General features: G+C 35.6%; 1 protein-coding gene across 1 annotated transcript; it reads right to left on the bottom strand.

The window, feature by feature from the left end:
• Nucleotides 1–26,404: 26,404 nt before the first annotated feature.
• On the bottom strand, nt 26,405–120,626 carry VWDE (von Willebrand factor D and EGF domains). The gene is made up of 29 exons (XM_053553480.1): nt 120,569–120,626; nt 111,736–111,920; nt 99,575–99,806; nt 89,671–89,736; nt 86,758–87,005; nt 86,100–86,189; nt 83,436–83,580; nt 79,819–80,036; nt 79,503–79,576; nt 77,709–77,979; nt 73,151–73,359; nt 72,049–73,016; nt 67,098–67,234; nt 55,119–55,274; nt 54,888–54,992; nt 53,245–53,359; nt 51,173–51,423; nt 49,618–49,837; nt 44,847–44,987; nt 40,238–40,333; nt 40,059–40,154; nt 38,586–38,681; nt 37,930–38,025; nt 36,024–36,119; nt 33,006–33,101; nt 32,828–32,923; nt 31,981–32,076; nt 29,708–29,811; nt 26,405–26,442 (listed from the first exon to the last, which is right to left on the bottom strand). The coding sequence occupies exons 1-29, from the start codon at nt 120,624–120,626 to the stop codon at nt 26,428–26,430; spliced, it is 4,776 nt and encodes a 1,591-aa protein (XP_053409455.1). The 3' UTR covers nt 26,405–26,427.
• Nucleotides 120,627–144,179: the final 23,553 nt, after the last annotated feature.

Raw genomic sequence — 144,179 nt, 5'->3', positions numbered from 1 at the left:
CCTATCCTCCATAAAGACCAGAGTAATCCTCCACCACAAAAGTAAACCCACCCAGAAAATTTTGATCAAATTCCAACTTCCACAGTCACAAAAGGATTAAGAATGTCCGCCGGACTCTCGAAAGGCTTATCAATATTCTCAATTAATGTGAATGGTTTAAATTGTCCTCTAAAGAGGCACAGGTTGGCTGACTGGATACAAAAACTCAAGCCATATACCTGCTGCATACAAGAATTGCATCTTACATTAAAAGACAAATATAGACTCAATGTGAAGGGTTGGTCATCTATAATCCAGGCAAATGGAAAGCAGAAAAAAACAGGCATTGCAATCCTATTTGCAGATGTAATAGGCTTTAAACCAACCAAAATAAGGAAGGATAAGCATGAACACTTCATATTTGTTAAAGGTAATACTCAATATGATGAGATTTCAATTATTAATATTTATGCACCCAACCAGAACGCACCGCAATTTATAAGAGAAACTCTAACAGACATGAGCAACTTGATGTCGTCCAGTTCCATAGTAGTTGGAGATTTTAACACCCCTTTAGCAGTGTTGGATAGATCCTCCAAAAGGAAGCTAAGCAAAGAAATTTTAGATTTAAACTTAACCATTCAACATCTGGACTTAACAGACATCTTCAGAACATTTCATCCCAACAAAACTGAATACACATTCTTCCCATCAGCCCATGGAACATACTCCAAAATCAACCACGTCCTAGGCCACAAATCTATCCTCAGCAGATTTTAAAAAATAGAAATTATTCCTTGCATCTTCTCAGACCATCGTGGAATAAAAGTTGAACTCAATAACAACAGGAACCTGCATACCCATACAAAAACATGGAAGCTAACCTACTTTGTGCTGAAGGACAGATGGGTTATAGACAAGATTAAGAAGGAAATCACCAAATTTTTGCAACAAAACAACAATCAAGACACAAATTACCAGAACCTCTGGGATACTGCAAAGGCATTTCTAAGAGGGAAATTTATATCACTGCAAGCCTTCCTCAAGAAAACGGGAAGAGAGGAAGTTGATTACTTAATGGGACATTTCAAGCACTGGAGACAGAAGAACATTCCAAGCCAAAACCCAGCAGAAGAAAATAAATAACCAAAATCAGAGCAGAATTAAATGGAATTGAAAACAAAAGAATTATACAACAGATCAATAAATCCAAAAGTTGTTTTTTTGAAAAGATCAAGAAAATAGATAAACCTTTGGCCAACCTAACCAGGAAAAAAAGACTAAAAACTCTAATTTCATCAATCAGAAATGCTAATGATGAAATAACAACAGACCCCTCAGAAATTCAAAAAAAATCCTTAATGAACACTACAAGAAACTCTACTCTCAGAAATATGAAAATCTGAAAGAAATCAACCAATACCTGGAAGTATGCCACCTACCAAGACTTAGCCAGAATGAAGTGGAAATGTTGAATATATCAAGTTCTGAAATACCATCAACTATACAAAATCTCCCTAAAAAGAAAAGCCCAGGACCAGATGGCTTTATGTCAGAATTCTACCAAACCCATAAAGAAGAACTAATACCTATATTACTAAACCTCTTCCAAAATCTAGAAAAAGAAGGAACATTACCCAACACATTCTATGAAGCAAACATCACCTTGATCCCTAAACCAGGGAAAGACCCAACAAGAAAAGAAAATTATAGATCAATATCACTAATGAATATTGATGCAAAAATGCTCAATAAGATCCTAACAAACAGAATCCAACAACACATCAAAAAAATTATGCACCATGACCAAGGGGGATTTATCCCAGGGTCTCAAGGCTGGTTCAATATATGTAAATCTATAAATATAATTCAGCACATAAACAAACTAAAAAATAAGGACCATATGGTTCTCTCAATTGATGTAGAAAAAGCTTTTGATAATATCCAGCATCCCTTCATGATCAGAACACTTAAGACAATTGGTATAGAAGGGACATTTCTTAAACTAATAGAGGCCATCTACAGTAAACCCACAGCCAATATCATACTGAATGGAGTTAAATTGAAAACATTTCCACTTAGATCAGGAACCAGGCAAGGTTGCCCACTGTCTCCATTCCTCTTTAACATTGTAATGGAAGTTTTAGCCATTGCAATTAGGGAAGAAGAGACGATCAAGGGTATCCGCATAGGGTCAGAAGAGGTCAAACATTCACTCTTCGCAGATGATATGATTGTATATCTGGAAAACACTAGGGATTCTACTACAAAACTTTCAGAAGTGATCAAGGAATATAGCAATGTCTCAGGCTACAAAATCAACACCCATAAATCTGTAGCCTTTATATATACCAACAATAACCAAGCCAGGAAAATAGTCAAGGACTCTATTCCTTTCATGATAGTGCCAAAGCAGATGAAATATTTGGGAGTATACCTAACAAAGGATGTGAAAGATCTCTGCAAAGAGAAGTATGAAACTTTAAGAAAAGAAATAGCTGAAGATGTTAACAAATGGAAAAACATACCATGCTCATGGCTGGGAAGAATCAACATTGTTAAAATGTCTATACTACCCAAAGCAATATATAATTTTAATGCAATTCCTATTAAAGCTCCATTGTCATATTTTAAAGATCTTGAAAAAATAATACGTCATTTTCTGTGGAATCAGAAAAAACTTTGTATAGCAAAAACATTACTCAGCAATAAAAACAAAGCAGGAGGAAACATGCTACCAGACCTGAGACTGTATTATAAATTGATATGATAAAAACAGCATGATATTGGCACAAAAATAGAGAAGTAGATGTCTGGAACAGAATAGAGAATCAAGAGATGAATCCAGCTACTTACCGTTATTTGATCTTTGACAAGCCAATTAAAAACATTCAGTGGGGAAAAGATTCTCTATGTAACAAATCATGCTGGGTGAACTGGCTAGCAACCTGTAGAAGATTGAAACCGGACCCAGACCTTTCACCATTAACTAAGATAGACTCTCACTGGATAAAAGATTTAAACTTAAGACATGAAACTATACAAATACTTGTAGAATGTGCAGGGAAAACTGTTGAAGGAATCAGCCTGGGTGAATATTTTATGAGGAGGACTCCCCAGGCAATTGAAGCAGTATCAAAAACACACTACTGGGACCTGATCAAACTAAAAAGCTTCTGCACAGCGAAGAACATAGTAAGTAAAGCAAGCAGACAGCCCTCAGAATGGGAGAAAATATTTGCAGGTTATACCTCTAATAAAGGTCCAATAACTTTAATCCACACAGAGCTCATACGTATTAGCAAGAAAAGAACAAGTGATCCCATCTCAGGGTGGGCAAGGGACTTGAAACTTCTCTAAAGAAGACAGACACAGGATCTACAAACACATGAAAGAAAGCTCATCATCCTTAATCATCAGAGAAATGAAAATCAAAACTACTTTGAGATATCACCTAACCCCAGTAAGAATAGCCCACTTAACAAAATCCCCAAACCAGAGATGTTGGCGTGGATGTGGAGAAAAGGGCACACTTCTACAATGCTGGTGGGAATGCACACTAACACGTTCCTTTTGGAAGGAGGTTTGGAGAATACTTAGAGATCTAAAAATAGATCTGCCATTCTATCCTAAAATTCCTTTACTAGGTATATACCCAGAAGACAAACAATCACAATATAACAAAGACTTCTGTACCAGAATGTTTATTGCAGCCAAATTCATAATTTCTAAGTCATGGAAGAAGCCGAAGTGCCCATTCACCCATGAAAGGACTAGCAAATTGTGGTACGTGTATACCATGGAATATTATGCAGCCTTACAGAAAGATGGAGACTTTACCTATGTCATGTTTACATGGATGGAGCTGGAATGTATCCTTTTTAGCAAAGTATCTCAGGAATGGAAGAAAAAGTATCCAATGTACTCAGCCCTACTATGAAGCTAAATTATAGCTTTCACATGAAGGCTATAACCCAACTATAGAACAAGACCATGACGAAAGGGCCAAGGAAGAAGAAGGGAGGGGGGAGGTTAGGGTGGGGCCACATCTATGGTGCATCTTAGAATGGGTACAGGCAAAACTTACTAAATGCAGAATGCAAATGTCTACATACAATAACTATGAAAATGCCATGAAGGCTACATTGAACACTTTGATGAGAATATTTCAGATTGTATATGAAACCAGAACATTTTACCCCTTGATTGCAGTAACGTACACAGCTATGATTTAACAATTAAAAAAAAAAAAAGTTTCTGCCTCCCAGGTCAGTATGGGTTTCTAGAGATACAAAAGAACAATCTACTCTTTTTTTTTTTTTTTCCAGTAGGGAGAATTTATTTTTCCTATTATATTGTACCTTTTCAGAATAATATTTCCAGTTTTCTGAAAATAGAATAATAATATTTTCCTCAGATATAAAGATTTTTTTTTATTGTTGGCGATTCATTGAGGGTACAATAAGTCAGGTTACACTGATTGCATTTTTTAATTAAAGTCCTTCTTGCAATCCTGTCTTGCCCTAGAAGGTGTAAACACACCAAGGCCTCACCCCCCTCGCTCCTTCTTTCTCTCTCTGCTCTTCCCTTCCCCCACCCCCACCATGACCTTAATTGTCATTAATTGTCCTCATATCAAAATTGAGTACATAGGATTCATGCTTCTCCATTCTTGTGATGCATTACTAAGAATAATGTCTTCCACTTTCATCCAGGTTAATATGAAGGATGTAAAGTCTCCATTTTTTTTAATAGCTGAATAGTATTCCATGGTGTACATATACCGCAGCTTGTTAATCTATTCCTGGGTTGGTGGGCATTTAGGCTGTTTTCACATTTTGGCAATTGTAAATTAGCTGCAATAAACAGTCCAGTACAAATGTCCTTATGATAAAAGGATTTTTTTCCCTTCTGGGTAGATGCCCAGTAATGGGATTGCAGGATCAAATGGGAGGTCTAGCTTGAGTGCTTTGAGGATTCTCCATACTTCCTTCCAGAAAGGTTGTACTAGTTTGCAGTCCCACCAGCAGTGTAAAAGTGTTCCCTTCTCTCCACATCCATGCCAGAATCTGCAGTTTTGAGATTTTGTGATGTGAGCCATTCTTGCTGGGGTTAGATGGTATCTCAGGATGGTTTTGATTTGCATTTCTCTAATAGATAATAGATGACGAACATTTTTTTTTATGTTTATTAGACATTCATCTGTCTTCTTTAGAGAAGGTTCTATTCATGTCTCTTGCCCATTGATATACGACATTGTTGGCTTTTTTCATGTGAATTAATTTGAGTTCTCTATAGATCCTAGTTATCAAGCTTTTGTCTGATTCAAAATATGCAAATATCCTTTCCCTTTGTGTAGGTTGTCTCTTTGCTTTGGTTGTCTCCTTAGCTGTACAGAAGCTTTTCAGTTTAATGAAGTCCCATTTGTTTATTTTTGTTGTTGGCAATTGCCATGGCAGTCTTCTTCATGAAGTCTTTTCCCAGGCCAATATCTTCCAGTGATTTTCCTATGCTTTCTTTGAGGATTTTTATTGTTTCATGCCTTAAATTTAAGTCCTTTATCCATTTTGAATTAATGTTTGTGAGTGGGGAAAAGTATGGGTCCAGTTTCAGTCTTTTACATGTGGATATCAAATTCTCTCAGCAGCATTTATTTAATAGGAAGTCTTTCCCCCAAGGTATGTTCTTGTTTAGTTTATCAAAGATTAGGTGGTCGTAAGATGTTAGTTTCATTTCTTGGTTTTCTATTCAATTCCAAGTGTCTATGTCTCTATTTTTGTGCCAGTACCATGCTGCCTTGACCACTATGGCTTTGTAGTACAGCCTCAAATCTGGTATGGTGATGCCCCCAGCTTTATTTTTATTACTAAGGACTGCGTTAGCTATACGGGTTTTTTTCTGGTTCCATACAAAATGCAGAATCATTTTATCCAAATCTTGAAAGTACAATGTTTGTATTTTAATAGGAATGGCAATGAATAGGTAGATTGCTTTGGGAAGTATAGACATTTAACAATGTTGATTCTTCCCATCCATGAGCATGGTATGTTCTTCCATTAGTTAAAATCCTCTGCTATTTCCTTTCTGAGAATTTCATAATTTTCTTTATAGAGGTCCTTCACCTCCTTTGTTTGGTATATTCCTAGGTATTTCATTTTCTTGGAAACTATGGTGAAGGGAGTTGTGTCCTTAATTAGCTTCTCATCTTGACTGTTATTGGTGTATACAAAGGCTACTGACTTGTGGACATTGATTTTATATCCTGAAACATTACTGTATTTTTTGATAACTTCTAGGAGTCTTGTGGTTGAGTCTTTGGGATTCTCTAAGTATAAGATCATGTCATCAGCAAAGAGGGAAAGTTTGACCTCCTCTGCTCCCATTTGGATTCCCTTTATTTCATTGTCTTGCCTAATTGTATTGGCTAGAACTTCCAGCACTATGTTGAATAGTAAAGGTGACAAAGGACAACCTTGTCTGGTTCCAGTTCTAAGAGGAAAAGCTTTGAGTTTTACTCCATTCAGTAAAATATTAGCTGTGGGTTTGTCATAGATAGCTTCAGTTTTAGAAATGTGCCACCTATGCCTATACTCTTCAGTGTTCTAATTAGAAAAGGATGCTGGGTTTTATCGAATGCTTTTTCTGCATCTATTGAGAGGATCATATGATCTATATTTTTGCCTCTGTTAATATGGTGGATAACATTTATGGACTTGTGTATGTTAAACCACCCTTGCATCCCTGGGATGAAACCTACTTGATCATGATGTATGACTTTCTTGATGATAAGCTGTAATCTGTTGGCTAGGATTTTTTTTGAGAATTTTTGCATCTATATTCATGAGTGAGATTGGTCTGAAATTCTCCTTTTTGTTTGGGTCTTTTCTTGGTTTTGGTATCAGGGTGATGTTTGCTTTATAGAATGTGTTGGGGAAGATTCCTTCTTCCTCGATTTTTTTGGAATAATTTCTGCAGTACAGGAATAAGCTCTTCCTTGAAGGTTTGATAGAATTTTGGTGTGAAGCCATCTGGACCAGGGCATTTTTTGGTTGGAAGCTTTTTTATTGTTTCTTTAATCTCGGTGCTAAAAATTGGTCAGTTCAGGAGCTCTATTTCTTCCTGTCTAAGTCTATGGAGAGGGTGTGATCCCAAATATTGATTTATTTCCTTCACATTGTCAAATTTCTGGACATAGATTTTCTGGTAGTATTCAGAGATGATCTCTTGTATCTCTGTGGGATCAGTTGTTATTTCCCCTTTATTATTTCTGATTGAGGTTACTAGAGATTTTACTTTTCTATTTCTCATTAGTCTGGCCAATGGTTTATCTATTTTATTTATTTTTTTCAAAAAACCAACTCCTTGTTTGATTAATTTTCTTAATAATTTTTTTTTGTTTCCATTTCATTGATTTCTGATTTGATTTTGGATATTTCTTTTCTTCTACTGGGTTTAGGCTTAATTGTTCTTCTTTTTCCAACTCCATGAGATGGCTTTTGGTTTGTTGTTGTGCTCTCTTTCTGTTTTTCGAATGTAGGCATCTAAAGTGATAAATTTTCCTCTCAAAACTGCTTTTGCAGTACCCCACAGGTTTTGGTAGCTTGTGTCTTCATCGTTGTTATGCTCAAGGAAGTTAATTATTTCCTGTTTTATTTCTTCTTTTGTTTTCCATTTTATTGATCTCTGATTTGATTTTGGATATTTCTTTAATTCTACTGGGTTTAGGCTTAGATTGTTCTTCTTTTTCCAATTCCATACGATGGCTTGTCAGTTTGTTGATGTGCTCTCTTTATGTTTTTCAAATGTAGACATCTAACACAATAAATATTCCTCTCAAAACTACTTTTACACTATCCCACAGGTTTTGGTAGCTTGTGTCTTCATTGTTGTTCTGCTCAAGGAAGTTAATGATTTCCTGTTTTATTTCTTCCTGAACTCTTCTGTTATTCAACAGAAGATTGTTTAATTTCCATGCCTTTCTTTGGGGTTGTACGTTTTTGTTAGAGTTGAGTTCCACCTTTAGTGCCTTATAGTTTGAGAAGATACAAGGTAAAATTTCAATTCTTTTTTTTCTTTTGATATTTGTTTTGTGTCCCAGAATATGATCATTTTTGGAGAATGTTCCACTTATCTTTGGGATGGAGTGTTCTATATGCGTCTATCAAGCACACTTGTTCTAGGGTCTCATTTAAATCTCTTATATCTTTGTTTAATTTCTGTTTAGAGGATCTGTCCAGCTCTGTAAGAGGAGTGTTAAAGTCCCCTGTTATTATGGTATTATTGGATATCATATTGCTCAGACTGAGTAATGTCTATTTGAAGAATCTGGGAGCATTTAAATTGGTTACATAAATATTTAGAATTGAAACGTGTTCTTGTTGTATTTTTCCCTTGATCGATATAAAGTGACCATTTTTGTCTTTTTTGACTTTAGTTGCTTTAAATCCACATGTAACTGAAAATAAGATTGCAACTCCTCTTTTCTTCTGAATTCCATTTGACTGAAAAAATTGTCTTCCAAACCTTAACTCGGAGTTTTAATTTTTCTTTTGAAGGCAGGTGTGTTTCTTGAAGACAGCAAATGGATGGCTTGTGTTTTTTAATCCAGTCCAGCTAATCTATATCTCTTCAGTGGGGAATTCAAGCCATTAACATTTATTGAGATAATTGATAAGTGTGGTAGTATTCTATTCATCTTATTTTGTGAGAGTCCATTGCTTAGTTTTATCTTTTGCATCAGTGTGGACGTTAGGTTCTGTCCTTTAATTTCTGAGTTCTTACTTTGCTGCTGATCCATTGTGATGGTCAGTGTGTAGAACGGGTTGAAGTATTTCCTGTAGAGCTGATCTTGTTGTGGCGAATTTCCTTAATGTTTGTATATCCATAAATGATTTGATTTCTTTGTCAATTTTAAAGCTTAGCTTAGCAGAGTACAGAATTCTGGGCTGGAAACTGGTCTATTTAAGTAGATTAAAGATAGATGACCATTGTCTTCTAGCTTGGAAAGTTTCATTAGAGAAGTCTGCAGTAACTCTGATGGATTTGCCCGTGTAGGTCAACTGGTGGTTACTCCTGGCAGCTTGTGGAATCTTTTCTTTTGTCTTAACTTTGGACAGGTTCATCACAATGTGTTTTGGAGACACTCGATTAGAGTTGAGGTGACCTGGGGTCTGATATCCCTCCGAAAGCAGTGTGTCAGAATCTTGGTGATAATTGTGAAATTTTCATTTATAATATTCTGTAATATGGCTTCCATTCCTCTGGGGCATTCTTCTTCCCCTTCTGGGATCCCTATAACTCGTATGTTGGAATGCTTCATAAAGTCTCATAATTCTGACAGTGAACATTCTGCTTTCTCTCTGTTCTTTTCTGCCTCTTTAACTATCTGAGTTATCTCAAGAACTTTGTCCTCTACCTCCAAAATTCTTTCTTCTGTATGGTCTAACCTGTTGCTGATATTAAGTTTTTCCATTGCATCTTTAAGTTCCCTAATTGACTGCTTCATTTCTTTCAGCTCTGCTATATCCTTTCTATATTCTTCATATTGTAAATCTCTTATTGGCTTCTGTTTTTGGATTTCCTTTTGGTCATTTTCCACTTTATTAGCAGTTTCCTTCATTGTTTCCATCATTTCCTTCATTGTTTTCATCATGTGTATTCTAAATTCCCTTTCTGTCATTCCTAACACTTCTTTATAGGTAGAATCTTCTGCAGTAGCTACCTCATGGACCCTTGGAGGGGTTGTTCTGGACTGGTTCTTCATGTTGCCTGGAGTTTTCTGCTGATTCTTCCTCATGAGTGATTTCCTTTATGTGTTTCCTTGCTCTAATTTTCCTTTCACTTCCTCTTGCTCTTTAAGTTCTTATGCCTGTGGACTGAGGTTTTGATGAGTCCTTTTGGTACAGGAACAGAAGGATGAGAAGGTTGAAGAGCAAAAAAGGATAAAGAAAGAATGAAAAGAAAATAGAGAAAGGAGAGGGTGTGGGTAAAAGGGAATATTGACAAAAAGAAGAGAGGCACAAAAAGAGGGAAACAGAACAATATATGTGTACAGTAGGGTACTTTGACACAATCTTCAAAAAGCCCCAATGTCTGGGAGTGCCCAGTTGGGTGGTTCCCTTGAGGTCAGTAGCTCTTTCTAACCTGATTGGACAGGACACCTCCTCTAAGTAGAGAGAAAAGACAATAATGCTATAAATCAAACCAGAACAAGCAAATAGAAAACTTTATGTGATAATATTTGGTGAAAAACCAAATAATAGGGGTAGAAACACTAGCAAAAATGAAGTTCTAATGATTGAAAAAGGCAGCAATGGGAAATTGTATTTAAACTAGAAAAATGGAGAAAGAAAAAAGAAAAGAAAAAATCAGTACAGAAAAGGTTGAAATTAAAAAACAAAACAAGAACAACAAAATAAATAAAAAAAAACAAACAACCAAAAAAAAAATAAAATAACCAAAAAAAAAGCAGTATATATATCTTGTTGAATATTGTCTGGGAAACCGGTGGTCTTCTGGGGTATGAAATGTTAATCATAATGCAGATACAACTAGAGGCCTCCGCTAGTTTGAATTCTCCGCTAGTTTGAATTCTCCGCTAGTTTGAATTCTCAAACCCCACAGGGTGGACAACCTAAATCTCTGTTCAGCCCTCCTAAAAGGCACTTTAAACTTCTAAACTTGGCTAAGCAGAAGCTTTACCAGGCATGTGCTTGTCGCTGGGATCACTGCTGAAGTGGCTATCCACTTACCCAGTGTGCCAAAACCGGTCTCACTTTGCCCCTCACCATTAGCTCCATCCGGTTCAGTGGCTCAGTCTGGGGCCCTAGACAACGCCCAAAATTTTCTGCCGTCCTGCTCAAGCTCTCCCCAAGGCAGTTCAACTGAGTGCCAAATCCAAAAACACCAAAACAGTTCACAGGTAAGGCCTTTCCAGTTTGCAGTCTCACTGCTGCTGTACTTACAGCTGTCAGCAGGATTAGACGGCTCAAACACATGCGACCACTTGCCAGTTTTCCACTGTTTTTGTCCTCCTCTTGGGGTCCAGAAGTCTCTTGCTGAATCCCTGTATTCTCAAAGGGATGATTATAGGCAGATCCCACCAGCCAGAGATGCCTAGAGTCTTATCTCCCCAGACTCAAGGTGCCCAGTTGCAGGGAAACTGTTACTTGGCCGCCATCTTGCTCTCACACCCCAATCTACTCTCTTTATTGTGGTCTTGTGACTTATCAGCTCACCAGCAAAGCAGCTGATGTATGTTTCAAATGATAGCTATTTTAAGTTTAGAAAAATGTGTATCAGTTAATCAGCAGGCACCAAGAAAAGGTTAGTCACATTTTACCATATGTTTTGTAAAGCTATTGTGTGATTATAGAATTACAGTGTGTACCTGACCTAGCTGGCTATTTAAGCTGGCTGGAAATAAAGAATATCACTACTTGCCACTATGAGCTTGTAGTCATTTCTTGCTTTCATACCATTTCAGTAGCGGGCCTACACTTGTGATGACAGCCACTACACGATTCCTCACGCAACATACATGGATGAATTGAATAGTGGTGAAATCGAGGATTTTAGTATACTCATTGCTCATACAGTGTACATTGTACCTGATAGGTAATTTTTGATCCTTCAATCTCTTTTCACGCTCCTTCCTTCTTAGTTTCTGATTTTCATTATTTCACTTTGTATGACCATATATACCATTAGGTTAGCTCCCTCATATAAGTGAGAACATGTGGTATTTGTTTTTCCATCCCTGAGATACTTTACTAAGGACAATAGTCTCTGATTCTATTCAAGTTGCTGCAAAGGGCATTATCTCATTCCTATTTGTGGCTGAGTTATACGCCATATTTTTTTTATTCATTCACCAATTTATTGGAACTTAGCTTGATTCCATGTCTTTGCAATTGTGAATTTTGCAATGATAAACATGTTGGTGAGGGAATCTTTCTAATGTAATGATTTCTTTTCCTTTGAATAGATACCCAGTAGGGGATTGATGAATCAAATGCTGGGTCTACTTTCAGTTCTTTGAGGAACCTCCCTACTGTTTTTCATAGATGTTTTACTAATTTACATTCTCACTAATGGTGGGTTGTTTAGTTTGCACGTATTTGTGTAGTCTTGAGAGTTTCTCTTGGAATTTATTTCTAGTTTTCTTCTATTATGGTCTTAGACACAAGTATAATTTCAATTTTGTAAAATTTTCTGAGACTTATATGTGATCTACCTTGAAAAATGTTCCATATGCCTATGAAAAGAATGTGTATTCTGCAGGTTGAGGGTACAATGTTCTGTAAATATCTGTTTGGACCATTTGCTCTGAAGTCTTTTTTAAGTTCAATTTTTCTTTATTTTCTGCCTCAGTGATCTGCCTAGTTCTATTAGTGGAGTGTTGAAATCCCTGGCTAATACGATGTTGCAGTTTAATCTTTTCTTAGATCTAGTGGAATTTGTTTTGTGAATCTGGGAGCTTCTGTGTTAGGTTATATTTAGGATTATTATATCTTCTTATTGGATGGATCCTTTTATCATTATATAATGACTGTCTTTGTTATTTTTTATTGTTATGTAAGATCTGTATTCTATTGGATGTAAGAATAGCTATTCCTGTTCACTGTTGGTTTCTGTTTGTGTGTAATTTTTTTTCACCTCTCTATCTTGAAACTGTGGAAATTTTTAAGAATTAAATGAGTTTCTTGAAGCTGGTATATACCTGGGTTGTGTGTGTGTGTGTTTTTTAAACCATCCTGCCAATTTATATTGAGGTATTTAGACTGTTTACATTAAATGTGATATGTGAAATACTTTACCAGTCATTGTGTTGATTGCTACCTACTTGCTTTGTTTTCTCCCTTGAGATGTTGTTTTATAAGAGTTGTGAGCTTTTACTTTCAGTAGTTTTTATAGTCCTAAGTGTCAGTTGCTCTGTTTGATGTATAGCACCTTTCTAAGAATTTTTTTATAGAGCGGGTCTAATGATGTGACAAATTTACTTAGTGTTTGCTTGTCTGGAAAAGACTAGTTCTCTTCATTTATGAAACTTAGTTTTGCAAGATATAAAATTCCTGGCTAAGAATTATTCTGCTTAAGAAGACAAAAGATAGGGTCCCATTCTATTTGGGCTTATACAGTTTCTTTCTAGAAGCCTGCCATTAGTCTGACAAGTCCCTTGTAAGTTACTTGATCCTTTCATTTCAAAGACTATGGAATTTTTTTCCTTTAGTTCAAATTTGGCCATTTTGATGACTATGTGCCTTGGAGATATCCTATTTGCAATGAAACTTTCAGGCATTTATAACCTTCTTGCATCTGGATTTCTGAATCTCTAGGAAGACTTAGGAAGTTTTCTTTTATTCTCTAAAGTGGGTTTTCCATGCTTTTTGCTTTTTCTTTGGAAATACCTATAATTCTTATGTTGGATCATCTTACATAGTCCCATAATTCTTGACAACTTTGTTTATTCTTTTTGACTCTATTTTCTTTATTTCCAACTGAGTTAATTCAAAAATCTTGTCTTCAAGCGTTAAACTTTTTCTAGTACCTGTCTAGTCTGTATTTTGAACTTCCTAAAAAAGTTTTCATTGCCAGAAGTTCTGTTTTTTAAACTATCAACCACTTTAGTGAGTATTTGTTCATGTACTAATTTCTTTTTGGTTGGGGGAGGAGAATATATGTGTGTTTATTTTTTATTTTTTCATTGATCCTATTGAGCTTACTTCAAGTCCAAATTTTGACTTCCATACCTAACATTTTGTAAATTTACTTTTGGTTGGACTCCATTGCTAGAGAGCTAGCATTATCCTTTGGCAGAAGGGATTAATTCATTTTTAAGTATCTTTAACCTAGTACTTTAAAAGTTACAAAATTTTCTCATAAAAGGCATTCTACAGAATTATAAGTAGAAAACATTATTTTGAGATGTATTTGCTTCCATAAATTTAGGCAAATGTGAGATTTTTGATTGAACTATTCAACTATAAACTCAATACTTTTCCATAAATGTAGCTTTTAAATATTAAAACTAATATAAACAAAAGAACTTTTTAATATCAGATTTGACATGTAGTAGATCTCTCTCCTATTAATGTCCTATTTATTGTTATCAGAAATACTGTTTGTTAACATCAATCGAACTAATGACATTAGCTTATAACCAATTACCCATCCAGTTTGGCTTCATATGAAAATTCTGGGTAATTAATTTTAATCTTATAATAACACTCATGGGACTGTTAAACAATTCTTTTTTATTTATTTATTTTTTTATTTTTAAATAATTCTTTTAATTTAAATACAATTGTTTCCAACTTTAATACACATGCAATAATGAAATGGTAGCATCTTTTACTCTGAAAGGTTCTTAATTATAACTACCATATAACTAAAATTTTATAGAAATACCATTAACTTCTTTATTAATTTTTATTTATCCTTCTGAGAAAAAGAAGGGGCAATAAAATTATTTTAAGAAAAAGAATGTAGTGGCACACATATCCAAACATATACATTTTAAAATGAGAATGTACTATAATTATCTGAAAATTTTCCTCTTCACCTTTGTCATCCAATATAACATAGCAATCTTTACATGATATAAAATATAGTTCTTCATTGATGATTATTTTATTTTATATACTGAAATTTCATGGCTGGGTAAACAATAATTATTTTTCTACTGATGGTCATTTAAAATACATTTTGATTTTTATTTCTTAATATTGACAAGAATGCTAAAATAAACATTGCTGGCAATGAAATTATTATACTAATTAAGATAAATTATTAGAAGAATAATAACAGAGGTAATATTTAAAATTTTTATTTACTCCCTTGAAGGAACATGTCAAAATTTCTACTGATAGGTTCCATATTATATCAATGTTCTCACAGTGGATAAGATAACTTTTATTGTAATCTTATTCAATTATTGTTAAATATTAGCTAAAGTATTCATAATGGTATGTCAATTTCAACTCAAGTAAACAACTTAAAAATACAAAAAAATCCTGAGAGTAGATGGATATTAAGTGTCCTCACCAAAAAAGTAGGTATGTGAAGTAATGCATTTATTAATTTGCTAGATTTAACCATTTTGTAACACATACATATACTTTAAAACATGTTGTTCATAATAAATAATATAATTTTACATGTCAATTAATAGTTTAAAAAATAAAAAAGTTGTTTTGAAAAACTTTTGTTCACATCATTGCTTAAATTGTTTAATTTTTTCTTACTGATTTGAGTGCTTTGTAGATTCTGAATATTAGCCCTTTAGTGGATGGATAGTTCGCAAATGTTTTCTCACACTCTGTACCTTGTCTCTTTACTTTGTTGATTATTTCCTTCGCTATACAAAAACATTTTAATATAATCAAGTCCCACCTTATTTGCTTTCAGTGTCTTAGTCACAAATTCTTTGCTTAGGCCAATGTCTAGAAGAGTTTTTTCTACATTATCTTCCAGAATTTTTATGGTTTCATGATTTACATTTAAGTCTTTTACTAATCCTGAGTTAATTTTTATATATAGCAAGAGATGGAGGTCCTGTTTTATTTTTCTTATGTGACTATCCACTTTGCTTAGTACCTTTTATTGAATAGAGCTTCCTTTCTCCAGTGTATGTTATTATCTGCTTTGTTGAATATCAGTTGGTTGTATATTGATGCTTTTATATCTGAATTTCCTATTCTGTTCCACTGGTGTATGTCCCTACTTTTGTACCAGGATCATGCTCTTTTTTTGTGAAATGGCCAACAAACATGAAGAAATGATCAACATTGCTAATCATCAGGGAAATGTAAATTAAAACCACAGTGAGATATCACCTTACCCCTGTAAGAATGACCATTATTATAAAGTAAAAAAACAGTGGATGTTAGCATGGTGGCAGAGAGAAAGGGACACTTATACACTGTTGTTGGGAGTGCAAGTTAGCACAACCTTTATGGAAAACAATACAGAGATTCCTCAAAGAAATAAATTCAGAAGTACCATTTGATCCACCAATCCCACTACTGGGTGTCTGCCCAAAGGAAAAGAAGTCATTTTATCAAAGAGACACCTACATTTGAATGCAGTGCTATTCACAATTGCAAAGGTGTGGAATCAACCAAAGCACCCATCTATTCATGAGTGGATTAACAAAATGTGTGTATCTAAACCAGTGGTTCTCAGCCTTCCTAATGCCTCCTAATGCCGTGACCCTTTAATACAGGTCCTCATGTTGTGGTGACCCCCAACCATAAAATTATTTTCGTTGCTACTTCATACCTGTAATTTTGCTACTGTTAAACAGCTTTTATGCAGGATGTATTTTCATTGTTATGAAGGGGTAGTGACCCACAGGTTGAGAACCGCTGATCTATACCCCAGAGAACTACTCAGCCATACAAAGAAATGGATTAATGAATGTCTTTTGAAGTAATTGGCTAGAAGTGGAGACCATTATCCTAAGTAAGATATCTCAATAATGGAAAACAAACACCACATGTACTCTCTAACAATTTGGAATGAATTGATAGGCACACATCGGTGCAAAAAGAAGTGAAAATCACTGGAAATCAGTAAGGGGGTAGGCAGGAGTAGAGAAAGGGTAAAAACCTACCCTAAACGTAAAATGAACACTATTCAGGTTTTGGGCACACTTACAGCCCTGACTTAGGTATTATGAAAGATATCCATGTAGGAAAACATTTGTAATCCGTTAATACTTCGAAATTTAAAAAAAAATTTTAAAGTTGATCTTATAGTTTATCTAACTCAGCACAAACCTATAATATGGTAATTCAAACACATTTACTCTTCTCTGACAGTTTTGTGCATATAATAAAGAATTTACTTTGTTTTTAAAAAATAATAAGTAGTATTGCCTCTCGGCCTTTTGGTTAAGATGTCGTGTAAAAATAATGAATAGCAATCATTTTAATTAATTGCAATGTGGCTTTCAAAAAAAGCTTAAGGCCTAATTAGATTTTAACTAAACCACATGTGTATTTTCAGCATGAGCATTCTATCTGAAGTTGCAAACTTGTTATTTATTTTTGTTTCAATCATGCTTGTCATTTTAGTATTTCCTTAGGGTGGGGAGCCTAACAACTTTTTCTAGCAAGTTGTCTCACGGGTGCTGAGTAATAGGGACTGGCAGAGCCTATAATATGCCTACTCACATAGGTTGGAAAAGGACATTTGCCTTTTAGTGAAAACTCAATATTCACTCACTTGGAAAACTGTAATGGTGTTCAAAGACAATTAGAAATAAAAATGATCATTTGGTTTAACAGTGATTAGAGACTGGAAGATGAGTCATCTAGGTAATGGTGACAGAGATTGCTTCTCTGACATCCCTGTTCTCACATTTCAGGAGAAAAAAATTTGGTATATTCTTTGGCATCCTCTACATAGTTTCCACCAAGCTCTCTTGCTGCCTTGCAATTTTTTCATAGATTGAACCAGTCAACCTCCTTCAAGTCTTCCACAGAGGCCACTCCCCACTGAGAATGAGTGGCAGACTGTAAATTCATCTGTAACGCTGTATGTAGCAGGGGTATGTTGATGGACATGGCTTGGCTATTTGATATAAGGAGATATGTTTCAAGTCAAATCCAAAGAAAGAATTGACTATTATCACAAGAAGAAGTTTGAAAAAAATATCCTAATCACTCCTACAGTTTTCAGAAAATGTCAACCAGTGAGAATTCATCAGCCAAGAATGCAGTAAGATTCTAGCCATATTCATTAACTAACATGGGAAGAAGCATCAAAGTGTTCCAGAGAAATTAATCAACAGGTCCTAATGCCTAAAGACATAATTTTGGACTATGGAGTAAGCTAACTGTAAGAATTTTCAGAGGCTAAGGAATCTGATTACTAAGAAATAAGCATATCAGCTCACAAGCACTAACCAAGACAGTAAAGAAATGCAGATGATTATCCTGAAATCCTAGAAGAAGAACCCAAACTAGACCACAACACTATCTTTTGACCACATTAGCAAGGATTATAACCTATTGGTAAGAAAGGATCTACTCTGTATACACTTTAATCTATTATCATCTATATATTGTCATCTATCCAGCTGGAAAATAAATTTGGATAATTCTTACTATAATGTCTATGTCCAGTAACTCTTAACTTTTCTCAAGTTCATAGTGTCTGAGATCTAAGATTCTCAAGATAGTGTCATGTACACATACCTAAGTGCTAGAACCCTACTTACTTCAGACAAAATTATAGTGCTGAGAAAGAGCATATTCAGGAAAGTGTTATCCCTTTCAAAGACTTTATTTTCTGTCAAAGTATGCACATATGGACTTATGATTATTTCTCAAAGATGAGAAAAGTATAATCTTGAAATATTTGCAAGTACTGGCTATTTAAATGCTTAACTTTTCCAAGGTCAATATATACAAGGAAAAAAATGTGTTCTGCCTAATCTAACCTACTCAGCCTAACCTAACCTACTCAGAAAATTTTTCATCTAAAATAAATTTAGTAAGTCACCAAATCTTTGACTGTAGGTAATATCCCTTACAGCCCAATGGGAATTTTTAACTGCACTCAGGCAAGTAACTATAATTATTTGGAAATTATCAGGTATCAGAAAGACCTGTAGGCTCAGAAGAAAAAAACAGATGCCATGTTAATGAATAAATATTTTTTGAAAAATGTCATGCTTGCATTAAATATTTAATAATGCTCTCTTACCAGAGTGGCCAATTTGCTTTTGTGGTGTGTTACCTGGAACTGAGGATCTAGCACCATCTGCAGAGAAGATAGTCTAATTTCATCTGGCAGTGGAAACAATTTTACAGAAAGTTAAAACTGAGGTTCAGATTGTTTCAGCAATGATGGCTGCCCTTACAATAAAAAATAATGTAAATTCCATCTAGTTCATTCTTTCTTTTATTATCTCAAATCACCTGAAGTGGCCTTTTTAATACTATAGTGTTTGAATTGGGACACCTAAGAATTGGGACACTCTTGCAGGTGGACCATTTCTTTAATAGCAAGAAAGGCACAGAAACTACAGACCACGATACTTTTAAAGATCCCTAAGAATGTTTTTTTTTTTTTTGTTTGTTTGTTTGTTTGTTTTTTGGCCGGGGCTGGGTTTGAACCCGCCACCTCCAGCATATGGGACCGGCACCCTATTCCTTGAGCCACAGGCGCCGCCCTCTAAGAATGTTTTAATTTACTTTAAAATAAAAAAATAAATTTTTAAGTTAAATAAAGTATTTTAGTATAGGATATTTTCAATATATCCATCTTTATATCAATCCAGTTATAAAATACAATTTTTAATTTTTTTTTTTTTTTTGTAGAGACAGAGTCTCACTGTACCGCCCTCGGGTAGAGTGCCGTGGCGTCACACGGCTCACAGCAACCTCTAACTCTTGGGCTTACGCGATTCTCTTGCCTCAGCCTCCCGAGCAGCTGGGACTACAGGCGCCCGCCACAACGCCCAGCTATTTTTTTTGTTGCAGTTTGGCCGGGGCTGGGTTTGAACCCGCCACCCTCGGCATATGGGGCCCGCGCCTTACCAACTGAGCCACAGGCACCGCCCAGTTTTTAATATTTTTAAATGGAGGAAGGGCTCTATGAAGACAAAAAGTGCCTAAGACCCAGGGAGGTCATATTGATCTTATAAGCTGACCACTGAAAGCTGAAAACCACACAGGTGAGCCATGAGGGGTAATCAACTGAACTTCCTAACCTACCTAGAACACAGACCAGCAGCTCCCAAGTTTCAGTCATTAGATGCCAGCTGCTTTTAGCAGTTTTACTCTGGTTCTTACTAATTATATTCCAGAATTGATTTAAAATTTATGTTTACTTATTTTATCTTGTTTTTAATGTACATATTGTTTAATCATTTTTTTTAAAGTTTATCAGAGAACAAGAGCAAAAAAAAAAAAAAATACTAATATAAAGTAATCACTGGAAAAACCTGAAACCCAGAGAGGGTGTCTACCTGTCATCATTTCCTCACCTGGTTGAACTGATTCAATGTGAGCAACTAAAAAGAATAACGAATCCCTCATGTTGGGTATTTATTAGATGAAAGTTTTAAAAAATTACTTACAATAATCTCATTTAAAAATTTAAATATCACCCTATAATCCTGTAAAATAAGTACTATTAATATTTATCCATATTTTACAAATAAAGCAATTCAAGTGTAGAGGAGCTAAAGCTCTTTGTACAAGCCCACATAACCAGGATTTAGGATAGAATTAAAATTCAGGCGCATCTCACTCTTAAAGGTTCAGTCCAACATGTTTGGCTGCTTTCCTCCCTCCAGTTCTATTTCTAGATGGTGCTCTTGGTAGACGCCTCTCCAGGTAAAAATGCATCTTCTACAACTAAAACAAAACAAGCTATCAATTCAGAAATTCTTTTTGAAATGTTTCTTTCATAATATTCTGTTCAATAAATTAATACATTAAAATATCTTATTTTAACATGCATAGTTTCTTTCCATCAACCAATAATAGGGGTTTGGAAAGATACGCAAAAATAAATGTTCAAGTAGCTTTCAATACATTAATAAGCAATCTTGAGCCGTTAAAAGTTCTTGCCTTTTTCTAAAAATAGGTGATACTATGTAGCTGAAACAGTTATAGTTCTTGGTGTCAGATAGACATGCATTCAAATACAATCCCTGCAATATGTAAGTGGCAGGATGTCTGATTGACAATTGGACTTCTCTAGCCTTTGGTGACTTGATCTGTAGCATGAATTCTTCCTTTGTCTCAAAAATTTTTGGAAGTGTGCCTGATTAGCATTACTTAAAATCCCTAGCATGATGCTCAGTAATTTTAGTGTTCTTTTCCATAATCAGCCTAATTTATTTTATTAATTAATAATTGCATAATTGATCTACTTCCAATCAAGAAAACGCTTCGGATTCTTATGGCGTGCTATTGAATAATTTTTGAAAACACAGTGGATGATGAGTGGAAAAATTGTCATATCTAGTACTGTATTTGGGCAGAAATACTTGTGCACATTACTTTTTATTGACCTACCTTACTTAAATAAATTAAAATAAACCACAGATCAAAATCCTCCCTTGACAACCAAGTTTGTCTAGAATCACCATAATTTCTTGAAAATGGTGTCCATTCTGGCTTAATTATTTACATCAATTAATTTCAGTATCACAAAAGTCAAGCTGTGGAAACCAGGGCATGTTGAGAACTTTCTGCATTTAGAGCTATTGTCTGCTCAACTCAGAGCATGAACTTTCTTGTAGCCTTGACAAATAGGCAACTCCATCCATCATGTGGCTGCTGGAACTGATTGCCTAGGGCGGTCACTGGCTAATCATCACCCACTTATTGCACCTAATACTCTGAGATTTTTCTTGCTTAAGACTTTGGAACTAACTGACATGTTTTCTAGTCAAACTTAGTCAAAGTGTGGTTGTTATTGGAACTAAAAGATCATCACATTGATCTTGTGGCCACATAAAAATATCAGGAAAATTGATAAAGAATAGCAATGGGCAAAGTGAACTAAAGATTTAGAGAGATGTTAGGAAGAGATAATCCATGTAGCTCCCCAAGGAGAAAAAGAATGAATCTCTTGTTTTGACTCCTCCCTGGTTCCCATTAAGCTCAGCTTCATTTTTTTTCTTGATTGTTATAGCCTTACAATCAACCACTATTTTCATTGAGTTAAATGAGAGTTAAAAATCTCAACTTGAAGGCTCCCACCTGGATAAAGGAAGACCGTTTCCAATAAAGCAGGACTGTTAGGATAAAGAGAGAAAATGAGGGAAACTGAGAGAAGTTTCTTACTCATCAATGCCCAGAATAGGTAGCAATCGAACATATTTGTCTGCAGCAAACTTGTCCAGGCCATTATGACATGATTGATTAAAGGAAGGAGAGGGTCAAGGATCCTCTTCGTGGTTTTCAACATCAGGAAAGAGTGTAAGTGTTATGTGATGAGGTAAAACTTGTGTGGCAAACTGAAAATGGAGGGGAAAGCCTGACAAGAACTAGTCATCAAAGTCAGTTTTTGCAGCCTATTTTCTAGAAGGGCTGAGTTCTGTGAAAAATGGAAGTCATCTGGGAATGTCTTATTTTTTATTCAACAGTAAATACTAGTGATTTCAGCCCCAACTCTGTTTTACCAGTTTGCACATATTTCATCTACTTTATCAGACAAAGAAAATTAGTTTATCCAATCTTTTTTTTTTTTTTTTTTTTTTTGACGAATTCTCACTATGTTGCCCAGGCTAGAATGCAGGGGCTATTCACAATATTCACCGGTGCAATCATAGTATGCTGTAGCCTCCAACTCCTGGGCTCACGCAATCCTCCTGCCTCAGCCTCCTGAGTAGCTGGGACTCAGGCACACACCACCACACTTGTCTCAATTATCCAATCTTTGAGAACTTTGGTAGGTCTTCTTCCTATAAAAGAGAACGCACTTCGTATTTTTAGCATCATTTGCAAATGGTCATTGAGAACATTTCAGCTGCAGTGCTATGCAATATCATTAATATGTTTCACTTAGATTTCCTGGTTGGCTTTCTATGAACAAATGGCTATTCTGCTATTTTTTTTTTTAATTTTTTTATTATGTGTTCCAAATAGCCTCCAAAAATTCTAACCTGAAATTTTAAGTTTTATCATATATGTTACATTTATAATTTTATAATTTTTGAATATAAAAATAAGATAAATTTCTAAAATTCTATCAAAAAGATTGTGATACTTTAGTATTTTGGAAGAAGTACTACTAGGCATATTTTAAAGTTCAAAGAAGTACTGTATTTTACATATAGTGCCAAAGAAAGGATAAGAATATTTGATAAGTCAAATGTTTTAATTAAATATTATCATGAATGCAAACATAACAGTCAACTGTATTAAGCAAGAGCTATGAATTCTTTTTTATAAAAAGATAAACATTGAAAGTTATACATTTTGTAGTACTTTTCCTGAAATTCTTAAACATGCATTATCTTCAAAGTATTTTTCAAATAGATTGTAACAGAATATTTTTAAGTTAATTGATGTGAAATGTCACCAATAAATAAAAATTAAATCTTTTCCCCATAAATTTATCAAATTGCATGCATTTCTATACTCACATTATATTCCTAAAACATTACTTTCATTTCCATGAGTCATTAGCTTTCATAAGGAGTAATTTTATATAAAATCTGTAAACCATAGAATTTCTTCATTATTCACATACACAGGTCCATTAAATCTACTATAAATAAATAGTATACTGATTAATATTTTAATTATATCTTGGCATACTAGGAAACATTTATGGAAAATTTAATGTATAGGGATGCATTGCTTAAAAAAAGTTATATGTTCTGAGAAATGTGTCATTAGGCAATTTTGTCATTGTGTGAACATAATAGAGTGTACTTACTACACAGATCTAGATATGTAGGTCACTATGAAGGTTTTGAGACAGACTGTGTTATGGTCCCAGAAACATGGCTGACAGCGTCCAACAGCCCATCCTTTCTGCTTCACCCGTGCAAGTTTCAACTTGCCCAGCTTATCAGTGTTGCTGAGAGGGCTTCATTTGTTTCTGTATGCATGGATTTCATGTTTATTGACTTTTGTGTATCTCAAAATTTCCTAATGACCAACATAATGTAGCCTACTACACCTCAGCTATATGATAGAGCCTCTTCTCCTAGGCTTGTTAATCTATTGACTAGTGTAGGTAATTGTGAAAGAAGGGTAAGTATTTGTAAATCTAAACATAGAAAGGTACAGTAAAAATACAGGACATAAACTTATGGGGCCATAAACATATCTGCAGTTGATAGTTGACTGAAACATCATAATGTGGCACATGACTATAACCATTTAGGCATTTCAGAATAAATCCTTGAGAAATTCTGACATCTTAAGTGTAGGAAGTTTATATTGAAAATAAATTTAATAAGCTGATAAAATTGCATGCTGTTGTGACAGTGTGAAATATATATTTGATGTTTGCCTAAAATCCTTCAGAATCTCCAAAGCGATGAAAGTCTTTCTTCTGTGCGGTTGAGTGGACTGAAGGCTGGAGGTTGTCATACCTTCAGGATGGATACCGTTCAAAGAAATATCAAGCGTTCATTGGAGGGTTAGGACTTTTAGACCCCCACTGCCCAACCTCCAGGGAGGGGAGAGGGGCTGAAGGTTAAGTAGATTACCAATGGCCAATGATTTAATCAATTGTGCCTACATAATGAAGCCCCCGTAAAAGCCCGAAAGGAAAAAGTCCACATGAGCTTTCAGAGAGTTGAGCATGTGGAGGCTGCGGGAGAGCAGTGCACTGAGAGTGGGCTGGGAAGCACCATATCCCTTCCTCCACATCTTGCCCTATACTCTCTATCTGTATTCTTTGTAACATCCTTTATATTAAATCAGTAAATGCCAGTGTGTCTCTGTGTTCTGTGAGCAGCTCTAACAAATCAATTAAACCTGAGAGGAGGAGGTGATGGGAACTTCTATTTACAGCCTGTAGGTCAGAAGCGCAGGTAAAACCACCTGGAGCCGTGATTGGCATCTGAAGGGGGGCCAGTCTTGGGGACGAAGCCTTTGGGATCTGATGCCACTGCAGGTAGTGTCAGAATTGAAGTGAGTTAATAGGACACCCAGGTGATGTCCTCTGCAGAAATGATTTTTGGTGGGGAGAAATCTCCATACACTTCCCTGTGAGCGGAGGTCACAGAAATTGTCTGTGTTGATGGTCATGCATGAGGTAAGGCTAGAAATAAACTGAGTTTGTTTTAGGAGGTTTGACAACTAAGTTTATGAACTCATCCTAGAAAAATTTCTTTGAAGGGTGGACTAGGGGCTGAGTCAGTACATAGCTTCACAAGGAGAGTACTTCAAAGGTGACCACAGTGATATTTAGCAAGAGATATGTAGCACTTTTCCAGATGAGTTTAAGAACTTAATTGTCTGACCTCGTAATTTTATTCTAATCATGACTTACTTTATCTTACAGGTTAGATACAGCTTAGAAATATTCAATCTTCCTATAAAAAGGAAAAAAAATGACTTTTGTAAATTTTTGTGATTTAAGATGAGTCTGATCAAATTAAAGAAAGTGGTTTTGAAAGCCCTATTAATTGAGGTGAAATGTGAGATATAGGAAAAAGGAAGCTTTATAAACCCAGGCTACTTATAATTATTTGCATCTCTGAGACAAATCTTTTCAATTATATGTGTATTACCTGTAGACATTACCAAAAAATAGTCATCATTTCTTTGCCTTTGGCCAGGAATAGCATAGGCCAGAGCAATAGAAAACCTGGTTGGGAAAAACAGAGAAAACTAAATATGATGTTTACATGAGTGAAAAGTAATGGCTTTGATCTCTAAAATACAGTCAAAAGCAATAAGAGGCAGACCTTGTAATATGTCTTATGTCAGATTGCTATTGGCCGCAGGACACCACGGCCACTTTTTGTCTAAGGCTGGAAGCTACACCTTTCAGAACTTCCTTCTCTATGCAGTTCCAGGTGAGAGTTTGTCAATGTGAAGAATTTGCCTGAGAGTTGGAAAATGGAAATGAAAAGGAAGCCATTATTTTTCAGGTGTTCATGACTAGATGTTCGGCTAGGTAAAAGATTCATAGGGGCTTTCCAACCGATTTTTGAGAATAATTCATTTGGCCTGAGACAGTTAGTAGTTTTTGAAGATTCTCAAATATTGCAGCATCTCCAGAAGATGTCTGAAAAGTATTTGTTTGGTGGTTTATGCAGACCGCTGCCTCCTCACCCTCATCCCTTAGTCCTGTAAGCTCCTAATGCTGCACTAAACGCTGTATTTCTGAGAGACGTCAGTGGCCTCTATTATACTGACTGACTCCTGATGATGCAGACATAGTCACAATTGGAATAGAAAAAATATTCAATTTATTAAATATTTTGAATGGCTGGGATATCAGATACATCATCTCAATAGGTAAATATTAAACATCTCCAAGACAAATTTAGGTCACTTAGATATCTTATCTGCTTTTCTCTACAAATGATGACTAAGACCATCATATCCTTTGTTGGTTTCTTCAGTCTTTAAAGTATTTTAAAACTGATGTTCGAATAAGCTTCAAGAGATATCTTCAACTCTTTCTGAATAAAAAGTTTCAGTTCTTGGGCGGCGCCTGTGGCTCAGTGAGCGGGGCGCCGGCCCCATATGCCGAGGGTGGCGGGTTCAAACCCAGCCCCGGCCAAACTGCAACAACAAAAAAAATAGCCAGGCGTTGTGGCGGGCGCCTGTAGTCCCAGCTGCTCGGGGGCTGAGGCAAGAGAATCGCATAAGCCCAGGAGTTAGAGGTTGCTGTGAGCCGTGTGAGGCCACGGCACTCTACCCGAGGGCGGTACAGTGAGACTCTGTCTCTACCAAAAAAAAAAAAAGTTTCAGTTCTTAAGATACGGGCCTGTATCCTCGATGTGACTCAATGGCGTTTTATCTGGAGTAGGAAGAGAGAAATCAAGTGTCAGTGAATAGTAGAAAATCCTTTAACCCTACTCATTGTTTGCTGCCTCTGTGTCTCTAACATGATACATAAAGTTCTTTCGGTTTTGTTTGCTACATCACTTAGTACTGTTTTCCTAATATCTAACCAAGATCATGTTTAAAAATCAAAGCAGTTGTAACTGAAATGGAGCTTGCATAGCATATGATGTCATCTTGGCAAAGGGTTATATTTAAGAAACATCCAAGGGCAAGAAAACCAATCAAGTTTTTTCTAATATCCTTTGGGAAAAGACCATTGATATTCACAACACATCACCATTTCTGTCAAGTCTCATTCTTGATCATTTTCTTTCACCATTTCTCTCTATTCCTTTATTCAATGTAATAATTATAAATTCTTATCTAGTGCTTGCTATGTGCAATGCACTATTCTAGATACTTGACATGTATTACTAAATTTAATCCTTATAATAACTGTATGCTTAGGTGCTATTATTAGCTCCATGTTGCAAACAAGGAAACTGAGGCTCAGAGGGTCACAGAGCCAGCAAGTGGCAGGCTCAAGGGTACGTGCACCCAGGAGCTAGCAGCAGGTTCAGATGCTTCCCAAAGACTTTTATCAACCTGTTCCCGTTAGCGCCTCTTTCTTTCCTTGTTCATTTCTCCCTTTCTCTGTGTCTTTGCCTCTAGCCAGTAATTATCTGTTTTTTCCATTGACATTCTAGCAATCAAATCCATATCCTCCATTTCTTTATTTCAGCCACTACACCTCAAGAAGAAGGTGAGAAAAAGCCAGAAGGTGTTAATCCAGACTGAACTCTTTCCTTTGAAGAAGGTGGCAGGGGTGGGGAGCAGGAATTTAGGAATTTCTCAGAGAAGGTTCTGGGAGTATCCACAGATGGTGGCTACTTATTTACTGCTAAAGAAAAGTTTCTTGACCAGACATTTGCACTCAACTGTTTATAGTATCTCAATTCACAACCGCAAAGATGTGGAAACAACTCAAGTGCCCATCAACCCATAAATGGATTAGTAAACTGTGGTATATGTACACCATGGAATATTATTCAGCCATAAAAAATGACAGAGACTTTACATGTAGTAACCTGGATGGAGTTGAAGAACATTTTCCTTAGTAAAGTATCTCAAGAATGGAAAAGCAAGCATCTCGTTTACTTAATACTAATTTGAAACTAGTAGATGAACAACTATAGGCCCACACGAGAGAAAAACTTAATTAAATTCAAAAAAGGGGACAGGGGGAAGGGGCAAGGGGGCTCAGTAAGCTCCCACCTAGTGGGTACAATGTACAGGTATATGGGACATCTCCTGGGTGAAGGACACAGCTACATCTCAGACTTTACCTTACAAATGCAAATCATGTATCCTTATATTAATCTGAAATTTAAAAAAGTTTTTTCTTTTGCAGTCTGTGTTTTGGAGTCAAAGAAATGTCAAAAACAAGTAAAATGGCACCAGTGGTTGACAGAATAAAGTCTGAGTGAGAACTGGAGTTAAAGGAGTGCAGGTTATAATACAGCAGGGCAGTGGTCCTCGGGCCAGTCTATCCCCCCCTTTTCCTTCCGATTTTCTATTCTTTTTTTTCCTTAGTGTGATTCCAGATGCAGTTTCAGAAGCAACATTAATGAGAATGAAGATGATCTGCTATTGATTATACAAGGAAGGATTCAGATGGCAAATAAATACATAAAAATAGAATATAGAGAAGAAATCTAATTTAATACAGAGTGGAGTTGAAAAGCTTTGAAGGGCATAAGGTTTTCTGTGCCATAAAAATCTCAAATACAATTAAATAAAATAGTATCTATTTACGGTGCCTTCAAACCCAGGAAAATTAAAGCATTCATTTTTATTTTTCTCAAAAATATCTAGTCAAATAAGTACTCGAAAAATTTTGCTTTCTAGTTTCCAACCCTAGCCCTTATGATCATTTTTATAATGAGGACCATATCCTTCCAGGATGGATACTGGTGCCAGAAGGAAAGACATTCATATGTGCACTTTGCCTCCAAGTCAGATTGATCTAGTATTAAGCTTCAAGAAGAAAGTTTATCATCATTTTTCAAATTACATTACTCCAGCAAACTTTGATATTCATGACCCTTAGGCCCTCTGAAGTGCCAAACAGTATATAGTTATTTTTATATTAAAACTCCCACAGGATTTATATTTAAGAAATCCTTGAGAGGTCTGCTGCATTTGTGTAGTGGGTATGCAATCATTAGAGCTACCCTGGCATGTTTTGGAATTAGGACTGAAAAAATATCTTGGCTGCTGGTATTTGAAAATTTAAGATTAGAGACCAAACAAAATGCAGTTTAATCTGACATGTGCATGCAGAAATATCATCACAGAAAATTTTTAAATAGATACAGTAGAACCTCTGTAAGTTATAGTCCCAAAGGACTATAACAAGCTGATCAACATACATAGGTGGTCAAAATAAGCGACTAAGTCCATACTGATCTGTATGTGTGGTGTTTGGCTGGTCTAAGAAAACTAGGTCATTGTAAGGAGGTGGGCAATGTAGGGCAGTGGTCAACCACAGAGGGGCGGTCAGCTGTATTTTACATCTATTCCTTGGCCTTATAAGGAAGTGTAGGACAATTTCAGAAACGCTAAGAAAACTTCTAGTCTTCCTTTGGGTCTTTAATTTCTGAAATATTTATTATACAAACAAATCCTAATTCTAATGATGTCAAGAGTCTGTATTGCTTTCCCGGGAGTGGATTTTAAGAGAGAGCAAAGGAAGGGAAAGAGTTCCTACCAGGACACAGACAAGGCTTTAGGGGCGCATGGCTCACTGAAAATGGTGAGGGCCACCCTCGAGTCAATGAAGTCGTTAGCAAATCATTCACGTAAAAGTGGTAGTTTTTGAGATAGTTGAGAATAGACTTTTGACCAAAATATAAATTAGTAATGTGTTAATCCATATTATGGAATATTTCCTATCTCATGTCCTGTGTCATAAAATACTACATCATACTGGAAAGTTGAATCTACATATTGAAATTACTTAAGTGCATATCAACATTTAATGTAAGAAAACTACAATAACACTAAAATGATATTATTTTTAGTTTTAGAGGAAAATAATAAAGGATTTTTTTTTTTACTTTTGGAAATAAAATAAATCATTAGTAGAAGTCAATTACCAAGTCAAAGAGATATGCAGATGTCTACCTAGTAGTTATACTAATATCTAGCATTTATTTTCTCTTTAAATTTTAAATTACCTGTATTTTCTTTTCACATCTGGTTCCAGAATATTCAGCACGGCAAGAACACACATTGGGAAATACACAGCGGCCTCCATAAAGACACTTTTGGTCGCAAATTGCTGCAATACGCAAATTTTTATAATGATTGCCCTTTGACAGGGAATGCTTGTGCCATATGCTATTCCAATGGTCCAAAATTATTTGTTGATTAGACACTAATGTAGTCATAATAATCTACTAATGAACCATTTGTTTATAGATATAATCTATGCATTCTCATCTTTCAAACACACACATACATCAACAAATGAAATACCCCAAACTCAAACATTTTCCCCAATTCTACAAACATATCATTAAAGGAAACAAAAATTTCATTGATTATGTTTAAAAGTACTTGAAGTATTATTTGCTTTTAGAGGCGTTAAAATCTATAACAGAAGATGATTATAATTTTCTTTTTAACACTTAGCAAAAATTTAAGAGACAATTCAATAGTGGCTTAGTGTATGGAAAAACAGACAAATTTTTGTATTACCTGTGGACATTTAGTGTGAAACAACTTACTAGAAACTTTAAAGGTATTCTCACTGTCTGCACTAGACATTTCTTCCTTGAAATCTCTTTTAAGGCAATTATAAAAACCTCTATCTATATCATTATCTATCTACCTACCAACCTATTTATCACATACCATCTACCTATAGAGAGAAAACACAAAATACTTAATAATTCAAAAAGAACTAAAATGTTCAACATATAGAGACAGGTCAAGGAAATTACAGTATTTACATTATGGAATTTAATATATTGCTTAGAATTATGTTTTTAATGGAAATATAAATTCTTTTAAGTAATATTGAGTGAAAAAGAGTATACTATAAAATTATGCATAATGTAGTTATTTTTCATGGGGAAATACTGCTTCAATACTCACATTATAAATTTGTACAATTCAAGATTAAATGAATATAAACGTTTGATATAAATAAAACATTGGCAGAGTTTGTTTACATTAGGGCTGCTCTATACAGTTCTGTAGGTTGTATAATGCACCAGGGCTCCATACCTAAGGAAGCACCGTTCACATCATAGGTATAATAGATCTGAATATTTATTTCCAGCAGATGGCAGTAACACATCTTGTTTAAGAAACATCATCATTATTATTAATAGTTTCTCAATAGATAGGTGGAAATAAAGCATTTTGAAGAAGAGTAAATTTTTTCCAATTCACAGGAAAATGCCACAGAGTGCAAAACAGGGTGCATAGCCTCAAACACTCTCCTTCTACAATCTTTGGAGCATATTTGCACATTAACGTGCTTTTAATATTTTCTCATTATTCTCTCTCATGGTCCACATAGATCTCATTCCAGAATAAGTAGCCCAAGTTGAGGTTGCTAGCTCTTATTTTATCACATATAACTTCCAATCAGAATTACTAATTTTTGAGCACACTTTTTCTTATGCAAATACTAGCGCTTAATAATACTTTGATTTATTTTTCTAGGACAAGAGATGTATAAATTATAAATTGCTAATCAAATAAATCTAAGAGTCACAAAATTTATATGCAAAATTTCTGATGAATGGAAACAAGTTTGGTTGAAATGTGGGTAAAAGCACATGTTCATTATATAACTGTGTAACTTCAGTGTACAGTACATGTGGCCACAAGATTTAAATTTATATAATTATGGATTATTTGAAAATATATGCAGGGAATTAATTTTTCCCATTAAGTTAGTTTTTGTTCCTATTTCAACATGTTTCTTCAAGTTTTCAAACAACTTTCAAAATTGCATAATATTTGATTTTCACCTATACCCTGAAAGTTCATCTATATAGAAATTTATTACTAAAACTGGATAGAAATTTACTAAAATACTAAAAAAGCAACAGAAGTTAATTCTGCATGGTGAAATCTGGAGTAATTACTGTTTAAATGTTTTTCCACATGTTTCCTAACATTTTATGATAAACACGTATTTATGTTATAATATGAAATGATATTTAAATTTCTGTATATTAACACTTCCTCTGGCTTGCGTGAGGGAACTTTATTTATAACCCACATACCATAATTTAAGTATTTATGTCACACAAAATATTAATATATCACACTTTCATCTTTTAGATGATATAAAATTGACTTATTTTCTCTTTATTTCTAAAAATCATTTTTAAAACATTATGAGAATTTTTCCTCTATGGATTTTTCCTTATATTAGTGTAACAGATTCAGATTCAGAACATACAGTAGGAAAAAAATACTGTGGACTTACGTATTTGACACAGCACTCCTTCCCAGCCAGAAGGACAAAGGCATAGGTTGGGAGCAATGCACTCACCCCCATTCTTACATTTCTGAAAGCAGATAGCTGCCAATAGAAATATAAACAAGTTAAATTTTTAGTTACTGGTCAAATCGTGTCATAAACCACAAAAATTTTCATTAAGAAAAAAGAGAGAAAAAGCTAAAAGTTAGTGATTAAAAGATCTTTTTCTTTAACATTTTATCAAGAGCATTTTCCTTCCATTTTCCTTTAACATTTTCCTTTAACATTTTATCAAGAGCATTTTCTAATGTCACTTGGAAAAACTGCTTTTAATGGATGCACAACGTCCCATTGTTTGATTTACCTTTTCCCCAGTTGTTGGACATTTACATTGCTTTTCATTTTTCACTTTGATCAAAACACTATACTAGCTGCTCATTTTAAATAATTTATAGAAAGGAAAAAAATTGAAAGATTTGCAGGTTGAAGGCTGCCATGGACTCAGACACTAATCAGAGTGTAAGACACTGGCGCCCCCTCCTGGAAAGGCCTGAACTGGTTGCTTTGAGGTGGTGCCAAAAAACAGAAGTGGCTTTAAACATTCCATGACCCCAACTTCAATAGGGGATGTAAACCTTGTTATTTATCCTGGCAAGTGTAGTAGAAACACTGAAAACTCCAATACACTTCTTCTGCTAACATGAAAGAATAAGTTCAGAGGACTCTGCATTTTACTGTTTCTATTTCAAAAAAGGTATCTCCCAAAGCAGAAATAAATGCTGGCTGTTTAAAATTCTGTTTTATGTTCCCAGGAAGGATGCAAGCTTTAGCAGTTTAAAAGTATTTCTCTTACGCGTTATGCATCGTCTCCCGCTCCAACCGGAAGGACAAGAGCAAATGTTTGGTCCCACACATTTTCCTCCATTCATACACAGAGGATCACAGATGCCTTCAGGTAAAAACATGAAATATTAGCAACAGTTTTGTGTTTGCTTTACTCACAGTCGGTAAACACATTTAGTGGTACTTACTTTTTTGGCATCTCCTGCCAGTGTATCCTTCACGACAGATGCACACACTATCTCTCATACAGCGGCCACCATTCTTACAGGGAGGGTGACAGAAAGCTAAAAGAACACATGGCAGCAATCTGTGAATATTATATATTCAATTATTACACATCATATATCACATCATGTGCTTGTTATTTATGGGGACTTAAGGCAGAGGAATGTGCTATTTAAATAAAGGATCACTGCTGCAAGTCATTAAAACTGTCTAAATCATAAAATATAATGCTTAGAGCTATGAGCTGCTAGTGGGTTAGCACAACTTGAAATGTATTGGTGAACTGTTCATAACAAATTGAGTCTTTAGTATTGCAGTGCATATATTAGGACCCTTCTCTTATGTTTCACTATACAAGGAAATAAAGTGTGAAATGATCTGGACAAAATCAAGAAAATAAGTCAAACCCCAGCTCTAAATAAAAACATACCTGTTGTTATGGAAATTAGAAAAATCTCATCAATTTGTCATAAGACATTTTAAAAATACTTTTAAATTAACTTTTGAATGCCTATTGATGTCAAGAGGGCAGAACTTTATACGTGCTGTATTCCTGTGAATACATATGTCTGGTAAAAAACCTTTTTAACAATAGATCCTTGGCTTTGTTAGGAATACTTGTTAGATAATTTCAAATACTTTACTAGTATATTCTATGTATATGATTCTGTTCCATGAAATTCAAGGTTAATATTTATTTTTTTGTAAGAGGATTGTTCTTGCTTTATGCTCCTTCCAGATATGGAAGTTAAGGGTAAACTTTAAAAAAATACATAGGCAAACCTACATGGAAAATTTTTAATTTAATGTCTCCTTAAGTGATAATGAAATAGATTTTAGTCTGTATTTAACAAATGATTCTCAAATTAACAGTATTAGTAGCGGGGCTGTTGTGGATTAGCTTCCAATTTGAATTAGATCCATCTAATAGCTGCTTTTTTATTTCCAAACACTGTGAGAAAAATTCCACTGATTTCAAATAGACTTTTAAATGGAAATAATGTAGCACTTTAAGTATAAAAACAATATAACTGGATGTTTAGCAAATGCATAATTTCTACTGTTTTAGGCTGATACTTTTCTGGTTCGTGGTTGAGTCTACCATTCATTCTCTGGCATTTTATTGGTACTTTTTATTAGTGGAGAAATGCCCTTACATTTTCTGTTCCTGATCTTTTATAAATTTTAGGTTATTTCTACTTACTAACAAAAATATCTTCTCTTCATTACAGTAACACCATAGGAAATGCATATAAGAAATTTAAAACTAAAAGAACTCCCTAAATTATTTATGAAAGTGTTAATAATTATTTACAAAGAGTTGAGTGTAGAGATAAGTATTATATTTGTATAAAAAAGCGCATATAATTAAAGTTGTACACAAATACACACATAGACAACATAAAACTTAGGCTTTGCCACATCCACCCATAATTCTACACTAGAATTCAAGAGGTTAAGGAAACTGGAAGGTATATTTAAACATCTTTGCAGCCATGTATTTAAGCTTTGTTTGTTAATAGAGTAGTTTAACAGTTTTGCGATGTTTCCAGCTCATTTTCTGTCTTCCCCATTTGAAATTCTATAGTGAGCACAATACACGTTCCTTATATTTACTTTCAACTATATTCTGCCTAATTTTATCTGATCACTTTCAATGTGGGTGCAATCTTCCCTTCCCACCACTTGAGCTCACAAGGGTATGTGATGCTTTAAGAATTACACCTATCACACTTAAAAGCCAGGAAGTCTGAGACCTGGAGACTTTAAATTTTCAAAATTCATGCCAGCTAGGAAAGTGTAGAGCCTAGCCAATTCCAAAACCTGATCTCTTCCCACTAATATCTTGTGTTTTCTGGGCTCTTAAAACATAACGTGTTCAATAAACATTTTTAGTTCAATTCAATAATTCAGACATTCTCTTGTTTATCCAGTTGGCAAATATATATTTTAGGGAAGATTTTTTTTTTTTTACCATACCTTACATCTACTTTAAGTAGCATCTGAGATACCCATAACTATACCCTATACTTCTTCTGCATGAGTTAGCTATAATCTTCTAGGTTTAAGATTTGACTTTACTTAGTATTTACTTCTTTCCATTTTGAAAACTGGTTCCTTAACGGAAGTCTGAATTAGAGGAACTCACTCCCTATGCTAATATATTCTGCAGAATGATGAGTTCCTCTCTGCTTCAGTTGCATCCAAAGAATCGTAGTCAACATCCAAATTAAAAAAAAAAAAAAACCCTGAACTGTAAATCAGTGTATCATGCCAAGAAAAATACAGATTTTAGGAATTAGATTATGGAGATATTCTGACATGTTCTATACTAAAGTATCTCTACATTTTGTATAAACTAAAAAAAATGAATATGCAGAAAATGCACTTTGAATTTTATTTATTGGCACCAATTTACCTACACTCCCACCCTCAAGACATTCCCATTATTCTGAAAAATACCTGTAACATTAACTATGAGGAAAGGTGATAAAATAATGGGCCAGGAAGCGGGGGAATGATGCATCTTTATGTCCCACGTCATCTCTCATAGTGCTGTGCTTAAATGACTTCATAAATATTAAATTAAAGTAAAGAGAGAAAATGGGATAATAGTGGGAGTAGAATCATCATAAATCTAACATTTGTACTACGAGATAAAAATTAAAATGACACCATTTTATTACAATAGACTGCAAGAGAATTTTGCTTATTTATTTCACATTTTGATCCTATAAAACTGAGCAGATAAGCACCACGGCTGTGAGCCTCATGTATGTTGAATAAGCATAATCATTTTACATAATAACTCTGATGTATTTTGTATGAACTGGTCATTTGGTGTGCATATCTGCAACATCACAACAATTGAAGAACAAAGAAATAGCATCTTCCTTTCTGAAACTTGTCTTGTGTTAACTCAGAGCACAGTTAATGTGTAACTCCATTCGCCCTTTTAATTCACAAAGAAAGATAATTACCATTCTGACATTGTGCACCAAAGAATCCATTTGGACAGAGGCATGTGTTTGGCTTATTACAGGAACCACCATTGAGGCATACAGGGTCACACAAAGCTGGTGAACAGCAGGAGGGAAAGAGACCATAAGAGTTTTATTTTAAAAAATGAAAGCTGCACAGACATACAAAATGGTGCACAATGCAATATTTTATTTTTGCTGCAAGGAAAACCCATAACGTATAATTAATTCGACTTTCCAAACATAAGAGGGATGAAATAACTGGATAATTGCTTTGAAAGTGTGTTCATTAAATTTACAAATAATACCAAGCTGAGAATTTGGAAGCTATGATTAGAGTTCAGGATGCCTTCAGTAAGCTGAAAGGAATGATTGCAAGTTGAGAGAAGACCATTCAATAGTGTTAACAGTATGGTTTGTAATCTGTTCAACTACATGTGTTCATGAACAAACCTTTATCTCCTTCCCAATTAAAATAGGAACAGTGCCCTCAAGTCCTGGAACACTCCAAAGTATTCTTTGTGTTTTTGATCCTTTACCTTTGTTTTGCTTTTAAAGCTACTTCTAATTCCATTTTTCACTAAAGATTTTGCTCATTTACCAAAGTCTACTACCAATGCTGTGTTCATCTCAACTCTGCTTGCCAGAATTAATTAATTTCTATTTTCTCTGTTTCTGAGGAACTGTGCTTCAGTGACATTACTTGCATCACAGTCTTTTTTTATAATAATTGCATCCCATATCTTCATCAGTAACAACATTCAACTTGAAATTAGGGCAAAAATCAAACTGATCTGCTTCCCGTTGCATCATAATTAACAAGCTATAAACATTGAATTAAATTTTCATTGAGAAAAGTCATTATACTACTTATCATAATGAATAGATTAAACATAGATAATTGGAAAAATCGCTGCCAAAGAAGCAATTCTGATACTGTGATAAATTAGTGCAATAACATGATAGGTGTCCACTTGACTCAGAATTGCTTAGGTGTTTAATGAAATAGAATGTCTGTGTTGTGATCAAATACTTAAAACTAAACCTAGAAGATGCAACACAGGTATTTTTTTCTCCATAATAAGGTAGGCGAATGAGGAAAATACAAAGGCAAAAAAGAAGTTACCAGATAAAATAACAGGAAAGCTCTAAGGTACTGTATGACTTGATATAAAAAGAATGAAGATGAAAGTTCTTTTTTTTTTCAACAAATAACATACAAATTTGTTAACTATAATTCTTAGGTTGCACATTAGATCTCCAGGCTTCTTCACCTTATATATCTGCTAATTTGTAACCTTTGACCTATATCTTACAATTTCTTCCTTCCTACTGTCCCTGGTCACTACTGTTTTATTTTCTATCTCTGTGTATTTGACTTTTTATTTTATTTTTCCTTTTTTTAAGTAATATACACATAGATCATGGATACATTTATGCATATGTGGGGTACAATGTGTTGATTTTTTTTTACAATTTAGACTGCTTACATCAAACTAATTACTATAGTTTTCACCTCATGTACTTAATAATTGTGTTGAGACATTTATGTTCTATACTTGATAGATTTGACTTCTACCCTTACAATATGTTCCATAGGTGTGGTCCCACTGTTTAATGGAAGAAAAAGTATCCAATGTATGCAGTACTTTTATGAAACCAATTTATAATTAGTCACACTTTCTATGAAAGACAGATCACAACTATAGCCCAGGAGGAAGGCGAGAAGTGGAGAGGGATGGGCGGGGAGGGGGAAAGATGAACGAGTTTTAAAAGTCTGTCTGAAAAAATAACTTCTTGCCTGCCTTGTGTCAGTTTTCTGTTTCGTAGGTACAAGTGTTCAAGACATTAGCACATTTTAAATTTACATTAATTGATATTTCATTGAAAATATTTCTGATTTTACCTGTACCACAAGTGGGTCCATACCACCCGGGTTTGCACTGGCAAACATCTGGTGTAAGACATGCACCTCCATTTTCACAGTACTTGTTACAAACCACTATTGCAGGATAGACATAAAAGGAAAGCAAATTAGCCTGGAATGCTCATGTTTTTGCTATTACCTAGCTAGCTCGTAACTCCCAGTCACATCTGCTAATGAACAATCAGAGAGAAAGATAAAACATACTTTACCCTTGGGCTTCAAATGCACTTTGTTCACATTCAATTATTTTTTGGCCAATAGAAATGGAAAAAGTAGAAAACCATTAAGCTGAGTCTTGGTAAACAAGATTTGGCTATTTTGGAAAATTACTATTTACTGATGAAAGCAATCATATACAAAAATGAGAAATTTATACACAATTTAACAAATTTGAATTCCAATTATCTTAAAGAAAGATCATGGATAGCCTCACAGGGACTTCTGAGGACAAACTTGTTTATGTTAGTACTGGCCACCGTGGTTGTTCCCAGTGCAATGCAAGATGCTATCATTATTATAAATCTTGAATGTGTGTTCCTTAATCAGGGATTGGGTTCATTTCATATAGCATCAAATCCAATGACTATTCAAAGGAGAAATTGCATTACATCAGAATGCAAGAGAGCTTTGCTTACTTGTTTCACACCTTGGTCCCACAAGACCGTAAGGACAAGTGCAGAGATTGCCAGCCATGCACATGCCACCATGTTGACAAGGTGGGTTACAGTGTTCTGCTGCAGACACAGATTATGTCATTAAATCAGCTTTAATTAAGAAAACTTTCAGTTTATATTTATGAAGCACAGCCACAGCAAAGTCTTATTCTGAGAGCAATTTATAATGAACCCAGTTCTCTTTTACTATGAAATTTAGTTCTGTGGGATAGACTAAATGAATTCACATTCTGAAAATACTCAGAAATCAGCAGCATGTTTTGGGTTGTAAAACTTGTGGCTGGCTCGGCGCCTGTAGCTCAGCAGCTAACGTGCCAGCCACATACATTGGAGCTGCTGGGTTCAAATCCAGCCCAGGTCTGCCAAACAACAATGACAACAAAAAAATAGCTGGGTGTTGTGGCAGGCGCATGTAGTCCCCGCTACTTGGGAGGCTGAGGCCAAGGGAGAATTGCTTGAGCCCAAGAGTTTGAGGTTGCTGTGAGCTGTGACACCACCGCATTCTACCCAGGGTGACATAGTGATACTCTGTTTCAAAAAAAAAAAAAAAAAACTTGTGGCTAACTTATGGAAAAATGAGACTTGAATATATGTATTCCTGCCCTAAAAATAAAATACTTCTGGATTTTCATAGTAATTTTAATATGCAATTGATATTGAATGCTTCAGTTAGTTCACTATAAATTCACTTTAATGTGTTAATTTGTAGCTTTCCTACTCATGAAAGAATTTAATATGACTATCAGTTTACTCATAATGCTATGTACCATCTATGAAAGTATATTCTTTTAAAATAGTATTTTAAAAATAGAAAATTTATTTCTGTAAAATATCACCCACCTTCAGAAATGCTATTTAATAATTCTCCACTTAAAAAAAATTTGAACCAAAGCAATGAAATTTTATGGCTATGAATGTATTTTTAAAAATCATTTTTAAAGATTTTTCTTATTACCTTAACCTTAATTATTCAGCATTTAACACCTCCTTGGAACTATGTTTGATAAGTCATTCAACAAGTAAATGCCTTTTGCTTGAATACCTGTAGAGATATGGTACCTTATAGCTAAATCTCAAAAAAAAAATAAAGAAAAGATTTTGAAAGATAATTTTACTAACAACAAATAATTTATTGCTCTTTGGATCTCCAATTTCAGAAATTTAAGTACTTTAAATCCTCAAATTATTATTTTTTTTTTGGCCGGGGCTGGGTTTGAACCCACCACCTCAGGCATATGGGACCGGCGCCCTACTCCTTGAGCCACAGGCGCCGCCCAATCCTCAAATTATTTTTAATGAGTATTAAAAAACTTAGACTACTAAATCAGCATTAATAAATATGTATTAGCATATACAGTAAAACTGAGTTATATTCTTAAATTATTTTAATGGAAATTATTGTATCTTAGCCCTAGAAGTTGACTTTTATATCACCTTCATCACAGGCTGCTCCACCGTGTCCTGGAGGACATTCACAAATGTTAGGCTTAATACATTTTCCATGGTTTTTGCAATCAGGGTGACATACAGCTGTATAAAATAAAGCTCAGGTTTTAGAAATATAAATTGCTAAATAAAATTCACGATGCAAACTAATGAATTGATATACCTACCAGTCTGGCAGTTAGAACCAATGTAACCAGGTTTACACTTGCATATATTTGGGGCAACACACTCCCCATTTTTTCCACATGGATGTCTACAAATAGCTGCAAAAACCAAGGAAAAAAGGCTGAATTATTGATATATATAACACAACCCATTATAATAAAAGTAAAATTCTCTGAAATTTTAATATTTTGATACTGCTTTAAACAACCACCACTATATTCACCAATAATATTATTGCTGTGTTTTTCTTTATTTTTTTATTTCTAAAATAACTTAGGAAAATAATTAATAGGTTAAGAGAGAAGTTCCAATGTATTACTTCCATAGCATAACTTGACATTGGAGATAGCTGCTACATGTACTTGGGATTACAGTCTTTTTTCATAAGGCAATGAAATTTCAGATATCAATCTGAAATGTTGGTGAATGACAGGGATAATCAGAATTTCAAAGAGCAAGATGCCCAGAATACATCATAAGCTACCAGTTTGTATTCTTGAAGCTTCTGTAACTACTTGATATATTCTATTTGGCATTTAACACTTCTTAAGGTAAAGGAAATGCATGAAATTGTTTTATTTGTTAATAATAAGAAGTTTTATTATAAACATGTAGGTGTTGAATTTTTTTTTTTTTACTTTTTTCAACTATATAATACCAAAGACACTGGAATATGCCAATAGCTCTCTTTTTTTAAGCTTGGATTTAAACAAACCAAAACACAAACAAAACAACAATAACAAAACAATAATACAAAACAGCTTCTATGTTGTCAGCGCCAGAAATATAACTTGCATTAGAGAAAACAGTGCTAATACCTGTGAAAAGATAGAAACAATACTTTTTTTCACCTCATAATATAATGCTTAGTCTTATGGACATCTTGCTGAAAAGTCATATTTGTCTGTCTTAAAATTCATCTTTTTATGTTCTCTCAAATGTATGTCTTTTATATAACATACTCTAAGAATGAAGTCTATCTGCTTGACTCTACTCTGAGTTTGAACCTTGGATGTAGGAACCAGGTTGTTATATGTCTGTCATTCAGTTTTTCTGCCTTAAGAATGAATGTCCTACATAAAATAATGGATGCAGTTTATACATTACCCAAGGCAGTAACTTCAGCTTCCCATATATATTATTAGTTATTTACACATTTATTGAAACTTTTAGACTGGATTTTTACTATTGCTCTTTCTGAGGACACATAACTTTCAGTAAACTACATTTTCATCTTTTCAAAAAAAAAGAACACTTAAAAAAATCAAACAATATACAACTTGTTTTAATCTCAAAAAAGTGAGGGCTGCAGAGAAACCAAGCATATGCAAAGAAGTATATATGTCAGAATCAGTCATTTCATTTAGTGTGGTAAGTGCCCACTGGGAGCTAAAAAGAACTAGAAGACAATGTTAATCAGACTTATATTCACATCTTTGTTTTATCTCCTTAGCTACTAAATGGCAGGAAAATAATTCAGCCCTCCAAAACTCTGCTTTCTCTTCTGTGAGGTAGGAAAAATAACACCCAACATGTGGAGTTCATGTGGATTATATGACACAATTGATACAAAATGTTTCTACAGACCCTGGAACACAGTAGGTACTAAAATGCATTTATAATAAATATTTTATAGTTATGATACTATATAATATTACATTATTTTAAAAAAATAACTCAGAAAACCTACTTTTATGTTTTTAAAATGTCATTAGAATACAATATACATAAATGACAAAGTAAATAAATGGAAATAAGTGAAATTAGTAAAATAAATAGAAATTCACATCTTCTAAATTCTTAAACTTGAACTAGATAGTTTTGTTTGTATCTTCTGAAGAGGGTAACACTACCTCTGCAATTGATACCATCTCCATAATACCCAAAGGGGCAGCGTCCACATTTGAAGTGGCCCTCTGTGGCTGGTACACAGGAAACGCCAAGGAAACAAGGAGATTCAGCACAAGCTGATATTTTGGTTGATTCAAACTTTTCTGGCAAAATAGTGATTGCTTTAGTCACCACTGATGCATGCTCATCTTTATACTGTATGTAACCTTGGAAAGTTTCATAAGTATACCCTCCTGTCTCTGTTTGAATGGCGCTGTGGACAACATCCTTCACTTCACTGTGAGAGGTACGTGGGTTAATGCTTAAAGAACTACTGTTCTTCATTGGAACTTCCATCTCATCCAGATTGAGATTTACACTGAGATGATGATTCACATATTCAAAACCTGGTTTCTGATGGGAAATAGCCTTCTTTGAATTATCCGTTTGAGTTGTAACTGATTTCAGTGACAAGCTGGAGATGTCAGTTGTGTTCAAGAACTTTTTGATAGTAGCAGGTCTGTGGGTAAAGCCTGTACCAATTGGTGAATGCTCTGTCAATGGTGGCTGAAAATGTATGTCTAAACAGCCAAAAAAGAAATAGAAATGTTAGTCAATAACATTCATTAATATTCTGTTCTAGCCACAATATTTGGTGGTTAAGTAACTCATTCCTTCACTTAGCATCTACAACATGTTAACAATATACTAGGAACCTAAGATGCCATGATGCTGCTTGTGCCTTTGATCTATTTGGATGCACAAGTTAACAGACAATGTTAAATAGTATAAAAGGTAAGGAACAATAATTGATAATTTTATTAAGATTTAGAAATAGCCAATAAATATTTATTAATCATCTGATATGCATTAGCCTAAAAGCAAAGGAAACCACAGCTGCTGTTCTTGAACAACTCGGAGTATTGCAAAGATACAGACATGTGAGCAACTCATTATGACAATCTCTGACGCTGAGAAACGACAGCTATGAAATGAAGCCTACAGGAATATAGAAGAGTGAGTGAGTAAGTAATTTTGCCTATAAGGGAGAAGACAGGAGTTAAAGCTTAAATAAAAGTTGGTGAGTTATAAATGTCATTTTACATGACAAAGAACTGTGCTGTAATTGAAGGACCCAGTGATGCCATTTTGGGCTTTTAGGCTTTCATCCTCCATTTGGAGAAAACCTGAAAGCTCCTAGTTTCGTTTCTTAGTAAACCATACCCCTCCCTATCTCTCGAGATGCATCCCTATCTCCCAGAGTGCGTTAGCTCCCCCCCCCCATTAAGATTGGCTGGACCCTATCAGCTTTGCTTCCCACACCCCTCACCCCATACCCCCCTCATAAAAAACCCTGCACGCAGCGAGCATGGGGCTCTCGGTCCCAGCTGCTTTGGTGGTGCTGACAGCCCAGGCTTGAGCTTGAATAACACCCTCATGTGATTGTATCGGTGTCTGGCTCTCTCATGTGGTCACTGGGGACCCTGATTCTCGGGTATAACATAATAATTTTACCAACATGACAAAATGAGATTTTATTTCCCCATCTTTCTTCTTTGGTCAACTAGGAATTAAAACATTTTTGGTTGTCTTTTTTTTTTTTTCTTTTAGGGGGGACCACAGTTTATTTCTACCTTCCAAGTTACTTTATTCCCTAATAATGCTTTTTATTTCTTTGGTATGGAAACTCTAATAAACATTAGCGTATGGGCATATTTAAGCAGTGTTTAAACAGATTTCCCTTTTTATACTTTTGCTTCTAATTTATGGTTTGATTTACACAGTCCTCATGCACAATGCTTGCCAAACCTTTTATAATATGAAAACAGAGAAAGCCAAGCCAAGTCAACTCAAAATCAGAAGAAAACAAACGAAAAACAATGAAAAATAATCCTTATTATAGTTGGTAACAAGTGCAGCAAAAGATTTTTGAAAATTTTGAGGACTTCCTAAAACAAAAAGCACAGTAATTCAGACTAATAGAGAAATAAGAGTACACCAAATATAGCCCAAAACATAAATATGGAGGAAAAAGGTTAAGTACAAGTTAGTGTTAACCAACAAAAGGGCCCTGGACCAGCAATCTTCCAGGGAACTGCTCTGTCTTACCAGGGACTGCTCTTTCCAGCCTCAAACTGCTTTCAGGGAACCATGTGCTCAGGAGAGGTTTTTGTTTTCAGGATTGGAGAAAGAAGTAGAGAAGAATTGAAACTTCTGATTACAAAAATTACAGGAGAAGAAAGGAAGGAGGGAGCATGTGCTAGCCAATGAATATCAGTAGAGTACATTTTTTTCTTTTGAAGTATAATGACTTTGGTGTTCTATGATGATATGTATATGGGCTATCTAAAAAGTTACAGAATACAGGAATAATGAAGGCATATATAATGTTACAGATATCAAAATGCACTACATAGCCACATAAAACAAATGAATGCATTTTTCTAAAATGTAAGTTAGAGGATTCAATAAATTAGCAAGAAAATATAATTGCTGATAAAAATCTATTTTATCAAAAATATTTTATTTATACAATTTATTTTATAAATAAAAATTTATTTTAAATTGCATTATAGCAGTAGTTCTCAACCTTCCTTGTGCCACAATGCATTTTCATTGTTAAAAAGGGGTCATGACCCACAGGTTGAGAACCGCCGCATTATATTATCTTTAGATAATCTTTCTAAGAAACAAAAATCTGAGGAATAAGTATGTTGATCTCCTGGAAAATAAATGGGAAGTATTACTTGTCATTAGATTTTCACTATGATTATTACTTCCTAAAGGCATTCCTGTTTGTTGGCTTACCATGCCTCTCTCTCTGTTCGGCATTCATATCATCCTCTTCCTTAATAACACTTTTGTCAGACCTTGTGAGAAGCACCATTTGTGTAGTAAATCCATTTAAAAACTCTGCTTCACCTGTAAGTACATGACAAACAAGTCAGGGTTAAATTGTTATAAAACCAAAGCCTCGTGAATAATAATATGCAATACAAGTGCCACTTGGATTGGACTCTACAAATTAGATTAAAGAACTAGCTTTAATGTCATCTCTTCAGCAAACTTTCCTGGTATGGACAGACTTGTGTCTTCTCTCCAACACACAACCAATTCACACGCTAAAGCCCTTGCCCTAACTGTGATTGCATTTAGGGATGGAGTCTTCAAGGAGGGAATAAAGATTATGTGAAGTCATAAGAATGGCACCCTAATCCTGTGGGATTAGGGTCTTTATAAGAAGAGAAAGAGACCCTGAGAAGACATAGAGGGGCACGACCCAGAGAGGCAGCCATCTGCAAGCCAGGAAGAGAGGTCTCGCCAGAAACCAACCCTGTCCTCTCCTAGATCTTGAACGTCTAGGCTTTAGAACTGTGAGAAAATAAGCTTCTGTTGTTTAAGCCACCCAGTCTGTGGTATTCTGTTATGGCAACCCATGCTAACACACCTCTCTTCAGTAACGTTCACCCACTCGGCCGATTTTGTCCTTCTGGATTTCTCCCACAGAACTTTGGCCCTCATGCTATCAATTCTTTTTTTTTTTTTTTTGTGGTTTTTTGCCGGGGCTAGGTTTGAACCCACCACCTCCGGCATATGGGACCGGCACCCTACTCCTTGAGCCACAGGCGCCGCCCAATGCTATCAATTCTTATGTGGTTTTTCCCCCTCACTTATTACCAATAACCTCAAGAATATGAACTTGGCTTTATTTACTTTTATATTTATCAATTCTGGTGCCCATTATAAAATTAAGTAAATGCCACCAACAACCAATTCTTTATATTAATAGGTATCTTCCCACAATACACAAGTGACTGACAATGTTAAGAAACATACTAGTTGCTCATGTACAATGGGATTTGATTCAACTTGCCTCCTTCTTAAGTGCCACTTGACAAAGGTTTTACTGATGGAATGGGCCTCTTTTTTTTTTAATAGAAATATTTTAGATCACTTCAGGGCAAAATGTGGAAGGTGTGACTATTAGGAATGGGCTACTGAGGGGAAAGTGTGAGTCATTGAAATAGTAGGAAATGACCCTTACCATCCTTGCAGGTGTTACCCTGCCTGTGACGTTCAGGGCTAGGCAGTCCCCTGAATTTGAAGCTCAAGGTGATAGTCCATCATATACATCTCTTTCATCAAAATACAGTCCTAATCACTTAATTATACCAAAGATAAGGATCATTGACACTATATTCTGTGACATTTTTCTCGTTTAATCTTGTAAAATGTTGAAGTCCACCAATTCTTTTTGTCCACTTTCTTCTAAATCTAAGTGTTCTCCCTGGACAATTCCATCCTCTGACTGATGACCTTAAGAATTAAATCTTTAACAAACCCTCCTTCCCGAGCTCCACATGGTTACTCCAGTTTTTATCTATCAAAACTGAAATCATTATCATTCCCTTCCAAAAAACAATTTCTTCTTTCTATATGTTGTATGTGTGTTTTAGTAAGTTTGGGGTCCTGTACAAAAATACAAAAAAAAAAAAATGATTTTTTTTTTCCCATTCCAGAGACTAGGAAGTCCAAGAACAAGGTACCAGTGAATTCAGTTTTTGGTGAAGGTTATCTTACTAGCTTACAGATGGCCACTCCTTTGATATTCCTCACATGGCAGAGAGAGAGAGAGAGAAGAGAGATAGGTAGATAGATAGATATAGATCTGGGCCTGCTCATATAAAGACACTAATCCTATTGGATATGGGTTCAACCTTTATGACCTCATTTAACCTTAATTACGTTCTTGCTCCAAATCTCCAGATATAGCCACAAATGGAGAGTTGTGACTTCAATGTATGAATTTGGGATAGGGGGACAAAATTTAGTCCATAGCAATGTAAATGCCCATTTTACACATGTATTACCTAAAATCAAACTCCATATCTTTGCCTACCATGCTAATCCCAAGCACTGACCAAGTACTATCAACCTGCCTTTTTGTAAAACGTCTTTCCTCATTGCCTCCTCATCATAGGTCAGTCTATTTTTATGTTTTTTCTGTATATTTGAAATACACTTATAGTCTTATCTTCCTACCTTCAGACTTACACAGTTCCTTACCCATAGTGGTCCACACTACAACTTGAATAAACTCCTCAAATGTAACCTTTATCATGTTTCTTTCTTACTTTAAAACTTTAAGGGACTTCCCATGCTTTTCAGTGGTCTCACTGCTGCCTCCCTCTCTAGCTTCAGTTCTTGTAGCAGCTCCGCTGACACAGTGAACTCTTCATAGGGCCCAGAGTGCTGCGATGTTACTTGCCTCTGTACCTTAGCTCATGCTACTCCTTGTGCCTGGAATGCCTTTTTCTCTCTTGATCTGATATATGAGATTCAGCTCTCATGTATCTAGTATAATCTAGACACTTCCATTTTAACATTTTTTGTTATTCCTCCAGGTAGACATAATTCCCTGTGTAGGATTCCTACTAGTCCCTCCAGGCACTTCTATCAAAAGACAGAGAACACCTTATTGTACTATGTGATGACTAGACACATGCCCTGCTATTATACACTCCAAATAACTTATTGAGTTAGATAACATGTTTTATTTATTTTTGCATTCTCTGTATTTAGTTCAGTTGCATGATCCTTAATACATATAGAACAAATAAGTGCATAAAAAAAAAACAGAAAGGAAGTGTGGTTTGAATTAATTAAATGCAGCAAAAAACATCTCATAGCAGAAAACAGGAACATATACCATGACATATTTTTCCATCACCATACAATCCTTTTGGACACGAACCACAGTGATAGGAGCCAAAGGTGTTCAGGCACTTTACTCCTACAAAGCAAGGCTTAGATTCACACTCATCAATATCTTCCTGGCAATTTTTGCCTAGACAAAATATAGATTGAGTTCAAATTAATTTAATTTGAAAGACATTATTTGACTTCTCATTATGTGACTTCTACTCTTTATGTATATTCTCTTTACTCCAAAAGAGCTATCATGCATTATGGTGAAAGAAGTATGATTTTTTAAAAAAATTACTATGTAATCAAATAGAAAGTCATTAATTAGATATTATATAATACTAAACCAGACCATTCAAGTATATAAGATTTTTCTTATAGATAAAATGACATAAGAATTCCATTAATATGGAAGAAAAAGTATCCAATGTACTCAGTACTTTTATGAAACCAATTTCTATTTACTCACACTTTCTTATGTAAGATAGATCACAACTATAGCCCAGGATGAAGGAGAGAAATGGAGTGGAACGGAGGGGAGTGGGGAGGTTTGACACAGGGAGGGTAAATGGTGGGACCACACCTATGGAGCATATTGCAAGGGTTCAAGTCAAATCTACCAAGTATAGAACATAAATGTCTTAACACAATAATCAAGTAAATGAGGTGAAAGCTATATTAATTACTTTGATGTAAACACTCCAAATTGGATAAAAAAAACACATTGTACCCCACATATACATAAATGTATTCATGATCTATGTATATGTGACTTAATAAAAGGAAAAAAAAGAAAAAAAGAATTCCATTAATAATGAAGGCAAAAGTTATCATTTTATAACAGTAACTTGTACTTCGTTTAAAGATGTAATGATTTTTTAAAAAATTACTAAGAATGGTTTCCTGTGTAGATTAAGGACAAATTGTTTAATCCAATTATTGAATTGCCTCTGAAAATTCAAGAAAATTTTACAATGCATTAGGAAAGTCAGCCTTTCCTCAAAAATTTTTGAGATATGTTGGTGCCCTTTGAAATGTTTAATAACTTATTCAAATGAGTGAATTCACAGTCACATCTGGATAATAGCCCTTATTAAAATGAAATTCATGAAGCAATCAACATTTGAATTTTTTTCAAATATAGTTTACAGCACAGTTTCAAATGATAAAATTTTTGTTTTAAAATGCTGAAGAAAATCAGAAGACATGTAAATATTCTGCTTAGTTATACTGTAATGTTAAAATAGGCATCTTCAAGAAAATATCAGTGACTGCATGTCTACTTACTTCATGTTCACATTTATTTAAAAATATTGATATTTGAGTTTTTAAAAAGCCTTAGGAAATTAAAAGTTGATAGTTATACTTAGTTCTGGAATCAGACATTTTAGGATAATTAATGAGTTAGTGAATTTGTTAACATTTCATTTGATTTCAACTCTATACTATGATATTTATAAGTTTATAAATTATCAATAAAATTTCATTTGAGTGATAATATTTTTGTAATTTCCATGGCATAATGTCTTTATTTTATACTATATTTCAATAATAATAAATTTAAATACATGTCTACCTACCAAATATAGGTAGCTTACTTGCTTTGAAGGTTCCTACATTGCTATTACAATTATAAAAACTGGTCAAATTTCCATGTTATATTTAAGTAACTTACAATTAACAAAATAAGAGATATTGATAGAACATATATTTGTAATAACTTTAACTATAATTTTTAAAATGTGTATTAAAATTTTCAGAACCATACATTTGCTTGAGTAATCTCTAGATGAGTGTTTAAAGCAACTTTGCTCTCTCATTTAGTTCATCATAGATGAAATCTTACCTTTGAGCTCAGGTGGACAATCACAGGAATAACTGTGAAAACCACTAATACATCTGCCAAGGCCACAGGGGTTTGATTGGCACCCCCTGGCGTCCACTTCACAAAGACTGCCCTGGAAGCCAGGCAAGCAGACACACAGGTACATTCCCCTCCCTGGAGGAAATTTTGTATCAGACACACAGGATCCACCATTTAAGCAATTACAAGACTTCACAGTCACCTACCAAAAAATAAAAAAAAGGCAAATGCTTTATTTTCAACCCGATTATCTTCAGTTTAAGCCCTAAAATAATGCCATGCATGTATGTTAACTTACAAGTACAACTATATCATACATATTTACTACACATTTAATATAGAATGGTATTCAAAAATAGTTTAATAAGGCAATTATGCCCACTCTCAAGAGCATAGTCATAATATGAATGCTAGGCATAACATTTTCTTTAAATTACAAGATGATCAATTTCTATAATGCAAGCAGAAAAAAATGTATTAAATTGGAGAGCAGTTAGTCACCTGGGTTATCCACAAATCCAGGAGCCTATGGACCCTTAAATCACTGTTACCATGGCAGAGAATACAGATGCTTTCCATAATGTTGCTTCTGTGTGAAAGTGTAACCTCAATTTCAAGTGAATAAAGTGCACAAAAATCATTTATAATAAGTATTACGTGCTCATGACTGGCATAACCAAAAGAAAAGCCAGTAAAGAAAAGAATTATAGCTGCTAACAGTTATTTCAAGTCATATTTATAATCTTGATTTTTTTTGTCTTTGAATTTGTATTTGATAAACATCAAAAATTATTACTCAATAAATTAGTAATACTCAACAAGTATGTATAGTCTGATATATATCAGGGATGACAATAGATACTGGGGATATAGACAAAACAAGTCTCTTTCTTCAAATAAATTGTATTCCAGTGGTGAGACACAACCAAATTAGCAAGTAATTATATAGTGATCCAGATGTTGTAACTACTAGACAGAAAAATTAGGCAGGGTAAACTTAGGGAATTCTTGGGATTTGGGGAGGTTAGAGAATTCTTGGCTGTTTATTGTTTGTTTTTTTTTTGGGGGGAGGTTAGAGAATTCTTGGCTGTTTATTGTTTGTTTTTTTTTTTTTTATTAAATCGTAGCTGTGTACATTGATATAATCATGGGGCATCATTAACTAGCTTATAATCTTGATTTTTTAATTCAATATTTCAGATTCTTTCATTTGAAGGAAAAGGATAAAATTATCAAGCTTAGATTAATCACAGATCTTTCATGGGGGGAACTAAATGAATTCTTCATCCTTGTCATAATTAAGAGCAGAATAAAACACTGCAGAAATTAGTTATTTAGATTAAATGCTTCTGGGCTTGAGACTCTCTCTGAGTCTAAATTCTAACAAAGAATAAAGTTTTGACAGTTTCAATTTCCATGTAATATTTAATAACACTATTGTTCTTAACAATTAATAATAGGACTTGTATTTTAAATTTTAAATAAAGTTGTTAAATTTGCTAAAGAATCAAGTAACACTTTTGTCCTCCAATATTACCTCAATCATGATTCTAGTTTCTGCACCACAGTCATCATTAAGGCGTAGAGTGAATTGCTTGGGAGTTTCTGACTCTGTTTTCCACATAAAAAGTCCTGCAGAGGAAACACTTGCTCCCTCAGGACCAGAGTGCAACGTAAAATGGACGTCAGAACCTTCTGGATCAAAGGCCATGAACTGGTACTCCAAGTTTTCCCCATAAAAGGCCTGCAATTTGTCTTTCAATGTTTGAATCACTGGGGGTTGGTTGTCTGTAACAGAGAAAACACTTAACTTTGTACCTGTGCAGAAAAGGGAAGGTGTGTGCTTCTGAGAGCTCCCACAGAGACAGGCATTTTGATAAAGACTGAGCTTGGCTAGAAGTTCCATTAACTGCTTTCCTCTTTTTTCTTCTAACATTCTGAATAAATTCAACTCTATTCTTAGAAAACGAAAAAGGAACTGACAGGTGTGAGACCTCAGGCTTTGCGATGAGACTGTGAATGCACTTTGAACACAGCACGGAACGTACAAACGCCCGCACCTGTGCACGGCCCAGACTAGGTACAGCTTCTGTCTTAGATTACTTCTTGATGTTGACCACCTCAGTACTTGCTCTCTCACTCTCGTTCCTTTGCAATCTGTTCTTTTCAGCCTCACTTTCTCCCTCTACACCTCTGTTTCTGTTACTCCCTTACTACCCATAACTGCTCGGGCTGCCCTGACTGTTCCTTGTTGTACTTGCCTCCCCAGCTGTAATAATGAGGAGCCATTAGTCATTCTCACCTTCTCCTCCTCAAAGGGGCTTGGAGTGGCCAAGCTCACACTCTAGAAAAGGGGATATTTCTGAGGACACATACAATTCCCTTTATGCCCATGAAACAATTTAAGACTATTTTTTTTATCACGTTATATTTTAAAATGTCCACCATCCTACCCACTGGCTTAACAGATGGAATGAGTAGGCTCATTATATTTTACTGGGCACACACACTCTTCATGCACTGACAGAACACTGATGCCAAGAGACTAAAGTTCTGGTTCCTATTCCTCCCTCTATACAGGTATCTGTACATGAAGACCCTCATTTATTGATCTTAATTTTCTCATCCTCCATGCAAGGGACTGGAAACAGATGATATTTTTATAACCATTTATCTTTAAACACTATGAATCTATAACAAATCAATCATACCACAGTTATTAAAAAACAGACACCTATTCAGAAGTTATATTGTGTCTTCCCTATCTCTTGTGCTAATTATTTTTCTCAAATTTCCATTATTTTTCCACACTAGTCCATGAATCTTGCACCAAAGTAATGAATCATCTGGCAAATGGCCTAACACAGTAATGCGATTTGCCCATCCAATAACATGTATAATGATATTGCAAAGCACTGAATAAATACAAAATTTTATGACTCCTTAGATAAAATTAATGGCAGAGAATAATTGTGCCCTACTGTATCTAATAATGCCTGGTCTCCCCAGAAGGAGAGAGAACATGGGCATCCATGTGTGATCATACTTAGATGTGCTCAGGAAAGGGAATAGGTTAGATCGTGAATGACTGTAATTTGGGGTAAACGATCCCAAATTATCTGTACTCAATATTATACTCATCACATCACAGAATGGTAGTAGTGGAAGGAACTTTATAGATTGTCAAGTCCACACACCTTATTTAACAGGTAATGGACCTATGGCTTTGGATACTTAATGGTAAAATGCCTTGTCACATAACTGAGCAGAGATATGGATAAAAATAGGAAATTATGTGGAACTGAATTCACAATTCTCATTTCTTCTAATATTTCCATTTCCTTTCCTTATAAAATATTGAAAAAAATACCCTGTTGCAGTATAATCATAGAATTTTTGTGTATATGTATGTAACTTATTATATATAATATATATATAAAATCTTCCCATCTTACATTTCCTTCTAAAAAAGTAAATTATATAGTTAGAAGAGATGTTAAATTAAACACAGAGTTCATCCATCTTAAACACATTTATGTAACTGTGACTTAAAACCACTTTTAAAATGTTCTATATAAGAACTATTTGGATTTATAAAGAATAACTTACTTTCTAAAACTGACCAAGTAAATTTTGAAATTTTGGGTCTACAGATCAAACAAGAGCTGGTTGAATTTTTATCCCCTTCACTGTAGCAGAGTCCATCAATAATGCAAATGTCTTCCTAATAGAAGTTTTCAAAAAGGAAAATAACCAAAAATATACAGCTATAGTTAGTATATAGAAAAAAAATTGTACATCAAAGGATAGCAAAATATGTATTGACAATTCAATGAAACTATAAATCTCTTTTGATTATTTTTATACCTTATAATCATGAATGCATATTAGAAAACAAGTTATTATCTCTGTGTGTAAATGTTTATGGAATTGATCAATTTAGAAAAACTAGGTAAATACATATAAGTTGTATTTCTGCACAAAATTATACCTTATAGCTTATAAATACAAGGAATAAAACCTGTATTATCTTTTCTTTTTTACTTTTGAAATCATGTTGGCAGTACTGTATTTATAAAGAAAGAAACTGACTTTTATCCCTACACAATCTATAAAATCATGTTAGTTTATACTTATCTTTCCTTCCCTAACATCCACTGTGTCCTGTGAACACAGGAAAACTAGACCAGAACAATGGCATATTATCCGCATTTGATAATGTATGTTATTACACAAGAGTTTAAAGAGACGCTGAAACACACAGAAAGAACATTACATGTAATTTAACTTAGGAAGAAGACCTATTCAGGATATATAAACTTTGCTCATTTTATAACACCCCTTCAGTATCATTTGGAATATTGGACAAAAATTAGAACAAAATGTCCCCAGAAGGATAAAACAAACTTGAAAACCATGTTTTAAAAGTCCATATGGGTATGTGGAAATGAAATATTTGGGGGGAAATAAAAATCAACTTTCTCAAAAACAAAATTATCATTTTTTAAAATTTCCCCACCCCCTTTAAAACTTTACCATTAAAATGATCTTATGAATCATCTCAAGAAAAAAAGACTCAAAAATTAAAAGATAATATTTTTCAATTTTATTATTTGTATGCTCCTCAGTTTTGAAAATCCAAGTGATATGAGATCCATGGTGTCTGATAAATCTGTAATTCACATGTGAGAAAGCCCAGTCAATAAGCCAAACAGCAGGCTAGACAAATATTAAGAGAGTGTGGCTCTGAGGACTCAACTCAGGCTCTGCTGCTGTTCTGTAATCCAAATGGGTGATTTCCTGGTCCAACGTATTCAGTTGCCAGAAAAAAACTCCTTGGAAAAGTACTAGCCTTACACATTTTACAAATTCTACCCAAATGCATTTTGCCACCCCATTCCCCCCCAAAAAGGCTAAGTAACCATAGAGAGATCCCTTACTGGAAAATCATTATTAGTACTGAAAAAATAATGCATGTAAGAATGAAGGAATGTACAATTCAACCCTTCTTCTCTTTTTTAGGAACAAACAATCTGCCACGGTGAAATGTTAAAGATAGAAACTTCTTCCTTCCCATTTTAAGAAGAGTTAGAGACAGAGTAACAATTTTGATTATCCTATGTAAACTTGAGGAAGTCTTTCTCTAATAGTCCTTTTGATATGAAGATGGAAAACTATAATTTATATGTCAACCGCATGGAAAATGAAAATAACTATGATGTAAATGTGACAGTAAGTGAAGAGATACATACCTTTATCGTACAGGAGTCACTTTCATTGAGACCACAAACCTGACAAGCACCATTATATATAGTCATTATTTTTGGATTACTAAAGTTATAACCATCATTAGATACCTGTAGAGATTATAAGATATAGCTCTATAAGACAATTCATTCTAAAATGTAACCTCATAAATTCCTTAAGAAATTTTATGTATAAAATCTTTTTGTAAGTATGAAAATGTCATTTTAGTTTTTTACCTTTAATTGCCACTTCCCATTTGGTTCTTCACCCGTCAGGTCCATGATATCAAATTGGTGAACATCAGTGGGCAGGTGGCAATCAACAGCTCTGTTATTTTGAAAAATTGTCTGTGCATAGACAGGTTCTCCGAGCACCCATTTACTGCCATTATACTGAAGGCATAAGGAGAAAGCAATTAATGTCTATTAAATTGTGGAAACATTTTGCTAGCAAATTACAGAATATAATAAAAATATAAATTTTAAAATATGCACCTAGTATAATGGAATATATAACGAGAAAACAAAAGTCACATTGAGAGCGAGTTTATTTAGAATAATAAAAGATATACACATCTTAATTTGATGCAAACTACTTCCAATGAATCATGCATTTCTTGGAGGTTCAAATCAAAGAAGTTTCCAACACTGGCCATACACAGTGATCACTATATAATGACCCTTGTAGAAAGGAAACGTACTTGACATGTAGTCGACACACAGTGGATTGATTGCCAAGAAGCTCCCTCATTTCTCCTGCAGAAACTCCCACCTTCTACATCTGTCCATTCTGCCCTTGATCTATATGGTCCTCACAGGGCCTATAATGTTTTCATATGACCCATTTCCCTATCAGTATGTGACTGGTTCCGCAGTAGACAGAAGCTGAGCCAATGCTTAAATTACGGAGGTGTACCAAAGAGGATGTCGGGCCGGCCTGCCTCCAGTGGCTCAAGTTATATAACACAAAACACAGAGCTGTTGGCAGCCAGGTTTCACAAGGCGCACTAGGTGAAGAAAGCCAGTACAGGGGTCCCTCAGTTTACAAGGTCATTGGTTCCAGGACTTCTGTCTATGCCCAAATCTGCAGAATATGCAAGTCCTGCAGTCAACCAGGTACACAAAATGTCAGCGCTTCATATATGTGGTTTTCCATCCCATGAATACTGTATTTTCCAGTTGGCATTTTGTTGAAAAAAATCTGCATATAAGCAAACTCAAGCGGTTAAAACCTTTATTGTTCAAAGGTCAATTGCATATAACTAAATGCAAAAATCAAGCCCCCAAAGAAAGAAAAGCAGAATGGGCACAAACAACTAAACACACATACAAATATGTACATGCTGAGTCTTCATGGAATTCAAGTTCCAAGTTCAAGATTTTTTCTGAGACTTGTCATTAATTGTGTAAGAAATATATTATCCTCATAGTAAGTGTTATTTTTGTTTGAGCTAGTTTATGTAATTTGAAACTAAATACATTCCAGTCAGCCCTATTTAATAACAGTGGCAGCTCAGTGCCTGTAGCTCAGTGGCTAGGGCTCCAGCCACTTACACTGGAGACAACTACAACCAAAAAATAGCCGGGTGTTGTGGCAGATGCCTGTAGTCCCAGCTACTTGAGAAGCTGAGGTAATAGAATCGCTTAAGAGTTTGAAGAGTTTGAAGTTGCTGTGAGCTGTGACACCACAGCACTCTACTGAGGGTGACATAATGAGACTCTGTCTCATAAAAAAAAACAAAAAACAAAAACAAAAAACCAGTGGCATAGCATGCTTAAGCCATATTTTAAATACAATATTATTTTTCAGTGTCAAAAATGCATTGGTATCAAAGAGGGGAAAAGCCAGAATAATTTTCTGGTTACTGATTCCCACATAGAAAACTAAAAGGATATATTTTGTTGCCAAAATTTAGATTTAGAGGTTTAAAAAAGAAATACATGAATGTAAAATATTTTCAGTCACTCAGAACGGAGCACGCTGATGCTTCAATCTTCTCAGCCAGGAAGAAAAGGAAAGAAAGATAGAACACCCTGGACTGTGGCCTGAAGAAACCCTGCGTCGAAGATTGGACAACCAAAAGAGTGAGCTTGGTCCAAGTCTCTGTATTTATGGTTGTGTGTGCAAGGTGGCCTGGCAGATCTATCAGTGGGTTCCCTCCAGAAGGTGAGGAGTAACAGCAACGTCTCCAGGTAGTCATGGTAGTCATGGTACCTGTACTCAGATGGAGGTAGAATCTCTTCTTAGTTTCTTGGGTGGAAGTAACACTGCAGAAAATGACTTGGAAAATTACTTCCATCCCTCTGTTTGGAGGGACCCCCCAAATGTGGAATAAACAGGGTTTTATTTCCTTTCCATTCATCAATATTTCAGAGTACCTATTATGTGCTGATGATACTCAACAAGCTACCATTGGCAAACCTATGCCATTAGTTTAAGCACATAAGTTTGACTCAACTGTACCAAAGCAATTCATGTAATCAAAACATTTGTACTCCCATATTAGTCTGAAATAAAAAAGAGGAGAAAGAGAACTAGATATAAGTGCTAAAAATAGGGGAAGGTTTTATGACATTAAAGAATCATTCATGAAAAGGAAAAAACAATGATAGTATCAGATTATAATTCATAAAATCAGTATCTATTAATCCACAATGATATAAATAAAAAAGTGAATCAATAGATTGGAAGCAAAGAACTGCTCTTCCTTTCAGCAGAATTCCAAATAATGCGTGTAGAAGAAACAATAAAAATAGAAAAATCACCCCTTTTAAATATCAAATAATTGTCACAAGTAAAAAGGATACTAAAGTGAGAAAAAACATGAGGCAGTATCAAAAACTTATAGTCTAAAAGTATCTTTCCACAACATATTTATTAGTTACAAATGGAAAAACAGGAAGCTTTAAGTGGAGACATGTGGCAAATGCCACCTTAAATAAGTGACCAAAACTTACATCACTGTTAATCAGATATATTGCATGAGGAAAGGATACACTGAGGAGAGCAAAACATGGGGTATTCTAAATCTACTGTGATAAAGAAACATTCTACAAGATAACTGGCCAGTACTCTTCAAAGTGCCAAATTTGTGAAAGACAACGAATGGGCATGCTCACAGTTTGAAGGGTACAAAATGCTGTATGAAATCTGAGATTGCATCTTGACACGGAAAGAGGACCATCAGGTGAACAACCAGCAGAATTTAAATAAGGCCTGTAAATTAGTTAATAGTATGCATCAAGATGGATTTTTCTGGTTTCAATAATTGTTTTATGGTCATGTTTTACAGATAAGATGGTAACATTAAGAAAAACCAGGTGGGCTCGGTGCCTGTAGATCAGCGGCTAGGGCGCCAGCCACATACACTGGAGCTGGCAGATTGAATCCAGCCCAGGCCTGCCAAAGAACAGTGACAAATACACCCCCCCCCCAAAAAAAAAAAAAAAGCTGGGCATTGTGGCAGGCACCTGTAGTCCCAGCTACTTGGGAGGCTGAGGCAAGAGAATTGCTTAAGTCCAAGAGTTTGAGGTTGCTGTGAGCTGTGACACTACAGCACTCTACCTAAGGTGACAGCTTGAGACTCTGTCCAAAAAAAAAAAAAAGAAAAGAAAAGAAAAACCAGGAGAAGAATTATTAGTAACTATACATTATTTTTACAAGTTTTCTGTATGGCTAAAATTATTCTAAAATAAATGTTTAAAAATCACTAATGCAATGGGAAATCATGAAGGATTTCTGTATGATCTGATTTTTAAAAAGCTATATTTATCAGAGGAACTCAATCTTTAAAGGAAACTGGAATTTGTTTGAGCTAGTTTAAAAATGTGCAGAAATCCACTCATGTTGACTGAACACATAGCAAGAAAGCTAGAAAAAGACATTAGTTTATTGGGAAAGCAAGTATGTTCCATGAAAACTAACATATGCCGGCCCCATGCTAGTGGGGCTGGAGAATCCTAAAACAGTGTCAAATTAGACAGGCTTTACTCAAGGAACGAATCAAAAGCTAGAAAAGCCTGAGAATCCTGGCATTAGGCAAAACTGGAGGTCTATTCATTCTGATCTTGGTTTTGGCAATGAGTGTATTTCTTTCTGGCTGTAACTATGTATAGTATAGTAGAGAATTCCAGATTTTACTCTTTATTTATCAGACATTTGGAAGAGAGTAGTAATATGAGAGTAAATCAAAATAAATAATAAGTGTATACATGAAAGCAAGTACAAGATGTTCTTCAAGGGAGGAGAGCAAGATGGCCGCCGTGTAACAGCTTCCTTGCATCTGGGAACCGTGAGTCAGGGGAGATAGGACTCCAGGCATCTCTGGCTGGTGGGATCTGCCTATCATCACCCCTGTGAGGATACAGAGAGTCAGCGAGAGACTTCTGGACCCCAAGAGGAGGACTAAAACAGTGGAAAACCGGCAAGTGGTCGCGTGTGTTCAATAGGTCTAAACCTGCCCGCAACTGTAAGTTCAGTAGCAGCGAGACTGCAAACCGGAAAGGCCTTACCTGTGAACTGTTTTGGTGTCTTTGGACTTGGCACTCAGTTGAACTGCCTTGGGGAGAGCCTGAGCGGGAATGTGGAGAACGTTGGATGTTGTCTAGGGCCCCAGTCTGAGCCACTGAGCCAGACGGAGCTAATAGTGTTTGGCTGTGGGCCACAGGGAGCCATTGTGAGCGATCTGCCCCAGAAAGCTCCGCCCTCAGGGTTCCCAGATCTAGACCCTGGGTGGGAGCCTGTAACCCACCAACCGAGTAGCCTAAGGGTGGGGTCTGAGCCACCTTGCAGCCCTAACCCTCAGGGGCAGAGTGAGACCGGTTTTGGCATACTGGGTAAGTGGATAGCCACTTCAGCAGTGATTCCAGCGACAAACACTTTCCTGGGAAAGTTTCTGCTCAGCAAGTTTACAAGTTCAAAGTGCCTTTTAAGTGGGCTGAAGAGAGATTTAGGGTGTCTACCTGCTGGGGTTTGAGAAATCAGCAGCCTCTAGTCGTATCAGAACTGTGATTAACATCTCATACCCCAGAAGACCACGTGTTGCCCAGACAATATTCAACAACATATACATACTGCTTTGTTTTTGGTTGTGTTTTGTTTTTTCTGGTTTGTTTGTTTGTTTGTTTGTTTTGTTTTGGTTGTTTTTTTTGTTTATTTTGATGTCGTTGATGTTGTTTTGTTTTTTAATTTCAACCTTTTCCATACAGCTTTTTTCTTTCTCAATTTTTCTAGTTTACTTATAATTTCCCATTGCTACCTTTTTTAATAACTAGAACTTCATTTTTGCTAGTGTTTCTACTGCTATTATTTGTTTTTTTTCATCCAATTTTATCCCGTAAAGTTTTCTGTTTGCTTGTTTTGGTTTTATTTAGAGCATTTTTATCTTTCCTCTCTACTTGGTGGAGGTGGGGTACTGTGTCTGATCAGGTTAGCAAAGAGCTGCTGACCTCAAGGGACCCATCCAACTGCGCACCCCCAGAAGGTGGTTTTTTTTGAAGGTTGTGTCAAAGTACCCTACTGTACACCTATATTGCTATGTCTCCCTCTTTCTGTGCCTCTCTTCTTTTTGTCAATATTCCTTTTACCCACCCCCTCTCCTTTCTCTATTTCTTTTTTCTTTTCACTCGGTCCTCCTTTCTTTCATCCCTTTCTTGCTCTTCAACCTTCTCACCCTTCTGGTCCTGTACCAAAAGGACTCATCTAACCCTTAGTCCACAGGCATGAGAACTTAAAGAGCAAGAGGAAGTGAAAGGAAAATTAGGGCAAGGAAACAGATAAAAGAAATCATTCATGAGGAAGAATCAGCAGAAAACTCCAGGCAACATGAAGAAACAGTCCAGAACAACCCCGCCAAGGGACCATGAGGTAGCTACTGCAGAGGATTCCACCTATACAGAAATGTTAGGAATGACAGAAAGAGAATTTAGAATACACATCATGAAAACAATGAAAGAAATGATAGAAACAAGGAAACTGCTAATAAAGTGGAAAATAACCAAAAGGAAATCCCAAAACAGAATCAAATAAGAGATGAACAATATGAAGAATATAAAAAGGATATAGCAGAGCTGAAGGAAATGAAACAGTCAATTAGGGAACTTAAAGATGCAATGGAAAGTATCAGCAACAGGTTAGAACATGCAGAAGAAAGAATTTCAGAGGTAGAAGACAAAGTTCTTGAGATAACTCAGATAGTAAAAGAGGCAGAAAAGAAGAGAGAGAAAGCAGAATGTTCACTGTCAGAATTATGGGACTTTGTAAAGCGTTCCAACCTACGAGTTATAGGAATCCCAGAAGGGGAAGAAGAATGCCCCAGAGGAATGGAAGTCATACTAGAGAATATTATAAAAGAAAATTTCCCAAATATCACCAAAGATTCTGATACACTGCTTTCAGAGGGATATCGGACCCCAGGTCGCCTCAACTCTAACCGAGCTTCTCCAAGACACATTGTGATGAACCTGTCCAAAGTTAAGACAAAAGAAAAGATTCCACAAGCTCCCAGGAGTAAGCGCCAGTTGACCTACAGGGGCAAATCCATCAGAGTGACCACCGACTTCTCTAATGAAACTTTCCAAGCAAGAAGACAATGGTCATCTACCTTTAATCTACTAAAACAGAACAATTTCCAGCCCAGAATTCTGTACCCTGCTAAGCTAAGCTTCAAAATTGACAGAGAAATCAAATCATTTATGGATATACAAACATTGAGAAAATTCGCCACAACAAGACCAGCTCTACAAGAAATACTTCAACCTGTTCTACACACTGACAACCACAATGGATCAGCAGCAAAGTAAGAAGTCAGAAATTAAAGGACAGAACCTAACCTCCACACTGACGCAAAAGATAAAACTAAGCAATGGACTCTCGCAAAATAAGATGAATAGAATACTACCACACTTATCAATTATCTCAATAAATGTTAATGGCTTGAATTCCCCACTGAAGAGACATAGATTGGCTGACTGGATTAAAAAACACAAGCCATCCATTTGCTGTCTGCAAGAAACACACCTGGCTTCAAAAGACAAATTAAAGCTCCAAGTAAAGGGTTGGAAGACAATTTTTCAGGCAAATGGCATTCAGAAGAAAAGAGGAGTTGCAATCTTATTTTCAGATTCATGTGGATTTAAAGCAACTAAAGTCAAAAAAGACAAAGATGGTCACTTTATGTTGGTCAAGGGAAAAACCACAAGAAGATGTTTTAATTCTAAATATTTATGCACCCAATTTAAATGTTCCCAGATTATTGAAACAGAATTTACTCAGTCTGAGCAAATTGATATCTGATAATACCATAATAACAGGGGACTTTAACACTCCTCTTACAGAGCTGGACAGATCCTCTAAACAGAAATTAAACAAAGATATAAGAGATTTAAATGAGACCCTAGAACAACTGTGCTTGATAGACGCATATAGAACACTCCATCCCAAAGATAAAGAATATACATTCTTCTCATCACCCCATGGAACATTCTCCCAAAATTGATCATATCCTGGGACACAAAACAAATATCAACAGAATCAAAAGAATTTAAATTTTACCTTGTATCTTCTCAGACCATAAGGCACTAAAGGTGGAACTCAACTCTAACAAAAACGCTCCACCCCACACAAAGGCATGGAAATTAAACAATCTTCTGTTGAATAACAGATGGGTGCAGGAAGAAATAAAACAGGAAATCATTAACTTCCTTGAGCATAACAACAATGAAGACACAAGCTACCAAAACCTGTGGGATACTGCAAAAGCAGTTTTGAAAGGAAAATTCATCGCTTTAGATGCCTACATTCGAAAAACAGAAAGAGAACGCATCAACAATCTCACAAGCCATCTTATGGAATTGGAAAAAGAAGAACAATTAAAGCCTAAACTCAATAGAAAAAAAGAAATATCCAAAATCAAATCAGAGATCAATGAAATTGAAAACAAAAGAATCATTCAGAAAATTAATGAAACAGGAGTTGGTTTTTTGAAAAAATAAATAAAATAGATAAACCATTGGCCAGACTAACTAGAAATAGAAAAGTAAAATCTCTAGTAACCTCCATCAGAAATGATAAAGGGGAAATAACAACTGATCCCACAGAGATACAAGAGATCATCTCTGAATACTACCAGAAACTCTATGCCCAGAAATTTGACAATGTGAAGGAAATGGATCAATATTTGGAATCACACTCTCTCCCTAGACTTAGCCAGGAAGAAATAGAGCTCCTGAACAGACCAATTTCAAGCACTGAAATCAAAGAAACAATAAAAAATCTTCCAACCAAAAAATGCCCTGGTCCAGATGGCTGCACACCAGGGCATTCAAACCTTCAAGGAAGAGCTTATTCGTGTACTTCAGAAATTATTCTAAAAAATTGAGGAAGAAGGAATCCTCCCCAGCACATTCTATGAAGCAAACATCACCCTGATACCAAAACCAGGAAAAGACCCAAACATAAAGAAGAATTTCATACCAATCTCACTCATGAATATAGATGCAAAAATTCTCAACAAAATCCTAGCCAATAGATTACAACTTATCATCAAAAAAGTCATTCATCATGATCAAGTAGGCTTCATCCCAGGGATGCAAGGCTGGTTTAACATACCCAAGTCCATAAACGTTATCCACCATATTAACAGAGGCAAAAATAAAGATCACATGATCCTCTCAATAGATGCAGAAAAAGCATTTGATAAAATCCAGCATCCTTTTCTAATTAGAACACTGAAGAGTATAAGCATAGGTGGCACATTTCTAAAACTGATTGAAGCTATCTATGACAAACCCACAGCTAATATTTTACTGAATGGAGTAGAACTGAAAGCTTTTCCTCTTAGAACTGGAACCAGACAAGGTTGTCCTCTGTCACCTTTACTATTCAACATAGTGCTGGAAGTTCTAGCCAATACAATTAGGCAAGACAAGAGAATAAAGGGAATCCAAATGGGAGCAGAGGAGGTCAAACTCTCCCTCTTTGCTGACGACATGATCTTATACTTAGAGAACCCCAAAGACTCAACCACAAGACTCCTAGAAGTCATCAAAAAATACAGTAATGTTTCAGGATATAAAATCAATGTCCACATGTCAGTAGCCTTTGTATACACCAATAACAGTCAAGATGAGAAGCTAATTAAGGACACAACTCCCTTCACCATAGTTTCAAAGAAAATGCAATACCTGGGAATATACCTAACGAAGGAGGTGAAGGACCTCTATAAAGAAAACTACGAAATCCTCAGAAAGGAAATAGCAGAAGATATTAACAAATGGAAGAACATACCATGCTCATGGATGGGAAGAATCAACATTGTTAAAATGTCTATACTTCCCAAACCAATCTACTTATTCAATGCCATCCCTATCAAAATACCAACATTGTACTTTCAAGATTTGGAAAAAATGATTCTGCGTTTTGTATGGAACCGGAAAAAACCCCATATAGCTAAGGCAGTTCTTAGTAATAAAAATAAAGCTGGGGGCATCAGCATACCAGATTTTAGTCTGTACTACAAAGCCATAGTGCTCAAGACAGCATGGTACTGGCACAAAAACAGAGACATAGACACTTGGAATCAAATTGAAAACCAAGAAATGAACTAACATCTTACAACCACCTAATCTTTGATAAACCAAACAAGAACATACCTTGGGGGAAAGACTCCCTATTCAATAAATGGTGTTGGGGGAACTGGATGTCTACATGTAAAAGACTGAAACTGGACCCACACATTTCCCCACTCACAAAAATTGATTCAAGATGGATAAAGGACTTAAATTTAAGGCATGAAACAATACAAATCCTCCAAGAAAGCATAGGAAAATCACTGGAAGATATTGGCCTGGGGAAAGACTTCATGAAGAAGACTACCACGGCAATTGCAACAACAACAAAAATAAACAAATGGGATTTCATTAAACTGAAAAGCTTCTGTACAGCTAAGGAGACAATAACCAAAGCAAAGAGACAACCTCCACAATGGGAAAGGATATCTGCATATTTTCAATCAGACAAAAGCTTGATAACTAGGATCTATAGAGAACTCAAATTAATCCACATGAAAAAAGACAACAATCCCATATATCAATGGGCAAGAGACATGAATAGAACCTTCTCTAAAGATGACAGACGAATGGCTAACAAACACATGAAAAAAATGTTCATCATCTCTTTATATTAGAGAAATGCAAATCAAAACAACCCTGAGATATCATCTAAATCTAACCCCAGTAAGAATGGCCCACATCACAAAATCTCAAAACTGCAGATGCTGGCGTGGATGTGGAGAGAAGGGAACACTTTTACACTGCTGGTGGGACTGCAAACTAGTACAACCTTTCTGGAAGGAAGTATGGAGAAACCTCAAAGCACTCAAGCTAAACCTCCCATTTGATCCTGCAATCCCATTACTGGGCATCTATCCAGGAGGAAAAAAATCCTTTTATCATAAGGACACTTGTACTAGACTGTTTATTGCAGCTCAGTTTACAATCGCCAAAATGTGGAAACAGCCTAAATGCCCACCAACCAGGAATGGATTAACAAGCTGTGGTATATGTACACCATGGAATACTATTCAGCTATTTAAAAAAATGGAGACTTCACATCCTTCGTATTAACCTGGATGGAAATGGAAGACATTATTCTTAGTAAAGCATCACAAGAATGGAGAAGCATGAATCCTATGTACTCAATTTTGATATGAGGACAATTAATGACAATTAAGGTTATGGGGTGGGAGGAAAAGCAGAAAGAGGGATGGAGGGAGGGTGGTGGGACCTTGGTGTGTGTCACACTTTATGGGGGCAAGACATGATTGCAAGAGGGACTTTACCTAACAATTGCAATCAGTGTAACCTGGCTTATTGTACCCTTAATGAATCCCCAACAATAAAAAAATAAAATAAAATAAAATAAAATAAAATAAAAATATGGCAAAAATAAAAAATGTATAAATTAATAAATTTATTTCCTGGAAAATTACTTAATTATAGCATGATGTTTCATGATTTGTTCTGCCAAGCCCAGAATAAAGTCTACTTTCTTAAGTGATATTGAAATCATGCTTATATCTTCCTATTGAAATCTCAGATTGCATCTTGACACGGAAAGAGGACCATCAGGTGAACAACCAGCAGAATTTAAATAAGGCCTGTAAATTAGTTAATAGTATGCATCAAGATGGATTTTTCTGGTTTCAATAATTGTTTTATGGTCATGTTTTACGGATAAGATGGTAACATTAAGAAAAACCAGAAATCTAATTTTTGGTTATTGAATATCTAATTTCATTAGAATTAATGAATATGTAATTCTATTGATGAATATCTATTGAATATCTAATTTCATTAGAATTAAAATATTTCATGGCTTATTTAGAAAGGCCTTACCCATAAAATCCTAAAATACATACACTTGTTGTGCATAACTATTTGATAAAAACCTATGCAAAAATTGTTTTGTCCTGTAAATTCTCAGTCGCAGAATCATATTTAGCTTTACCAACTTAAAGAAAAACTAAAAAATATGTTAAAACATGATTTGCCATTTGAGGTTTTCAGCTTATCCACATAAATATTTTCTAAATGCAAAGTTATCCTTAAAATAAAAATTCCACATGAATAAAAAAAGAAAAACTTTATAAATATTCATCAAAAACAAGGTATACTTTGATATACTAATGTTCAAACTGAGCAATAGTGTTTGCTTTTATGGCTTCAAGAAAGAAAAACACTAGTTTGGGGGTGGGGTTTGTATTTCCCAGCCTGAAATCCTGAGAGAGATATTTAGGGGAAATATAAAATATGAGAACAATTAGTTTTCACTTTTTGGTTTCTAAAAGGGAAACATTCATATTTGTGTATGCCACAGTTCATATAGGATAACTTGGCTAAAAATGGTCTCCATTCTGTGCATTTTTACATTTTAGGAAATACAGAAGCTTACTCACATCAATCTTGATATTTTCTTAGTTTTTTTTAATGACAGAAATTAGCCAGGTAATGATGAATAAAAATAACAAAATACTTTAATAAAGTAACATATACGAAAGTTTTCAGGGTAAGCAACTGAATCATTAGTGTGTTTGGCTCTTTGTGGACAGCGCATCCTTTGGGATTATGTTGCTAATCGATAGAGCAAATGAGTCCAATACAATAAGAACTATAATATCTCATACTCTCTATTGTTTCTTAGTGCTATAACTAACATACCTGCAATTTAGTAACTTCACATTTAATTGAAGGTGATTCTTTGAAGCCTTTGCCAAATATTCTCACCATCGTACAGCTATATTTTTGAACGTCACAGAATCCAGCATTCTCAAATTCTGTAATTTCAGGAGGTTTGCCTTTAGAAAAAGTATAACAAATAGGACATACTTACTTTAATTATTTCAGGAAAAAACTTCATTATTTTCAAAGCCCAAATTAAAAGCATATGTAAAGTAAGATTTCAAAGTATACCCCAAATATTATTTACTACATTAATTAAACCATGAAATTTGAAGAGTAGTCTGATGCATGTGTTTAACAAAGTATTATCATCAATCCAATACAAATATCATTACAGATACCACCTGTGTCTAAATACATAGGTTTCCATTAATGTTTTAATATATTAGATATAAACTAAAGACAAGTATTAAGAGATTACTGCTATAATACATTTTAGTTTTGACATTTGGTTTGTGCCATATAGATGGGTTATAAGAAAAATACTTTTGTAGTCAAATAGTGTACTAAGTAACACAATGTATTAAAATTTCAAAATTTTATTATTTATTATCAGGAAGATCTGGTTATCAAAATAGATATATGAAGTGTATAAATATAAATGAATCTAATTTTACCAGCAATAGGGTACAAAATCATGTCATGTGTATTCAGAACCCTAAATATATTTATGAAAATGTTAAGAAAAACATGTGTTAGTTCACGTCACATGGTCCTGCATTCAATAAATGTTTATTTAGCATTTTATATGTATCTGGTGTTATTCTAGGTGCAGAGGGTGTAGTCATGAACAAAGCAAAGTCCCTGCCTTCATGTAATTTGCAGTCAAGTGTGGCAGGATAAAAAATGAACAACTGAAAAAAACAAATATAATGTATTACATAGTGTTTTCAAAAATATGGGGGAAAGTTTATTAACTATATTAAGGGAAATAATGCTTATGTAATTGTGGTGAGTAAAACTTCTTTATTTTGAATAATCATGGCTGGATTTCCTGATCATATGACATTTGAAGAAAGAAGTGAAGAAAGTTAGTCATAAAGATAAAATTGGTCCCGTGAGAAGGAGCAGTACGTGCAAAGGTCCTGAGATAGGAACAGGACTGGGTTCTTTGTGGAACGGCAAAGCAGACTGAATGGCTGAAGAGCTGTGAGCTTGGGGCAGGGAATATGGAAGATGAATTAGTAAGGGGGGAGCCTCAGATTACCCAGAGTCTTTCAGCCATGGGAAGGATTGTAGATTTTAGTCTAGAAGAGATGGAGGCCATTTGAGAGACTTAAACAGAGGAACACAACCTGACTTACATTTCAGTCACGTCACTTTAGGTGCTTCTGCATAAAAAATACACTTTGAGAAAATCAACGGTAATCCAAGTGAGAGACAATGGTGGCTTGGACTAAAGTGGTGGCAAGGAAAGAGGTGAAATGTTTTTAAGCTAGAGCCAATGACTGCTAACGGGTTAAATTTCAGACACGAGAGGAAAAGAATAGTCCACAGTGACTACAAGTTTTTAATGTGAGCACTTAGAGGAAGAAAGTTGGCATTTATTGACATGAAAAATGCTGTAGATGGAAAAGGGATGGTAATGATGGGAAAGAAACCCTGAGTTACTGGTTTACTGGTTAAAACAATGGTTCTCAACTTTCCTAATGCCGCAACCCTTTAATACAGTTTCTCATGTTATGATGACTCTCAACTGTAAAATTATTCTCATTGCTACTTCATAACTGTAATTTTGCTACTGTTATGAATCATAATGGAAATATCTGATATGCAGGAGACCCCCACAGGGGTCGCGACTCACAGTTTGAGAACCACTGGGTTAAAAGAACTAACTTTTAAAATTTCTTTCTCTAACATACTCAGACAAACTAATTGGTACCACACAGAGGGGTTAGAGAAAGTTTTAAGCAAATTAGTGTAATTAGCAAAATAAAATAAACATAGTATTTTAGCGGTTGAATAGCACTGTGATTTTGCTGTATATTTGTTTATGTGGAGAGTTGCAGTTTCAACCTTGAAGACTTTTGTTATTAGCCCCTTCTCCCCCCGACTAGGACACTTTCACACGTCAGCACTCTTCCATCGGCGGTTCTCGACACTTTTCTTATTGGCAGTGACCAGCTGAGTTCTGTTTTCCCAGAAAAGCCAACATTCTATTTTTTTCTAAGTGTTTTTCATAGTGAAATTAGTAAACAGTGTATGAGTGTTTGGTGAAGATCAAGGTATGTTAACTGAAAATATAGAATATCTGATTATTCTGTAAATCTATTTAGGTCGAGCAATGACTTGCTTTTTTTCCCCAGGATACAGAAACAAATACAAGAAGTAATACAATGGTCAGTAGCCAAGATAGAGATTGTGATGGACTTTTGAGGAAAATGAAATTTTAACTAGTTCATATAATGAATAAGAAGAAGTAGTAGAGGTGGAATGTGAAATTATTATTCATTCTGAGGAAGAGAGTGAAGAGGAAAAAGAAGATGATGATGATAGAGAAGAAAATGCAAAGTAGGGAGCCCAAGAGAAGACCACGCCCAGCTGGAAAACTAGAGCAGCCGACAGCTCAGGTGATGGCACCATCACCAGTGGTACAGAACTCACAGCCAATTAACAGATCAGGGGCGATGACAATCGGCTAATATTGTATTATGAGGACTTATCCAGGAGGATGATCGGGAAAAAAAACTCAAAAGTCCATTGGGTGCTTTCTAACAGTGTTTTGATAATGAAACTGTAGATGAAATTATCAAGTTTACAAACCAGAAATTACATCTAGCCAAAGAGTTACGTAAGTAAATATTCATCTAAAATTCTGGCAATTTTGTAAAAGAAGAAATGTTAGGACTAACTGGAATTCTTCTAAATTGGGTTGTGTACACAAAATATAGACAGTATCCAAGATCTTTTCTTTGAGGTGAATTTTCTGATCTACTGTGCTTCATTTTCAGAACACAGAATGTGACTCCTACTGAAAAGTCTGTGTTTTAATGATGCTGTAACATGCGAAGCTCTCAGATGACAAGATTAGTCCAGTTTGAGAACTTTGGAATATGGTGACAAATAAGCTCACTTTACTGCAATCTTGTCAAGTCTGTCACTGTGGAAGTATGGAATTGCAGTGAATCTTTTGTGTGATTCTTCTACAAACTACCGCTTTGTGGTAGAGCCATATGCAAGGAGATGGGAGAACTTTTGAGATATTACAATAGTGGCTCTGAGATTGTAAAAAGACTGGTTCTGGACTATCATTTGGATCAGTCTGGAAGAAATACTACCATGGACAGGAAGTTTACCTCCATCACCCTGGCTTTTGACTTGCATCAAAAGAAAATAACTATAGTTATTACTGTTCACAGTGAGAAAAGGGATTTGCCTCTCAAACTCAGGCCAGCATCTATGCAAAACTCTCTATCTCGTACAGTAAGATTTACCTTCTCTATGTGACATTACCTAAGTTATGTTTCAAAGACAGGAAAGGTAGTTACAGTGCTTTCCACACAGCATGAAGATATGAAGGTGACAGATAACAGGCCTGATGTAACCCACTGTTATAATGCTACCATAGCAGGTGTTGATGTACGTAAGTGTGTGAGAACATAATCCTGCCCCCAAGGAACAGGGCCTTGGCCCCTGGCAATTTTCTTCAACATCATTGACATTGCAGTATGCAATTCATATGTGATTTCTCAGGAAACAAATAGACACTGGATGCAACTTCATTCAAGGAAACAATCGGGAAGAAAATACTTTTTGAAAGATTGGGCACCACAGATCTGTGAAGAAAACATAGGAAAGCATGCCTAAAACGCATACGGTCTCCATAAAAAGTACGCAGCTGCAACGAATCTCTGTGGATTCGAGCGCAGTCAAGGACAAGACACAGTGACAAGAGGAACGGTTCATACCTAACCAAAAGGAAGAATTACAAGAGTGAAAACCTCAACACAAAATAGTAATAATTATAATAATAATGATGATGATAATGATAATAATTATTGCTGTTACCTTTGTCCCCATGGGAGAGACTGAAAATACACTGAAGGCACAGTGTATGCAGTAAATATAGTTGTCCCAGCCAGACATCAAAAGAACAGAATATAATAAAAATAACAGGAAGAGAATGTGATTAAAGTGTTTCAGTTACTTGTACAATGATATGTAAAATATGTATAGGTTTTTCATGAAATTATAATATTAGTAAGTCTAAGTGTCAGTGATGGACCTCACTGTTGGGTACCAAATTGGCACAGGTATGCAACTGTTCTAAAAATACTAAATTTGAGTTCTAGGTAAACAACTATTTTCTACAGGTAGAGAGATCAGTTGTGTGTAAAGGCCTTGAGGTGAACGTGAACCTGGCATTTTCAAGGAGCAACATAGAGAGCAAAGTGGCTGTAATGGAAAGACAGGGCAACAGCAGCAGGGGTGAGTTTTACTGTGGCCAGAACCCCTGTGCTTTATTAGCCGTCACATTCTTCAGCTCTTACTCCTAAGGAGATGAGATGAAATGCAGTTAGAAAATTATTAATGTATTAATTCATATAACTTGGACGTTTCCCCCTATATAATCTGCATGAGTCCTATTAGGAAACTGAAGGCTCTAGGAGGCCAAGGAGGGTGGATTGCCTGAGCTCAGGAGTTCAAGGCCAGCCTGAGCCAGAGTGAGACCCTGTCTCTAAAAGTAGCTGGGTGTGGTGGCGGTCACCTGTCGTCCCAGCTACTTGGGGAGGCTGAGGCAAGAGGATCGCTTGAGCCTACAGGTTTGAGGTTGCTGTGAGCTATAGTGCCACAGCATTCTACAAAGGGCAACAAAGTGAAACTCTGTCTCAAACAAACAAAAAAAAGATACTGAAAGTAAAAAAGGAACAGAGACAGTGTTGTAAACAAATATCATATGCAATATTAAAGTTTGAAAATAGTCACTTACCATATACATCACTGCAATCATAGGAACCAAAGCCTGGAAAACATGCACACCCCCATTCCATACACTGCCCATTGCCACTGCACTCACTGGGGCACTTTAATGCTAACAGAATGTCTTCAATTGACTTGTTGTATTCTCCAATGCTGTGTTTCCCTTCTTCCAAAACCCTTTTTTCACATTCATTTTCTAAAAGGGCCACACCTGCTTCTGCCCAGCTAAGATCATCTTTTAAGAGAACATCCTTCACACACATGTCTATAACCATGTCTAGTCTCTCTCCAAGGAAAGCGAGGCAGAGTCTTCCTATGCTGGAGTTGGCCAAAGTTTGCTGGCAGCGTGCCAACATGTTGTCCTTAGTGAGGCCTGAGGGTGTGGGCCACGAAGGGGCAAACTCTTGGTGGACATCCTCCACATGGTCCTCAGGGAAAAAGTAAGTAAACTCTTCTAAGTCAGTTTGGCTGAGACTTTGGAAAGCAAACAAAGGAAGAAACTCATAAAAGTTTTGCTGTTTCCGTCTGTTGTGTTGATTCCACCTCATCTCTTTGCTGCGGCTCCCCTGATCCTGTGTATATTTCTCATTGTTCAAATATTTCAGAGCATCTTGTTTTTTATTCCCAGCATGTGTCTGGAAATTTAAGTCCAGGTTGGTTAGGTTTACATGCTTTTGTTCTTGTGGAAAGAAATTCAAATTACTCTCTTCACCAGATGCATTTCTGTTTATTCCTCTGAGAAGCATGTCAGAATTCATATATTCAGAGCTGACATCTAGTGCTGGTATCAAAGAAAAGAATCTAAAATGTTTGAAGTCTTTGCAACCTGAAGCAATTTCTGATGGGAAAACATCATCCAGGTGATTTGAAGGCGGATACAGTAAAACGCTGTCCCATGAGCAGCTACAGTAGGATCGTTTTCCAGGTGACTGTGGAGAAACTGGTGGTGTGTCAAACATGCTTTTTCCTGCTAAAATTCTTCCCAATGGGAAACAGAAAAGATAGTAATTTGTACATGAACAGTTATCCTAACAATAGGTTATAAAAGGGTACTGAGTCACCAACCATTTTAAGTTTAATATTACTATAACGGCAAATGAAAAATACTTTACCTCCATTCCTTAATAAAAGCAAGACGATTATTAAAATTTTGATCAATTTTGATCCCATTTTTATCATGGAAATCATTTTCTGGATTTTCATCAAAGGTGCCACAAAGTCCCAAAGTGTTTCTATAATCTAAACTAGGGGCTTTGATTGTTAAACTCATGCCCCATTCACTAAGATCAGCACGAATAAATGCTCCAGAAGAAAACCAGATCTGAAATACAAAAATAACAGATATTGAAGTAATGTTCAATTTGGGTTCAGAAAAAATTTTGATTTAAAAAATAAAAAAAATTCCTTTAACATAAAAAAGACAGTAAAATACTAATTTTCTCTAAACTACAAATTTCCTCCTAATGTTTTATGTCCTAAAATTGGGTTTTATATTTGCTAACTGGAAATTTAATTTCCATATTGATATTTTTATCAAGATACGTTATTTAAAATATCTTGACTTAAATAATTTAAAGTGAACAGCATGGCACTGTTCTAAAAATAGACATATAGATCAATGGACCAGAGTAGAAAACTCAGAAGTCAAGTCACATATTTGCAGCCAACTGACCTTTCACAAAGTCAGTAAGAACAAAAACTGGGAAAACACACCCTTTTCAAAAAATGGTGCTGTGAAAAGTGAATAGCCAAGAAATTCAGTAGCAAATCGAATAGCAGAGGAATGAAACCGAACTCCTATCTTATGCCATATACAAAAATAAACTCAAGAATGGATTAAAATGGAAGACCTGAAACTATAAAAATACTGGAATAAAACCTAGGGAAAATTCTTCTGGACACTGATCTATGCAAAGAATTCTTGAATAAGATCCCAAATGCATAGGCAACAAAAACACAAAGAGAAAAATAAGAATTAAACAAAAAGCATTTACATGGCAGAACAGTTCAAGAATGAACAGACAACCTGCAGGATGGGAGAAGATATGTGCAAACAACGCATCTCTAGGGGTCTGATATTCAGAATTTATAAGGAATTTGAACAACTCAATAAAAAACCCCAAACAATTCCACCAAAATGTGGGCATAGATATTATAGAAGTTGTTCAAAAGAGGACATACATATGGCCAACAGCCATATCAAAAAATGTTCAACATTAGGAAATTGAAAGTCAAAACTGCAATGAGATGTCTTAACCCAGCTAGAATGGCTATTACTAAAAAGACAAAAAATAGCCCTGTGCGGTGGCTCACTCCTGTAATCCCAGCACTGTGGGAGGTTGAGGAGGGAGAACTGCTTGAGAACTGCTCGAGACTTGCCTGAGCGAGAGTGAGACCCTGACTCATGAAAAAAATGGAAAAACCCAGCCAGGTGCCGTGGCTTCTGGAGGCTGAGGCAGTGGGATGCCCACAGCCCGAGTCTCAGGTTGCAGTGAGCTACGATGCCACGGCACTCTGCTCAGGGGCATAGGGTGGGACTCTGTCTCAATAACAACAACAAAAAGACAAAAAATAGCAGACGTTGGTAAGGATACGCAAAAAAGAGAACACTTATAATCTTTGTGAAATGTAAATTAGTACAACCTCTATAGAAAACAGTATGGCTATTTCTCAAAGAACCAAAAATAGAACTATCATTTGATCCAGTAATCTCACTATTGGGTAGCTAGCCACAGGAAAAGAAATAATTCTATCAGAAAGACACCTATGGAATTAACCAAAGTATCTGTTGATGAATGATTGAATTAAAGAAAATGAAAATGTTGCATGTAATACACAATGAAATACTATGCGGCCATAAAATAGAACACAATCGTGTCATTTAGAGCAACATGGATAGAATTAAAGGCCATTATCTTAAGTGAAACAATTCAGACACAGAAAGAAAAATACTGCATGGCGGCGCCTGTGGCTCAGTGAGTAGGGCACCGGCCCCATATGCCGAGGGTGGCAGGTTCAAACCCAGCCCCGGCCAAACTGCAACCAAAAAATAGCCGGGTGCTGTGGCAGGCACCTGTAGTCCCAGCTACTCGGGAGGCTGAGGCAAGAGAATCGCTTAAGCCCAGGAGCTGGAGGTTGCTGTGAGCTCTGTGATGCCACGGCACTCTACCAAGGGCCATAAAGTGAGACTCTGTCTCTACAAAAAAAAAAGAAAAATACTACATGTTATCACTTGTAAGTGGGTGCTAAACAGTGTGCCCAAGTGGAAGTAGAATGTGGAATGACAGACACTACAGACTAGGAAGGGTAGTGGGTGGGAGGGGGGTGGATGAGGAGAAATCACTCTACAGTACAGTACATGTTGTATGTGTGAGGATACCCTAAAAGCCCCGACCTCATCATCATACAACTTACCCATGTGACAAAATTAAACCTGTACCCCAGAAATTTGTACAATTAAAAAAATAAAAAATAAACTCAAGTGAGATGTTTTATACAATAAAACAATTGTAAATCTTGAGGGTGATGTTTGCTGAGTAACCATTTTGATTGTAATTATTTAATAGAATTAGACTGCCAAGTAAGTAATTTACATAGATAAATATCATTCCAGAGGAATACATATTCCTGAGGCTAATCACCATCAGTAGGCAAATAGAATCAGAAGCCAAATTATAACCAAAAGATTGCTCTGGGAGCTGGCAGTCAGAAAGGGGAGTTTGTTGAGTGACTCTAACAGCCTGCTCATCTAACTGTGAATCACGTCTCTCCATCGCAAGGGCATCACCTCTCTCAGACCACCCCCTTGGATGTGCGGTATAAATGGAGAAGCCATCTCTTCTAAACATCAGTGAAGATACGCCACTGTGTTTGCTCTTCTGGTTCTTTTTCTCCTTTTAATTTTTTTAAAATTTAAAAACAGCTCTTCTTTTTCCTTTTTACAACAATGTGTTTTGTAAGCAAACAAACCTAATATTTGAATGAAACACAGGGAGCTGATGTTAAAATCTTGGTGCAAATTCTTCGAAAACCTCTTATATTTCCATGCATATCTTTACTTAAATATAGACATATACAATAATTTTTATGAATACAAAGTATCCTTTATGTGCCGTCATTTACTCTTTAGAGTTTTGGTTAAGTCCTTTTATTGATCACTAATTGATCACCTTCTTTCTTTTCAGGAGACATATAATAAACATCATGGGGGCTATGCACATCATTGATAATTTTATTACAATAAATTTCCAAACGTTAGATTTCTTTGTAAAATAACACACACACACACACACACAGGTTCAGTTTATAAATGACACATATATTCTCTGGAAAGACTGTAGCTATGTCTACTGTCTATACTCTTGCCAATATTGTATGAGAGATATTTAATCTGCATTAACTTACTTAAATATTTGCTTACTAATGAAGGTTAAAAATTTTGTATGTTTGTTAATTATTTATACTTTTAGACATTTTATGTTAAAGATTAAACAGGAAGTTAAAGATTTTGTATGATTGTTAATTATTTATACTTTTGGACATTTTATCAGTTTTATTTCTTTTGTGAAATGTCTTTTATATTATTTTCTCATCTTTATTGATGTGCTAATTATACATAAGTGATGTCGAAAAGCATTTTCTATATTGATTGCATTTTTAAGATGTAGCAAATACTTTGCTAATTTTTAATTTGCATTTTGATTTTTAAGGATGGAACTCAAATATATAATGTTATGTTCAGAAGTTATTATTCACTTCATTAAATGTCATAAAAACATACACTTAAAATTTTGAATACTTTTAATTTAAATTTTATTTACATGGAATTTACTTTTTTGAAAGATGAAAGGAAGATGACCATTACGTTACAATACAAATGGTTACCTCACACGTATGAAGTACTATCTCTATCTTTACTAAATTAGTGAATATGTAATCCTGGGTCTGTTTGTCAATTTTATATTCTCTTCCATTTATCTACCAGCCCATTTCTGAAGTTGTGTTATACTGTTCATTTCAAAAGTTGATTAATTATTCCTGAATATTTATTCTTAATTATGTCTATCATCTTTAATATACCGCTTATTAGACACTGTCAAAAATAATTTTTATAAATAATCCACAAAGGTTTCATAGAGACATTTTGAATAAGGCAGTTAAGATTTGACAATTGTAACCATGTTGTTGTGCCTATTTGTATGTGATAGGAAAACAAAATTGTATTCATCCTAAAATCATAGTTTAAATGCTATTTCCTGGGTGGGCCCGGTGGCTCACGCCTGTAATCCTAGCACTCCGGGAGCTGAGGCAGGTAGGTTGCCTGAGCTCACAGGTTCCAGACCAGCCTGAGCCAGAGTGAGACCTTGTTTCTAAAAATGGCCAGGCATTCTGGTGGGTGCCTATGGTCCCAGCTTCTTGGGAGGCCCAGGCAAGAGAATCACTTGACCCCAAGAGTTTGAGGTTGCTGTGAGCTATGATGCCATAGCACTCTACCAAGGGTGACAAAATGAGACTCTGTCTCAAAAAAAAAAAAATAAAATAAAATAAATGCTATTTTCTTCAACAAATTTACTTTGAAATATGATCGCTCCCAATTTAATACAGATAAATAGAATCTTATCCAAATAAGAGAAAGGAAAAATACTTTTTATATTAAAGAATCATACATACTGTGACTTTTCTTCCTAAGTAAGATTCACTTATCTTGATATTGCTGGTTACATCTTGGCTCTTTACAAATAAATATGGTTGTGATTCACGTAGCTGACCACTGCACATATCGTAAGTAACCACATCACCTTCCTCTCGGGCGACAAACCCGCAGTTACATGATACAGGGTATTGAAAGCTTCCACAGTCCCACTGACGTACATGGACTTCAAAATCACGTGATTTACTCTTATAAAGCACGAACGTTCCAGTCTTGAAATTATCATATACCCTATCATAAGCCAAAGGCAATTGCATTAAAAATTCATGTAAAATATCACAACAGGATGTTATAAATACAAAAAGTGTATTGAAGTTATTCATAGACATTGAAGATATACAGATACAGTTAGATGTTAGCATGTGAAATCTACAGTCCCAATAGCTTTATGTACCCTAAGCACTGAATGAAACAAAGTAGCGATAAACACCTCCGTCCCACCCACTGCTACTCTCTCCCTTTCACTACTGCAGTCAGTGCTGGGCTTGCTGTGCAGTCGTCTCCCCAGTCTCCCCTTAGGCGTGTGCACATGCTGTCTCTCTCACCTTCTTCCAGTACTTGTCCAAAATCACCTTCAGTTAATGCCTTTCCATAACCACGCTATTTTAATATAAATCGCAACCCCTACTTCCAGCCTTCCCTTTCCACCTTTGATGTAGTTTACTTCACAACATGGAACTTCTTCAGACACGCCATACATTTTGCTTATTGAGTGTATTGATATTTATTTTCACCTATTCAAAAGGTCAGCTATTTTGTTGACTGCTGTACCCCCCATACACAGAACTGGGCTCATCACATAGTTAATCTCGTTAAATTATTGCGTTATTAAATTACTGTGGTAATCTCGTCACTATGCTTTCTGGGGGTTTCTAACATTCTTCTGAGCCTTTAGCTCTAACCACAGAGGATTCTTGCATGTCAGGGCAGTTCCTTCAAATTTTTAATACCTGGTCAAAGAATTGGAGTATAATTTTTTATTAAATAGTTTCCACATCTATTCACTTATACTGAATAATTTTACTAACAATAATCACATTACGAGTTCTTATTAAGAAAGATCAACTACCTTGCATCAAAAGAAAATTTTGACTACACAATGAGGTATTCTCATCATTTTTCTTAAGTACATCTTAGAATCATTAATTCCCCCAGAACAGTATAACTGAGTTTAAATCTTTCTAGGCAGATATTAATAATAAGATAACTCATATTACTTTTGGTCATTTCTCCCATTTTACCTTCAACTCCAGAGGCAAAGGTCCAGATATTCATGATGGTTTTAATAGTCATCCCCCTGAGTATTCTTTTCAAATATTAGGAGTCATTCATTTTTAAAATAATTCTAATGTTTCAGTGTAATCATTTTGCCTAAGCCTTAAATATTTTTATTATGTTATAGAAATGCACTTAGTAAATATCTATAGACTAAGTATTTTAATCATTATTAAAAATAAATAAATGATTAAGGAAAAATGATTGTCTGCCTTTGTGACAATCTTTATTTTACAAGTTCAGCCTTCCAACAATTCACATTTTTTCTTACTTGGGACTAAATTTTAAGACAAAAAAGTTCTATGCAAATAAACTAGTATCTTGAAACAAGCCAGTTAATAAGTATACATATCTTTTCTTCCTAATTTTTATTAACTAGAACTAAGAAATTATAAAAAAAATTCTATTTAAAATAAAGTAACGAAAACAAAAGCAAAATAACCCCAAAACTACTAAAAGAAAAACTTTTAGGAAATTACCTGCCATCAAATGTAATTATATGTGGGTCAGTAAATGAATAGCAGTAAGCAGTTGGGACATCCTTTACTCTGATCTTAAAAGCAAAGATATTTTTGGTAAATATTACCATTAATTATTATTTAATGATATACAATAAATTGCTTAGCAATCTCAATAAATACTCAAATATTATCATAGTTATTAAGAAGTGAAACTTTTAAAAGGCTGAAATAATTTATCAAATAATTTTTAAATAAAAAGTTTATAGGAAATAGTGATAAAATATATCCATTTTTTAAAGCTTAAATTACAAAGACGTTTGTGTATCTTGTCAACCTGGATGCTGTCTGGAGTATAGCTGTTCCATAGGAAATCCTCACTGGCTATAGGCTGCACTACAATGTCTGTGACTCTGTCTCCGTCTCGAGAAAAATCTGCTACAGCAGTGTAGTGCACCAAAGTGTGGCTGCAGGTTCCATTCCCACAGGATGACGTATGGCGAAGGTCCACATGACAAGAAGAAAGTGCCAAATTTATGCCCAGGTGTTCTTCACCTGTTTTAATGAAAAAAAAAAATGTTTAAAAATTTCCTAATGGAATATACTAATCAAAGCATGCAATAACTTGATTAATGTGAAACACTGAATTAAAAAGTTATTCTTAAATCATTTTCTCTTTCTTAAAATATATGGTTGCGACAGGGCATGGTGGATTATGCCTGTAATCCCAGCACTTTGGGAAGCTGATGTGAGAGGATTGTTTGAGGCCAGGAGTTCAAGACCAACATGTGTAATATAGAGGGACCTCATCGCTACAAAAAGTAAAATGTTAGCTAAATGCAGTGGCATGCATTTACAGTCCCAGTTATTTGGGTAGCATGCATTTACAGTCCCAGTTATTTGGGAGACAGGAGGATTGCTTGAATACAGGAATTTGAAATTGTAGGTAGCTATGATCATACCACTGCACTCCAACTTGGGCAACAGAGCAAGACTCCATCTCAAAAAAAAATATGTAGAATATGATTGCATTTTTTGTCTAAATTAAACCACAACTATTGAATCCACCTGATTTTTACAAAAAAGTAATTAGCTTCAACATATACATATGTACATATATACATATTACTATTTTCATAAGATTAAAAATCCATATGTATCTGAATAACATTCAAAAGCAATGAATAAAATTGATCCTTGTTTTTGTTAAAATATATATATATATATATATATATATTTCTAGCACTAAGAAACATACTTTTGTGGGGGTACTAACAATTGTGCCTTGGGCCAAGATACTTCTGCAGTATTTCTAATGACATGTATTCATGGTCCGTCCATTGATGAATAATATAGCAATGGCTTTAAAAAGTAGAAAAAGAAAAGGAAATGAAGGTGATCTCACATCAGTAATAAACTGCCTCCTTTCACCACCCAAATGTCCCAATATATTCAGAACCTTGAGATACTCCTCAGCTATAGAATGAGGAATAAGAAAAATAATTGGGAAATGAAATGGTAACAGAGAAGAAGAAACCTTAGGAATTTGTATAACTAAACAAAACAAACAAATTCCCCTTAAAACTAGCCACAAAGGAAGTATGTCTTCATATCCAATTAATGATTTCAAAGTCCTTCCAAGCATCAAAGAGAAAGAAAGATGTTACTAAAAATTTTCTATCTTCTTTTCTCCTACACAGATTTTTAGATACAAAATTATATTGGTCAGATATAGTTACACTGCACTAGATTTAAAATTATTGAAAGAAGTTTTTATGCATTTTTTCTGGAACGATATACTTTTCTTATGCACATAGAAAATAACAAACTTTTAACCAGCTCCCTAAGGTGGATATTGATTATTTCTGGCTCAGATATAGCCAACAACTCATTTTCCCAAGTGTATGATATGAGGGCCAAATGTTGTTCTTTCTAAGTCTATGAATAAGCAACATAGTCTATATAAAAATACCCAACTTGTTTTCTATGAAAGTAGAGATTTAATGGAAATATGAGAGTTGTCCAGAAAGTATCCAGCCATGGTAATATACCAGATAGTATTAACAATGGCTGGATACTTTCCAGACATCCCTTACATACTTAAAGAAGACAAGATGGAGAATTCACAGAATGAAACCCAATTTTTCTTTTCCTCCAGAAAAAAGGAAACAATTTTTAACTGACAGAGGATAAAAACACACAAACTTCTAAAATGTAGGCATATAGGAGGACTGACAATTATGTTCACAAACTCATCCTGGGAAAAAGGGCTACCTCCCTGATTGCTGAGTATCACTATGGTTCTCAGATGGCCAAGGGGAGTAGTTTGAAGATGATCACAATGACATTCAGCAATGAGGGATGCAGCACTTTTTCTAGGATAAGTTCATGGACTAAATTGTCTGGCCTCATATTGAGCCTATTTTTATATTATTGTATCAATGTTTAACACGCAAACACATTTTAAAGTATTCTTGTAACTGAAGGAAATCTTTACCTACACCATTCTGAAAAATATCAGTGACAACATCCTTTTCCTCTTCTCCCCATCAACCGTAACTGTAGTAATATTTGCATAATACTCTTCTCAGAGGTAGCTTAAAGGAAACTTGTGTTAAATAGACTGAGAGAGAGTGTATAATTTCATATTTATGTTCCATATTCTGGCTTTAATTCAAAATATAATGTTGCTCATAGAGCTCCTGAAATCTTACCTAAACTGGTTTACTATGAAGTATCTTATGACAACCTCTCTTAATTTCTCCATTTCCTTATCTCTTTTTTGGGGGTGCATCATTCAGAGAAGACTCTCTCCTTGCCCTTTTTCTTTTTCCTTTTTTTAGAAAGCGTCTCACTTTGTTGCCCAGGCTATCTAATACCATGATGTCAGCCTACTTCACAGCAACTCCGACTCCTGGGTTCATGCAATGCTCCTCAGCCTCCCAAGTAGCTGGGACTACAGATGTCCACCACAATGCCTGGCTTTTCTCTTTTTTAGTAAAGGTAGAGTCTTGCTCTTACTCAGGTTGGTCTCAGAACTCCTCATCCTCAGGCCTTGACCTTCCAGAGTGCTAGAATTACAGGTGAGAGCCACTGTGCCCAGCCTCTCCTGGATTTCTTATCCTCTGTTTCTCTGATTTAATTAGGTCTAATAAACACATAAAGACCTAGGTACCTTGTGTTTGGTATAACTACTAAACAAAATGTCATGTTTTGTAGTGAAAAGGCATGTGGTATGTGAGCAGAATTATAAACTCTCTTAAAGGAAGTATGTTAAATTGCATATCTCCTATCAGCTTTGATCTCTACATCAGGGGCTTAGGAGTAAAAAAAAATAACTCATTAACCTAATCACTGTTTGATGGTTCGTCTGCTCATGTTCTATCTTGTTCCGTGGGAGAATTTCTGCTCTCTCTGTAAGACCTATAACAGTGACACATATGTGGCCATGCATCAGGACATCTATATAATTAATAATTCACATAGAAGAATTTTAAGACAAAAAAATCCGAACATAAACTTTGATTAGGGAGAGAAGTGTGATGAATGCATTATGAAATCTGTATTTCAAAAGCTTGAAATGTTAGGGTAGCTTATCACGACTCCCTCAGTGGAGATGATATGAAAAATCATAAAGAGAAATTTGTCCCTCAATCTTTGAGAACACAGCAAGGAAAAATCTAAGTGGGCAGATGACAAAAAAATAGGAGAAAGATGATAATGAAGAGGAGATTGTTCCCTTTTTTTTTTTTTTTCTTTATGCTTTGACGCCAGGAAGAACAAATGTGAATTTCTTTGGAAAACATGAATTTGGCCCGGTATTAGTAATATGATTGAGCTATATTTGATGTAAACATGCAACATAATTTACCATATAACTACCCTTTTTCTAGAAGAAAAATAAGCATTATTGTTTGAAATCTAATATTTAATTAAGTGAATTTGGTATATTACCTTTATCAACAGTTTTTAGTCTTAACGAGATTTTGCATTCTTGATTAAACTCACTAAATTCAGGACAAACAATAGGAACTGTGCTCTCTATCCTTAACTGGTATTCTTTCCCATCTTCTGATATAGTGCTCAATTCAGGTTGCAGCTGGTATAAGAAAATACGTAAAGAAGTTATGTTAAAATAGAATTTATTTCTCAGGCATATTTTTGAATAAGCATTTTCTCAATAGCTCATCTTTTGTTAAATGAGCTGGTAATAAGTAGAATTTTTTACACTTTATTTTACTATATTTTGTTTTATTTTTTATTTTATTTTAGAAATGGAGTCTTGCTCTATTGCCCAGTCTGGAGTACACTGGCCTGATCATAGCTCACTGCACCTCAAACTCCTGGGCTCAAGGGATCCTCCTGCCTCAGCCTCCTGAGTAGCTGGGACTCTGGCTGTGTGTCACTATGTCCAGCTAGAAAGCACTGGAAATTTTTTAACTAAATAAGGTCAATTAAAACCACACTCATAAAAGTATAGGCAGAGCACAGAGAGTACATGGAGCTGATGAGCACAGACGGAGGAGTACATGGAGCTGATGTGCTGCTCTGAGGTTGGACCCAGTCTGGCTCCCTACATATGCTGCCTTTGTTATCCTGGTTCTGTGATGGCACTGGAGGATGGAGAAGAAAGAACGATTCTTATTTTCTTCTAAGAGTCTGGTTATTCTTACAGATTAATATTCGCCATGTCAATTAGAAATGTACATATTTTAATCAAATTATTGTTATCATATGAACTATCTTAGCTTATTTCTCAGCTTCTGAGCAACAGCTACAACATGGGACTGCCCCTATTCCAAGGTCAATCCTTTTTTGAGGCAGAGATATTTGTATGCAGCCTCAAGTCTTGGCTATGTCTCAGAACAGGTGTTTCTTAGTACTGAATATTCTCCCCGTGAGCCCATTTAGAAATAGTATGTGAGGGCTAAACTTTGGCTATTGACATAGTTTGCTGAGTGCTTACCAACGTAGAGTAAAAGGTTCCCGTGTTCCCACGGCATTTGACCTGTACTTCCCCCCACATTGTGCTTGTGCTATTCTGATAACATGGTTCACTCTTCTTACTCCTTCCCTGTTCACTGTGGTATATACACGGACTTCATTAAGGGCCAAGGTTTATCCTGGTTCTGTGTCCCATTCTCACAACCTATCAATGATCCCCTCTCATCTTTTAACTAGGAATGATTCAGGTGAAACTCCAATCCCTGGGTGAGACCTCTCCACTGTGCTGGCCTACCTGGACCTTGTGATATTCTCCCATCTTCTTCCACTCCTCCTGAGTTTCCTATCACCTTCCTATCAGCTCATTCGCTGGAACAGCTCATTGATTCTTGAATCCCAGTGCTGCAAGCAGCAACAAAATGCATTGCCTTGTTTAGCTGGCTCAATCACTGCAGTCCATAAAACTCAGAGCTCTGGTGTGTGTACACCATGGAGTACCACTGATTCCATCCATGCAATAATTTGGATGGAATTGGAGGCTATTATCTCAAGAATGGAAAAACAACACATGACTGTCTAACAATTTGGAACTAATTGATGGGCATGCAGGACACAGAAAGAAGCAAACGTAATTGGAAATCAAGAAGACAGAAAGAGAGAGGAGGGGAAAGGAAAAAACTACGAAACAGGTACCATGAACACTATGCAGGTGACAAGGACACTTAGAGCCCTGACTAAAGTATTGCAAAAGCTATGTACAAAAAAAAAAAGAAAAAAAAAAAAGCTATGTACCTAACAAAAATATTTGTACTCCCTCATTATTTTGAAATTAAAACAATTAAAATCCTCAAAACTATAGGTCACTTCAGCTCCAGTGACAGCACTGGTTCTCAACCTTCCTATTGCCTCCTAATGCCACGACCTTTTAATATAGTTCCTCATGTTGTGGTGACCCCCAACCATAAAATTATTTTTGTTGCTACTTCATAACTGTAATTTTGCTGCTGTTATGAATCGTCATGTAAATATCTGATATGCAGGATATATTTTCATGGTTACAAAGGGGTTGCGAACCACAGGTTGAGAACCACTGAGTTAGAGGGTCTACTACTTTGCCTGGTACCTGTTTTGTAAAATTCATTCTAAGTGAATACCAACATGCTAACTTTTAGTAACACGGTGTAATAAATTGTGGGAAGAGAGCTTTTGTTTTATTCTAACAAAGAAAAGCAAGTATATCCCAATTTCTGTTCATTAACAGGGATCCTCAAACTTTGTTGTACATTCGAATTATTGGGTCTCAACATTTTGAGTTAGTCTGCAATGAAGTCTGTGATGGGAAACACAATTTCAGAGGAATTGCCTTTTTTTTTTCTGAGACAGAGTCTCACTACATTGCCCTCAGTAGAGTGCTGTAATGTCACAGCTCACAGCAAACTCCAACTCTTGGGCTTAAGCAATTCTCTTGCCTCAGCCTCCCAGCCTCCCACTCAGCTGGGACTACAGGCACCAACCACAACACCTGGCTATTTTCTTATAGTTGTCATTGTTGTTTAGCTGGCCTGGGCCAGGCTTGAACCTGCCAGCTTTGGTGCATGTGGCTGTCGCCGTAACCACTGTGCTATGGTCACCGAGCCGGAATTACCTTTCTGATTCATCCCCATGGCTACTTACCTTAATGCCTGCAAAAAATTCTCGGCTTTCGATGGCTAAACTTTGTATGTGTGGTTTCTCCAAGAAAAAGACAGAAGCACTACAGAATATCTATGAATACAGTTAACAAATAATAATTTAGTAATAAAGTTTCAGAGAAAATATGTGTAAATTATCATCTTTCGATTCTTAATTTTAATTCTTAATAGTGCATGAGAAAATGAAAGCACTAAATAACTTAAAAACTTGTGTGAAATTTGAGAAAAATTCTATCATTATAAAATATCACTCAAATTTCAACATAAATTATAGTAGGCTTCATATTCAAGATGTAGTTAAAAGTGGATAAAATTATTATCATTAAAAAATTAAAGTTTTTTTCTAGAAACAGGTTCAACATTTTAAAATAACAATGAAGTCTATATTTACAAGGATTCATCAATGATAGTCAGCAAATTGCTAAAATAAGATATGCACAGAGAGTCACTAAGATTACTGATTTATCTAGTTAGATGTCATTAGAATTAACACAATTGCCAAGGGAAAAAAAAAACAATAAAAACCTTAATGCTTTATAGTATGGGACAAAATCTAGTTTTAGAACATAATAAAAAAAGGTATCTTTAAAAATCAATATATTCATGACAAGAATAGAAAATCCAAGTATTTTTGAACATACCCTATCTCCAAGTCTGAGATTTATGCCGTCAAATTCTAAGAGAGAGAACGCCTGAACTGTGGTCTCCTGTTTCAGTTCCTCTTTGATTTCCTGAGAAGAAAGCCTAGACCAAGCTATGAGAAATCCCACTGAATTGTTTGTAGGGGAAACATCAAAAGTACACCTACAGAAAAGCCTGGACTCAATCAACTCCACTGTGACCTCTGGCCTTCCTAGAGGTGGAGGTGGCAAGGAAGCAGACAGCTGACCTGATGGGAGAAAAATGCATAATTTTTTACTGGTTAATCTTAAAGGATGGAGAATGGCTTATGAAAAAGACATTCAAAGACTATAGCTCCAGGATTTATCCTAAGAAAAAGCAAAAGAAAAATGATTATTTCTAGCAATCAAAAAAAAAAAAATAGCACATCACATGGTGACCCATAATCATACAAGTCTTGACAGCCAAGCAACTTGTCAGTTCAGCAAGGGTATATTAATGCATGTTGTATACCAGCCTTTGAAAATAAAGGTAATTTACATTTTTAAGAATTATCCTTTCAAAAGATGGAAAAAACAAATAAAACTAAGGTTTAGTGAATTGTATTTTTTGTTGTAAAGAAAAATAGTCACAACCGTAAAAGCAAATGACTTCCTATTTTCTGCTTCTAATTTTATCATACAGTTAAAGTAATCACTTCTCAGGGCTGAAGAAGTTGTTTACTGAAGAGGTCATAATACTGTCTTAGTGAAATACATCAAACGTTAAAGAGCAGTCTTAGTCGTTTCATTTTTCTGAAGTCAAAAAACTTTGAAGTTTTCTCTAAGAACTCATAGAAAGTGTTTAAAGTTCTTAATTCAGGTCATTTGCAAAATTAAATCTGGGGAGCTGGAAAGTTTCTAAGTAAGTTTTTGTTTTGTTTTGTTTTGTTTTAGAAAAAAGAGAAAAATATTTGAGCAATAGTTTAAAAATACAATTTTTAATTTTCTAAAATGTACAATTTTTTATTATATACAGATTAATTTTTTGACAATCAAAGAAATTTCAGCCCTTCAGCTCTAGTGTGTAGATTTTAAAAAATTCTAAGACCTTAACTTAAGATCTCTTCTGTAGGGAAAATATATGTTCAGGTATTTTATTTATTTATTTTTTTTATTTCAAAATATTCAGGGGGTATAAGTGTTTGACATTACATGGATTGCTTTTGTAACGCCTGAGTCCCAGATATGGGTGTGCCTGTCACCCAAATCGTGTTCATAGTACCCATTAGGTAGGACTTTTCCCCTCCCTTTTTTCCTCCCCACCCCTGCTTGATTTGCACTGAGTTTTACTTCCCTCTGTGCACATGTGTGCTCATCAGTTAGTTCCAATGTAACGTTGGAACATTGGAACATCAGTTAGTTCCAATGTAACATTGGAACATTGGTACATGTGGTGTTTGTTTTCCATTCTTGAGATACTTCACTTAGGATCATGTCTCCAGTTCCTACAGATTTATCACAAAAGGTATTAATTCGTCTTTTTTATGGCTGAGTGGTACTCCATAGTACATCACTTTGTCAATTCAAATATTATTTGGCTATTCTCATATAGGGCATGGATTTTCTTTATGATGTGTACTTATTTTAGCAAAATCACTTGAATAAATATTAAATTTCAGCTACTTAATACTTCTCAGAATGGGAAAATTAATTGGGAAAATACTGCTGTACAATTGTGGTAGCAACAACTGAATCTAAAAGTTGTGGGTTAAGGTGAACAGAAAAAGGTTCATAATAAAATAGAATGCATAAAAAAGATGAATTAATACCCTTTGGGACAATCTGGAGGGAATTTATTCATATTTTTTATTTTATTATGAATATTAAAGAAGAGGTCTGGAAAATCCATTTGCAATTAGAGTAGGGCATGAAAAAATCAACTCAGTGACTTATTTTAAAAATTATTATAAAAAGTTTTTTTAAAAGACAAAGCATATTTTTAGACACAGTAGCTGAACATTATATGACCAATTCTGATTTACTTTATGACAATATAGTTTATTTCACCATAAAAAAACACTTTAATTAATTATTTTAATTAATAATTTCTCTTTCATTTTAGAATATCAAATTTGGCTCATAGGCCTCATGAAAAGGCCAGTGTTTCAATAAATAATTTTAATTTCTCTCAGTCTTATAGGTAAATGACATACATTTTATCAAGTAGACTATTTTGAGTAATTTATTTTAAGGGGGTTTTCTTAATATTTGAAGTTAAAGTAAAACATAAAAAGTAGAAAACAAAATATACACATTGAAAGGAAGATAAAACTTTGACCACCTAAATATTCTTGATGTTTATCTTTCAAGACTGATTTGGTACAAATGCAATCATTCCTTAAAAAATTAGATTATACAGTAGAATCTGATATCTTAGCTACTACATACTCATGAATATCAACTCATGCCAATGAATCTATTCCTACATTTTAAAGGTGTTTGCAAAATATTTTGTCATTATTTATATATCATGTGTATTGAATCAATCAGAAGTTAATGGTATTTGCACTTTTTTTTCCACATTAGAAAAATTTTCCACATTAGTAAATATTATTCTTGCATCCTTCCTTAAACACTTCAAGACATATTTTTTAAAGCAGAATTTCCAGGTGCAAATAAATGTAGACTTTTAAGAATGCTGATATAAATTGCCAGATTTTAGCATGAAAGATTCTGCCAATATACGTAGCATACACATACTAACTCTCTGTACCTCTGCCAACTCCAGCACTATTTCTTAAAAGACAATAAATTTGTTTTTATTTTTGATATCCACAAGACTATGTCTATGTCAAATATTAATATAATTCAATAACTAAAACCACAGAATATAAATACTTGTTGAAATTACTAGTTAATAAACACATAATTTACAAAAAATGTACTACTTACGGACACAGTCCCTTCCCATTTCAATTTCATCTGGGCCACATGGGTGTAATTTTACATCAGGAATAGCTGCAAAAGGTAAGGATTGTATGTATATTCAAATGAACATCAAGTTATAAGTCTACATATAGCAAAGATGACAATTCCTTGGAGAAGTACAGAATAAGACTTTTCTTAGTTGTTTTTATTTCTTTTTATAAAACACTTTTTCTCTTTGGAGATGAGATAAAATGGAGGTGACAAGGGATTATATTTCAAAATACTCTTAGCTTTCATATCTTGTTTTCTAGAGTTCAATCTGCAATACTAAATAATAAAACACACTGGCAACATCAAAAGCTGCCAAGAGTATGGAGCAACAAGAACTCTCATTCATTGCTGGTGGGAATGCAAAATGGTACAACCACTTTGGAACACAGTTGGGTAGTTTTTTTTTATAAAACTAAACATACTCTCACCATTTAAAACAGAAATCATGCTCCTTTGTACTTCCTTAAAGGAGATCAAAACGTATTTCTTTTAGTTTTAGAGTAGTGCTGGCCCCACAGAAGTTTAGCAATAGTCTCTTCTTTCTATTGTTCCATAATAATTGGTGTAAACTTTGTATTATAACCTCCTAAAATGTTTGAAAGAACAACTGGAGCCATCTGACCTAGGGTTTTCTTTTGTTTCTTTTTTTTTTTTTTATATTGTCAGTCTTTTTTTTTTTTTATTAAGTCATAGCTGTGTACATTAATGCAATCATGGGAGACCTAGGGTTTTCTTTTTTTTTTTTTTTTAAATGTTCTCTTCTTTAATTTTAGAATTTTTTTTTTTTTTTTTTTTTTTTTTGGCCGGGGCTGAGTTTGAACCCACCACCTCCGGCATATGGGCCTGGCGCCCTACTCCTTGAGCCACAGGCGCCGCCCAGACCTAGGGTTTTCTTTGTGAGATGGATTTATAGATACAAGGCCAATGAGATTATCTGTTTTTGAATGAGCTTTAGTTGCCTGTATATTTAAAGAAGTTTATCTATTTCCTCTAAGTTGTCAAATGTATTGGCATAGAATTGTTAATAACAATTTTTTGTTGTTGTTGTAATACCTATAAAACCCGTAGTTGTATCACAATATTGGTAATTTTCTTGATATTGGTACTTTGTCTTTTTTCTTTACTGATCACAGCGGCTAGAGAATTATGTATTACACTGAATTTCTCAAAGAACAAGTTTTTTTATTTTATTGATTTTTCTCTGTTATTTTTGTATGTTCTATTTCATTGATTTCTATTTTCATAATTCCTTTTTTTTTTTTTTTTGAGACGGAGTCTCATTTTGTCGCCCTCAGTAAAGTGTCACAGCTCACAGCAACCTTAAATTCTTGGGCTATAGCAATTCTCTCTCCTCAGTCTCCAGAGTAGCTGTGCCCGCCACAACGCCCGGCTATTTTTAGAGATGGGGTCTCGCTCTGACTCAGGCTAGTCTGGAATCGGTAAACTCAGGCAATCCACCTGCCCCGGGCTCCCAAGTGCTGGGATTACAGGCCTCCCAAGTGCTGGATTACAGGTGTGAGCCACTGCGCCCAGCCTGATAATTCCTTTCATTTGCTTACTTTGAATCTCATTTGTGCTTCTTTTTCTAGTCTCCAAATATACAAACTGAGGGTCTTTAATTTTTAGCCTTTCTTGTTTTCCAATACAGATGCTTAGTGGGTTTTAATTTTAATCAACTTCAATTTTTATCTAATATTCAAATTTCCTTAATTCAGGGCCCAGAATGTGGTTTTCATGGTATGTTTCTTAGGCACTTGTCAGAAGCGTCTATGCCAGTGGTTCTCAACCTTCCTAATGCCGCTACAGCAATGAAAATAATTTTATGGTTGAGGGTCACCACAACATGAGGAACTGTATTAAAGGGTCATGGCATTAGGAAGGTTGAGAACCACTGGTTTATGCTGTTACTGTTTTGTGGTGTTTCCTCTACACATCATTTAGATCAAGTTGGTTGGCAGAGGGTTCTAGTATCCACTTCTGCTGTTCTTGTTTCTACATGTTCAATTATTGACAGATGTTGATCTCCAATAGTAAATGTAGTTGTGTTTACTTCTCATTACAGATCTATCAACTTTACTGTATTTGGAGTCTATATTAAGTGCATAAACATTTAAAAATATTATGTTCTCTTATTGAATTTAGAGATTTTAGAGATGGGGTCTCGCTCTGACTCAGGCTAGTCTGGGACCGGTAAACTCAGGCAATCCACCTGCCTTGGCCTCCCAAGTGTTGGGATTACAAGCGTGAGCCACTGCGCCAGGGCCTGATATCATTTTATCATTAATAAATGATCCTTGTTTTTCCTGGTAATATTCTTTGCTTTCTGGTCTACTTAGTCTAATAGTAATATAAGCCACTTAAAGTGTTTTGTATTTAGTGTTATTTTTGTCCTTACACTTTTTACTCATTTTTCCTTGTATTTGAAGTGAGCTTCTCCTAGAAATCCTATAGTTGACTCTTGCTTTTTGATTCTATTGGATAGTTTTTACCTTTCAATTGGGGTGTTTATTTCCTATATATTAATTTGTTCATATGATTGATTATGTTTAAATCTACCATGTTGCTTTTTGTTTTCTATTTGCCTTATGAGTGCTTTGTTCAATTTTTCATCTTTTCCTGCATTTACAAAAAATTTAGTATATTTTATTATTCCATTTTATGCCCCTTCCAGACTGATTAACTACATTTTGTTTTATTTTAATGGGTGTTTTAGGGGTTATAAAATACATCCTTAACTTTTAATAACCTACTTTGAATGGACACAATGCCACTTCACATGTACTTACTATAAGGACCCAAGTAAATGGCTAACTAGACATACAGAAAATGTAAAAATGTGTATTTTCATTGATTCTTCTTAAGAAATAACATTATATATATATATATATGTTTGTTATAATGGCTTTGATTCCAAGTATGATCATGAATTAATATTTATTTTCTTAGGGCCTTACAAAATCTCTAAGATTAGATAAATTGTATAAATGTATAAAATGCATAGACATTTTGAGAAAGAAACTGTATTAAAATTGTAACACTTAATATATAGCAATAACAAAAGATGAGTACAAGTCACATTTGACTTCTGTAATTATAAGAAGTGCTCAAGGTATATACAAAATATAATATATAATACAGAGATGCCATCTCTTGTAATGTATATACATGTTTTGGCACCTCCGGTATATGAACTTAAAATAAAAAAATCTTCAAGAGACTACATTGTCAAAGTGAAATTTTATTCTCTAATTTTTGAAGTTGGTGATTTTTAAAGTAAATAATATGACTTCTAGCCAGATAAGATATATTGGCTGGAGGCAGCAATACGTGTAAGTAAAAACAGCATTTGATAGACGGCCTTTGAAGATTGAGAGACGAGCTTGAAAATTCTTCTAAAATGGTCATGATATGGCTTTTTCCAAATAAGCGCCTTAGAAAAGAAGTAAGTGTCAGTTAGCAGAGCTTTCTTTTGCCTTTTGAGCTTTCTTTTTTATCCTGTCTAAAGTGCGGATAAAAAGGCTAAACCTGGATCTTCATCTTGTCAACACGAAGGAATAGATTAGCCAATCACAGAGACTTCAGCCTGACATTGTAAAGTGGTCAAATCACCATCAGCAGTGAACACCTGCTCCAGCAAGAAAAAGAACCTCTTAAGCAGATTAAGAGACTTTCATTTTTGTTTGCTACCTATGTAGTCTAATTCAAGCTCTAAATGGTATTATAAGGCAAGCTTTTATTGGTAAATCAGAGAATAAGTCTGCTCCGAACCTCATACACTAAGAATAAAAAATAACAGTTCTCTCCCAGAAATTCCCTATCCCTAATTATTTGGAGAACTTGAATGTAGAGAATAAAAGAAGTAATTTTGAATATTCAAGGTTGAGAAAATAAGTGAGTGTAATACCATTAACAAAGCAGGAAGTATACTTTAAATTCGGAAGGTGTGTCTTAAAATGCAAATCTGAAATATTATTTTTAAAATTCAGTATAAACAGTAACATATCTGTTCAAGTGATTACTTGCATTTTATGTGATTCTCTGGTGTGAAAGTTTTGTTTTCATTTTTAAAAGGTGTCAATGTTTCTTAAACTAATGTAGGTGAACTACCGTTTTTTCCAGGAAAAACAGAATTTCACACAAATATTTGGTAGTAATACAGGAAGTTTTACAAAACATAACTATTTTTTATGATAAGAGTACTGAAAAATAGGGCGGCGCCTGTGGCTCAGTGAGTAGGGCGCCGGCCCCATATGCCGAGGGTGGCGGGTTCAAACCCAGCCCCGGCCAAACTGCAACAGAAAAATAGCCAAGCGTTGTGGCGCGCGCCTGTAGTCCCAGCTGCTCGGGAGGCTGAGGCAAGAGAATCGCGTAAGCCCAAGAGTTAGAGGTTGCTGTGAGCTGTGTGACGCCACGGCACTCTACCCCAGGGCGGTACAGTGAGACTCTGTCTCTACAAAAAAAAAAAAAAGAGTACTGAAAAATATATATTTTTAATTTTTTCAAAATCTCTCATCTTGGCCACCTAATGAGGATGATGAATCTCTCCAGATTTTCTCCTTCCTAAAGAACACACTATCTCTAGTAAACTGAGCAGATGCTGCCCCTCCTTACTCAACAGACTGCTTTCAGCCAGTTTTAGCTGGACAGCAGCTGTGTAAGAACCATGAAGATTTACCAGCTTGCTCCCCCAGGGCAATTCTCTAAAGCTTCTCTTTCATTCACAGAGGGCAAAATGCAGAGCGCTCTAAAGGACCAGGCCTGGGTGCCCTTCCCTACTCCTGTCTTGTAATGCATACTCTCCCTCTCCTCTCTGAGACCCAGTCTTCCTGTCCTGCCTTCACTCTCATGAGAGAGTGAAAGGCAACATACTCTGATGGCCTTATGGCCTGTCACCTGCTGCTCCTGTTTCTAATGCCCCTCACTCTTTGACCAAGGACCGTTTACCTCCCAGCTCTCTGCATCAATGAGCCCCCTTTTTAAAATTTGGATTAATATGAGGGTACAAATGATTTGGTTACATTGTTTGTGTTTCTAAGGTAAAGGTCAAGTTGTACTTGAGCCCTTCATCAGGGGTGTGCTGATGTGTCCATCAGGTGGGAGCTTACCAATTTTTCTCCCACCTCCCCCTTTCTTTTTCCCTCCTTCCCACTTGAATACACTTGTGTCTTTCTCTCCTATGGGTATGTAGTTGTTTTTCTATTGGTCAATTTTGTCAGAGAGGCTTTTTTGATGACAACTCATAAATGACATCCTCCCCTCACCTCCAGTATTGCCTTCTACAGCATTTAAAAACAATTTTTATTCAGACCATTAATTGCAATTTGTAATTGAAAATTCTGTGCCATGAGGGTAGGAATCAACATTTATTTTTTTCATCACTGTAAGGACTTGCCATGCTGGCTGGAAAAAAAGGAATGCTTCCAGCAGTAAACATGTGTGAAATAATTAGTGGATTATTATATTTGAATGTTGAATATTGCTAGTAAATACTTGTTCAAATAAAATAAATTTCATAAGTTTATATCCATCTTAGTAAACAATTTTATATCATTTCTTTCTTACAGATAGAACTACTGCCTTGCAATGAATGATAAAGTAAACTTAAAATTTTTATTTTTCATAAATGGAGCATATATTATAAAAACAATGAATTAATAATGTGATATATTGAGAACATTATCTTTTAGTCTCCATTCTCATGTAGACAATGATGTCTTTTTACTTAGCAATTTTGGCCAATGATGATACATTTGCATCAACTTTAGAAGTCATTTGGAAATATTATGGGATCCTTGTCATTGTTTGTTAAGAAAAAAATAGTATGTTACAAATACCCCAAAATATTAAAATTGTTATTTTTTATTTTCAAAGAAATAATTAACCATGGGAGAAAACTCTTTTTTTTTTTGCTGGCATTAAGACAAATTATCAAGAGGTAATAATGCTTAAAGGAACTAATTTTTTTAATATTATTGGTTCAAATTTTATAGCTGTGATGAGCAAAATGTTTTTTAGGATTTGATATTTATTTTATATGTATTTGGTTATTAACACCCAAGACAATGTTTCATTTTAATGACTACATTACCCAACTTCACTTCATTACTTGTGTTGCTGTATCTGTGTCTACAGCATTTTCAGTCTCCTATATATGGCTGAGATAATACATTGGGTGGTGTTTTCCTCCCATTGCTTGTCACGCATGAGGTCACCCTTCTCTTAAAGCTATAAGATAAATCCCTCATTTATCAACTTCACTGTTCTCTTAACAGTCCAAGCAAAAATTGTCATTATGTTTGACATCCATTTTAAGCTTCCTGCATGAGAGGAATCTGGCCGATTGTTCTAGCAAACACTGCTGTCAAATATACATTTGCTGAATCCCAGTTTGTTTAGGACTCTTGGTCATGAGGCCCTAATATAAAGGCCATATTGTTTCTAAAGAGTTCATAGTCATGGTTGAATACAGAGAAAAAGAAAATAAAAAATTTCATTAGATTCAATTATCTATGGTGAGCTCCATGACGGTATGTTCCAGCAACTCCCACAAGGATCCTCCGTCACAGCATCCTTAGTCAACACCATGGCCAGTGTCATGCCCAAGAGGCTGATGTGTACCTTATGTCTGCATATGTCATGTTCCCTCTTAGATAACACTTCAAAACAGAACTTTTGAATCCACCCCCCCCTCCGTGGTAATAAGTTTGTACCCTTAGTCTTTCCCATCTTAGTTGCTCAAGCAAACTCCTAGCTAATGTCCTTGATGTTTCTTTCTATCTTACCCATATCCTATGCTTGAACTCTGTCTCTAAAAAACACACCAACTTAATACCCATTTTCCTTTGCCACCAGCCCAATTCTTTTCCATCCACATCCTCTTTAAGCCATCGTTATCTCTCTATAGAATTCATGCAACATCTTCTGGAGTCTCACTGCAAGAACAACAAATGACTTTTTTTTAAATACAATTCTCAGGTCTATTATTCGCCTGTTTAAAAGTCTCATAACTCTCACTATAGTTATGAATAAATCTAAGTTCTTACCACAAACTTCAGACCCTATCTAAACATGCTGTCCGCTTCTTACTTCTCTGACCTTGTCACAGAGTAGTGACCTAAGACTCATCCACCTACTCTGTTCCTACCACATTATTTCTCCTGCGGTTCCTTGAGCTGCCATCTTCATCCATGTCTAAGGGCATTGCATTTGCTGGTCTTTCTTTTTCCTCATATCTTGTCATGGCTGCCTCAGTCTCCTCACTCAGGTCAAAGTCATCACCTATTCAGAGAGAATTTCCCAAGTACTCTTTGTAAGACAGTACCCCAGTGCCAACACATTCCTATCACCGTAATGTTTCCTTTAATTTATAACACATCGATTTCTAACAATCTTATTTTAGTTTATTTCTTGCAATAAATATTTTAGTTTAAAATAATTTTAGATTCATAATAAAGTCGCAAAAATAATTGAGAACTTTCCCTTATACACCCCCCGTCCATCTTCTACAAATGTGAACATATTATAAAACCATGACATATTTCTCAAAACTCAGAAATTGACCTTAGGATTGTACTCTCAAATAAACTGAAGACTCTCTTCAGATTTTGCCAGTTTTCTTCTGATGTCCTGTGTTCCAGTAGCCAATTCACAACATCACATTGTATTATTCATCATGTTGTTCTTCAATCTGTGACAGGTTTTTCACTCTTTCTTAGTTTTTCATAATTTTAAAACTTTTGAAGAGTGTTATGCTGGTATTTTGTAGAGTGTTCTTTAATTTAGGTTTATATAAACTTTCTCATGTTTAGACTGGAGTTATGGCATTTGGGTAATAATGTCACATAAGAAAAATGTCCTTCTTATTGTATGTATCTAGAGATACATCATGTCAACATGCATTATCACTGATAATGTTAGCTTTGATCACTTCATTAATGCAATGTCTGCCTGGTTTTTCCAAAGTAAAATCACTATGGCTTTTTCCCTTTCCATTCACTATAATTTTCAAGCATATCATTAAGTGCAGTCCATAATTAAAATGATGGGACTTATGCTTCATTTTCTTGGTTTAGTAAGTACTATTTTATATTTTTTATAGACAATAAATACTGTCTATAATTTTTCAGGGAAGCATTGTTTCTTTGCCTCTGTTTATTTCATTTTATTTCTCTCTCTCTCTTTCTTTCTTTGAAAGAAAGTCACACTAGAGTGCTGTGGCATCACAGCTCACAGCAACCTCAAATTCTTGGACTTAAGCAATTCTCTTGCCTCAGCCTCCCAAGTAGCTGGGACTACAGGCACCCATCTCAACTCCCAGCTTTTTTTTTTTTTTTTGTAGTTGTCATTGTTGTTTAGCTGGCCCTGGCCAGGTTCGAACCCGCCAGCCTTGGTGTATGTGGCTGATGCCCTACCCACTGAGCTACAGGCACTGCCTTATTTATTTTTATAATACATATATTTATTTCTTTTATTAAATCATAACTTTGTACATTGATGCATTTATGAGTTTACTGCTTTGGTATACAATGGGAAATGCTTACATTGAACTAAGTAACACACCCATCACAATTATATTCATTTCTTAATAGTTTTGAAATGTACCATTACATCATGCACATTAGGTGAGGTCCCCCCAAACACCTTCCCTCCTCCCATATCCCCCCTCTACTCTACTCTCTCTGCTCTCCCCTTCTACTTTCTGAACTATAGTTGTGTTTTGCCATTCATATGAATGTGTAGGTGATCATATATTGATTTCATAGTAGTATTGAGTACATCGGATACTTTTTTTTTCATTCTTGAGATACTTTAGTAAGAAGAATATGTTCCAGCTCCATCCAGGTAAACATAAAAGATATGAAGTCTCCATCCTTTTTTATGGCTGCATAGTATTCCATGGTGTACATATACCACCATGTGTTAATCCATTCATGGGTCGATGGGCACTTGGGCTGTTTCCATGTCTTGACAATTATGAATTGGGCTGCAACAATTATTCTGGTGCAAATGTCTTTGTTGTAAAATAATTTTTGATCATTCCAGTAGAGGAACTGCAGGATCAAATGGTGGGTCTACTTTTAGCTCCTTGAGTGTTCTCTAAACTTCTTTCCAAAAAGGTCATATAGTTTGCATTTCCACCAGCAGTATAGAAGTGTTCTCTTCTCTCTGCATCCACACCAACATCGGTAGTTTTGGAGTTTTGTGATGTGGGCTAATCTTATTGGAGTTAGATAATACCTCAAAGCGGTTTTGATTTGCATTTATCTGATGATTAAGGATGATGAGTATTTTTTCATGTGTTTGTAGGCCATGTGCCTGTCTTCATCAGAGAAGTCGCCCTATTTATTTAATTTTCTAATAATGAAATTATACACTAGTGACTATGGATGTTTATTTTAATCTTTGAGTTATATCCACTTTAGTTGCATATGGTCCAAGACATCTCACTCAAATGTAAGTTTCACAGGGGTAGAGAATCTCATTTGCCTTGCTCATCACTGCAATAATTCTGGACACATTATACATATTCAATAAGTGTTGGTTAATAAAAGATGAAATAATATGAAATACATATTTTCATGATAATTTTTACTCACCACTCTTCATCCCTTAATTAAAGGCTGAAAGGGTTTGAAAAACAAAAGAATTTTTAATACACACTTTATGTTCAGTAAGGCTTTTAAGGTCTTGGTATAGAATTCTAACAAATCCGACCAATTTAAGCCAGAAATTTAGCTTCACTCTAGCAATAAAGGTAGACAAAGTCTCTTACTGAGATTTGCATTAGCTTAATACAACCCATGCAGAGGACAGTACAAACACACCAACTCACAGTTCCATAATTAGCAGTTCACGTGCATTATTGTTTTTTTCTTACCTTCTGCACAATAACCCATGCATCCTTGAGTGGGCTGTAGTAAGTACACAAAAAATGTCCCACAATTTCTCACAGACACCGGAATTTGAAAGAGACAACAGTCCTTTGTAGTGCTGAACAAAAATTGCCATGTGGCACAAGCTGTCAGATGCTTGATCTCCCCGGGAGGCGGCAGAGTTTCTGAATCCCTCAGAGACAGCCAGATGGGGGCCTGAGTTCCACAGCGGTTCATCTTTTGCATCAGAGAAAACAAAGTTTGAACATTCAATGTATTTTCATACATGGCAGATAAATGTGTATCAATGTCGCATTTCCTTCTAAGCAGTATGTAAAACATTAAATTATCAATAATTTACAAAATCAATTTTGAACTTGCACTGTACAAGAAAATGTAGTTGTAAGGAATGCTACATTTAATGGTGGACACCTCATTATTAATATGTTATACTCAATGTAAATACCTTTTCTTCCACTTGTTAACATTGCTGTTACAGACAAGAGAAATTCAATCTTAGATAATTTACTAAAACAGATGACACATTCTAAGATAAGATAGGTCAATCTGATGTCAACATAGAATATAAGGACAAACTAATCTTGAAATTGCTAGAAATAGTATGTTTGTGAAGTTAATTCATAATTCAGGAGGCAACAAAATCAGGGTGAAGGAAGGGATTATTAAAATCTGGCAGTGGAACAACCGTTTAGCAATTTAGAAAAATAAAGCCTACTTGAAACCAATTACCAAAGTCATTTCCAAAGAAAAAATAGGATTAAGTAACTAATCCAGGAAAAACAAAGAGAACCTATATGTAATTTGGGGAGAACCAGCCACTTATTAAATAAATGCATGACATTGATTAAGGCACTCAAAATGCTTTTCTTTTGTGTTAGGTGGACAGTAGTACCCACATCAAAGTCTTATGATACAGTACAAAAAAAATAATGCAACTTCCACATAGCAATGATTCTATAGCTATTAACCAGTTTATAATTCCTAATATTATTATTTTCATGGAAAAAAGGAAAAAATCATAAAGACTGATAAATAAGATTAAGTAATAATTTTAAAAATATAAAATAAAAAGTAAGAAGAAAATTATTTGTAACTAATGTATTTAGTATGTTATTTATTATTATACTGTTGTAGTTCTTATTTTATTTTAACCATGGAACACTACCCATTTAAAAACTCTAAGACAGACTGGGTGTGGTGGCTCATGCCTGTAATCCTAACAATCTGGGAGGCTAAGGTGGGTGGATTGCTTAAGCTCACAAGTTCAAGATCAGCCTGAGGAAGAGTGAGACCCCCATCTTGAAAACTAGCCAGGCATTGTGGCAGGAGCCTGTAATTCCAACTACTTGGGAGGTGGAAATAAGAGAATTGCTTGAGTCCAAGAGTTTGAGGTTGCCATGAGCTGTAATGCAACAGCACTCTACCAAGGGTGACAAAGTGAGACTCTGCGTCAAAACAAAACTTTAAGACCATGCCTCAGTGCCTGTAGCTCAAGTGCCTAGGGCTCCAGCAACATACACCAGAGCTGGAAGGTTTAAATCCAGCCTGGTTATGCCAAACAACAAGGACAACTACAGCCAAAAAATGGCCAGGCGTTGTGCCGGCCACCTGTGGTCCCCGCTGCTTGGGAGGCTGAGGCAAGAGAATCACTTGAGTCCTGGAGTTGGAGGTTGCTGTGAGCCTTGATGCCATAGCATTCTACCCAGGGTGACAGCTTGAGGCTCTGTCTCAAAAAAAAAATAAAAACCCAAAAACCTCTAACACCACTAGTGTACAAGATATACTAACACATAACTCATTAAAAAAAATACAGATGCCTAATGAATACATAAGAATATTCAGGCGGAGACAAGATGGCTGACTGAAGCCAGCTTTTCACAGAGGCTACCATCCAGAGGAGAGTTAAAGGACAGAAATTTAGCAAGTAACCGGGTGGATTAGAGCTGCACCAAGAGAAAAGGTTGAAGAACGCATATCAACCCCGCTGAGGCAAGCTGCGACCCCAAGGATACAAACAAGAGGTACAAAATCCATTACCAAGCAGACAGGAGTCCCCTCCCCCATGACAATGGCTCAGAGTGCCCAACAAACAAGCAGAGTTCAAATGTCCTCCCGCTACACTCCACGGGAGAGACCCTCTGAAAACTGGAACTACCTCCCCTACTAGGGTGCCACAGCGTTCTTCTGCCAGGCATAAAACCGTATATAACTATATATATTCTCTATCAGAAACTCTGACCTCCCAGCACTCCCTTCCACTCTCACTCTGAGGTCTGGAGGCCTGTCCCCCAGGAGTCCAGATTCTTGGGTGATTTCTCGAGGGCTGTGGACTTGGCCTAAACTTCAGCTGGTCAGTGCTGACTCTGGGGCATGGGAGTAAGGAGAGCATGGTTGGCTGAGAGGGAACCACACTGGAGCGGCAGTGCACCAAGACACAGAGCAGCAGCCATCTTTTAGCAACAATAGGGCTCACTCCTGGATATTCTGAAGCCACACCCCCTGTCTCCCTGGGCAACCAGAGGAGGCCGGGCATCTACTCAGGTGGCAACCACCACGGAACAGATCTGGGACAGAAACAGGCCCCGTGAGTAAAGGGTTTGCCTGAGGCAGTACCGACCTGGGTGGAGCACGGGGACTAGAAATGCACATGCAAAGCCAGGAAGTTCCCAGGGCGGGGCTAACCCAGAGGACCACTTTACTGAGCCTAAAATGCACCCCGCCCTCAGGGGATTGTCAGCCTATAGACAAAGGAAGACAGGAGGCTAGAACTGACAGGCAACGGAACACAAACCTGCAGGAGCAAAGATAGGGCCTGGAGCGCAGGGTCTGGGAACTCAAAACAGATTCTCTTCTGCAGGGGAATTTGGTAGGGACGGAGACAAATAACTGCAAAGTTGTTCTGTTCTGTTCTATCAGTGACATCGATCAGGGGCGGGGCTGGAACTGAGTGAACACCCCCCAGCCTCCAGGAAGCGCCTGAGGTTGTCAGTCCTCACCTTCCACTGCTAGATAGAGGTGAAGCGCAGTGGCCTGGGTGAGTAAAAATAGATTTCCTTGTGATTCAGGCAGGTGCAAACCTCTGGAGTATCTGTTCAATAAAGGCAACTAAGTCACAGCCCTGCCGGACTATTAGTGACTGGGTGTGACAGAGGTACAAGGCAGGGAAGGAGGCATGAACCTTCCCAGACTGATCTATTTGCTGGGTGGGTCCTCCTGACTCCATGGAGCACTGGAACAAGCCATATGAGAGTAGTCACCAGGCCCATGCAATCCAGTTGCCAGAGACCTTTTAAACTCTCCCACCTGAGACAGGTGCTGACTGAAACAATTGATTTGGACCTTTTGAACTGAGCCAATCGCCCAAGGACTATTCAGGTGGTGCCCTGGGTGTGTGGTTGTAAGAAGGTTTGATTTTCCTTTTCCAATTGTTGCCTGGTGGGGTGGGGTGGGCGGGGTGACTAAATTGCTGGTATTTCTCCACAGCTGAGACTTCAACCCAGAGTAACTGTTTCACTAGGATCGAACAGAGACTAGCTGAAAACAAGACAGAACCACTTAGCCCCACCACATCAAACAGGGCCCCAGTTTCTCAGGCCATAGCACTGTACGGGTCCTTGACAAAGCTACAGGGGAAAAATCAAACGGTGTAAAACAATCATGGGGCGGTTTCAGCGGAAATTCTCTGGTAACATGAATAACCAGAATAGATCAACCCCCCCCCCCAAAGAAAGATATGGCAGATGTAACTGAAGATCCCATTCATAAACAGCTGGCAGAGATGTCAAAAATCGAATTCAGAATTTGGATTGCAAACAAGATTAATAAAATGGAGGAAAATTTGGAATTAGAAATTTGAGCAGCAATTCAAAAGTCGGAATTAGAAACTTGAGGAGAAATTCAAAAGTTGTCTCAAGAATTTAACGAATTTAAAGACAAAACCACCAAAGATTTTGACGCATTGAAGCAAGAATTTGAAGCCCTCAAAGATATGAAAAATACAGTAGAATCCCTCAGGAATAGAGTGCAGCAAGCAGAAGAAAGGATTTCTGACATTGAAGACAAAGCCTTTGAATGCTCCCAAACTCTCAAAGAGGAACAGAAATGGAGAGCAAAAACGGATCATTCTCTCAGACAGCTCTGGGACAATTTGAAGAAGGCTAGTATCAACCTCATTGGAATCGCTGAAAGTGATGAAGTGGCCTCACAAGGCACAGAGGCCCTTCTCCATGAAAATACGAAAGAGAATTTTCCAGACATGCCAAAAGATTCTGAAATTCAGATAGCAGACAGTTTCAGAACCCCAGCATGATTCAATCCAAATAAGACATCCCCCAGGCATATCATAATTAACTTCACTAAAGTTAATATGAAGGAGAAAATTCTGAAAGCAGGCAGACGTAATAAATCCGTTACCTACAAATGGAAGAATATTAGAATGACTGCAGATCTCTCTGCTGAAACTTTTCAAGCCAGAAGAGGGTGGTCATTCACTTTTAATCCCCTAAAGCAAAATAACTTTCAACCCCGGATCCTATATCCAGCTAAACTAAGTTTCATTTATGATGGAGAAATTAAATAATTTAATGACATTCATATGTTGAAGAAATTTGCCATGACCAAACCAGCTCTTCAGGATATTCTCAGACCTCTACTCCATAATGACCAGCCCAATCCTCTACCACAAAAGTAAACTCAATCAGATACTTTTGATCAAACTCCAACTCCCACAGTGGCGAAAGGATTAAAAATGTCCACTGGACTTTGGAAAAACCCGATACACAAAATTTTACCAGACTTATCAATATTCTCCATTAATGTGAAAGGCTTAAACTGTCCTCTAAAGAGGAACAGATTAGCTGAGTGGATAAAAAAATTTTTAGCACTGCAGGCCAGATATTTGCTGCATACAAGAGTCACATCTTACCTTAAAAGACAAATATAGACTTGGTGTGTGTCACACTTTATGGGGTCAAGACACGATTGCAAGAGGGACTTTACCTAACAATTGCAATCAGTGTAACCTGGCTTATTGTACCCTCAATGAATCCCCAACAATAAAAAATAAAAAAATAAAAAAACAAACAAAAAAAAGACAAATATAGACTCAGGGTGAAAGGACGGTCATCCATAATTCAGGCAAATGGTAATCAGACAAAAGCAGGTGTTGCGATTTTATTTGCAGATACAATAGGCTTTAAACCAACAAAAGTAAGGAAGGATAAGAATGGTCACTTCATATTTGTTAAGGGTAATACTCAGTTATGAGATTTCAATTATTAATATCTATGCACCCAACAAGAATGCACCTCAATTCATAAGAGAAACTCTAACAGACATGAGCAACTTGATTTCCTCCAGCTCCATAATAATTGGAGATTTCAATACTCCTTTGGCAGTGTTGGATCAATTCTCCAATAAGAAGCCGAGCAAAGAAATTTTAGATTTAAACCTAACCTCCAACATTTGATTTAGCAGACATCTACAGAACATTTCATTCCAACAAAACTGAACACACATACTTCTCATCAGCCCATGGAACATACTCCAAAATAGATCACATCTTAGGTCACAAGTCTAACCTCAGTAAATTTAAAGGAATACAAATTATTCCTTGCATCTTCTTGGATGACCATGGAATAAAAGTTGAGCTCAGTAACAACAGGAATCTGCATACTCATATAAAAACATGTAAGTTAAATAACCTTATGCTGAATGATAGCTGGCTCAGAGATGAGATTAAGAAGGAAATTGCCAAATTTTTGGAACAAAACGACAGTGAAGACATGAATTATCAGAACCTCTGGGATACCACAAAGGCAGTCCTAAGAGGGAAATTTTTAGCACTGCAAGCCTTCCTCAAGAGAACGGAAAGAGAGGAAGTTAACAACTTAATGGGACATCCCAAGCAACTGTAAGAGGAAGAACATTCCAACCCCAAACCCAGTAGAAGAAAAGAAATAACCAAAATTAGAGCAGAATTAAATGAAATTGAAAACAAAAGAATTATACAACAGATCAATTAATCAAAAAGTTGGTTTTTTGAAACGGTCAATAAAATAGATAAACCTTTGGCTAACCTAACCAGGAAAAAAAGAGTTAAATGTCCAATCTCATCAATCAGAAATGACCAAGACAAAATAACAACAGACTCCTCAGAAATTAAAAAAATCCTTAATGAATATTACAGGAAATTTTATTCTCAGAAATATGAAAATCTGAAGGAAATTGACCAATACGTGGAAGCACGTCACCTTCCAAGACTTAGGCAGAATCAAGTGGAAATGTTGAACAGGCCCATATCAAGTTTGGAAATAGCATCAACCATACAAAACCTCCCTAAAAAGAAAAGCCCGGGACCATATGGCTTCATGTCAGAATTCTACCAAACCTTTAAAGAGGAATTAGTACCTATATTACTCAACCTGTTCCAAAAGGTAGAAAAAGAAGGAAGACTACCCAACACGTTCTATGAAGCAAACATCACCCTGATCCCCAAAACATGAAAAGACCCAACAAGAAAAGAAAATTATAGACCGATATCACTAATGAATATAGATGCAAAAATATTCAACAAGATCCTAACAAACAGAATCCAGCAACACATCAAACAAATTATACATCATGACCAAGTTGGTTTTATCCCAGGGTCTCAAGGCTGGTTCAATATACGTTAGTCTATAAGTATAATTCAGCACATAAACAAATTAAAAAACAAAGACCATATGATTTTCTCAATCGATGCAGAAAAAGCTTTTGATAATATCCAGCATCCCTTCATGATCAGAACACTTAAGAAAATTGGTATAGAAGGGACATTTCTTAAATTGATAGAGGCCATCTCCAGCAAACCCACAGCCAATATCGTATTGAATGGAGTTAAATTGAAATCATTTCCACTCAGATCAGGAACCAGACAAGGCTGCCCATTGTCTCCACTGCTCTTTAACATTGTAATGGAAGTTTCAGTCATTGCAATTAGGGAAGAAAAGGTGATCAAGGGTATGCATATAGGTTCAGAAGAGATCAAACTTTCGCTCTTCACAGATGATATGATTGTATATCTGGAAAACAGGGATTCTACTACAAAACTCTTAGAAGTGATCAAGGAATACATCAGTGTCTCAGGTTACAAAATCAACATTCATAAATCGGTAGCCTTTATATATACCAACAATAGTCAAGTTGAAAAAACAGTTAAGAACTCTATTCCATTCACAGTAGTGTCAAAGAAGATGAAATATTCGGGAGTTTATCTAACAAAGGATGTGAAAGATCTCTATAAAGAGAACTATGAAACTCTAAAAAAAGAAATAGCTGAAAATGTTAACAAATGGAAAAATACACCATGCTCATGTCTGGGAAGAATCAACATTGTTAAAATGTCCATACTACCCAAAGCAATATACAATTTTAATGCAATCCCTATTAAAGCTCCCCTTTCATACTTTAAAGATCTTGAAAAAATAATACTTTGTTTTATATGGAATCAGAAAAAACCTCAAATAGCCAAGACATTACTCAGAAATAAAAACAAAGCAGAAGGAATCACGCTACCAGACCTCAGACTATACTATAAATCGATAGTGATCAAAACAGCATGGTACTGGCACAAAAACAGAGAAATAGATGTCTGGAACAGAATAGAGAACGAAGAGATGAATCCAGCTACTTACTATTATTTGATATTTGACAAGCCAATTAAAAACATTCAGTGGGGAAAAGATTCCCTATTTAACAAATTGTACTGAGTGAACTTGCTGGCAACCTGTAGAAGATTGAAACTAGACCCACACCTTTAACCATTAACTAAGATAGACTCTCAAAGTATTAAAGATTTAAACTTAAGACATGAAACTATAAAAATACTGGAAGTGAGTGCAGGGAAAACCCTTGAAGAAATCGGTCTGGGTGAGTATTTTATGAGGAGGACACCCCGGGCAATTGAAGCAGCTTCAAAAATACAGTACTGGGACCTGATCAAACTAAAAAGCTTCTGCACAGCCAAGAACACAGTTAGTAAAGCAAGCAAACAGCCCTCAGAATGGGAGAAGATATTTGCAGGTTATGTTTCCGACAAAGGTTTAATAACCAGAATTCATAGAGAACTCAAACGTATAAGCAAGAAAAGAACAAGTGATCCCATCACAGGCTGGGCAAGGGCCTTGAAGAGAAAACTTCTCTGAAGAAGACAGGCGCACGGCATACAGACATATGAAAAATGCTCATCAAAAAAAAAAAAAAGAAAAAATGCTCATCATCTTTAATCATCAGAGAAATGCAAATCAAAACTACTTTGAGATATCATCTAACTCCCGTAAGATTAGCCCATATCACAAAATCCCAACAACCAGAGATGTTGGCATGGATGTGGAGAAAAGGGAACACTTTTCCATTGCTAGTGGGAATGCAAATTAATACATTCCTTTTGGAAAGGAGAACATGTTTGGAGAACACTTAGAGATCTAAAACTAGATCTGCCATTTAATCCTATAATTCGTCTACTAGGCATATACCCAGAAGACCAAAAATCACATCATAACAAAGATATTTGTACCAGAATGTTTATTGCAGCCCAATTCATAATTGCTAAGTCATGGAAAAATCCCAGGTGCCCATAGATCCACGAATGGATTAATAAATTTTGGTATATGTACACCATGAAATATTATGCAGCCTTAAAGAAAGATGGAGACTTTACCTCTTTCATGTTTACATGGATGGAGCTGGAACTTATTCTTCTTAGTAAAGTATCTCAAGAATGGAAGAAAAAGTATCCAATGTACTCAGCCCTGCTATGAAACTAATTTATGGCTTTCACTTTCACCCAGTTATAACCTAAGAATAGGGTGAAGGGGGAAAAGGAGGGGAGGTAGGGGGGAGGCAGGCAGAGGGAGGGTGATTGGTGGGATTACACCTGCGGTGCATCTTACAGGGATATATGTGAAACTTAGTAAATGTAGAATGTAAATGTCTTAACACAATAACTAAGAAAATGCCAGGAAGGCTATGTTAAAAAAAAAAAAAGAAGAAGAAAAATATTCAATTTTGAGAAGGTATTTTTATCCACTGACATTGGAATTAACAATTATCATTATGGGCTCGGCACCCATAGCTCAGTGAGTAGGACACTGGCCACATACACGGAAGCTGGCAGGTTTGAGCCCAGCCCAGGCCTGCTAAACAACAATGACAACTGCAACCAAAAAAAAAAAATAAATAAAAGGAAATAGCTGGGCGTTGTGGCTGGTGCCTGTATTCCCAGCTACTCGGGAGGCTGAGACAAGAGAATCGCTTAAGCCCAAGAGTTTGAGGTTGCTGTGAGCTGATGCCTCGGCACTCTACCGAGGGTGATATAGTAACACTCTGTCTCAAGAAAAACAAAAAACAATTATCATTATGTTTTAAATAACTTAATTATATGTATCAAAAACCTCAAGAAGACATTAACATTCACTAACTTTAAATTTATAAAAACCAATTTTACTAAATAAACCAAATTTAAAACAATAATTACATATACGTTTGCTCACTAAAAATTATTTATAGCAAATTACTAAATATGCACACATATGGCAATGTTCTAAATAAATATACTGTATGAGAGAATGTTCTTTTCAAAAATTATATGAAAGAATTTATAATAACATAGGAAAATGCTAATGCTCTAACGGTAACTGAAAAAAAGCATGTTATACAATTGAACATATAGGATGAACCTTACAAAACAATATAAATAAGAGAAAATAAGCAAGTGTTAATGGTAATTATGATTCTGTTGATGGATTATGAATAAACGTTGTTCCATATCTGTTCTTTATTTTTTAAGTTTTCTGTAAAGCACATGTATTATTTTAAACATCACAAATTGAAATGTATTTAAACACTTATATATTATCCCATAGAGAAAAAAAAATTCCATTATATTTCCAGTTGAATGTTTTAAAGTCTTGGTTCAAGAAGGGAGCTCTGAGAGGGTGAGGGCCAGGGACACTTCCTTCCCCATGAAGCACAGCACAGTCACATGTTAGCTGATCTCCAGGAAAACAATTTCGCCTTTGCATTTGTTTGAAACTCTAGAATCAATTATATATAACTAATTTAGTCAAAGGAAAGGAACACAAATATTTAAGGATGTAGTGAATTTCCTCCATTTTCCTCAAACTTCACTTTTAAATTCTGATTTTTTTAGTTTCTTACAAATGAAATGTTATAAAAGGGACAAATAAGCAAATAATAGAAAAATAAGATTTAACCACCAAGCCATAAATTAAACATTTTTAAATTTTGAACATCTTTCCTGAGGCTTTTTACATTATTTCTTAAGAGGAAAATAATACCTTCTTCTGCAAAATTCATAATTTTGCAGAATTACAATGATAAGGAAACCAAGACATAATTCTATATGATAAGGGCTTGCTCCAGGGGTCAACAGTAGGTGCCTGTCCCCTAGGTTAAAACAAAATCATTCTTAAGAACAAAATCACACCCAACACAGTGTATGGTTATCTAGAGTAAAAGTGTGAACAATGCTGAATACCTTTAGTAATTTGGCCAGCATGACATGGACACATTTCTCAAGTGACATGGTGCCTGTATCAGCTATCTGTGACAATAGAACACCACTTGTGCCAGAACTCACTTGGGAAACTAGTCAGCAGAGACACAAGGTGAAGGCTTCATTCTGTGGAAGATGCTTGCATCGCTGAGAAATCTAGTGGATTTACACAGGTGATTATGTCCCCCACAGGGATGTATCAGATATAAAATAAATGTTAGGCTAAAACCCTTCCTTATCATATTTCCCCCATACAATGCTAAGTTAATGGACTTAGTCTTTAGACAGTTATACTTAGTCTCATTCTTTAAATCATGTGGATAAAAATGTGGTATCAAAAACAGGAGCTGAGTTGAAAGGCTAACTGGTCAAAAGTATCATAAGTAGAGATAATGTCTATTCCATGACAGTATCATCAGAAGAATGGGGACTGTGAATTAATTGGGGGAACCTGCACCGAAAAATCATGCTAAGGATTGTAAAATTATCAAAAGAAATTCAAAGAGTAGCTAGATAATGACTGCAAGCTAGCTTAGGAATACCAAAAAAAAAAAAAAAAAAAAAACAAATCCATGCCTTTCATTTTATTCATCTTGAGCTTATTCTTGAGTTGTTTTTAAGTCTGTCCATCAAAGCTTCCTGAGTGAAAGAAGCCACAAGGGCAAGTTCATTAAACAAGACATTACCATGACAAGATCATATCTTGTGGTCAAGAAAGCAAACGTTGTGAAAAGACAAGTTGCTGGTAGTGCCTGTGGCTCAAGGAGTAGGGCGCCAGTCCCATATGCCGGAGGTGGCAGGTTCAAACCCAGCCCCGGCCAAAAATCACAAAAAAAAAAAAAAAAAGAAAAAGAAAAGACAAGTTGCAGAAAAATTGATCTGGTATGATTTCATGTGTAAAAGTTAAAAAATAGATAAAATAAAATTAAACAGTGTGTTTAGACAACACACACTGTATACTCACAAGTATAAAGGAAAACAAGGTATGGTGGCTGCACAAATAGTGAGTTTGAGGAGGAAGTTTTGTTTGTTTTTTTTTTTTTTTGGCTGGGGCTGGGTTTGACCCTGCCAGCTCCAGTATATGGGGCTGGCACACTACTCCTTTGTGCCACAGGTGCCTCCCAAGGAGGAAGTTTTGATGTGATAAGCCACAAGCTTCTATCCCCAGGTCTCCAGCCTGGGACAAATTGTGGGTTTGAGGAAGTTTTGATGGGATGAGCCACATGCCTCCATTCCTAGGTCCCCAGCACTTAAGCCCTGGAGAATGACTACCCGTGTTCAAAATTTAACCAGCTAGTTAGTTGACTCTATGAGAATTATGCATGTTTCTTGACTGTTTGATGAAAATGATGACAGATTTTATCCTAGACTTGTGAAAATTATATACAATATTGTAGGGTAAAGTCACTTGTGGACTTCAGGGAGCATAACTCTTACTATTATTATTAGACTAGGTAGTGCGGGAATAATTCTTTGGATTAACTCATTCTGACACAAAATTATAACAATATTTCAGCATAAGAATAAATTTGGTTGTAGAAAGATTCAATATTTGTATTTAAAAAAATAAGGAAAAGGACATTGAAATACCTCAACACATGTAGTTGGCATTTCAGCAGGTGTATCCAAGATGAGAAATCGATACCACCCAGGGGAGAGCGAGTGGTCACAGATCAGTTCTTGAGCAGCTGACTGCTGGAGGTGCAGTGAGTCAACATGGACACTTCTATATGGACTCTGGAGAAACTTGTGTCCTCCGGGGATGCACTCCTGAGCTAGGAAGGAAAGAGGTGTTTCTACATAATGTGCTTTGTTCATTGACACAGTTCACTACGCAATACAAATTGGTTGCAAAAAAAGGAAAATAAAGCATATATTTGGCATATGAGGACCGTCTGAAATGTCAGAGTCTCTTAGTAAATCGAAGATATACACATAAAAAACAAATCAACAAAATCATTTAGAATGTATTTTTGAGGTACATGGTACGTAAATTTATTTCCATTTAATTTTTTAAAATTTAATTTCTTGTGTTAGGATTTGTGTATTCTGACCACCTCAAGTCATAGGCCCTATAAGGATTTCCCTTAGGCCTGGGCCTCCGGATTTGAATGCCATTATTGACCTCCGATGACTAGGTTTCCCCTAAAGTAGCCACAACTATGTACCTCTGCCAGATCCTGGAACGCAAGGAACTGAACTAATCTTTTAATGTCCATCTTATTTTCATAGGGTCCCCTCCTTCTGAAGCTTTGTGTATTCTTGGTGCAGGAAACAATAAAACATTTTAAAACTTTCCTTTGTTGTTTGCTTACTTCCTCCCTCCCTCCCTTGATCTCTCCTGCTCTTCCTCCCTTCCCATATGGGAAAAAAACAGGGTGGAGGCAAGTAGGTCTGAAGGAGAAATGACAGAAGACCGTGGAAAAGGAAGTTTACTGTCCTGTCTTTCCTTTCCTTTTTCTTTTTCATTTTTTGTTTTCTTTCTTTTTATTTTTTGTTGGTGTGCGTGTCGGGGTTGGGGGGGAACCTTTTCTTATGAGCAGTCATTGGCCTGTGAGATATTTTGTCTGTCAAATCCACAGAGGCAGAACACAAAGCTCCTCCTTTTAGCATTAAAAAAAAAACAAAAAGGAGAAGATTAAGCAGTAGAAACAGAAATGTCCTGGAAATTCACTCTTACTTGGGATTGAGGTACCTCTATTCTCAACTTACTCAAATAATGAGCATTACCAGAAACTGTCCTTAGCACTAAGAAATCTGGTTGTCACACTAGGTAGAAAATCTCCAAATACTATATATGATATGTATTGAAGGAAAACACTGTAATAAAGGCGCTGTCTATAAAACAGAAATATGAAAGAAATAATTCAATTATTAACAAAGTACTTTACTGTGAAAAACCTATCTAACTTATCTTTAAAAACTCTCAAAGATACACTATATAGTTTTAAATTACACAAGTTTTTTTTAAGCAAAAACAATTTCTCAAATTAATAAGGAGTACGGTAAATTAGAGAAACTAATTTACAAGTGAACCTCGCAAGTATAATTTGTAAAATTTTCCATTATCATTAGAATTATGTTGCTTGTGGCTGTAGAAATGAAACTTTATAAAAGGTATGATTTTTTTTATAATGAGATCTTTTCAAATAACTTTTTTTACTAAAAGATTTTAGGACTGATCACAAAAGGCTTCTCTTCTTTTTATCTCCAATCTTGCATAGTTGTAAATTCCCCAAGAAGAATTTCACCCAAAATCTCCGATGACTTTGGTAATCACGTTTTAATACCAAATAAATATTTTATAAACTGTGTGCAGACAGAAGTCAGATGATGTATTACAATTACATATATAAATAAGTATGTCACATATAGTTAGAAACTAAGAAAAATGTTTTTAAAGAAAAGACTAATGAGATTTGCATAAATCATATAAAATGTTTTCTCTGATCTCTTCTCTGCAATAGAATTTTTTTTTGGGGGAAAAAAATCAATAACTCTGTCTTTATTTTGTGTAATATTTCTCCTTCCTAAGTTCCTCTTCAGTTCTCATATTTTCCCTGATTTCCTTCTTTAAATAATTGTTTCCTAATCCAAAGATGAAACTGTAGTGTGTGTGACATCAACAGCTCTGGAGAACTGTGTAATATTTAAACAGAAATTTAGCTTTATTTGTAGTTAATATTTATTTCATAGGATAATTCTTAATTCATATTTTGTATCTGTTATTTCAAAATTTATTCCTAAAAATCTACTTATCTCTTTTAGAATATTCACAGTCTGTGCAGAAAATTCAAAAATTTTATAAGCAATAAATAAGCTACACTATGAAACTTTCATTCTAGCCTCAGCTCTAGAATGTTATGATATAGCTAACTATGTGATAATTATAATGGTTTGGGCTCCCACTTGGGAAAGTGGGGCTTAGCGCCTCTAATACTAAAAGAGGCGCTCTGCAGGCCTATCTGACTCATCAGTCAAGTTACTGGCATGACATGCAGGGCTTTCTAGCACACTGACAATATAGCTTTTTCCCTCAAAACAAAAGTACATACAAAGTGTACACTAAAGTTTACATTTCTCTTTATTCTGTTTTTTTTTCCTGATATGATTTAAGGAAGCTAGATAATAGAATTTGCAACACTTGGATTTCAAATGCTTCAGGAGAATACCTCCGGTTACAAATAATAGATATAGTGATTGATAGAATATGCACATGATTTCTTGGTTTTGTTTATAGATATAATATAACCTATATTAGATTGTTTCTGCTGAGATACAATAGTGAAGACTCAAATACTTTAAAATTCAAGATTGATGGGCAAACAATACATTAGGAAACTAAATCATTTTCTGTTTAAGAGTTGAGCATGTATAACACCTGATGACAGGCAGTTCACAGTAACTGAGTTTATAATTGTCAAACCTTCTCATACTGAACTGCAGGAATTACAAAATGATAAAATCTTGTAACTTCCCCCAAATATTTGGGATAAGACAAACCACTTTTCAGCTCCAACTTCAATGAGAAATTAAAAGTTAATAATTGAGTTTCTGACACAACAAAATTTTGGATTCTTCATCAAAACAAAAGTTCGAAAAGTAGGGGCCAAATGAAGAGTGATTGGCTTATTAAATCAAGTCACTTTGTCCCCCTCTAAGTATTAAGCAACAAACTGGGTACCTCTTGAAGAGAATACAGTTAGATTGAAAGTTAAAGAATGGAAAATATGTATTATATTATGCACATGGCAACCAAATGAGAGTTGAAGTGGCTATATTGTCAGACAAAAAAGACCTCAAAACAAAAAAAAATCTTCCTAGAGATAAGGATGAACATTTTATAATGAAAAAAGGGAAAATTTTCAACTATAAGCATAAATAAACCAAATAACAGAGTGCCAAAATATACTATAAAGCAAAATCTGAGAAAACTAAGTGGCAAACTATATATTTTAATAGTTACGGTTGGGAATTTTAATACCTTTATTACAAATGAATAGAAAATATAGGCAGAATATCAACAAGAAATTAAAGAACAAACACTATAAACCATCTTGACCTAGAAGACATTAATAGAACACTATTCTTAAAAACTGCAAAATATAAATTCTCTCCAAGTACACACAGAACATTCTTCAGGATAAACCATATGCTAGGCCATCAAACGAGCCTCAGTAAATTTGAAAAGAAAATCAGAGATGGTGGCACATACCTGTAGTCCCATTTACCCCAGAAGCTGAAGTATCATGATCACTTGAGCCCTGGAGTTCAAATCCAACATGAGCAATATCAGGAGATGCCATCTCTAAAAGTAAAATTAAAAAAAAAAAAATTTAAGATGCAATTCATGCAAAGTATGTTTCTGATGACAATGGAATAAACTTAGAAATAAACAACAGAATTAAATATTTTAAACATAATTAAACAACCCACATAATCACTAAGTAAAAGAAGAAATGAAAGGGAAATTAGAAAATACATGTAGAAAAATTAGAAATGAAGATACAACATACCAAAATTATAGAGTGCTGCTAAAGTAGTATTTAGAAGGAAATGCTTATATTAAAAATGAAAAAAACAAATCTCAACATAAAAGTTAACCTTGTACTTTAAGACAACACTGGAAAAATAAGAGCATACTACATCTAAAGGAAGTAAAAGGAAGAAAATTTTAAAGATTGGGAAGGAAATTAATGAAAGGGAAAATAGGAAATCAATAGAGAAAAATCAAACCAAAAGCTGGTTCTTTGAAAGGGTCAGCAAAATTGACAGATATCTAAATCAATTTACTAAGAAAAGAAGAGGAGATTCAAATTTCTAGAATCAGAAATGAAATACGGGACACTGCCGCAGACCTTATAAAGGAATACTATAACTGTTGCATGGTAATAATTAGATAACTTAGATAAAATTCACAGATTCTTAAAAAGACACAAACTTCAAAACTGACTCAGAAAAAATTAAATCCAAATAGATTTATAAAAAGTGAAAAGATCAAATCAGTAATCAAAAGATCACCCACAAAGAAAAGGCCAGGCCCAGTGGGTATCGATGATAAATTATAAAGAATATTTTAAAAATTAATGCCAATTCTTTTCAAACACTTCCAAAAATATGAGAAGATAGAACACTTAGCAGCTTTTTCTATTACAGTCCATTATTGTGGTTACCCTGACAGTGAAGCTAGAAAAACACATTACAAAAAAAGACTATAAACTAATATATCTTTTGAATATGGATACAAAAACCTTCAGCAATATACTAGCAAATCAAATCCAGAAAAAGAATTATAAATTATGAACAAGTGGGATTTATCCCAGGAAAATAAGATTGCTTTAATAACCATAAATGAATTATTATAATATGCCATATCTGCAGGATCCAAATCAAAATACATATATTCATCTCAATAGACAGAAAAAACATTTGAAAAAATTCAACAAATTTTTATGATAAAAATACTCAAAAACTAGGAATAGAGAAAATTTCTTCAACTTAATAAAGGGAATCTACAAGTCCACAGCTTACATCTTACTTGAAGAAGAAAAGCTGTGAACTTTTCCATAAGATTACGAACAAGACAAGGGTGTCTACTCTCACACTTCAATTTAGCATTATTCTTTAGATTCTAGCCATGGTAATTAGGCAAGAAAAATAAATAATAGATACTTGGATTGGAAAGTAAGAAATAAAACTATCTCAATTCAGAGATGACATATTCTTAAATATAAAACATTCTAAGGAATCCACAAAAAATCTACAGTACAAATCATCCTTTTTATGTCTATTGGGGATTGGTTCTAGACCCCAAAACCTACACATCCTCATATAGAAAATTGGCCCTCTCGATATTTGAGTTTACCATCCCACAAATATTGTACATTTGATGTATGTTTGTTTGCAAATATGGACAACTTTCTGACATGGAGACTCAATTGTATTTATTGGAAAAAAAATGCAAGTATAAATGGATTCATTCTTTCGAATCTCCGTGTTCAATGGCCAGTTGTATTAGAACTAATAAATGAGTTCGCTAACATTTTTACACATTGCAACAAATAGGCTGGAAAAGATTTTTTAATTCCATTTACAACTACTTCAATTGAACAAAATATTTAGGAATAAATTTAACAAAAGAAGTATAAAACATATTCAACATCACCTAAACATTGCTAAAAGAAATTGAAGATCTAGGTAAATGGAAATATATCATGTTCAAAGATCCGAAGACTTAATATTGTTAAGATGACAATAATCTCCAAATTAATCTTCACATTCATGCAATCCCTCTCAAAATATCAGCTGATTCCTTTGTAAAACCTGACAAACTAATTCGAAAATTCATAGGGAATTTCAAGGGACTCAAAATAGCTAAAACAATATTGAAAAAGAACAGAGTAGAACTCATTTCCTGTTTCACAATTTACTACAAAGCAACAATGGTCAAGAAAATGTGGTACTTGGCTCGGGACCTGTAGCTCAGTAGCTGGGGCGCCAGCCACATACACCAGAGTTGGCTGGTTTGAATCCAGCCCGGGCCTGCCAAACAACAATGACAAATACAACCAAAAAATAGCTGGGCATTGTGGGGGACACCTGCTACTTGGGAGGCCGAGGCAAAAGAATTGCTTAAGCCCAAGAGTTTGAGGTTGCTGTAAGCTGTGATGCCAAAGCACTCTACCCAGGAGAACATAGTTGGACTCTGTCTCAAAAAAAAAAAAGAAAAAGAAAGAAAGAAAGAAAGGAAAAGAAAATGTGGTACTTGCATAAGGACAGACATTATAAGTCAATGAATAGAATCAAGAGTCCAGAAATAAACCCATGTATCTTTGGTCAATTGATTTTTTTACAAAGGTTCCAGAACTGTTCCTTGGGCAAAGGGCAGTCTTTTCAACAAATGTGTTGGAAAATATGGATATCCACGTGCCAAAGAATGAAGTAAGACCCTTAACTTATACCACACACAAAAATTAGTTCAAAATTAATCAAAGACCAAAATATAAGATATAAAACTCATAAAAAAAATATTGGGCTAAATCTACATGACTTTAGATTTGGCAGTGGATTCTAAGATAAGACAACAAAAGCATAAGCAACAAAAGAATAGATAAATTGGACTCATCAAAATTAAAAAGTTCTGTGCTTCAAAAGATACTAGAAAGTGAAAAGACAGCCCACAGACTAGGAGGAAATAATTGAAGATGACATATCCAATAAGAACGTTCTACCTTAACTACACAAATAATTCATACAACTCAGCAAGAGAAAGGTCAACAAGACAATTTAAAATTGCAAAGGAGCTGAGTAGATATTTCTCCAAAGACATATAAATGTCCAATAAGCACATCAAAAAAATGCTTGACATCATTGCCACTAGGAAAATAAAAATCAAACCACGATGAAATGTGACTTCACAACTACTACAGTGGCTAGAATCAAAACATTAGATGCATTTTGTCAAATACTGGTGTTGATAGGAAGATGAGAATTTGGAAAGTTCATGCATTGCTGCAGGAATACAAAACAGTATAGTCACTGTGGAAAACATCTGGCTAGTCCTCAAATAGCCATAGTTACCTTATCCAATCATTCCACTCCTGGGCACATATCTAACAGAAATGAAAACATATATCCAAACAAAAACTTTCAGTTGCGTGTTTATAGCACTTTGTAAAAGCCAAAAGGTGGAAACAACCCAAATATTCATTAACTGATGAATGTATATACCAAACGTGGTATATCCTTAGAGTAGAATAAGAAATGAAGTACTGATACAGCCTACAAGAGAGATGAATGTTGAAAACATTATGCTAAATGAAAGAAACCAGACACAAAAGACAACCTATTATATAATTCCATTGATATAAAATAGCCAGAATAGGCTAATCCAAAGAGACAAAGTAGGTTAGTAACTGCTTATGGCTAGGAAGGCAGGGAGGATGTGGGGGATGACAGCTAAAAGTACAGTTTTCCTTTCTGAATTGATTAAAAATATTCTAAAATGTACTGCAGTGATGATTGCACATACTTGTAAATATACAAAAAAAACACAAAGTTGCACATTATAAGTGATTTGTATGGTACATGAACTATATCTTAATAAAGCTGTTTAGAAGAAAAGTCTCAACAAATACAATTTCCTTTCACCTCTTTTAGCTCTACTCTATTAAAAATAAGTAAGTTATCACCTTTAACATGAACTTAAAACCCGATTAATGGATAGTATTTGCCTTTAGCAGAAAGATTACAAGGCTATTAAGTAGAGTCAAAAAACGATGATATGATCCATGGTAAATATGAAAGCATCTTCCCTTACAAATATTTGTTTTTGTTTCCTGTAAATATTTGTCTAACACTAATAAACGAATATGTAATATGTTATTACAGGTATTTTTTAAGCCCATCATAAAGAAGAAAGCACAGATAAATGATGCCTGCTCAACGTGTATCATTTCAGGAAATAATTAATAAATTGAGATTTAATAACCTTAAAAAATTTAAGGTTATTAAATCTATCATTTCAGGCAATAATTAATAAATTGAGTTTTAATAACCTTAAAAAAATGAGCGATTGCTCATCCTTTCTTTTTGCAGAGCAAACTTACACTAGTAAAATGGATTCAGATCAAGATAGTAAAAAAACAAAACTATATTCTGAACTGTTATGAACATTGTACGTAATGTTTTTAAGCTTCAGATAGTTGTATACGAATCAGATCTATTTCCGAAAAACACACAGAAACTTACAACGCGTACCAAAACAAATCTGCTTTCATTTAATCTTCCTCTCTGTAAGAACACAAAAACAAGCAGGAAGAACTAATGAACGCTGTTTGTTAACTTCGTTGTATTTTAAAAGAAGTTTTCTTTGACATGGATTAGAGAAGTGGGAGGAGTGTTCTCTCCATAAAAGAGACCACTTTTGCAGTAGCAAAGCTAATTCTAACAAATATACACAAATATAATACAGCCCACAAAACTTAAGGATTTATTGTAGGGACGAAACGTTCACAATTAATTATTTCCAGGGCTGGAGGAGGAAGCAGAAATTGTACCGTTTGGAGTTATCTTTTCTGATAATTCAGATCCACCTGCCGTGGTATCCGGCAGATGCAGAGAAAAAGGACCTTAAAGAGCAACCGAATCAGCGGGAAACAAATAAAAATAGAACCGAGGCTCTTAGAGAAGCGAAGAGGCGCCACCGCCTGCGCAGCTAACCTGAGAGCACCAAACTGCAAAGTGACGGTTTCGGAGACAGCAGCGGGACAGGGCAGAGGAGAGTGAGAAGCAAACGTGACTTGTGGCCATGAAGACGCGCAGGGACGCTCCGCGCGTCGTCGAGACAGTCAGTCCCCTCCACCGCCCAGGGGGCGCCCTACGCCCGCGCCCGCGCCCGCGCCCGCAGCCCTACCTCGCCGACCTTCCCCCGGCGCCAGGAGCAGCAGCGCGGCCGCCAGCGCCCAGACCCCGCCGGGCATCGCTGCTACGGGCGGCGGGAAGGAAGGCGTCCAAGAGCCCGGCCGCCGGTGCCGGGAGGATGGGGACGCCGCAGCCCCTCAGCCCTTCTGTGAATTTTCTGAGTTAGGTCCTGGTGGCTTCAGAGAAGCTGCACGTCCTCCCCTGGGGCGCAGCCAGGTTTTCCAGCAGATGGTGACCAGAGCCTTCGCTCTGCGGCTCTGCGACTCCGCCCTCCCCACTTTGGGGGCCTGAAGGCCACGCCCTCCTACCTGTGCCCGGAGACCGCCGTGCGCCCTGTGCGTCCTGGCTGTGGCTGCCGCGCGTGGATGTCACCCTGCAGTCACACAGCCGGGGTCAGGCTCCCGACAGGCAGTCTGGCGCGCAGCGTCTTACTGTCTTAACGCGTGCTTTACAAAAACTTGGCAATCCTAGAAGATGCTCAGCCGAGCCATCAGTAAAAGAAGTCTTGCAGGGTCTGCTGTCAGGGGCCCCTGACAGTAATTGCAGCTGGATTCCTAACCGCATCATCTGGGATGCTAGTCTGATCTAACAGTTGAACGTGCTTCTCACAATGTGCTCTTGCTCATGATCCCCAGAACACTCTGAGTTGTCCAGGGGTGACAAGGTGACCCAGGATCCTTCAGCACATGACTGTCACACGACTCTCCGGGTTGCTCTGGAGATGTTTCCAACTCGTGGAGTTGTCTTCAGAGGTGTGGTTACCTCTGAAGAGGGAGAGGGTCCTTTTTTCAACTGATTCTAAGCCTTTTTAAGTATGGAAATGAAACCTCACTCTCCTAGTTTTTCTCTGGCCATCTCAGTGCTTGAGTCCCCTGATCCATCCCCTGGGCGTTGACTGTCACAGAGCCTTTACCTGAGGAGGAAGGAGCCACCGGACATCAGCGGGACAGTCTGAGAGTCCTAGAGGCAGCAGAGTTTAGACAACAGTTCCACCTACAAGTTTGCAGGATCAAAGTTGGACTGGGCATGGTGGTGAAGACAGATAGTGCCCCAAAGCATAAAAAAGTCATTTTTAAATTGTTTATAATTCTGTTTTAATATGAAAGGAAAATTACTATTTTAAAGTTTAAAACTTATCTCCAAAAGTAAAAAAAAAAAAAATTCATCTTGGAAAATAATTTCTTTTTGTATAGGCAATACCTGTGTATAGCCTCTTATATGCAGAATGGGTGCCCAGGATAAAAATAAAATATAATTTTTTAGTGGGGGTAGGCAGATAATTTTTATCATAACAATCTAATGGTGGAAAGACAATTTAAAGTGGGCAGGAGGAAAACCCAAAGATTTCTTAATGTACAGTATGTCTTCTGTTTCAACATATAAAGTCCTAGTAAAACTGAGATGAAGATCTAAATATCAACATTCTCAGTCTATGTCTGAAATCCCAAGAAATAAATTGATATTTATAATCAGGATCAAATAATAGCAGGCCTTTTGTGAATTTGTCAAGCACTATCTGTATAAATGTAATAACTTTTATACTTTCTTGGAGGACAGTATCACTTACCCGACTGTCATAAAACATATAATTTAAAGTATTGTGGATCTTATTTTTTTCTTCAGATTTTGATTCATGAATATGAGTTTATTACTTTGCAAAAGATTTGCCCAATACCCACTTATATAAGTCACTTATATTTTCCTCCATATAAGTAAGTTAAAATGGAAAAAACTAAAAGCAACTTAAGAACTTTTTTCAGGTGTCTGTGGCTTGGATCCGCAAGAACATACTGGCTAATTATTAGTTATAGAACTGTATAAGAAACAAAAGGCCAAGAAAATAGCATTTAACACATATCTCGTGAAGCTAACCAAAGATTGGTGTAAGATTCCGGTTTTTGTTTTACGCTTTTTGTTTTTGAAAAGAAGGGAAAATGTGTGAGTGGTACCTTATTATAGATACTACTTGTAAAATGCAGTAAATATCACTGAGAAAAAACAGTAAGAATGTCTGAGGGAAGAAGAAATAAAGCCAAGAGCTAGTAAGCACAGTAGCTTAAATGATTTTCTGGGAAAAGGAAATAACTCAGCTCTTGCCAGGTTTATTTACTAAATGATGATAGACTTTGAGTGAAAAGAAAATCCAGGGGGCAAGAAAGACACAATGATTAAATGCATAAACCCTGGGTTAGGGACACCTGGACCTGCTACTTAATTACTGGTGCTGTATAACCTTGAACACCACACTCCACTCCTCTTCATTTTTCTGTACGATGGAAATGTTGATGATAATATTTATCCCATGTAGTTTAAGAACCAAAAGTATGTGTAATCCTGTGGAGAGAGGCAGAAAAGGAAGCTTAGAGAGAAAGCTCTCAGAATAATGTCTGGTCAGAGTAGCTATTATGAATGAAAATAGTAGTTTACTGATCCTAAAATAAGAGTGAAATTCTATCTAATTAAGTGTTTTGTTATATCTTGTTATATAAAGGTGCACTGTTACTGTATCACAGTGTGCTGCACAATTTGGAGTAATCTTACCGAAAAAGACATATTTATGTAACATATGAATTCATCATCCTATGTATGTTTTATTAAATGAATGAGTTCTGGCTCCCCCTTGCCCAGAAATGTAAAATTTGTAAGATTGCTCTTATAGTTTACTTGGGCTGAACTCAAGCACACTCAGAAGCAGCAGATAAGATATGCATCAGGCCATTTTGTTCAATGCCTTTTCTTCATAAGGATGATAAGAAAAAGAAAAATCAATTTCTGGTTGGGGCCATTGTGTGTAGAATTGGCATGTTCTCCCCATGTCTGCGGGGGTTTTCCCCCAGGTACTCCAGCTCCTCCCACATCCCAAAGATGTGCCCGTTCAAACCGTCTACAGTGTTCTTCAACTTTGTTTATCTCATGGCACACTTGAACCTGTAGTTAAACTTCCATAGCATACTTAAGTTTTGTGGATTAAAAAAAGATTTTAAAAAAGAAAATACTTAACTGTGCTTTGAGCTTCTTTCAAACATAGTTTAATTAGTGATCTTTAAAATTTTTTGCAGCATCTAAGGTACTGTTGAGGCACATTGGTGAAAATTTCTGGTCTACATAGCCCCAGTCTGAGCAAGTGTGTGTGCGTGTGTGTGTGTGAGAGTGCATTCTCTGATGGGTTGGAGTCCTGACCAGGGTGGGTTCCCACCTAGAGCCCTGAGCTGTGGGGAGAGCCTCTGGTTACCCACCATCCTGAACCGGAATAAGTCAGTAAATAATTATCTTACTTGTTTTTATTAATCTCTCTTAATAAGTAGCTCACATTTGTTTCAATGTTTAATATTAGAAATGTTTGGTCTTTATTTAGGAGTTGATGATGGTTTTGTGTCTAGAAATATACCATAGAAACCTAATTTTTGTTTATATTAATTAGCCTATGGTAAAATTGGTTTCATTTTGTCATTTTGCTAAAAGTCGGTTTCCAAGAACTGGCATTAAGTGAGGACTTACTGTATTTGGCTATCGCTGTGGTCAAGCAGTGAAAGCTGATTGGCTGAGAAAGAAAAACGACAGAGGTGTAAGCTCAAAGTGAAGACGAGAGGAGAAACAACGTGTGAGATTGATAGAGAAATGAAGAACATCACACACAGTCAGAGCAAGACAGAAATGGAGAGGGGCAGACAGACAGACGACACAAAGATAGAGAAAGAGACAACCCAATTCCTGACTGCTTTCTACTCTACCTGACTCCAGAATCTTGTGAGGACTGCCTATCTCAGAGTTCAATGATATATCCACAATACACTGCCTGTAGACTGAGCTTAAACGAATTTAAATTTGTTTTGTAAACAACAACAAGAAGAATATTGTCTGACACCATTGGAAAATATATGCCATATAAATTCTTGAATATTTTGTTGTGTTTTTGTATTTTGTTAGAGAAGGAATAGAAAAATACAATTGTGGTTTGCATTTAAATATTGCAGTCATTTGTTTTGGGGGGAATTAGACTGGTCATTGGACCATACAGAACCTACCTAATCACAAAGTTTTAAGGAGAAGTATGATTTGTCCATTGCAAAGTAAAGAAAACTCAGGATTGGAGCTTGTAGCTCAAGCAACTAAGCCACATACACTGGAGCTGGCAGGTTTGAAGCCAGCCCGGGCCTGCCAAACAACAATGACAACTACAACCAAAAAATAGCTGGGCATTGTGGTGGGCACCTGCAGTCCTAGCTGAGAATCACTTCAGCCCAAGAGTTTGAGATTGCTGTGAGCTGTGACGCCACAGCACTCTACCGAGGGTGACAGCTTGAGAATGTCTCAAAAAAAAAAAAAAGAAAGAAAAAGGAAAATCAGAAGCAAAGTTCAATATGTTTCACAAGAAAAAGACTTCAGTGCTAGAAAGACTGAAGTACCATAGCAGCTTTTCTTTCCAAGAAGCCCAAGCACCACCTATAAATGATCAATGATTTCAAAGTTATAGCAATTGTAAATGAAAATAGTTATAGGAAAGATAGAGGTAAGGTTTGCTGGTCCTAAAGCCTAAGAAGGAATATTTCTCAGATATATCCCATCTTTATCCTCATTCATAGCCTGAGTTTCTTCTCTTGTTTCCTCTTTCCCTTTCCTGCATTTAAGTTTTCTACTTTTTAAATTGTTTAAAAATAATCGAGATAAAGCTGGATAAGAATGGAGACAGAGCTAGCTTTATTTCATTAAATATATTAATGAAGAAAATTAGTTGATAGCTGAAAAAAGGGATGCCCTAAAATCTACATTATAAAAATGTTTTACCCATGATACAGCTACTTCATATAGTGCTAAAAGTATGAAAAGGTATAATTTTTAAAAAGAATTAAAGCAGATCTTGTATTGAGTTGTCTCTAGAAAGCCTCTCTAAACATGGTTCTTTTTTTAGTCTCCCATGTTCTGGAAAATGTCACCATTCTGTATCCTTTGTCACTAACCAGAAAGAAGATGTGAGTCCACCTCCTTTTTGTCTCATTCACTGCTCCACCTCCGCATTCAGTCCATCAACCAGGAGTCCCAAGAAATCTCAAAACCATCTATTGCTCTCTGTCATCTCTGCTACTCTGCAGGCACAAGCCATCCCCCATGGCTGCTGTGGATCCCTGCACGTCCTTGGTTCCTGTGCTTTAGTCAGGTGCCAACCAATCTACTGCTACCATACAACAGCCTTGGTGAGCTTTCAAATTGTAAATCACGCGATGTCTCTGGCCTGCCTGACACCTGTCACTGGCCTCCCGTCAATAATGGGTGGAAATACCAGTATAATCACCTACAACACCTGGCCCTCCCTACCTCTGCAAACTCAAATGCATTTCCTCACTCCCACTCCTCAGCTTCCACATGTGCTGTTCTTCAACTCACCACCTTGTGAAAATTCCCAGAATAAGGCAAACCTTGCCCTGGCAAGATTGATTACTAATCATACAGGTCTCAGCTGAATTTCACCTCCTAAATATTCTGTTCTAATAGGCTGATTACCCCAGGTCACTCTCATTTCACTATTTATTTCCTTTGTAGAACATAAACCAAATATTAATCAGTATCCTTACCTATTGTTTCTTTTTTCTACTAGAATATAAGGTCTGTACAAGTAGCAGTCATAGCTGTTTTGTTCACCTCTGTATCTCTGTCACACATGAATGCAAGATTAGTAAGTATTTTTAAGGAAAAAAGCCTGACAATATTCTTATTAGAAGGAGGAATGAAGCTCTTACTCATTTTGTTTCTTGTACTTAAAAAAACATCAATTCACCAGAAAAAATCCCAATTTATCTGGGTAAAAATATAAGTATTCCCACGCAATGCTAGCCTAGACAGTGGTTCTTAGATGTTGATACACTATGTTAGATTCCAATTGACATTTCAACTAATGAGCATAAATTTTGTGGCTTAAAACAACTCAAATTTTTAACCTGATTATATGAATATTATTTTATTATCTACATTTCTGGGAGTCAAAAGTATGAAATCAATTTTTCAATTTTTTGACTTTGCTGATTGTCTCTCTTTTTTTGTTTTCTGCTTTTATATATTTTATTACTCAGCTTTATTAAGATATAACTGACAAATAAAAATTGTATGTCTTTAAGGTGTATATGTGATATTTTGATAAACATGGAAACTGCAAAAAGATTACAAAATCAAGCTAATTAACAAATCCATCATGTCACATGGTTAATCTTTTTGTGGGGAGAACATTTAAGATCTACTTTCTTAGCAATTTCAAGGGTACAATATAATATCAACAATAGTCACCAGAACATTAGATCTCCAGAACTTATTCATTCTGCATAGCTGAAACTTTGTACCCTTTGACCAACATCTATTACCTCAACCCCACTCCTCAGCCCTTGACGACTACCATTCTTCTCTTTGCTTGTATGAATTTGACTAAATTAGATTCCACAGGTTATGTGAGATAATGCAGTATTTTCTTTTTTTCAACTTATTTCACTAAGCATAATGACCTCTAGATTCATTCATGTTGTCACAAATAACAAGATTTCCTTCTTTCTTAAGGCTGAATAATATTTCATTATATATATATATACACTCACACACACGTATATGTATACACATATATATCCCATATTTCTTTTTTATTCATGTATTTTTAGACACTTAGCTTAATTCCCTGTCTTGAATATTGTGAATATTTCTGCAATGAACAAGAAAGTGCAGATATCTCTTTAACATGCTGATTTCATTTCCTTTGGATATATACCCATTAGTGGGACTGCTGGATCATATAGTAATATGGTAGTTCTAGTTTTAATACTTTTAGAAGCCTACATACTGTACATGACTGTACTAATTTATTCCCATCAGTGGTATACAAGCAATCCCTTTTCACCATATCCTTGCCAAAATGTGTCATCTTTTGACTCTTTGATGATAGCAATTCTAGCAGGTGTGATATGATATTTCATTGTGGTTTTAATTTTCATTTCCATAATGATTAGTGATATTAGGCATTTTTAATGTACATGTGCATTAGGCATTTTTAATGTACATGTTGACCATTTGTCTTTTCTGATAAATGTGTATTCAGGTCCTTTGCCTATTTTTTAATTAGGTCATTGACTTTGTTGCTATTGAGTTGTTTGAGTTTCCTATAACTTTTGTGGATTAACCACTTATCAGGTGAATGGCTTGTAAATATTTTCTTCCATTCTGTAGGTTGTCTTTTCACTCTGTTGATGTTTTCCTTTGTTGTGCAAAAGCTTGCCTACTTTTGCTTTTATTGCCTGTGCTTCTGGGGTCACACCCAAAATGTCATTGCCCAGACCAAGGGAAATAAATCAGATGCAAGAAAAAAAAAATACTGCAAGACCTCACTTTTATATGGTATCTAAAAAAAAAATAAATAAAAGAATACAGAGATAGGGAATAAAACAGCGGTTACCAGGGGTGGGGGAGGGGAGGACATGGAGATATGCAATTCAAAGGATACAAAGCTGCAGATATGTGGGATGAAAAAGACTAGAGAGCTGACATACAACATCAGGACTACAGTTAATGTCATGTATTGCATTCAGAATTTTTGCTAAAATGGTAGAATTTAGGTACTCTGCAAAAGAAAAATTTTTTGAGATGATGGATATGTTAATTTGCTTGACTATAGTAACCAATGACCAGTTCATTCTGTATATGTATATCAAAATATTATGTTGTACATCTTCTATTCAATAAAAAGGAGCTTTTTCTCTATGTTTTCTGGCTTAGTTCTTACTTTTACATGTCTTTGATCTGTTTCAAGCTGATTTTCACCTACAGTGTGAGAGAAGGGTTCAATATCATTCTTCTGCATTTGGATATGCAGTTTCCCCGGCACCACTCATTAGACACTATGCTTTGTCTACTGTGTGTTCTTGGCACTGTTGTTAAAGGTCAATTGACAATAAATGGGGGATTTATTTGTCTATTCTGTTACATTGGTTTATATGTCTGTTTTTATGCTAATACTATACTGTTTCATTACTATAGCTTTATACCATATTTTGAAACCAGGTAGTATGATGCCTCCAGCTTTGTTCTTGCTCAGAATACTTTGGCTATTGGAAGTCTTTTGCAGTTCCAGACAAATTTTAGTATTGTTTTTCGATTTCTGTGAAAATAACATTAAAATTTTGGTAAGGATTGCATTTAATCTGTAGATTCTCTTTGGGTAGTATAGATATTTTAATATATCAATTTTTCTAACTCATGAACACAGGATATATATTTCCATTTATTTGCCTTCTTCAATTTCTTTCATCAATGTTTTGTCATTTTACAGATATTTTTAGCTACTTGGTTATACTTAGTCCTAAGTATTTTATTTCTCTTGATGCTATTTTAGATTGTTTTCTTAATTTTTGTACAGTTTGCTATTCATGTATAGAAACATAATTTATTTTTGTGTGTTGATTTTATTTCCTGCAACTTTATGAAATCAGTTTTTTAGTGGTTTCCCTACGTAATAGCATCACCTAATAACAGCCAATTTTACTCTCTTTTTCCAATTTGGATGCTTTAATTCTTTTTTTTAAATCTAATTTCTCTGGCTATGGCTTTCAGCTCAATTTTAAATAATAGTGTCCCAAATCAGTTTCACTGAACTATAATCAAGCTGTTAACATAAAACATTCCTTAGGAGGCTTCAGGGAAAGATTCTATTTCTTTGCCTTTTCCAGCCTGCAGCCTCCTTTTGCATTCCTCGGCTCATGGCTCCTTCTTCCATCTTTAAAACCAACAGTAGCACATCTCTCTCCTCTGTCCAAGCCGCACGAAGGAAACAGCAAGGACGCAGATGGAAAGTACAAGCTTGCAAGAGGTGGGGCTCACCAGAGGTGCAGGAGAGCCTGGAACGACCCTTGCGGTGGCTATTTATTGAGGGGATAACAGGTGTGAAGAGTGCTGAATAATGACCTACAGGAGCTACCTGCTTAAAGACCACAAAACAACTCCAACAATAAAGTACCATAAAATGTTTAAGGTTTAACACCTACAGGAGCTACCTGCTTAAAGACCACAAAACAACTCCAACAATAAAGTACCATAAAATGTTTAAGGTTTAACACCTGGCTTACTATCCTAACGCTCTTGTCATTCTGGAATACTGAGTTACTCGAGGCTTGCCTCCAAGTTACAAGATTTCTCTAGGCTTGCCAGGACAATGTCTTGCCCTCAGCGTTTCCTTTGATGTGTTAAGAACCATGACTGTCCTTGTAAGCATGATGTTTATTCCTCCACAATCCTCTCCGGCCTGTACTTCAGTTCTTAAATCTGTGACTCTGATCCTCCTGTATTCTCTTATAAAGACACTTGAGTATATACAGAGCTCATCTAGATAATCCAGGATAAGCTCCTCATTTCAAGATCCTGAATCACATGTACAAGATTCCTTTACTGTGAAAAACAGCCTATTCACAAGTTCCTTGGATTAGGGCCTGGACATATTAGGTGATGGAGGGCAGGTCATTGTTCAGTCTCCCACACCTGGATTTTCAAAATCTTGGCTATCTACCATAGACACATTAATGTACTACTATATAGCTATCTCAAAAGTAGAAAAATAATTTTATTCATGAAAAAAGAAAAGAATTAACAACAGTCTTTAGTGCATTGTTTTCTCACCAGCAAATTAGAGACTTATACTATCTGATTGCAATAAACTCTTCTACTATAAAATCTGAGTATTTAAATATAGAAAAATAAACCCAATGGTACCAAATATTTTGTATAAGTCTAAGAAATTAATTTTCAAAAGTTTTATTTCTGGCATTTTTTTATACAATAAAAGTAACTTTTAAAAGTGATTAGCTTAACAAAGAAATTAACTTGTTTCAAGTTAGTATTTTCCAGAATATGATTTAAAGATAAAATTGGAATACTTTTAATGGAGTTGGAAAAATTTGTGTGTTTTCCCTTTCAATAGTCATCTGTACACATCAGGGAATATTATTTGTACCTGAAATACACATTATAAAATGCCTTTGAAATTATGGTGTCTGGCTACTGTCATGGCTATATTTGAATATTATGTAGATACTTCTGGAAGCCTTAAATGAAACATTGCAGCAGGTGGTAAAACTATGTGACATTTATGTTTCTGTTTATATGATTTATGTATTTATTCCTTTCTAAATCACAAAGCATTTTGAGCCTCATAATTATAATTCATGATAATGGATACTTTGTAACTGGAAATGGATAGTTAGAATTATAAAACAATCTAATGGATGTTAGTAAATTTATTCTTTGTTTTGCTGTGTCAAATACCCACTCTTATTCAATTCAAAATAAGCTAGATATTTTAGAATATAAAATCTCAATTTTTAAAACAACCTTACTCAGAAGTAGTTCACATACAAATTCACCTATTTTTAGTGTATAATTTAATGAATTTTAGTGTATTTACAGAGCTGTACAAACATCACCACAATCTAATTTTAGAACATTTCCATCACTCTAAAAAGAAACCTCATACAAATTTATAATCACTCCCCATTCCAACCTCTGATCTTTAGGCAACAACTAATCTACTTTCTGTCTCTCTCTATGGTTGTCTTTTTCAGATATTCTTAAAGGTGGAATCGTACTTTTTTTCTGACTGGCTTCTTTCACTTTTTGAGATTGTTCTTTATTTATTTGCACTTTTTTAAACCTTTTATTGATAAATAATAAATAAAAAATAAATGTATGGATGGACCACATTTTGTTTATCCATTCATCATTTGGTGAACATTTTGGATTGCTCCCATTTTTTGGGCATGATGAATAATCCCGATATAAACATTTCAGTGTAAGTCTTTATGTGTACATGTATGTTCATTGTTTTAAGTAGGGCTCTAGAAGTGGAATTGCTGAGTCATATAATAAGACTACCCCTAATTGTATTTTTAAGAAACTGGAGTAGCATTTTCCAACAAACTTGATTTTAAAAGAAAATTTGAGAAGGTGCTAGAAAGGTGGAACATCTGGAGAGGGCATGGAAGCTCTGCCCTGCTTGTCTGAACCTTGCCACAGGTGTCTGTTTCATTTCGTGGTTCCTGAGTTGTATCCTTTCTAATGAACTAACAGCAAGTGAAGCACTTTCCTGAGTTCTGTGAGCAATCCTCGCAAATTATTAGGCCTGAGGAGGTGTCATGTAAATGCCTGATTTGCAGCAGGTTGGTCCCCACCACAGAGAGAAACACAGAACTGGAAGCTGGCATCTAAAGTGGCAGCAATCTTGTGGACCCCTTCCCCCGTGGGTCTGCACAAATTCCAGTGCCAGAAGTGAAATGAATTCTGGGACACTGCACAAGCATCTAAAACATTGGAGAAATGGACCCAGTGAAAAGCAAATGAGATACAAAATCTAAAACCAGGTCGGCACCCCGCCAGACCTCTGGAAGAGCTGTGTCCCCCCACCTCCCACACCGCCCACCCACCAGGCCTCCCCACGCCCTCACCAGGAACTCTGGGAGCTGCGCAACCCGGCATCCTCCCTCCTGTACCCTCCCTGCCTCCACACTGCCTGCTCATCTTGCCAGGGACTCTGGTAGCCGCATGCCCTCGGAGCCCTCACTTCCTCTGCATGGAGCCCTTCTCCTGGCCAGAGACTGCTGGAGCCTTGGACCCTCTGTGCAAAGTCACTGGGCGCCAGGCACTCCCAGAAATGTGTACACCACCCCATGCCCTGTGGCTGGATCCGGGGGTGTCACACTCTGGAGCTGCTTACAGAACCAGAACTCCCTGGCTGGGGCAGCCCCAGAAGAGCTACACAGGGTCACTCCCTACAAAGATCCAGCAATAATAGAGTGATCCCCCTGGGGTCTAATCTTGGAGAGACACCACCCCAAATCTGAGGACGGCCAGAGGCAATGGTGAAAAACAATCATGAGACAAAATCAAAGGAAAAACTCTGGCAATATGAATAATCAGAGTAGATCAACTCCCCCAAGGAACAATGGGGCTGACACAGCACACGATGCCATGCACAAACAAATAGCTGAGTGTCAGAAATTGAATTCAGAATCTGGATAGCAAATAAGATCGAATTAGAATTCCAAGCAGTAACCCAAAAGATGTCTCAAGAATTCAATGAATTCAAAGACCTTGGCCTGAAGGTTTTCTTCTCTTTAGTTTTTGCCTGGCTCTCAGCTACTCATGTTTAACTCTAAGCTAAGACAATTTTTCCGGTGTTTTCCTAACCCACCAACAAAGATTTACATAGCACGATGTACCTAACATTCTCACAGTTCTTATCTCTATCCACTACATGGGTCAACATGTTATCCCTGGATCAGTAACTGAGACATTGAGGACTTTCAAAAAATACTTGCTTAATAAAATTAAATCTAGTGCAACTTAATCATGTTGATGAGAAATGGTAGGCCGAGGGTGTGATTAGACATAATTACTCTGTAGGTTTGTGGGGAGGGATTTATAAGGAAGGCTCATGATTAGTTTGAAGAGACAAAGTTGTTTCTACAGCTCCATCTCAGCAACCAAGCTTTCATACATGACAGTGTCCTATAACCTATTTAAAAACTCAGATGATTTTTTTCTTTCAAATATTTAAAACAGATAAGATTTGGTGGTGATGGATGTATGTATGACAGATTTTTCAATTATAGTGTCACAGGTATGTACATCTCTCCAAATTCATCAAGTTGCATACATTATAAATATCCAACTTTTGTACATAAATCATAATTCATACATTATAAAGGTGGTTTTTAGAAAAAGATACAACTTAAGTTGATATATAACTGCAGCCAAGTGGCTCTATCAAACAACAAAAGGCTCAGTAATTGGACCAATTCTCAAGAATTTGTCTGCTGTTTTTCAACTCAGAATATAATTTCTTGCAGATTACACTTGCTCAGTAGGACACAACTCAGTGCTATTATGTCTAAACTATAGAGTATCAGGTGCTTGAGAGGTGTTACATATTATCCACCTTAACCCTTTCATTTGACAGAAAAGTGAATTGAGATTCATAGATACTAATTTCTGGACCTGCACTAGATTTGAAATATACCATGTGCTCCTACTGCCGTGCTTTGTTTACAGTGTCTCTTCTGCCTAAGCTACCTTTCTGAGGATTTTGTATGGGCAAGATCCTTTTATGATTCAGCTGAAATAAATCTAATGTCAAAGAAGTTATAAATTATATGCCAAGAGAAATAAGTCATCTCCACAGAATCGCATACATTGTTCTCTATGCCCTGTCACTGTTACACCCATTAATCTTCGTTCATGCTTGGACAGTGATTGCCAAGTTGTATTTTAGTAAATTTTATACATCTCTACTCAGCATTAAAAGTGATTTATTTCTTGCAAATATATAAAATAAAAGTGCCATCAGCAGTATGTGTTCAGAAAGAAATGCTGCTGAAAAGGCAGCACTAGAGCTGTAAAGCATATGTGTCATTTTTATAAAGATTAATCTCAATGGCACTATGCTAAGTGAAAATAGACTAACTTAAATGGCTACATACTATTTGATTCCACTTATATACCATTATTGCAATAGCAATATTATCTGGTCAGATAACAGATGAGTAGTTGCCAGGAGCTATGTTGAATTGAAATGGACGAGGAGGTATACCTTGAGGTCAGATATCTGCTCCGTATCTTGCTTGCAGAGGTAAGTACCCACTATACATGTTAATGAAAACTTTCATAACTGCAGATAAAGAGGGTTCATTTGGTCTATGGAAATTATTTTATGTTGGCTTGACACCTGTGCTTCAGCAGCTAGGGCACCATCCACATACCCCAGAACTGGTGGGGTTGAATCTGTCCCAGGGCCTGCGAAACAACAATGACACTTACAACCCCAAAATAGCCTGGCGTTGTGGCCAGTGCCTGTAGTCCCAGCTACTTGGGAGGATGAGGCAAGAGAATTGCATAAGCCCAAAACAGTTAGAGGTTGCTGTGAGCTATGATGCCATAGCACACTACCAAGGTCAATATAGTGAGACCCTGTCTAAAAAAAAAAATATATATATATATATATATATATATTTCATGTTAAAAGGAGAAAAATGTATTAGACAGCAGCCACATTAGTGATTCTTACTTCTTCTTAAGCTTTCCAGTCCTGCAAGAGTGAGGGGACTGAGGATTATTTATTGCCAATCTCTTTTCTCTTGACTAGGGTGCTGTAGTGGAGAGATCACTGGGTACTGAAATAAGCATCATATACCTCTGATTTTCATTGTGTAATGCAATAGGCATTGTATACCTGTGATTTATTTCCTTTTATGGATGTTGGTAACATGTGACATTAAAAACTTCATAAACAGGCTGGGCACAGTGGCTCATGCCTGTAGTCCTCGCACTCTGGGAGGCCAAAGATGGTGGATCATCTGAGTTCAGAAGTTCAAGACCAATCTGAACAAGAGTAAGATCCCCTCTCTAATAAATATTTAAAAAATGATCTGAATGTTGTGGTGGGCACCTGTAGTCCCAGCTACTCAAAAGTATCACTTGAGCCCAAGAGCTTGAGGTTGCTGTGAGCTAGGATGCCATGGCACTCTACCCAGTGCAATATTGTGAGACTCTGTTTATATAAAAATAATTCATAAAAATATAACCCACAAATAAACCTCATTCCTAAATCTCATACTATGAGAAATACATATATCCCAAATTTAGTGAAATATGGACCAGATAAGGATAAATTCTGAGACAAAACATAACTTTAATATTTGAGAAGCTCACAGAATTAAGTTAAAAATAGAGGGCAGAAATTTATTTCTAAGGGTAAAAATTTTATTTCATATCTGAAATAGCAAAATGAGAAATATGGTAGCATGCTTTTATTTGAGTTACAACAGGACTAAGGTGGGAAGAAAGCACTAGAGGAAGAAATCTATCACCAATAAAATAACATAAAAATGTGATATGATATAAAACTATTTATGTGTGTGTGTGAGTGATTGGTTTTTGTGGGCATATTGCCTTAGTGTTGTCAAAGTACTGAGATCCCTACATAGTGTCAAGTCTTTTGGGGGGTGGGGGGTGGGGCTCTGCTCTTCTTTTTCCTTCAAAAAGCATTGTCCTGTACTTTATGGGTCTGAACATCCCCTGGACATGCTGCTGCTTCAGATTCATGTAGGGCACTGAACACATACTTCCAGAATGATACAGACTTTCTGCCTAGACTTACCCTATAGCCAAAAAAACTGTCTCCTTACCTCTTTCTTTTCTCCCTTCTCCAATTCTAGTCAAGTCTTGTGGGGGTATATCCATCTGGCTTTGTGTTTGTGTGGGGTAACACAAACAAAGGAGGACACTATTTTCATTATTTATCTCTCATAAGTACTTCATTTGCTGTCCAGATTCTCTGTATCTTTCAGGATTTAAAGTTTTCAAAGTAAAAAGGTAGAATACAATAAAAAATTCTTTTCTTTATCCTATTATGGCCATTTTATTAGGGATTATACAAAAAACACCTTATTAAAGAAAAGAATAAATGAATAAAAGAAAAAATATTAAACTACCAAAATATTATATTTTCATAGTTATGACAATGTTAAATGCCTAAAAACAAATATAAAAATAAATGTGCATATGGGACACCAAAAAGTGACTGTATATTATGATTTGGGGATTTTTAGAAGGAAAAAAGATGGTCATACACATAGAAAACCTCTTTAATAATAGCTGAATACTTCTCAAGTCTTAGTTCACTGATCTCTATTTAGATTCAATTCAAAAAGGCACATTATAGTCAAACTTTCAAAACACAAAGAGAGAATTCTAGAAATAGCAAGAGAAAAGAGTTAAGCTACATACAAGGGAATCTCCATCAGACTAACAGAAGATTTCTAAGTAGAAACCTAATGGCAAGGAGAAAATAGGATGGTATATTCAAAGTGCTAAAAAAAGAAACTGTCAGTAGAGTATACTATAAAATAAAGGGGAAATAAATGAAGGGGAAATAAACCCCTTTTCAGACAAGCAAAAACTGAGGGACTTAATCATCACAGACTGTACAGAAAATGTTTAAGAATATGCTACATATCTGGAAGTGAAAAAACAATATTTACTATTATTAAACCATACACAAAAAAGGAAACTTACTTCTGGAGCAGATACCCAAATGAGAAATAGAAAAATGTCACACATTATCTCTAACCAAAATAATAAACAATTCAAGAGGAAGAAGAAACAAAGGATATTCTAAACAACCAGAAAACAATTAATGAAATCATAAGAATAAGTCCTTACCTATTGACAATATTTTTGGAGGTAAACAAAATAAATTCCCCACTTAAAAGATATAGACAGGCTAAATGGACTAACAAAAACATGACCCAACTATGTGCTGCCTAAAGGAAAAGGACTTCACCTGTAAAGATACATACAGACTGAAAGCAAATGGTTTGAAAAGATAGTTAATGCAATGAAAACCAAAAGTGAGCAAGAGTAACTCATATCAGATGAAACAGACTTTAGTCAAAACTTTAAAAAAAGAATGCCATTATACAGTGATGAAGGGATCAATTTACCAAGAGGATACAGCAATTCTGAACATATATGCATCCAACACTGCAGGACCCAGGTAAAGAGAGCAAATATTATGAGATCTAAAGGGAGAGAGAAGCTCCAACACAACAATAGTTGGGGACTTCAACACCTCTCTTTCAACATTAGACAGATCACCTAGATAGAAAACCAACAAAGAAACACTGGGTTTAAGTGCACTTTAGATCAAATGAACCTAACAGACATTTACAGAATACTTCATTCAACAGCCACAGAATACACATTCTTCTCATTGGCACAGGAAACATTCTTCAAAATATACCACATATTAGAACACAAAACAAGTTTCAATAAATTTAAAAAAGTCACAATCACAGCAGGTATCTTCTCAGATCACCATGGAATAAAACTAGGAATCAACAGCAAGATGAGTTTTGGAAACTATGTAAATACATGGAAATGATATGCTCTTGAATAACCATTGAGTCAAGGAAAAAAGAAAAAAAGAATTTCTTGAAAGAAATAAAAATAGAAACACATAGACCCAAATATGTGAGACAGTAAAATCAGTGTTAAAAGTAAGGTACATGCCAGGAAATCTCTACAAAAGAAAGTAAAACTTTTTAAATAATCTGAAGATGCACCTCAAGGTACGAAAAATCAAGAAGCAATCAAACCTAAAATTAGTAGAAGGAAAAAAATAAAGATCAGAACAGAACTAAATGAAATAGAGACAAAAAAATTCAAAGAATCAATAAAACAAAAAGTTGGTTTTTATGATAAACAAACTCAACAAAACACTAGATTAACCAAGAAAAAAAAAGAGATTACTCAATTCTTAAATAGAAAAATAGTAAAACCATAAAAACACCAGAAAGAAAAAGAAATGTTTATAAAAATTCTTAAATTCAGGAGTTTCTTTCGGGTGAGAAACAAAATTCAGAATATACAAGAGAAACTTTACCTACACAAAATTTAGAAGTGTTATATTACCAAGAATATTACATACAAATAACCAGGTTGAAAAAAACTGTAAATGAAAGGTTTGTAAAATATAAATACTTAAAAATTCATCAGTAAATCTAGGATTAAATGAATTAAAAACACTAAGAAGCTTAGCCAAGGATTTTGTTGGTGTGGTGGTGATTTTAGTCTGCTGTTTTTAGAACCAATCATCAATTGGTTGTGAACTGAACACCAAAGGTTCAGTTAGATTTCAAATATCTCCAGCTAGTCATGTCAATTTTCAATTATGCCTATAATAATAATAGATTATTTTTTTCCTTTAAAATATAATGCTCATACAATATAATTCTAGGAAGTACAATGATAGTAAGGTATAAATATATATTCTATTACAACCATCTGTATCCTGAAATCACTCTTACAAAGTTATAATTAAATAAAACTTTGATAAGAGAAAATAGGTGTCAATTGAGGAACAGTAATTAATTAGAAACAGAACAATCCAAATCACCTGCAAAAAGGAAATCACACGAGATGTCTTCCTCTGCCTGTGGATGTTGAGGGTTGGCTGCTGTACAACCTGAATCAAACCTGCAAATCACCCTGCGCACTGGAGCCCTTCCAGCTCCCTTCTCTCTCCCCTACAGTCTTGAGCAGAGGGTAGCTAGAGCCTCTCTAGCCTCTGCTCTTACAGTTCTCAACCTGTGGGTCGTGACCCACAGGAACTGTATTAAAGGGCTACAGCATTAGGAAGGTTGAGAACCACTGCTTCTAGGGAGAATGCCTTCCTTACATCTTCCAGATTCAGGTGGCCTCATTAATCTTGCCTTGTGGCTACATCACTCCTATCTGTGCCCTTGTCTGTTCAATCCAAGAAGAAAATATTTTACCTAGCTTTTTTTCCACCTTAAGTCACCTTTTTATGATTAACACTATCAAAATATCACATTTTCCAGAATCCCATAGAGAAATCTACACAGACTTGTTTCTCTGTAATTCAGACACAACTATCAGAGCACTTGTTATCACTGATGACAAAATATTATATTATTTTCATCCAGTACAATGTTTATTTTGGACAAAAAATTCTACTTTGTAAATTGAAACTCAATAACAACATTTCATAAAACTGTGCTTTTTCTTGCTTGCATTTTTTACTTCTATATTTGAAAGAATAAAACAAGATGAGTGAAGAGAAAACTGTTAGTTAATATTGATTTAATGTTCTACAAGTGATTGAATGAAACATATTAATACTTACAGTGTTACAATGTAACACTGCCTATAGTTAATATTACATATGCTATCATAATATTTTATAAATATTCTATATTTTAAATTTACTTCAAAGGAAATTTTAAAAATGACACATTACATTATTTTTATAAGGGTATTTTGTGTTTAGAGCACCCATATTATTTTTTCAAACATTTTTTAAGGATACTGAGACACAGAAAAAAAACAATTAAAATTTTTTTGTTCAATGCCTCTACAACTTGTTTTATTCTTCTAAACTACTTCCTAGTTAGGTTTCTTGCTCTTTTAACAACACATAAATAGGTTCTTAACTTGTCTCCTTGATCCATTATTTTCTTCATGTCACCATGCTATTCATACATGATCTGTTCCCTCCCTTGGTTTATCTGCTGTCCTTACCCACTGAATCACAAAAGCGTATCCCCAGTTCTCCTTTCACTGAGCTTCTGATTCACACGATCCGTCTCTGAATCCAATACGTCCAGGACTTAGCTTTCTGTATACTACCCACAACACAGAGATTTTTATTATTTAAGCTATGTAAATTCTCAGCCTCTACTCATCACATTTCTTGCTTCATACCTGAACTCTGCTCCTGTCTCATGATACATTTGTGTCAACTTCACAGTGCTCAAAATTATTTCTGGGTCTAAGTTTATCTTACTGCTAAGCCAAGAGCTCTTTAAGTTAAATAACTCATTAACCACAAAGCCTTACTTATTTATGTCTGAATCCCCAACGTTCAATTCAGTTTTTAACACTGATAATGAATTTTTTTTTATCTCAACTGAACTGAACTAAAATATATGAAATTCAAGACTTCATCACAACTCTATTAATATTACTGTCTTGGTTCAAACTCTAATACTCTATCTTTATCCATAGGGGGCAGCAAACTCCTAATATTGGAGGAAAATGGTCTGTGCCTACAAACAATTGATCACATAGGTAAAAGGACATATTTTAACTTCATTTTGGCCATTACTTGTATAGCAACTACATAGGCTTTTGTTTTCAGAAAATACTAAGTAAGGATAAAAGTATACAATCTATTAAACTGAGATCTCCTTGAAATGAATGTTTCCGTCTTAATTACTCAGGATCCCCACAGCCCCTACAACACCTTTGTCTAATTCCTTCCAGGTTTTTTTATGTGGAGGCTTTTATGTTGATCTCTAAATCTCTTCCTGTCACTGAGAAAAACTAGGAAGTTGGTTAAATTTTCTTTGACAAAAAAACTCCCCTGTCTGCCTATCCTTAAAGCATCTATTACTCTTTCTTTCACATGGCTTTTCCTGAAATAGTTATCAATTTATTTATTATAAATATTAATTACTTATTACATATTATTACACAGGATATATTATTTTCTATTTACTTTCCACAAAGTATTTGTACCAAATGTACCATAATTTTAAAAATAACAAAAATTCCTAAAGGCTTTTCACCTTCCTATTTTCTAGGTAAACAGTTATTACCACATGGCATACGTCCTTCTCCATACTTATTATGCACAATCATAAAAAGGCCACGTGCATGTGTGTATGTGCACACACACACACAGCATTTTGGGTGTTTTTTAAAAATGAGTTCATGTTTTCTTAACACAATCTAGTTAACATTTTGTTCTTTATAACCAAATTAATACCAGTTTTTGATAGGCCCCTCCTCAAAGTGCTGCCTGACAGACATTTCACAATTTATCCTGAAGAATGATCCTTATGATTGTGCAGAAATCATACACAAACAAAGACTTCAAAGTGTTTTTTACTTTTATATCAGATTGCTATGAAGGTACAAATGTTTAGGTTCCATTGTTTCCATTTCTTTTTTTTTTTTTTTTTGTAGAGACAGAGTCTCACTTTATGGCCCTCTGTAGAGTGCCGTGGCCTCACACAGCTCACAGCAACCTCCAACTCCTGGGCTTAAGCGATTCTCTTGCCTCAGCCTCCCAAGTAGCTGGGACTACAGGCGCCCGCCACAACGCCCGGCTATTTTTTTGGTTGCAGTTTGGCCGGGGCCAGGTTTGAACCCGCTACCCTCGGTATATGGGGCCAGTGCCCTACCTACTGAGCCACAGGCGCTGCCCATTTTTTCCATTTCTAAAGTAAAGTTTAAGTTGTAGTTGAGCCCTTCACCAAGGGGCATACTGAGCACCCTCACCTTGTGCACATCGGGTGAGATCCCATTGCCAAGTAAATTTCTGGATATAGGTATGTTTAAAAAACACATAGTTAATGTCATGCTCAGTGGAGAAAGGCTGAAAAGTTTCACCTTAAGATTAGGAACAAGAGAGGGATGTCTGCTTTCACTACTACAATTCGATATTATACTGGCAATCTTAGTACAATTAGGTAAGAAAAGACATGCGAATTGGAAAGCAGGAAGTAAAACTGTCTCTGTTTGCAAATTACATGATCCTGTATATAGAAAATCTAAAAGAATTAACAAGAAAGCTATCAGAGCTTAGAAACATATATAGCAAACATTAAACAATATTAATACACAAAATTAGTTATTTTTCTATAATAATTGCAGTGAATAATGAAAAACAAAATTTAATAAAGGAACTTCATTTACAATTGCATTTTAAAAATAGAATACGTACCTAAGAAATACATTTAACCAAAATGTGCAAACCTTGTACATTAAAAACTATAAAACATCGTTGAAACAAATTGAAGAATACCTAAAGAAATGGAAAGACATCCCATTTTCATGGGTAGGAAAAATTAATACCATTAAAACATCAATACTTCACAGTCAATAAAATCTCTCAAAATTTCATCAGCCTTTTTCCAGAAATAGAAAAGCTGATCCTGAAATTTGTGTGAATCGCGAGCAGTTTTGAACAGCCAAAACATCCTTGAGAAAGGAAAGCATACTTGGAAACTAACAATTCCTAACTGTTAGAATCTGCATATTTGTGTTCCCTGACCTTCAACACTATGGCATTAAAAACCAGAGCCTTTGGAAGGTATTTCGGTTTAGATGAGGTCTGCTTAGAAGAAATGGAAGCATCTATAGCTCATGCTGTATCTATCATGTAAGGACATAGTAAGAGGGCAGCCATCTGTAAATAACAAATTGTCCTTCATTAGAACACAGAGATGCTGGCACCTTGATCTTGCACTTCCCAACCTCCAGAACTCTGAGAATTATATTTCTGTTGTTTGAGTTACCTACTCTATGGTATTTTCGTTACATAATAATAAACTGACTAAATAATAAACACAGTGTGGCACTGGCATAAGACAGACAGACCAATGAAATAGAATTGGGGCCCAAGTCCATTCAAGAGCAAAAGAATAGACACTTCAATAAATGGTGCTGGGCAACTGGATTTCCACATGCAAAGGAATGAAATTGGACCCATACCCTACAGCATATACAAAAATTAACTCCGAATGAATTAATGAATTAATGGCCCAATGGATATTATCAAGAAAGTGAAAAGACAACCTACAGAATGGGAAACTATATTTGGAAATCATGAATATGTGAAGATTTTAATATCCAAAACATGCAAAAAAAGTACTCCTACAACTCAATAACAAAAAAGACAATTTAATTAATAAATGGGCAAAAGACTTGAATAAACATTGCTCTGAACAAGATATATAAATGGCCAATAAGCATGTGAAAAGATACCCAACATTGTTAGTTATTAGGGAAATACCAATTAAAAGCATAGCTATATAGATTATGCATATACATAATACAATAGCAATTATAGGTATATCACATATTATTTATCATCTACTTTTCTGTCTCAATAAATTGGCCTATACTAGATATTTCATATAAGTAGAGTCCTATATTTATCTCTTTGTGTCTGGCTTATTTCTTTTTTTTTTTTTTTTTTTTTTTTTTTGTAGAGACAGAGTCTCACTTTATGACCCTGGGTAGAGTGCCGTGGCCTCACACAGCTCACAGCAACCTCCAACTCCTGGGCTTAAGCGATTCTCTTGCCTCAGCCTCCCGAGTAGCTGGGACTACAGGCGCCCACCACAACGCCTGGCTATTTTTTTGGTTGCAGTTCGGCCGGGGCCGGGTTTGAACCCGCCACCCTCGGTATATGGGGCCAGCGCCTTACCGACTGAGCCACAGGCGCCGCCCTGTGTCTGGCTTATTTCACTTAGCAAATATTTTTAAAGTTCATCCAGATTGTAGCACGCCTATGAGCTTCAATCCATTTTACTACTGAATAATATTCCATTATGTATACTACAATTTTGTTCATCCATTCATGCAAACTAATGCAATAGAACTGAGAGTCCAAGTCCATTCAAGAGAAATAGTCACTTCAATAAATGGTGTTGGGCAAGTGGGTTTCCACATTCGAAGACACTTGAATTGTTTCCACCTTTTGGCTGATGTGAATAATGCTGCAATGGACAGTGGCATGGAGGAATGTGTATCCATATATATCTCTTCCATATAAAATGTGGATGCAGTGGGAGAAGAAGGTACAGGTGCCATCAGCAGCCTATTTCCATAATCTTATAATCCTTTCACTGGAGGAACTTGTATTTTCAGACAGCGTCTCACCTTTGCCCTCTATAGAGTGTTGTGGAGTTATTCTCTTGCCTCAGGCTCCCAAGTAGGTGGGACTACAGACCCCTGCCACAATCCTGGCTTTTTTTAGAGATGGGCTCTCACTCGCTCAGGCTGGTCTCGAACCTTCAAGCTCAGGCAATCCACCCGCCTCAGCCTCCCAAAGTGCTAGGATTACAGGTGTGAGCCACTGGGTTTAGCCTAGCAACTTATTTTTTTGTAATCGAGGCTCTCCTTTGGATTTGACTGGTAACAAAAATAATATCATGGATCCCTCCCTGACCCTGTGTTCGACTACCTCAGGACACCCTGCAATCTAGTTTACAGTTTCTTTGGAAAGC

Source organism: Nycticebus coucang, chromosome 11 (assembly GCF_027406575.1).
Source record: "Nycticebus coucang isolate mNycCou1 chromosome 11, mNycCou1.pri, whole genome shotgun sequence".
NCBI lineage: Eukaryota > Metazoa > Chordata > Mammalia > Primates > Lorisidae > Nycticebus > Nycticebus coucang.
This window is presented reverse-complemented; position numbering and strand designations above follow the sequence as displayed.

Coding starts and splice junctions, on each gene's coding strand:
- VWDE (XM_053553480.1), bottom strand. CDS start 120,626: ATGCCCGGCGGGGTCTGGGCGCTGGCGGCCGCGCTGCTGCTCCTGGCG. Junction 73,360..77,708: donor ACTTAGGAAGAAAAGTCACA/GTATGTATGATT, acceptor TTTGTATTTCAG/ATCTGGTTTTCTTCTGGAGC. Junction 40,334..44,846: donor AACAAACAGGAATGCCTTTA/GGAAGTAATAAT, acceptor TGGTTTTTGCAG/CTATTTGTAGACATCCATGT.